The 144,179-nt window shown below is 38.1% G+C and overlaps 8 protein-coding genes across 12 annotated transcripts in view; 3 read left to right on the top strand and 5 right to left on the bottom strand.

The window, feature by feature from the left end:
* Positions 1–2,422: 2,422 nt before the first annotated feature.
* On the bottom strand, positions 2,423–22,488 carry LOC134000099 (histone acetyltransferase KAT7-like). Of its 2 annotated transcripts, none has more exons than XM_062439412.1 (15): positions 22,195–22,488; positions 20,309–20,453; positions 18,054–18,275; positions 16,170–16,451; positions 15,474–15,556; positions 14,864–14,950; positions 13,384–13,482; positions 13,151–13,261; positions 11,903–12,094; positions 10,662–10,751; positions 10,231–10,371; positions 9,354–9,447; positions 9,119–9,265; positions 7,132–7,238; positions 2,423–7,028 (listed from the first exon to the last, which is right to left on the bottom strand). In XM_062439412.1, the coding sequence occupies exons 1-15, from the start codon at positions 22,207–22,209 to the stop codon at positions 6,930–6,932; spliced, it is 1,914 nt and encodes a 637-aa protein (XP_062295396.1). In that variant the 5' UTR covers positions 22,210–22,488; the 3' UTR covers positions 2,423–6,929. The 2 variants fall into 2 exon arrangements, with proteins under 2 accessions (XP_062295396.1, XP_062295395.1); XM_062439411.1 differs by lacking the exon at positions 22,195–22,488 and adding an exon at positions 20,544–20,633.
* A 668-nt stretch (positions 22,489–23,156) lies between these two features.
* Positions 23,157–33,550, top strand: aldh16a1 (aldehyde dehydrogenase 16 family, member A1). 2 transcript variants are annotated; one of them, XM_062439408.1, is made up of 17 exons: positions 23,157–23,442; positions 25,405–25,504; positions 25,682–25,808; positions 25,915–26,072; positions 26,167–26,244; positions 26,351–26,538; positions 26,626–26,784; positions 26,876–27,034; positions 27,685–27,841; positions 27,994–28,069; positions 28,372–28,477; positions 29,434–29,570; positions 29,689–29,859; positions 30,618–30,822; positions 30,924–31,109; positions 31,857–31,982; positions 32,147–33,550. In XM_062439408.1, exons 1-17 carry the CDS (start codon positions 23,353–23,355, stop codon positions 32,306–32,308), a joined length of 2,385 nt encoding a protein of 794 aa, XP_062295392.1. In that variant the 5' UTR covers positions 23,157–23,352; the 3' UTR covers positions 32,309–33,550. The 2 variants fall into 2 exon arrangements, with proteins under 2 accessions (XP_062295392.1, XP_062295393.1); XM_062439409.1 differs by having other exon boundaries at positions 29,434–29,561; positions 29,686–29,859.
* Positions 33,551–37,851: 4,301 nt separating this feature from the next.
* On the top strand, positions 37,852–40,048 carry LOC134000116 (ferritin, liver middle subunit). Its single transcript, XM_062439433.1, has 4 exons — positions 37,852–38,165; positions 38,706–38,852; positions 39,367–39,492; positions 39,612–40,048. Exons 1-4 carry the CDS (start codon positions 38,064–38,066, stop codon positions 39,765–39,767), a joined length of 531 nt encoding a protein of 176 aa, XP_062295417.1. The 5' UTR covers positions 37,852–38,063; the 3' UTR covers positions 39,768–40,048.
* Positions 40,049–47,082: 7,034 nt separating this feature from the next.
* Positions 47,083–50,963, top strand: syt5a (synaptotagmin Va). Its single transcript, XM_062439416.1, has 9 exons — positions 47,083–47,236; positions 47,538–47,552; positions 48,279–48,460; positions 49,226–49,312; positions 49,494–49,661; positions 49,751–49,918; positions 50,042–50,159; positions 50,246–50,379; positions 50,754–50,963. The coding sequence occupies exons 1-9, from the start codon at positions 47,083–47,085 to the stop codon at positions 50,961–50,963; spliced, it is 1,236 nt and encodes a 411-aa protein (XP_062295400.1).
* Positions 50,964–55,957: 4,994 nt separating this feature from the next.
* tnnt1 (troponin T type 1 (skeletal, slow)) lies at positions 55,958–65,587 on the bottom strand. 3 transcript variants are annotated; one of them, XM_062439429.1, is made up of 13 exons: positions 65,562–65,587; positions 65,420–65,436; positions 65,216–65,272; positions 62,368–62,388; positions 61,823–61,844; positions 61,644–61,704; positions 60,605–60,721; positions 59,930–60,007; positions 59,451–59,564; positions 59,234–59,343; positions 56,930–57,020; positions 56,121–56,161; positions 55,958–56,003 (listed from the first exon to the last, which is right to left on the bottom strand). In XM_062439429.1, the coding sequence occupies exons 1-13, from the start codon at positions 65,585–65,587 to the stop codon at positions 55,958–55,960; spliced, it is 801 nt and encodes a 266-aa protein (XP_062295413.1). The 3 variants fall into 3 exon arrangements, with proteins under 3 accessions (XP_062295413.1, XP_062295412.1, XP_062295410.1); XM_062439428.1 differs by having other exon boundaries at positions 65,216–65,281; XM_062439426.1 differs by lacking the exon at positions 62,368–62,388 and adding an exon at positions 64,127–64,144 and having other exon boundaries at positions 65,216–65,281.
* A 7,370-nt stretch (positions 65,588–72,957) lies between these two features.
* pih1d1 (PIH1 domain containing 1) lies at positions 72,958–86,275 on the bottom strand. The gene is made up of 11 exons (XM_062439422.1): positions 86,220–86,275; positions 82,205–82,314; positions 80,179–80,236; positions 79,904–80,092; positions 77,116–77,177; positions 74,795–74,876; positions 74,518–74,614; positions 74,012–74,038; positions 73,746–73,824; positions 73,218–73,361; positions 72,958–73,072 (listed from the first exon to the last, which is right to left on the bottom strand). The coding sequence occupies exons 2-11, from the start codon at positions 82,280–82,282 to the stop codon at positions 73,037–73,039; spliced, it is 852 nt and encodes a 283-aa protein (XP_062295406.1). The 5' UTR covers positions 82,283–82,314; positions 86,220–86,275; the 3' UTR covers positions 72,958–73,036.
* Positions 86,276–106,755: 20,480 nt separating this feature from the next.
* LOC134000047 (mucin-2-like) lies at positions 106,756–132,716 on the bottom strand. Its single transcript, XM_062439355.1, has 13 exons — positions 132,510–132,716; positions 122,759–122,825; positions 121,146–121,211; positions 119,956–120,012; positions 119,769–119,861; positions 119,444–119,576; positions 118,641–118,661; positions 118,437–118,472; positions 115,231–115,545; positions 113,200–113,232; positions 111,766–111,863; positions 111,540–111,584; positions 106,756–107,551 (listed from the first exon to the last, which is right to left on the bottom strand). The coding sequence occupies exons 2-13, from the start codon at positions 122,822–122,824 to the stop codon at positions 107,426–107,428; spliced, it is 1,089 nt and encodes a 362-aa protein (XP_062295339.1). The 5' UTR covers position 122,825; positions 132,510–132,716; the 3' UTR covers positions 106,756–107,425.
* A 5,561-nt stretch (positions 132,717–138,277) lies between these two features.
* The window catches only part of cpt1a2b (carnitine palmitoyltransferase 1A2b), a 43,272-nt gene continuing 37,370 nt past the window's right edge, over positions 138,278–144,179 (bottom strand). The window contains 6 exon segments of the mRNA XM_062439435.1: positions 138,278–138,681; positions 139,503–139,595; positions 139,682–139,795; positions 141,020–141,175; positions 141,290–141,418; positions 143,244–143,408. Coding sequence (XP_062295419.1) covers positions 138,562–138,681; positions 139,503–139,595; positions 139,682–139,795; positions 141,020–141,175; positions 141,290–141,418; positions 143,244–143,408 — 777 coding nt within the window. The 3' untranslated portion in view covers positions 138,278–138,561.

Below are 144,179 nucleotides of genomic sequence, written 5' to 3' on the forward strand. Positions count from 1 at the left end.
AACATGTATGCCTTATGTCTTTCAAGGGAGTTCTCTTATCTTGTGCCAAATCAATTAAAGCTGATAACATTAGCTACGTGTCTTCATTATGTGTTGTGGCTGTGAAGAATGCTGCTGTTAAACTGGGAAATGTATTGTTATGATTTAATATATTTAAGAATCATGATTTTTTTTCTTTGTTGGGGGGGGGAAACTAATCATGCTCATATATCTCCATGGTAACAGTCATGGAAAAATGTTGCAAATTAATGAATAAAATGTATTTTGCTCATATAGTTGTCTTGCACTTGCTTTTTCTTCTGAAAGACATCACATATATAGATTACATATTATATAAAATACATATTATACAGTGCAGCATGTTTTCAGTTAAGAACGCTTTACATTATATTCTGTAACTCAATTCCTCTCTATTGTAAAGTTTTCTGCCAGACTTATTAATTCCTACATTATAGGGAAACATCAAGTTTACATGGTGTTGCATGTTTTAGCCCATCGAACACAATCTACATACAGTATATGTAACATTACATGACACACCCCTATTCTATTTATTTACTTATTATGCAGCTGCACACATGGATTGAACTCTGAGATGTTTATGGCTACTCTGTTTTTTCCATCAAAAAATCTTTTTTATTTGATCAGAAAATTGACTTCATAGCTTTCTGAAATGAAAAAAAAATGACTTGAGGACTGTAGTTTCTCCTCTCCACCATTATTGTTAGAGTCTTTTATGCACATGTAACTTGTCTAGTTGCACCATATGAATGGACCCTAAGAACTGGGCCAGTATGCATTAAATTGAATGCTCGTCAACTTTGACTTAAAAGTTACAAAAAATCTTAGTGAAACCCCATTTAGATGCTTTGCATAATGAGTTTTAAGTGACTTTTAGTAAAGTCTGTGGAGGATTTTTCATGAATTATTGTAAAATAGGGACTGGTTCAGTGATAAATAAGGGTTGGCAAAATGAGCAATTCACAAATATGTTAAAAATATTTTTAAAAGCAGCATCAGGTTTGTTAAAATGTACATTTAGTATTTGTTGGTTTTATATCATTTGAAATGATATTTGCACCATTTCTTTTAACCAAAAGTAAGACTGAATGCTCCTGAAAATGTCAAATGGTGTAACCACAAAAGAATGATACATATTAAATATTTGATCCACCTATAGTGTATTTAAGTGGACTTATGTAAATAATTGCTTCATTTAAAAAAAAAATGTAAATGGTTCCTGATTGACATGATTCCCTGGATAAAATGTAATATTAAGAACAATTGTATTCCATTACCTTTATTTAATATAAAAAGTTATAATGTAAGATCATGCCAAACTAGTTGCTGTTTTATTGAGAATTTAGTGTTTTTAAGCAAGTTGAATTATTTGGTACAAAGTTTTTATGGTTACACACCTCTAATATATTCTCTCTATATGGATTCAAAGCAGAAATGTTATGCTGAGTCCACAAAATAAGAATATGCAAGTTATTCAGACCTCACACATTTACCTATCGTAATTTTGATTGCACCTTTTATACGTTTTAATTTGAATGTCAAGAGGAATTCATATTTTCATGTTGTATAGGTAGTGTGGGTAAGTCCAAGAGTCCAAGATGTCTTACACTGAAAAGGGTTGTTGAGACTTTATCAAGGAGAATGAAAGAATAATCACAACACACTCTTTCCAATTCTGGAGTTTCGCTCTGCTGCAGAAAATCTAGTACCAAATATGGTCAGATCCAACACATCTACAGCATATAGAATTTAGTCTATTGGTCTTCAACTCAACACAAAAGGGCGCAATAATGTACAATGTCTGAGAACGCAGCTCAGCACCCATGTCCTCCATTCTTCAGGGTCCACAATACCCAACCTGACTAGTTACCTCTACCTCATTCAGAAACAGGCAAGTACATCTCTGACCTTGCTGCCATAGCAACATTCTCAGGGCGCCTCCTGTTTCCCCCAAAAAGAGCAGACCTAGTGTTTAACACTGAAGATTTGGTACGGTCTTACAATGACCTCAAGTTTGACCCAGTGTATGACGTAAGTTATGGAAAATTCCCTAACATAAACGTATCGTCCCACATCTCCAAAACAGAGAATGCGTAGTGGGAAAATTTCTCGAAGCTAGAAATCTCTAAGAATAAGAGCCAGGTTGCCATTTTGAGATGAGTTTAAACTCTGTTCTTGAAAGGTCCATTTCAAGATCAGCTGCTAAATGTAGACATCTCTTAGCTGTAGACATTTCTCGTCTTAAGAAGAAGAGGAGAAACAGATCAACATCTCCCTCTGTAACCATTTACTCCTTGTTGATTACAGAAACTGACCAGGCTAAAACAATCTTTTACCTCTGCTGGACTCTAATAATGTTGCTCCGGGTAACACATCACAAAAACATCAAACCAGACAAAGCTCAACAGGTGTGTCACCATTTGCATTTATTGGAGAAGGCAGGGAAAGAAAGAAGAAAGAAGCAAAGTACAAAAAGCACAATTGAGCTACATATAGACGCCACGCTACTTTTGTTTGTCGCTGCTTTGTGTGCGTTTGTTAACTAGGTAGCATGTAGCCTGAAGCTCTGCAGTACTATAACAGCTCGCTGGTGGCTAATGGAAGGTGATGGGATGCCTCTCGTTCCCCTAAATTACTGCAATCCTATTCAGAAGTGTTAATAAGTGCTTGGAAGCTGCCCATCTATAGCTGCCACTGGCACAGTGAATAACAACATGATGAGAAAGAAAGGAGGGGCTGTGGCAGACTGGTTTCTATACAAAAAAAAAAGGCCTCATCTTAAAGGAAAAATCACTTTCAGATACTTTCACATGGTTAGATATGGTGGATTTGCGGTGTTCAACACATTCCAGGGGTCTTTTTTTGACAAAGTGTTGTAATTTATGGTTTCAATGTGCCTTTTCTTGACAAAAAAGTTAACCCTAACCCATTCCTTTGATTGCGAGGCACTGAAACCAAACAGAAATAGTGCCCCCAGTCATGTGTGGAACATCTGTATTAAGAGTTGTATTAAGGATTGATTTTTCCTTTGAAAGTCCTTCGTGAAATAAGTGCACTTTCCTGTAAATGCACTTAAGGACGAGCAAAAAATACCGTCGTCATTAGTAAATTCTGTCAGTAGCAAATTTCAGAGCGGTTTATTAACAGGTGCTAGAAGGATAAATGTAGTCCTTTCATATACCTAAACGGTTTGTATTGATGTTTTAGTCCGTCAGTCAGTGATGTGACTCATCAGCTCTCTCTTGTAAGACCCGAAAGAAGAAACCACAGTAAAGAGACGGATAGAAACGTGTAAAACATAAATTAATCCACTAACAGTAAAGACATCACTTTAAAAAAAGAAAAGAAAAAAAAAGAAATTAGAAATCAAAACATGCAACCTTATGAACTTCAAAGGCAACAATTTCTACTACAAGAGGGAAGCCATAGTCACAAATATTCAGCCTTGTGAAAGAAACAATGAAACTATAACGCTAAAGCTAGAAAACTAACAATAATTGATTCAATCTGACACTGTTGGCCACACACCTCCAATTTCACAGCCAACTGCTGTCTAAGCTTATGCACAATGTTTGAAAGGATCGTGTGAGAAGTACAATACAATAATAAATGAGAAGATTGTTAATTTTGTGGTAAATATGAAGGGACAGGCAGCAGCTTGTTAGCCTAGCTTAGCATAAAAACTGGAAAGGGACAAAAAGCCTAGCAGCACTTCTAAAACTCGCAATTTAACACGTTGAATCTTGTTTGATTAATTTGTACAAAACTTAACATTTCCCTCCATTTCCAGTCTTTGTGCTAAACTAAGCGGATTCTATCTGTAGCTTCATAATTACTGTACAGACGTGAGAATGGTATCGATCTTCTCATCTAATGCTCGCCAAGAAAGCAAATAAGCTTATTTTCCGAAAATGTCCAACAAGTGCTTTGAGAAATATGCTTACAAAATCAACATGTTGATCAAAAACTATAAATATGGAGATTGTCATAAAAAATAAATCAACCACAGTGGACTATGAAGAACAAAATATAATGCTGCTGACCACGTTTAGGGTGGTGCAACAAACGATTGTGCTTATATTGTCCTAACTGCTTGGAGCCGCTGTTATATTGGTAACAAGGAGTGACAATGTGTTAAACTCACATGTTTTGACTCAATCACGTCGCTTTTGATAACAGGAGATAAACTTCTGAAATGTAAATAACTTCTGTTGGTGGTATTTGTGTGAGTGTGAGTGTGAGTGTGAGTGTGAGTGTGAGTGTGAGTGTGAGTGTGTGTGTGTGTGGGGGGGGGGGGGGGGGGGGGGGGGGGGGGGGCGTGTGTGTGCCTCAGATTCTCCCTCCGGTACCTTTAGAGAGCTTCCACACATTCAAATCTACATACAATTTTCAGATAAATATTTATATTCACATGGAAGCCAGTCCTATAAAGTAGAAATTCCTATACCTTTTCCTATGTCTTTTTACGTTCCTACACAGTAAACATGTTTTTTTTTTTAAAAGAATATAAATAGTGTATTTTAGAAAATTCTAGTAAAAAAAAACAACAAAAAATGCTTTGCACATCTACAAATTTTCACATATCAACACACACGGGATAAAAAGGGAAACAAAGAAGCTTAAAATGGGCATTTCTAGCTTTTTTTTTATACAGTGGTAAAACCTTAGAGGTAGAAAAGGTATAAAATTTCATTGAGAACTTTAACAAAAATAACAGACAGAACAACATGTTTGTAGGCTCCCCTTCTCACGTAGACATGAAGTAACACAGCCTTCTTTAAAATACAAGCTAAAAAAAAACAAACATAGCAGATTCCAAACATGGCCAATGGCAGCTATAGTTTCCTGGCTAACTGACCGACTAGTGAGAGATGATTTAAATACTGGTGATGTGTGTATTTGTTGCATGAGAGAAAAGCTGATGAACTGATTTGCTCCGGGTTCAAACAGCCACAGTCAGTGTTCATCAAACAATAATCTTTTCAGCTGTTGAATTCTTGAAATCATACAGTAAACAAACCAAATAACGTCACGTGATGCTTTTCACAGGTCCAGACCAGGTCACATCAGGGAGTCAGGAATTTAAAGGTGCATTTCGTCGAATTTAGTGGCATTTATTGGAACGTACTTAGCAGAAATGGTATATAATATATTATATTTATAGCTAGATTTTAATGTGTGTTAATCACTAAAATATAAGAATCATTATTATCATTACCTTAGAATGAGCCCTTTATACAGTATCCCAGAATGGACAAACCAAACATTGGCTCTAGAGAGGGCCTTTTGCGTTTTTTGTGACTTTCGCTGTCATTGTCATTGTGGTGGCGTATAGGAATGGTTGCAATTTGCAACCTCACCACTTGATGGCACTAAATTCTACACACTTCACCTTCAACTGAGCGTTAGCGTTCAGCTCATTTTGCAAGCTACAGCTCAGTGAAGTGAAACTCCTCTTCGACATTCTTTAAGGGTCATTTATATAACTAACATTAAAAAAGAAATGTTTGTACACTTGGGTCTGTGCATCATACCTGAGACCATCTTCACTCTTCATACCTTTTAAATGTCTGCAGTTTCCAGATACCACTAATCTAACAATATGTGAAATGACAACATGAGAGCAAATTTCACATTTAAGCGAATGAGTTCTTACAGTTACTAGTTGGGCGTTAATATTATATTCATGGGTATTACTGTATCTTTTCAATTCTCAAATTCAAAATTCTCAGTCTGTGTAGGAACTCTGACTTTTGTCATGTGACCAGGGTGCTTAATCGAGGTCAGGGGTCCTATTCTTAGAAAGTTTATGCATTTTGGAGCCAGAGCCATGTCCTGTATAATTACAGCCAGCTGGTCAGTGTCTGCCAAAATCAGTTCTGAGAGTCAACGTGATGCCAACCTGCATTGTGTTGACTGTCTGGAGAAGTGAATGAAAAGGCAGCGCAGGTTCAATACCGGCTGTCGCAGATTGGATTAGCGAGCGCGACTGGTGATCTGTACTAATGAAGTGCGCTAACAATGCACAATTGGTTTCAGGTCGAAGAGATATTGTCTGTGATCCTACTTAGTTTGACATCACTGGCTGCTGTGAGTATCATTTCATCTTCGTTGGACTTCATGAAAGAACATGAGCCTGAAAATGAAAATCTCAACGTGACTGATGATAATCGGCTTGTCTGGATTGTAAACCTCGTTATTCCAAGGCAGTAGTGCATGTGTTCTCATGTGCACCCGTCATCTGAACTGATGTTTAAACAGAAGTTAAAGAACAGTAGTGCTGAGACAAGAGGAAATCTAGTTTTCTACTCTCTTTTTTCTCTTTCTGTTCTCAGTGACAGGAAAACAGCAGAGAAACACAACATGGAAAAGGGAGAAGAATCCAAAAAGTTCATGTAATATATTACTGTAATTTAAGAGTTATAGCCAGTGTCGTAAAAAGATAAATATAAAATATGTCTTCAAAAAGATTGCTTATTGTCTCAACTATATCTAAATAACTATTTTCTTACCATTAACTTTAAAATATCTGTAGCCACAATAAAGCTTTTTCCACCTGTTTCTGAGCATTATCTTGGATTCATAGCTGCTTTTCATAGGTCCTGGTCTTAAATATGTTATAATTTTAAGTATTTCAGTATGAAGCCTTCCTAATCCCTTGATGGCAACTCAGACTGCAGCTTGCTCAAATTTCCCACAAACGTAGGTCTAGATTCACGTAGATTTTCTCAGACAGTGACTGATGAACCCGGAGTATCAACTGATTCTGTGAGTAGCTGCTGAAAGCGTTTCTTATGACAGTGTGTTTGTGTGTGTGTGTGAGAGGGTTTAAGCTCAGGATCTGTGTACATGCCAGTGTGCAGAGGAGGATCTGTCTGTGTGTGTTTTGTGTGTGAACGGAATCTCCTTTACGTCCCTTTAGGCGGTGTCCATTTTAAGGCTGTGGGGTCGATGTTCTTGCTGTTGCCACGTTTGGTCTCCTTGGCTTTCCAGTCGTCGATAAGGTCCTACAGGAAGAAAAAACGCACCTTACTTGGCTTCACTAGAGAAGAATTATCTACTAAAATGGAATGAGCAGCATAAAGGAAAGTGAAATCCTTTGTTTCCTACCTGTCTCTTTAAAACCAGGTGCTTTCCCTTCCAGTATTTGAGCATCTGGAGGGACTGCAGTGTGCTGACAATATCTACCGGGTTCACCGCTGTCTCCTGACTGATCTCTGTGAATAGGAGAGTGGGATGAGATCAGCATAGACCTGTCACAATAATTACGTTATCGACTTATCGTACAGTAACATAATTATCAACATCATCTTGTCTATATATGGACTTATCGTATGATACATGGACATGACCTTAACCATTTGTTTTTACCTCAATATTGCCACACTTCACATTAGCAGCTAAGAGGCTATTCATGTCACATTGGCTAAGAAAGTAGTGTCCTCCATTCTTCACTGTGACATCCTGAGTGGAGACTGCAGAAGTGAGCAGCGTTGCTTATATGGAATCAAAGGTAAATAACTGTCCTGGCCGATAATGGCAGTCTGTGTTTTTACAGAAACTTAGCACCCACTCTCCAATCCCACCACCCATCCCCCTCACATTATTATACTATTATATTATCATTATATCAGTGGTCTTCAAATCTTCAAATGACAATAATATCGTTTATCGCGATTATTTCTGAGACAATATATCGTAAAAAAAAAAAAAAAAAAGTTATCGTGACAAGCCTAGGTGGTGCAATGTGTCAATATGTTTCTTTCCATAGATATATACATTTAAATACCACAATGAGCATCACAAGTCATTGTATCCATGCATATTGGTCTGAGGTAGTCACACCATTGAATGCACACAAGTGTATTGACAATAATATTGTTTATCGCGATTATTTCTGGGACAATATATCGGCCAACAAAAGTAGTTATCGTGATGCTGCTATCTTGACCAGTCTGTTGATGCACCACTTTGGTGTAAGCTCAAGAATGTTCATGTGTTACGTGCTTCATGCAAAAACAATGTATTGAGCTATTTTCTGAGGTCAACATGAATGAATGGCTGAATTGCTGCATTCAGTCATTTTAGGATAGTGAAGATTCCAACCTGCATTATGTCTCTGAGAACTTAATTATTCACAGTAACATCAAACAATTAAAAAAAGTCTGAAATTACAAAAAGAAAAGCCAAACTACTGCATCATGGTTGTTCTTGTGCCGCTCGATCAAACTGAAACCCACTGTTAACAAAGAAAGGGCTCTTTTATGAAATGTGCAATCACGCCAGTATAGTCACAGCTAATCAAAACACTTTGGAATAATAACAAAACCCTCTTTGTATGACATCATGTGTTTGCTGACCTCTAACAGCACATTTCATTACATTTTGAATGCGTACTAGGATGATTGAGAAGTCATTTGTATTACTCTCTGCAAGTCGAAAACATCTCATTAAACTCTAAATAATGTGCAGACATTTTAAAAAGAGAGAGAGAAAAAAAACTTAAAAGAAAAGGAGAGAAAGCAGCTTGGACTTGAGGGAACAGTGTGTTATTACAGAGCCATTCTCTGTTTTGTCTCATTGTCAAGTTTGCTGTCTAACACTGATGATGATGATCTGTTATTTGATGCTTTCGCTTTGGGAAAAAAAAGAAGAGGACTTCTTTATCCCATGAGGACAAAAAGATTGAATTGGAGTGAGTCTGAGTTATTTGTGAAGAGTTGTAAAACAAGCACCAAAACTGAGGTATGTCTAAGCCGTGCTGGAGACTATTAGTCATGTTTTTTTTTATTCATCAAAGTAAGAAGAGGGTTTTTTCTTCTCAGGCAGAACAAAACAGATGTACTAAGCAGGATGTTCCCTCACTCTATTTATTTATTTTTTTGGAAGACTCTGCAACTGAAGTCTCGCGTGCATCCACCTTCATTTGTCACCTGAACACTGACTCGGTGTGGCCTCGTTGCTCTCTGATTCACGCACACACATGAACGCATGCGTGCACACGTTAACACACAAACGCTCTCAGAGAAAATGTCTGGTCCTGTCTCTTCTCTCAAGCATTTTTTTTTTTGGAAAAAGTGCGTGACCCAGTTCTGACCTTTTATGGAGATCTCCTTCCCCTGAAAGTTGTTCAGGTAGCGCAGCAGCACCTCCTTCCAGTAACTACGGTAACTGATAAGGCCCAGGTCAGACAGGGGCCGCTCAGGTGAGCCCACCTTCTCCTCCACCTTCGACAAAAGGTAACCTGAAAGGAAAAGATCAAATCGAGCTTTATAATGTTACCCCGCTTAAAAAATGAGACACAAACTCACACACAGGATATCTGTACTCACTGAAGTCTATAAGCATCTTGCCGTAGCCCTGCCTCATGTACTGCGGCATGGTGAGGATGCAGGACACGTTGTAGTTCAGGAAAGAGTTCTTCTCCTGCAAAACGACAATAAATACATAAATATGAAGGTCTGACATTTACTTTATCAGTGCTAACATCTTGTCATCTTTTTACATTACTGATAGTTAGAGCTGATATTCACACTTTATTCTAAGTCCTTTTAGCTTTGTAACTTCATCTATAGTCGCCTCTCTCTAAAAAGACGTTTCATGGGTTCCTACACTTTTTTGGCTTGTGAGCTACTTTTAATTTTGACCAGCTATAAATTATGTACCAACCAAAAAAAAAAGGAAATCCCAGATTGCGAGGGGGCTAAATAACAACAGCTTTAATAGCATAGCTGCCATTTAAGCATTAGGCATTACTATAATAATATATAATAATGCCCACTCGGGGTTCTTTACAGAAAATAAATGTTGCACTAATGTCTTAGCAGGTCAAACAGTCAGCTTAGTTACCAGAGCGGAATCACAAAGGAGTCATATAAGCAGTCTCAAAGCTCTATTTCACTCTTTTTATGGACGTAAAATAGTTTCTAGTTCCAGCAGGTGTGTAGCGTTTGCTGTTTGTAGCTCTCTCTTTCTCCTCGACCGTTCATTCCCTTCCCTTTGCTCACTAGACTGGACTGTTTCTTTTCAATTTACGCAATATACCAGCATAGGCTTTGCGATCGAATGGTGGACGGCAATTGACGTACTGGGCAACCCTGCTCTAGACTCTATACAATCTAAAACTAGCAAATCAATTTTGTGGCCGATTTACTCTCAAATCTACATCTAAAAAAATAAAAATAAAAATCTATCGTTTGATTGGATGACCTTGGAGAAGTAGCCGACTAGATGGCAGCCCGTGTTGTCTGCTTCGGTCATGACGTAGAAGAGGAAAGGTTCGACGTCGTAATACAAAGTCTTGTGGTCCAGGAAGAGTTTCGCCAGCAGACACAAGTTCTGACAGTAAATCTGTGAGAAAAAACATCACGGATATTATTTTTTATATAATTGAATTGAATTGAATTGAATTGAGTACTTTATTAATCCCTTGGAGGGGAAATTAAATGTCACGTTCTCACAAGACAGCCAACATACATCATGGAAACATGCAGACTATATATGAACCCAATTTGTGGACCGAGATCTTGAGACATGAGGTCAAACATCAGACTAATGAAGTGCTGCAACAAAACCTACCAGGTTTGTTGACCCTCTGTTTCCTGGACCTTCTGAGTGAAGGTCAGGAAGAGTTGTCTCACCTTGTTCTTTTTTCCGTCCACCTCAAACACAGAGATGTTCCCCTTCCTGTAGATCTCGTCACCTGGAGGATGCTTCCACACACACTTGGCCTTAATGCAATAGAGATAAACAAGAGGAGAGCACAGCAGAGGTTTGTCTGTGTTAGTCAAATCACACGTAACAGTCTTTCTGGACCAAGTCTTATTCTACTAATTCTCTTTTCAATACATCTATTTTTATTGCCAGTTCAGCAGAGGAACCAGTCTGGTAGAATAAAAAAGAAAAAGAAAAAAAACTCTCTTCTGAGACTATCTCACTTCTCTCACTGATAAATAGAAGCTTTAGGAACCGTATTACAGAGGCGAAGATATACAGTCTATCAAAATAGAGTCTGAAAGGTCTAGGAATAAAATAATGAATGGCCTCAGGTGTTGAGATAGTGAGGTTAGAGTTAGACGTCTTTATGCCACAGTCCATTTCCACTTTGATGCTTTGACATCACTGAGAGGTTTTGTCATGATCAGAGCCATTTAAGCACCTGTGTCACATACCGAACCCTAACCATCCCCGATACAATGAGTATGTTATGGTGTTTAGTGTTTTTTCTTTCATTAAAATACCAATATATTGAATCATAGTTTTTAATGGGACTATAAAACATGAATAACACCACAGCTCCCAGTAGTTTATTCTCCCACTAATAAGACTGAGGCTGAGACTGAGATTGTTTATTGTAAATAGTATTTAAAGATTGTTTATTATATAAAGTATTTATAGATTGTTTTTTGTATATTTTATTTTAAATCACTTATTACAAGAATACTATTGTCTCAATTTTGAATTTCCCCCCAAGGGGATCAATAAAGTTTCCCCTTACCCTTAAAGATTAAGTGCTACAAGGCTGTGTGTGGTTTTTCAGAGACATGAAGGTGAGCTGTGAGTCCAATAAATACCAAAAACAGTCAATCTGGAGGTCTGACAACACCAAATGACACTTACTGTAATGTACTGTAATGAGTCATGAAATGTGTGAAGCTAAATAAACTGGTGAAATTATAGAAGGGAAATAACGGTTCAGCAGTTTATTGTATTGTATTAACCCCCTTTTATATTAGTCTACTATTGGACAGGTTGATTTAATAGCTGTATTAAAAGTACAGTTATTCTAGCTAATAGACCTGCATTAAATGTTTGCATAATAATAATTATTAGTATGGAAAGGACTTTTTTGTCCCTCCAAAGATTGACAAAGCTGTCTTACCATGTGCCTGCGCAGAATAGTCTGGCTCTTCATATATTTAAGGCAAAACTCGCACATGTATAGCCTCCCCAGGCGGGCGTATTCCTCCGGGTATGGAGAGTGGTACCAGGTGTCCAGCTCGTAGCGTCCAAACACGATGGTCTTTATCATGTTGCTGCCCTCCGACACCTGACCGGACAGACGGAGCTTCTCCTGTACAGGCCAGGACAGGACAAGAGGGGAAGATGGGGGAGAGAGTGGAAAGAAAGACAAGAGGAGAGGGCAGGTGAACAGGCAGAGGGGAGAGAGAGGAGGAGGAGGAGGAAGAGAGGATATAAAAAGGAAAAGATCTCAATTAGTACAGGAAGAGGATCATATAAACCTCAGTGGAGGCCACCAGTCACAAATTGTAAAACAATAAAAAGATGCAGGCAGAATAAATGTCACTTTAATTAAAAAAAACCAAACATTTTTACCGAAACATAGCATGTGTGTTTAGTTTGGTACTGAAAGTGCTGTTTTGGTATGATAATTGCCAAATAATGAACCCTTGAATGCAAGAGGAAACTTTATGCCCTGCTCGCTAAACCCCGCCCCCAAACATAACCTGTCCAATCAGTGTTTGGCGACTGTAACTAAGCACAGCAGGACTGTGATTTCTCTACATGTTGAAACAGTGTTCAGTGATATCAGTAACGGATTAAACTGTGTGTTTATCTGCTCTAATGTAAGCTGTAAAGCTGATTACTACCTACAACAGTATTGTTGTACAAGACTGACACGTCCACTGTGTGTGCAGCCAAGACATTAAATGTCAGAGTATAAAGTAATATTTGCTGCTTTGTCTGACTCTTTTTCTGATTTGAGGGTGTAAAAATGTTAAATTCCAAGTCCCTTCTATATAGCTTTTATTTTGTGGTGAAATAAAGACACCAATCATAGCTGGAAAAGCTTGAAACTACAAGCCATTTGTAATGAACAGGTTAAAACATATAATACATCATTTTTGTTTAATGTACGCTAGATTAAATGAGTCTCAATGTAACACCAAACACAGAAATAACAGAAAGTGATCGTCCAGACTACCAAGAACATCTCAGACTCCTCCAGTGGCTGCAGAGGAGAGTCTGCAGACTGAAACAGAGAAGAAGAAGAAAGAAGGCAGAAAAGTAGCAAGAAGGAGGTGGGGTAAAAAAAAAAATGTAAAAAAAATAAAGGGAGGGGAGAAAAGAGTAAAGGAGGAGGATGATGATGAGTTTTCTCTCTTACAAGGTCATCCGAAGCACGTGCCTGCGCTTTCCTGAACAGCTCGAGGTCGTAGTCGCTGGTGATGTTCTCCAGCAGCGGCTCCCTGCTCGCCCCGTGGCTCTGACGGTGCTCCTGAAGGAAAGGAAGAAAAAAAGAGACTTGGAAGGTAAAATATAGGAAGCGTGAGGTGGAGAGAAGAACGTACATGGAGGCGTAGATGCGTCTTTTTTTTTTTAAAGAGCTCACCCACTTACCATGTACTTTTCCTTCTGGTCTTTATTTAGACCAGAGTTCCTCTTCCTCCTCAGCTCCGTCACCTTCTCCTTGTAGCGCAGCTGCCGGTCCGACGGGGCCTGAGAGCACAGAGACAAACACTTAAACGCAGAAGATGGTGCACTGATGATGCTTATGTGATCTGTAAGATTCCTTTTTAGCTCATTTGACTTATTAACATTTAGAGGAGTGACAACTGAAGAGCACAAAAATTGGATCACTACTCTTAATTTAAATGTGTGGTGATAACCAGTGTTGGGGGAAGCACGTTACAAAGTACAAAATAACACATTAGAGTACTTGGATTATTTTTGTTGATGTAACAAGTAATCTAAGTACTCAGTTATTTAGTTACATTTTCATTATTATTTTTAACCAACTATTCCTGTAGCTACCTTTTTATTACAAGATAAGAAAATCCACCACAAATCATTCACTTGGTGGAAATATTCACATTATTTTCAATTTGTGGGAGGAAATAAGAGCAAGAACATTACAGCAACATGTAAGTTGTGCCTGTTGACCTGTTACAGTGATGTAGGGATGTGTTTGAAAAGCCTGTATGTAGTTTTAGATTTACAGATTATGGTCCAGACTTGGCTGTTTGATGATGGTACAGTCATTATATTTAAAAGGAATCACAAAGGGGTTTTCATTTTCGGTAAAAAAGTACTCTGAGTTACTTTTCTCAGAAGGTAACGTTGTAATGTTACTAGTTACTTTTTAATGGCAGTAATTTTGTAATGTAATTAGTTACTTTTAAAAGTAATGTTCCCCAACACTGGTGACCAACGCACTGTAAAATAGGAGGAGGAACATCTGTATCACTATCATCTCGTTGCTTTTAGAGCTGCTACACTGAGGAATCACAGACTGTGGAAAAATGCATTAGAGAGTTTAATTGTAGATCATAAATGGCCTCTGTAGTCTGAGTAAGAGACAAATATGATTTCTCCAAAAATTGGAGGTGTGACAGGGATCTTAATATTGACTCTACATGCTTTTAAAGTCGTCAACAGCACTTATAATTACAATCAAATGCTAAAATGCCTCTTGAGGAAAATCAGCTTCCAAAAATGAGTCATTTTAATTTGCCACAGGAGAGAGACGGTGACGTAAAGTGGGAATGTAGTAGCAAAAAGACAGACTTTTAATAATATGAACCTATCCTTTGGGAGTTATGTTGCAGTGTGTGGGAATCCCCCTCCACACACACACACAAACACACACGCACCATCAGTCCATGATAAAGTAAATCAGACAGGTGAAATCCAGGAAGGGTCACAGCCTTCACCTGGATGCTCAGCTCTGTTTATAAAGAGTTAATTTACTTTGTACCCGCACAGAAAGACAGTGTATATATATTTGTGTGTGTGTGTGTATCTGTCTGTTTCAGGTGTGAACATGTATGATGTTTGTGTGATGCACTTTGCGCATGCTGTTTACATCTGTGTGTGTTACCTGGTTTCTCGTGGAGTGTCTGTTCTCGTCCTGGCGGTGCGACAGCGTCCTTTCCTCGGTCTGTTTTTCGCGCGTCGTTGCCTTGCCCTGACAAAACATCAACACCGTCTACCACTGACAACTCACAGCCAGCCAGCCAGCCAGCCAGCCAGCCCCCCTCCCCCCAACCCCCACCCCCACACACCTCCGTCTTCCTGGAGGCTTCACAGCTTGTCAATTTCAATGGAACTCTGTTGGTTTTCTTTCACTTTCATCCACTGGACACTTTGTTCACAGTGTGATGGGTGAGATGTTCCCGCAGTGGAAACACGCTTTGACTGTATAGAATGGCTCAGTTTGTATTGTGAGCATTTACTTAGCACAGTGCACAGCTACTGATTTAATGAGTAATATCAAAAAAGATGGTTTGAAGAACAAATGCAGGAAAGAAAAATGCAACATAATCCTCCTTCAATATGGAGAAGTGTCAGAAAAATATAACAAAATTAAATGAAGGAAAAAAGAGAATCAGGCAACAAATGAAATGGTGATAGTTGCCGCTGGGGAATGTTTCTGTTTCACACTCAGTTGGTAGAGCTGTGTGTGTGTGTGTGTGTGTGTGTGTTAGTACCTTGCATTCATCTGCAGACAGATTGTGGTAGAGAGGACATCCTGATATGGAGAAATGTCTCTCATGCCTCCCTGTTAGATGACCTGAGAAAGAAAGAAAAGAAACAGTGAGAAAGGAAGAAAAAGAAAGAAAGAAAGAATGAGAAAGACAGAAAAGAAAGAAAGAAAGGAAGGAATAAAAAAAACAAAAAGAAAGAAAGACAGAGAAAGAAAAAGAGTGGGAAATAAAGAAAGAAAAAAGACAGAAAAAGAATGAGTGAGAAATAAAAAAGAAGAAAGAATGAAAAAGAAAGAGTGAGAAATAAGAAAGAAGAAATAATGAAAAAGAAGAGTGAGAAAGTGAGAAGAAAGACAATTAAAAAGACAGAAAGAAAGAAGATAGAAAAAGAGAGTGAGAAAGAAAGAAGCAAAAGAAAGAAGAGTGAAAAAAATAAATAAATAAAAAAGAAAATAGAAGAAAAAGAAGAGAAAGAGAGTGTGAAAGAAAGAAGCAAAAGAGTGATAAAAAGAAATATAGAAAAAAGAAAGTAGACAGAAGAAAACGAAAGAAGAAAGAAAGAAAGTGAGAAAGAAAGAAGCAAGACAGAAAGAAAGAAAGTGAGAGAGAAAGAGAGAGAGACAGACAGACGGATGGAGAATGGATGAAGGAGACAGTGAGACAGATAGAGACATGTGATGTAGTAGTAGGTTCTCTCACCCAGTGAGTTGCACCCTGGTGTGGGACACTTCATGTTGAAGTTGTAGCTCTCGTGGAAGCGTCGTCGTTTGGGTCGGTGGGAGAGGTCGTGGGCGGCGGCTTCTTTGAGCGACAGCTCCTTGGCCAATCTCTCGTCCTCTTCTTGGGAAACTACGATATCGTTGCTAGACGACACGAGGTCATTGCTGGGGCTGGAAACCTCGATGTCTGACTCTGAGGAGGGGGCGTTGCCTGTCGGAGTGCGAGGGGGGGTCTCGTCCCGGTCCGCCGCCTGCTTCACCTCTGCTGAGCCGATCGGGACAAAGGAAATGACAAGGGGGAATCACAAGAATGCTGTGTGTAGACTTACATCTCATTCATCAATCGGGTGGTGTGCAGTGAAAAGTGACAGTAAAGCTTTTAAACTGAAAATGACAACTGCTTCACACATGAACTTTATTTTGAAAGCGACTGTGACTTCCTTTCCTGTTCACCTAGAGACAAATAAACTGTGCTCTGTGTGTCTGTGCAACACCTCAGCATAAACAGCACAGGCTCTTTAATAATGTAATATGAAGGCCCAGCACAGTGAGAGGAAGATACATACAGCTGCTGTGGGTTTAACAACAGCAGTGCCGCTTACAGAAAAACACAATTACAAAATTCAGTATCTATTATTAACAAACCTTAATAATCATACATATATTAAACTGCTTTTCATGTAATAACAATAAGTTGCTCTTCTATTCCCACAGGTTTATCTTAAGGGAAATCTCTACAGGCAGCAGTACACCCTCCAGCAGTGGCTGCCAGCACAGAAATCCAATAGTAAAGACGGATGTTACTGCAGCACCGGTGCTCTGAGAGGGGCCGGCTGCTGAATAGATACAATGACATACTGCTACCCTTTTTTCCTTTCTCCTATTTCTCCCCTCTTCTTGAGCTTTTGATTAAATCTGGGTTTTTTTTTGTTTTTTTTTAAACACTGCCAACGCTGAACAGTTTCTTTGTGTTGCACATCAAAAGCGTGCCAACAGTATTGGGAATACCAGTTCAAATATGAAGGCGGACTGACTTGACAGAGATATCCTGCAGACAGAAACAAATGAAGTTTTTTGTTTTAAGAATCATCTTAAATAATGGCTGCGGGGATCTTTAAATATTGTGATCACAGTTGTTGGTCTTGATAAACTGAGACGGACTGATGAAGCTTCCTCAAGCAACACGCCGATTCCTCCACAGGGATAACTCTGCATCATTGCTTCAACGGAAATATGACGTTAGTCTTTCTTTATGATATGATTTAAGCAATGAGGTTGTACGTGATAGAATTTAATAAGCGATCAATCTAAGTGTAGATTATATCTGCTTTAATGGATACAGATCATCACCTCGTACAGTGTCTGAAGTTATATAACAGCTGCAGGTCTGTGTGAGGTGATTCATTCATCCTAGAGAAAAAAACACAAGTCCAGGATGTAGACAGAGATTTGTCTTCTTTATACTCAGGAACACGCTGTGATCACAGGCAGGGCTCAAGATGTACGGCACTACAATGAATGAATGAATGAATGAAACTCCTCCTCCCCCTTCCTCTCCACTTCATCCTCATGTCATTCAATTTCTTTTTTTTCTTCTGTCTTCCCAGCTTCCTTTCCCTCCTCATTAGTCTTTTCTTTTACTCTCCCTTTCATCCTTTCCCTCCATCCTCCCCTAATGTTGCTGCTCTCCTCAGTTTTCTCCCTCTTTTTACTCTTCCTTCATCGGTTCCTCTACTCCCACTCTCCTCCTCCTACAACTAAGAGCCGATGCATGAACATTTAAAGCGCCCCTCATGTAACGTATACATATCATATCTACAACATACAGGAAACACCAGCTTATCAACTTCCCCGCCGCTCTCACCATTAGCTTCGGTGTCTGAGCCCGACGACCTGCTCTGGCGCAGTGGGTATTTTTTTGCCGTGGTGTTTGTCGCCCCCTGCTGGCTGCGTGTCACCCTGCGCCCGGAGGAGAAGACGGATGCTGCCACTGCTGCTGTCGCCGCCGCTGACTCTGCTGCTGAATCCAGGCCTTCGTCAGGACCCGCAGCTGGAGGGGAACTGCTCCGTGCTGAGCTGCAATGATCTAGAAGAAAAGAGGAATTAAAGATTTGCCCTTTTTGAGACCGCTTTCCTCTGCTGCCCTCAGCTATCAGTCACATGTCAAAGCAAGGTTTACATGCACACCATATAACCTCATAAAATGTATCAGCGTCCAGATGATTAAACATCAACACACTTTTACTTATCTACAGTTTTCAAGGGTTTTAAGCATTTAGAAGAATTAAGAACATAACCAAGAGATAACATTTTGATTTGCCGAAATAAAGTGATTAGTCAATTAATGGATTTGTATATTGACAGAGACAAAAATCGAGCAAAAATGCCAAATATTTCAGAGTTTCAGCTTCTATATTGTGAGGATTTGCTGCTGGTCTTTCACCATGTGATAGTTAATGAAAGATCTTCAGCTTTCAGGCTGTTGCTCAGAGCAAAACAAGCTATTTGGTTCTGTTTTCTTGATGAATTAATAAAGCAGACCTACCTGGTTGTCTACATGAAAACTCCTGAGAAAATATACTGGACAGTCACATTAAAAGTTTTCCAAATTCTAGACAGGTTTTTTGTTAAATGAAGCAATTTGTGAATGAGCAACTCCAATCAAACATAGTAAGAAGAGGGTAAAGTTACTTGTTTCCGACAGCCTCAATCGTTAAGAAGAGACTAATCCGTCAGCAGAAAGAAGACTGAACCTCTGAATCCACTTCTATCTGGAGCAAACTAGCCTTTATCCTTTCAAATTAATTTAGACCCTGATCCGTCCGATGGAAATGCAGGACGGGGAGTTCCTCAAAGGGTTTTTAGTACCTGAGGAAAGTTCTTTGTTGTTTTATGTTGTTCCTAAGCCTGTATGAGGACAGGACTCTCAGTCAGAGAAAGCGGAGGAAAACAGTGTCAGTCTTTCTTCCTCTGTTGTAAATCCCCTTTGGCAGCCACATAAAGAGGTCACACAGGGGGTGGGAGTAGAGTTAGTGTGTCTGTGGTGGGGGGAGGTCAGGCTGTCTGAACTCATTCGTGCTTTATGGATGCCCACGTATAATAGCTACTGATGAAATGTTGAAGTGAAAGGGGGGGTTGAATTCTCTCGGTGGTTTCTGAATGAAAATATTTTTCATAATCCAAATGATGCATGTAAATGAAATTACACGGCATGTAGTAATGTGTGGTGTTGTAATAAATGAGTATGGAGAAAAAGTAAGAATTTAAAATGGCCACTTAAGTTCACAACAGGTAAAGCGCAGAGAGCAAAACTGCACTATGATAAATAGGTTTAATTATACCAATTATACCAAGGGAAACATCAAGAAATCAGCTCAAACTTTTTTTAAAGTTTGGTGCAAGATAACAGGTCAAAGAGGTTTTCTAAACTTCTGAAGTACACTGGTGGTGTACTGGTGATGATACAATAAACTGGTCAAACATAATACACTGATAATTACACTGCACTTAATCCTATGATATTTGATAACTTGAATAAATAAAAGGCTCATTCAACCGTACTGCAGGGGTGTCACTTTGATAAACTGTAGCAAATTATGGATCTTATACTTTAACCTCTTCGAGGCCTAATTATATCTTAGTTGAATGTTACACTGAGCAGGTAAACAGGCAGTTCAGCCAAACTTAAAGTGCTCCTTTGATTGCACTTATACAAGCTAAGGAGGAAACAGGCCAATGAAACCTGTGTTTTAATTGGCCGACTACACTATGTGGAGAATATATTACAAAAATAATGATTATTTTATAATGCAGTGAAAGTGAGTTTCAGGAAAAGACCCCAGTTATTACTTCAGTGCAACAAATGTATAGACTGCCGAGCTGTAATTTGTATTTTGAGAGAAGTAAGACACTAACATACTGATACTATAGCTCGTTAACTTTATTCCCTTTTAGCCAATTAAAATCCTTCATATTGGATCATTTCAATCATTTCTCATCCAGAACGTTCTATTTTATGACCTAAGTAAGACACAGTGTCTGTACAATTGGTATATGTGAATGTGTGTGGCCTAATTCCTGTAACAAATGAGCTATGTTTCAACCACCCTCAGTGTTTACCTTGTGAGCTCTGGCTGAGGCGCAGTGACGCGCGAGTCAGGCGCGTGCTGCTGCGCCTGTGCGCGCTCTCGTTGGTTTCGGTGTGCTCGAGGTCGGCGGAGAAATCCGAGTCCTCCGTCCCGTCCGAGCTGCTGCCTGCAGTCCTCTGGAAACGACAACATCACGTTAGTTCGAAATAAATACATGCAAGGGACTTGAGTGAAGATTTTGTGAGTTTTTTTTTTTTTTTTTTTACCAGCGGATAATCCAACAAAGATCCCATATTTGGGGGAGGAGCATCACCCCCTCCACATCTCCTCACGCTGGACTTGTCAATAAATACTCCTAAATAAAAATACACCTAATTGGCATCACTACAAACAAAGCCTGCTGCTTGTGTGAGTCTGTCCGCACCAATTGTCACATAGGTGCACATTTTTTGTCTTTGCTTTGAACGCTGCTGCCAGGAGCGCCTTTAGAAACCTCAGTACAAGAATTAACTGAAATTCATGAAATGCCCCTTAAATGTTCCAATAAGATGTTATGCCATAAAAAGGAGCAACATTTGTCGACATTGCATGCTGCCAAACTGCCTGCCTCACGGAATGAATGAGGGAATTCTTCCTCCACCTCTGTAGCGACCAAAATCGCAGGGTGGGGGTGGGGTTTATGGGGGGCTCAAGCACATAACATGACATTTGCATTTCAGGAATAACATGTTGGGGTGGCCCCTTCCATCCTCTCAAATAGTAACCCAAACGTGATATATATATATATATACAATATATAAGACTAACTCCCATATAAGGTAAAATTATTAATAAAAATTGGACAATTTAGTATGTTTTACCACAATTATATTTATTTATTTTTATTGTTCTACATCAGTTTATAAGTATTACTCCATTATGTTGATTTCCAATGCTCTTTTCCCCTAACTTTAATTTTGGGAATACAGGGTAGAGGGTATGTAAATAACTAAATAAATAATGAAATAAACACGAAAGAGACATGACGAAAATCTATAAAAACAAAGAAAATAAACCAATGAAAGTGACACCATGAATTAAAATGATATTTCAGCTACATACAGATACAAAAGAATACAGTAAATAGAAAAAAAGCATTTAAAAAAATTAAACAATTCAAAACAAATTTGCTGTTTTTGAAACATAATAGGCCTAATGAAACATTGCTATAGCTACTTCTTTTACTTTTACAAATTAACATAAATTACTTTTTAACAGCATTTAAAGACGCTAATACAAATAAATAGAAAGAACAGGACTACTAGCGCACATTAAGCGTATTTGACAAGTACACAACACGAAGCGGAGCACTTCATTTGCATACAGCCAATGAAATTCCAGAGCAGGAGGGGTTTAAACAAGCCCAACCAATGAACGCAAAGCTCGTCCCGATCCTGTCCAATAGCCACGTTGTTTTGGTGCGGACCCTTCGCTCCATCCTCGGACCCAAAGAACAGCCTGTTCCTTTACAACCCGCTAACTTACAGCTGCCGTTAGGGACGACAACAGAGGTCAGCATCTCACTGTCCTACATCCAGCGGGAACAAATCTGACCAATAAGTAGCAAAACGCACATTTCCAATCCTCTCTTACTCGAAACACTCGATAAACAACAACACATTCTTGCAACTCAGCAATTAACATTAGCCAGCGCAGCAACAACACATAAGGACAGCTCAGCTGTGTGGTTCAACCGACATTCACATTCAACGCACATTAAAAAACCACTAACGCCATAATTTGAAACATTTCAGTTGCAGGCGGTCAGTTTTGCCCCCAGAGTTTTATTTTGACCTAACATGAGCTAACATTAGCCATGACGTTATGTTTGTGTGTTAGAGCTGCTCTAACGTCTGTCCACCGTCCGCCTCACCTTACCTTTCTCCGGGGCATGTTAACAGATGTGACGGGGCGCTTCTCTCCGGTTATTTATCCGGACTTTGGGTGCAATTTTTTCCAAAGTAATATATGAATATTATGAGCAACAAATCGCCAGTTTTTTGGCATGAGCCAACTCAGCTAAAAAAGGCGCATCAATTTCTCCGCACTTCCTCCAACGGCTCGGTACGTCGACGAAATCCCTCCGTGGGGAAGACAGTATAACGGTACACCCATTGTGGCCGTAACGTTCAGCTAGATGAAAGGGAGGACGGACTTGTTAGTTCAATCAATTTCTTTAAAAACTTGTCGGCTAATTAAGAGCACCAGCATATATTTGATGGGGTTGAGGTGCTTCTTCATTGTATGGTTAATTTTCAGACGTTCAAAAAGCACACTTCAGTTCGACCGAGCAGAGCAAAGGAGGAGCTGGTGTTACACAGTATGTGGTAACCCATAAGATTGTGTGACCTGCTGTTTATAAGGAAGTACTCGTAACTTTACTTGTGTAAAAGTAACAATGCCACAACGTAGAAATACTTAATTACAAGGAGAACCATGCAATTAAAATGCTACCTTAATTAATAAAATAAAACTGCAGATTTAGTAAAACTTAAATTAGTAGTGCTACAGGTCACAGAATCTGACGGGTCACCAAATACGGTGTAACACGGTAACTATCTCAACCTTTTTTGCATAGTCGTAAACGGTTGTTTACTCACTAAACGTGTGTTACTGAGTGGTACCACCAGCTACAAATCAATACATGTTTAAAATAAGTGTAATATATCACTAAAAGTGCTGTCATTATCATAAACTTATCGTTTTGTGTTTACATGCGATTTGACAAACGAAGCTTTAGAAACCGGATGTGAGCAGGGGTGAAGCCTCTCGCTGCGTCAGTGTAACGCAGCTCTGCATGTTGTGCAGCGCAAGTTTCTCTCCGCTCAGTCAGTGGGAGGGAGAAGTGACGAGCTAGCACGTTGCATTTGACGTGTTGTGAGACTTCAGTCACCTTCCTGCGTGCCTGTTCCCTTTTCCTTTCTTCCAGTTGGCGTCTTTACAACCCTTAAAGCAACAACCTTCGCCCCTGAACGCTACCCAGAAACGAACATACAGGGCCTAGGAGTCTCGTTTCCTCTTTGACTTGTAACTATAATGGCTGGTAGCACCGCCAAGACAGTGCACGACATCTTTGTTAACATGGAGTACGGACCAGCAGCAACTTCTAGCGCTGCCACTGCACAGGTATAGTACCCACTCTGATTCACTATAAAGAGATGCAACGGATAGTAGATATCACTGACGATTATCGGACACGTTTCACTGCCTAACATGGATATAACATGTTCCTGTCAGACTCTTTGACCCATGTGAAGTTCATTAACAGTGAACTGACTGTAACTCACAAGGCAAACATGTGACTTACACAGTACAGTAGTTGGTTAGGAAATGTCAGGGGTGAAAACTGATATACTGATGACTTCTGGCATTGTTCCCCTCACCTTTGCTCCCTGCAGCCACTCAATTAATACATGCATACATATGTGTTGGAGCTCAGTTGGAATAAACTGTCAATAAATCACTGTTAATATGATTTGAAGTGAGAATGCCACACATTTGGAGATGTATTGTTTACATGCATCATTCTTTCCTATATAAAGAGACTGTGAGACCTGTGTATTGACTTGGTGATGTCACTGGGATGTCAAATCTGCCTATGCTACATACAAAAAACTTCATCATTACAATTTTTGTGGAAGTTTGCACACTTAAATATAATGTACATTTTCAAGTTTATACATGTTTACAATGCAAGTGTGGGAACCAGCTTTGCATCTCATGGCTGCACAAAGCCAATGTTTTCTTGATGGTGATCTATATGTGATGTTTCTCTCTGTGTATAGACCGTGTCAACCACAACCACTGGACTGTGAGGCGATTTGGGTGTAGCGGTCACGCTCTGTATTGCAGGATCACGTGGCTCAACACTCTTTAATAAAAGGGGTGTCAAATTGAGCCTCTCAAACATCCCAAAATTGAGTGCTTCATAGTCAGAATTTGATCCATTCTGTCCAATAAATTCTGGAAAAGCTATATCAGGAAATTAATATGCGTCATTCATGTGCGGGGAGCCAACCAGAAATCAGCTTGCTCAGCCAAAAGAAGTAGAAGCAATGTAGTACTCATTGTCTATTGGCTAAAAACCTGAAACTCTGCAGAAGCTCAATCTAGTGAGCCACTTTTATCTATGTGAGAATGGGGCCAGTTCCTCCTAATACATCCATGATATAGACCCATGTTATGTAGCCCAACTTAAAGGAACACTGTGGAGTGTTGGACCACTAGAAGCGCTGTGGAGTAATGTTTTTACAAGTGGGTCCCTGTTATGTTTGTGTCAGTCATGCTCATGAGACAGTGATGATGCTTTAATAAAAACCAGTGAAGAAGAAGAGAACTAGCAAATAACGTGGCTTTAAAACATTGAAAAAATCAGCTTTGCAAATATTTTATGAGGAAGGAAACGCGTTCCATATATTTGTCAGGCCTCTAGGATTCACGTGACTATTATTTTCATGATTATTTATGTTTTAATAGACTAATCCATTAATCAAAAATAAGTGATTAGTCTATTCAAACAGCAGAAAACAGTAAACAATGCCCATCACACTGTCCCACAACCCTATGTCATCTAACATCTTGTTAGTCTGACCAAAAAACTGCATTAAAGCCCCAAAATATTACTTTTACTATTACGTGAGACCAAGAGAGGCATCAAATCCTCATATTTGAGAAGGTGGAACCTGTGGGTGTGGCATGGAAAATGATCAGAGTGGTGGAAGATCAATTTTCTCTCAGTCGACAAATCATTGCTGTGAGTCTCTATATCACTGCATATCAGAGTGGCTTTAGTGGTGTGGAGATGAGTTTAGTAATTCACGGGGAAGGTCAGGCCTGTACTGTACTTTGGTCCTCTGTAAATAGTTGACATGCTGTGCCTCACCTTCCTCCCTTTTATCAGTCACTGTCCAGCAGAGGTGGCGTCTTCCTGACCAATCAGATGTCAGCATTTTGGGTGTCTGTCATGTACAGTTTTCAGTCTAGAATTTGTGATGAAATCATACTGGGCTCTTCATATCTTTGACTGACTGACGACAGATTTCAGTTTATTGAAATGTTGTCTGTTGACTCTTTTCTCTTCTTCACCAGGCCTGGCTGGATCACCATTCCCGTTCTCTGGGTCTGTTCATCGATGGAAAGTTTGTCCGTCCGGCAGACAGACAGAGTCGCTCCCTGGTGGACTCTAAAGGTAAAGAGCAGCCTCTAAAGAGCCAACACAACTTACATAGAGCCCTGAGATTAAGCTCCTTTAGTAGAGGATCAAACTTTCTCACAGTCTTATAGACCTCGCAAATGTCTGACTTGAGCTACCTATTGTAAATATGAAGATACACACTTCAATTAAAAAGTCCCCTCTGCTCTCCAGGTGGTAATCTGTGCAGCACAGTGTGTGCTGTGGAGGATGATATTTCCCAATGTGCCTCCTCCGCTGTCAACGGCTTCAAGGCCTGGAGTAGCCTGACCTGCTACCAGAGGGCCAAAGTGCTGCTCAGGTACTCCACACTCTCCTTTTCTGCATTCCATCCATCATTTTTCATCCTAACACTGTTAAAAGAAGTGTAGCTCCATCGGCCTGATGTGTGTGTGTTTGGTCGTCAGGTTGGTGAGCGTTCTCGGGCAGCACGCTCAGTGCCTGTCGGAGTTGTGTGATCTGTGCGAGGCCTCCTGCTCGTCCTCCACCCTCGTCAGACTGTTGCAGTTCTACAGCGGCTGGGCTCAGCTCCGAGACACTCTCATCACTAACTGGACGCCGCTGGGTGAGGAGGACGCAAGTGTTTTTATGTGTGTGTTCAAGTTTAGTTAAAGTGTGAGATTTTTATTTAGTTTGATTGTTTTTTTGCTGTGTTCCAGGTGTGGTGGCAGTAGTCGTCTCTGATGACTGCTCGCTTTATTCCCTCATGCTCAAAGTCCTGCCTGCACTGGCCATGGGTAAACACTCACTACATAAGGAGATACACAAAGTTTTGTTTATGTTATGTTTCATGTCATTATTGTTCAGATCTGTTCTGTTATAATTGAAATGTACCTCTTTTAGGTAACTCTGTCATCGTGGTCCCTGGTCGTAGCACCTCCCCTCCAGCGCTCCTGTTGGGGCAGCTTTTTATGTCAGCAGGCTTTCCTGCTGGTGCTTTTAACGTTGTGACTGGATGTGACATGACGCTGGGTGCCAAAGTGGCCAAGAACGCCAGCATCAGCTACGTCACCTACAGTGGCAACAAGCAGGTGTGTACGTGTGAGAAAAATAAATTTCTAAGCAGAGTTAATATTACTAAAATTACCCAAATCATGCCAAGCGTGTTTTCTCTCTAGGATGGAGTGACGCTGTGTAAGGCAACAGCAGGGATGGGCGTTCCAGTCTCTGTCTCCCCGTGCATCGGCGCCACATGCCCCTTCATCATCTTTGAATCAGCTGACATCGACAGCGCCGTGGATGGAGTGATTGACACTGCTTTCAAGAAGAAGAAAGAGGTATCTACTATCCAATGATGGAGTATGTCTCATGGCATCACATCACACCAGACGTCCTCCAGTCTCACCCTCTCTTCTTCTATCCCATCAGGTACACTGGTTGCTGTGCGTGCAGGAGAACGTGTTGGACAGCGTTGTGGCCCGGCTCAGGCTGCGCATGGCGGGGATGAAGTGTGTCGCTCTGCCCAGCGATGGAGACAGAGCCCTGGTGGAGGCTGCAGTACAGGAGGCTCAGCAGCAGGGGGCAACGGTTAGTCAGAAAAAACTTGCTCACATCACTGTAACTTAGTTGAAAATGAACTGAATTTGAAAACTTTAGTGTATTTTTTTACTTTAATTTTTGCTGAAACACAAGAATTGTATCAAAATAGAGCTGAAACCACCTATTTACTTCTTCAAATGATAATTATTAAGCCTGTACAATGTCAAAAATAAAGCTAAAATTTAGGCCTTTTCCACTAGAGGAACAACCTGTAACTTAACATTTATCAATCATCACTGGTTCTGCTTTTGTTCTGGTTCTCCTCCTGCTTTGAGGTGAGTTCCCAAAGCCTACATTTCAGTGCTGCTTAGGAGGTGGGACTAAACAGCACGTAAAAATGTTGTTTGATGGTGTCACCAATTATGTATTTAGAGAACTTTACAGTAACACAATGTTGTCAAAAACTTAATGGAAACACAAGGCAGGACCTAGCACCAAACCCACACAGCTTCTTAAAAGCTCAGGTTAGGGGTTGTTAAGTTCCTGTTGAAGAAAACCTGTATAAAAAACTTTATGGTGATATATAAAATGTAAAGAAGAAGAAGCCACTCTTTATATTTGAGAAGCTGCAACCTACAGGTGTGTGGATTGCTTCCCAAGTGAATGAATAAGTTGTTTCTCTCTCTGTCTCTCCTCAGTTGGTTCAGTCCTGTGCTGCCCCACCTTCAGGCACTCAGTATCCTCCCACAGTCCTCTGTGGAGCGGCCCCCTCCTCTTCATGTGTGGTCAATCCCTCTGCCGGACCACTGCTGCCCCTCTTGACCTTCAGAAGCAACACAGAGGCAGTGGCTCTGGGTAAGAAGCCTCTTTGGATGCATGAGTAAAGAATTTGTTCTGCTGACCGTAGCTTCTATGTTTAATAGAAAAATATTTCAGAGTAATAACATACTGTGTTTTATAATTGAGCTTTCACTTGAGCCAATGGTAACGGTCTCTGTTCTGCACAGGGAACCACAGTCCTCATGGACAGGCAGCCTCCATCTGGACTGAAGACCTCACCTTGGCTCTAGAGACAGCTAAGAAGTAGCTACACACATGCACACACTCACACATTTCTTATTTTCATCCTCCTGTTTTCTCTTCTTTTATTTATTTTCCTGCCCCATCTTCCATATATTTTTCTTGTATGTTTCTTTGCCTATTTGTTCCATCTGCTTTCCAATCCCTCGCCACTTTTTTCAACTTTCTTTCCCCTTTCTCTTACGTTTTCTTCACAGGCAACACACACGGCCCTGATATTTTCAATAATTCATGTATAGCTCAAAGACTTGAATTGTGATAGTAATACCTCTCTCCCTGTCTCATCGTCTTTCTTCTCTCTGCAGTCTGTCAGTTGGCTCAGTGTGGGTGAATTCTCACTCTGTGTGTGACCCCTGTCTGCCCGTCTCTGGTCACAAAGACAGCGGCACCTGCACCGACGGAGGACAGGAGGTTGGCTTCAGTAGCTTCTTACACAATTTATACAATGATAGAAGAAAGTGTGCAGTCCCAAAACTGCCAAAAGTAAAACACAGGACATACAGCTAGTGTTATGAAGATAAAACTCTTCTGTCTTCATCTTCTTTGAACTTCCAAGTAATGTTAGCTTGTTAATTTTGTATGGCGTTAGCTTGCCGGCTAAAATGCTATTGTTACAAGAGCACAGTGATGCTACATTAGCATACAGTTAAATATATGGAAAATAAACATTACGTGCACTAGCTTGGGTAGTTGTATGACAAAATGTAGCTGTAGCTATGTCTCCAGCTGAAAAGGCTGGTGCTCAGTTAGTTTATTCAGTAGAATTTTCAGTTAAGCTAGCTAGCTACACAGCCCTCTCATTTACTCCACTGATGTTACACACATGCTCATCTCATTATCATACAAGCATTAGGAAAACTGAAATTGTGGTGATTAAAATGGGAAATGTTGTTTGGTTAAAATAGATAGATACATGACCAAATGTCTATCAAAACATAAGAAAATTAGATCAAATGTAAGAAAAAAAAAAGTTTGAATTTATTTTATCAACAGATTGGTAATAAAGGAAACATATAAAGCTTTATTTGTATTATTACAGTTCCATTTGAAAGGTGTAACTAAATTTCATTTAATGTATTTGATCATATTTTTTGACAGTAATGCTATGTGAGCATACAGTTTAATATATGGATAATGAACATAATCTGCACTGGCTGGGATAGTTGTATGACAAAAGCTTTACTTTTATTTTTACTCTTCTATTTTAACCATGTAACTAAAAAATATTTATTAATGTATTTGATTATATTTTTGTCAGTGTTGTATCTCCATAGAAAGACATCATCTGCTGCTTTCAAACATAACAGAACAGTATGTAAGAATCTTGTACTGTATATATGTATGACCTTTTCTCTGCTTGCTGCCAGGGTTTGTACCAGTTTCTGCGCCCATCCTCTTCTTCCTCTCCTCCTCTTCCTCGCTCTTCGCCTGTCTCTATGGACTACACAAAGTTTGGAACAGCAGCATCTCCAGCTATTATTCCTGACGATTCAGACTCTGCCAGGTGTGTTTTGTAATGCTTTCTTTACTTAAATTCATGAACATAAGGTATTACAAGACATAACTGTATATAATATTTAAAATATATGCATCACTCCCTTACTCCTCTCCTCTCTCCTCAGTGCCCCTAAGCCCTACCTGCAGTTTGTGGGTGGTAAGGCATGTAAAGCGGTGTCTGGCTGCAGTGTGGCAGTGCAGTCATCAGGGGCCAGCAGCGTGTTAGCCTACTGTCCAGATGGAGGCCGCAAAGATGTCCGTAATGCTGTGGAGGCTGCTATCAAAGTCCAGCCTGGGTGAGGGCTTTGACACACAAAAACCCTGATACACACACACACAAACACAAATATGTATAAGTTGGGTTATCAGAATCCAGCCAGAAATCCCAAATAAATATTGTGCTTGCAAACAGATGTTTTCATGTTTTATAGATTTTATATGGCTTTTTTATACTGATCAACAGAAAAAAGACTATAAAAAGTAATTTAAAATTATAACAAATGTAAAATACAAACTGAAATAAAAGTCCATTAGATTCAGATCAGAATTAAGAACACTAGGCCTCCTTATAGAAGTTAAAATGTAACTTAGAATCTTAGAGAGAGCCTCAGACCCGTAGACAAACTTTCAGAGGTGAAGTTCAGCCTCCATAAAGCAGATTTTATTCTGTCTTTCAGACTCGAGGCACAAAGATACACATTTTTATGAGCCTGAAAGACGTCAGGGTTGCACAACTTGGTGTCCTGTGTGTGTTTATCACCGGTCAAAGTCCAACGTGATTTGGAAGCTGATGAAAACACAAATATTTGCCAAGTCATAGACAGAAAATCAACAGTTTGATTATGAAATCCAACTAACACTTCTCTTCTTGTCACTACAGGACAAATCAATAAAAGTACAGTACATGCCGTACAGGATAAACAGCATTCCCTTTTTAGATCCCTACCAGAATAATAACACTAGTTTAATATGCCTCAGGTTTAAAAAAAAAAAAAAAAAAAAGACATATTCTTAATCATTTTATTTCTTCTAACGTTCTTTTTTTCTCCTCTAGCTGGATGAAAAAGAGTCCATCTGCACGCGCTCAGTCCCTCTATTCTCTAGCTAAAGGCCTGGAGGCAAAAAAGCGAGACCTCGCTGCGTCAATCAATGTCCAGACTGGTCTCTCATTGAAAGATGCTGACAGGGAGGTGGAGCTCAGCATTGCCAGGCTCAGTGATTTGGCGGCGTACTGTGACAAAATCCAGGGAGGAACTCTGGTGAGTGTTTTTATATCATATAGAGTTATTTATTTTCAGATATTAGAATTTACAAATGAGAGAGATTTGTAGCATCTACTAACCCTAAACCTCTCGTTCAGCCCATGCTGCAGTCTGGCTCTGCTCTCTCCATCCCCGAAGCCCTGGGAGTGGTGGGAGTGGTCCTCCCCGACAAGAATCCCCTCCTCTCCATGGTAACACTACTCGGAGCAGCCATCGCCGGTGGCAACGCTGTCATCATGGTGCCCAGTCAGAAGCATCCACTACCAACCTTGGCGTTCGTGCAGGTACAGTGAAAAAATGCAAAGAGGCAGTGGTGGTGGGGTTGACATGAAATACAATCTAAGAAGCACAGTTGGAATAATATATGCATAAGTTTGAAGGTTGATCAGAAGCCAAAACACTGCACACTGGTTTATTATATTATGTGGAAGGATTCTAATACTCTAATACTGGTAAATTACTTCAGAATGTGTGCTAGCATATTTTTGATTGCCCAATCCAGCAGTTTGTCAGGCAAACATTGACTCTTGCCAGAATGAATATCCAGCAAAACAAATAAAAAACAGCGGTCAGCAAATAGGAAAACTTGCTGAAAAAGTCAACTTAATGTCAGCAGAATTCTGTACCTAATAAATTATTAAATTAATTTGGGATTCACTCATGCTCACGAGAGTCGTGGATTTAAGCTTCAACAGCAAATACGTTTTTAAAAAAGCATAATTTATATAAACCAGATGCCAAATATCACACAAGCACATGCCACTTTCTGTAAATGTCCAGTCATGTCTGAATAAAGATCTAACATTAAAAAGTAAAAGTCAGCTATGTTGAAATGACTAAAATCCATCACTTTAACAGCTTGACAAAGCCCACAATATTATGTATTTATATGGTGGGAATGGGCTAAAAAGCTTCTTTTTTTTTTTGTAGAACCTTTTTCTTGGTCATTTCTGACATGTTTTCAACATACATCTATGTGTAAGGTGAACTTTTGTATTTATTTATCTATAAACACTTCTTTTCCACCTCAGGTGCTCCAGTTTTCAGACCTGCCAGCAGGTTTGGTGAACATCGTTACAGGAAGCAGAGACCAGCTGACTATGGCTTTAGCTACTCACAGCGTCATCAAGGCCATCTGGTACTGGGGCAGCAGTGAGGTGAGGACTACAGACCAACACATACAACGGCATTGAAATTTAGTCAGGGAGTCAGAGGACACAGCTCCTCCCTAAAAGAGACCTGTCAATCAAAACTCAAATTAGTTTCTATAATGATCCACTCATGTATTCATTCTCTCTTTTGCTCTTGTTTCTTGTTGTAGGGCTGTCAGTACCTGCAGTACACCTGCACCAGCCCTCTGAAAACCCTGCGTCTGTTCTGCCAAAAGGACAACATGGGGAAAGACTGGACTCATCCATCACTCCTGGAAGAGATGTGGAGAAACGCAGTCCAGTGGAAGAGCGTGTGGATTCCTACAGCATAAGAAGAGACAAACAAAGAGAGAGGGGAAGGGAGGAGGGAGGACAAAGAGTCTTAACTGCGACATGTAGGATCAAAAATTAACGTGACCACAATCACAAACAGCCAAACAAAAAAAATCAGCGCATGTAACTACTGCCGCACTAATCCTACAGAGGATTTTTGTGGATGACTGACAGACCATGTGATATATTTCAGCAGTATTTTTTGATCAGAATTTAATCATCCGTTTAAGCTGAAGCCTCAGACATTTGTGACACCAAGCAGCTATGAGATAACAGGGCTTTTGGCATCTTACATTTCCAAAATAAGAGACAAATATAAGTATGAAGTTAACACAATAATATATTAATGAATTAACATAAAGAAGTGGAGGCCACAGGTCAGATTAGATCAGAGATTAAATGTATTAACAGATTTATTTTGTGGGGTTATGGCAGGACACCAACAGACTCAGTCTGGGTTAAATTTTGGAATAAACAAACAACCCATAAAGCACTTAAAACAGATGTGAAAGAATTTTACTAAAACTTAAACATGGAGTACTTACTTTGTTTAAGTTCATATGTGAGCAGCATTGCTAATGTATTAATTGTTAACGTGGTATGAAAATGTGTGAAGTAAAAAGGTGAACATTTATTCCTTTATTTTACTCAATGAAGTGGAAGATTCTTAATAATGATGTGATCTGCAATCGAAATCAAAACAGTTGACTTTGTACCTCTTAACTTCTGCAATTCTGCTTCTTTTTATGCTGAGTCATTACACATGTTGCTTTTGTTGCAAGAATCTTAACTTTAAGTTCAGTTAACTGACTCCTGCTTCATAAAGTATTCACTAGTAATACTGTAGATATTTGGTAACCATGACATCATCTATCAATGTTTGATTCAAATATTTCAGTTGTAGTTCTAACAAGAAATAGATTTTTCACTACGAATGGATCCTTTTTTTACAACTTGACACCTCAACTGCCTTACAGTTCTGTCAAAAAACCAATCAATCCTGTGTCAACTCAATCCAATTATGTAAAGGTACTGTACATCTTTATTATTGTACTATTAGACTAGTTAGCTACATCACAGAAGTACACTTATTCATCTGTGGTGAGAACATTCCCATTTGTTTACCAAGTCCACGTTCACGCTGTGAAATGTGTTTTTGAAATGTGTGTTTCCAGAGAACGACACTGTAGGTTTCACTGTCTAAAAGCCATAATTAAAAAAAAGATACATTTATGAATTTATGTTCTTTTGTTGTCATTTTTTTCGTGTTTGGGTCTACTGACTTTATAGTATATTTTACGTTTAATTAGCCAGAGAAGTTTGACTAAAACTTCATCCTCTACCTCAGAGTTGTATAATTAGCCGCCCCAGACATTTTACAGCAAACAGGTGTTATTAATAACTTTTAATTGGTTCAATTGCATTGCTATAATTGCAGAGTACTACCATCGTCAATGTTATTAGTTCCACCTGTGTGATTCCTGCTATGACAAGTAAAATACAGTATGTCTATGTTTAATTTGGAAAAACTGAAGAAACATGCTGCCATATTAGCAAAGGTTTTCAACATATAGGCTGGTAAGCTAACAGAAAAACATGAAAGGATCTCTCTAGACATAGTGTTTGGTTTGTCCATTGTGGGCTACTGTAGAAACATGGCGATCTCCATGGAGGAGGGCCCGCTCCCAGCGCAGATATAAAGGGCTCATTCTAAGGTAACGAAAACATAATGGTTCTTATTTTCAGATGATTTCTTAACTAATTAAAACATGAATATCATATTCCATTTCTGCCAAGTCCATTCCGCTAGATGCTGCTAAATCTACACATTGCACCTTTAAAGACAAGTAAAAGAACCTTAACATCTGTTCTAAAAGATACTGGGAGCGAATGAAGTGCAGTTAAAACCATAATATGCTAACTAACTAATATGCCTTGTTTTGGTTAAAAATAAAAACTTTTAGCAAAGTTCATAATGTTTACTCAGTATATTTCAAGCTAGCACATTTTGTCACTAGTTACACTAATACACACTGAGACAGTTCTGGGACTGGACACGCTGTGGTTAAATCCATTTCAGTTGTCATTTCCTTTTTTCACTTCCACATTCCTTGTTTTCCCCTCTTCTCTCCCTGAACCGGTTCCAGCCGGCAGAACACTCGAGAGAGTTCAACTTCCAGTCATACGTCGTCAATGGTCACAAGACCCTTCCTTCTCGCTTGTTGGCGTGACTTTCACAAAGCAGACTGACAGGAAGGAATGCTGAGTCACAACAATGACACAGCACAATTCTTTTCCTGTTTAAACTCATGACTTTAGTACTGATGCAGTGACACAGCAAAAAGTGAGGAGAGCAGGGGCAAAGTTGCTGATTCACTTTTTTGAAAGAGTAAGAATGTTGGAAATAAAGTAAGGGTCAGGATTTGAGTTAGTTTTGTTTTGTCTTACACAGTATACCTTATATTTGTCTATATTTGTCATCTTTTTATACCTGGATCTGGCCTACAATGATAATAGTCTTTTACTAAACATTAACATTTTAAGCATACCAGTTGATAACTGTTACATAAGAGTAATGCGGCTTCAGTGAGTCATGTGCTTCTAAAGCCAACACGTGAAAGTTTTAGAAGTATCTAGTACTCTCTAAACTCTCTGTGAGGAAGAGTAGTTTTTCCAAGTTAAAGGTTAGGTCTTTGGGTGGTCTGCAGTTATACTTTACATTCTTTTTCATTTTGTCATTTAAAAGTAGATGTGAAGCTTATATGAGGCTTTGGCAGTGGGATATCTATCAAATGGATATCTGCCACATTTACAGTCTTTTTAGCATCAAAGTACCTCTTTGTGTTTCCTTTCCTCATTATTTTTTACCAAATAATGATTGGTGGTGGAAGTATAGTAACAAACAGAGGGACTTTGGCACTAAAAAGACTGTAATGTTGAAACATAGAAGACTTGATTTGACTCATTTTGACAGCTGAAGCTTCATATTAGCTTCAGATCAACTTTTAAATCCATTTTTACACAGAAGGAGGACTAGATTTTGTCCCCCATCACTTACATTGTAAGTGCATTATGAAGGGATCTTCTAATGGTCAGTATGAACAGGAGGAATGATTACAAAAAAGAAAAACATGTTTCAATATTAATTTGGGCTCCTGACTGTTGTTTTAAGACAGGCTTAAACATTGATGAATGAAGTAGGGAAGTTAACCTCTGGAAGCTGCACTATTTACTATTAATAATGGGTCAAATATATTAAAATATGTACACGTCACCATTTGAAATGGATTTGTTACAGTTTTTAATACATCTTCTGTGAAAATAAAGGTGTTCATGATGCTTTCTTTACTATTTAAAACACTAAAATAATTTCTGTCAGCAGAAAAAACCTGTTTAAATGTTTATTTTAAGATTTTTTGTGCCAAACATGTATTGTTCGTGTAATTAGACATTAACCCATCAATTTGTATAAAGGTACAAATTAGTGTAAGACTAGTTGGCCTCTTTTAAAATCAGATAATAAACTTAACCAGTGGGAGTTTTTACAACTAATACTGTTGCAACACAGAAACAGTAGCTTAGTATCACATCTTATCACAGCTTTAAATGATACATAATCACTGCAATTTTATAGTAAATTGCAGTGGTTATATATCTCCCACATTATAAGTTCCGTTCAACAACAGAATTAAAATAATAGTTTGGGTAAGAATAACCTTTAAAAAATGTCAAATGAGGTTATATCAATAAAATGTGTAAAGTACAACAGATAATGTTGAATCAGTGTGCTGAATATAACACCTGAGAGGCACTTAAAGCTTAAAGTCCATGTGAGTCTGGCACTCGATGCATGTGGCAACTAAACAAGTGGAAAACTGCCAGCTTACAGTGCCATGTGCTGTGTCAGTTTATCATAGTCTGATAAGCACAACAGTGATGTTTTCTTGCACTACTTACTTGGCATTTTAAGGTTAAGATGAGGGAAAGCTATGCAGAATATTGAAGATTACATGAGAATAAAACAAAAGTTTTAATGTAAATCTTATTGTGTTTTTTTTTTTAACCGGAGTTAAGAATCAGATGACCAGTGTTTGCCACAGGTAATAATTAACTGATCATACAGACTATAAACTCTGTATAAGGTTGAATGTGATTTACAGCTTACAATGTAGTTTGTACTATTACCTAAAGGCTATGACTTATATGACTCTAATAAAAAAAAAGTATGTTAAAGTGTAGAGCCTACTTAATGTGACTATGTAAGCATTCAGAGCACGCTTGACCTCTTCAATGGATCCTATCTTTATTTAAAGCACCAAATCACAAAAAAAAATCTATTGGAACTTTTCACATAGCAGGTCTACACCATACTCTTTAATCTAATTATCTGCCACATACCATACACCCTCATATGTATTGGGCAGGAGGCAGCCAACACCTCAGATGCATACTGTATACAGACTATATGGTGGAACAAACTTATGGTCATTTTAGTCTTTGTACAAGAAAACCTTATAAAATACAAGGAGTACATGCAATATTTTTGTTGAAAATCCTGCAGCTAAATATGTAAGTGGAGTCCTTTATCTAAAATAACACTTATCAAAATTGCAGTTGTTGGCCCTGAATGACCTTACACCAATTGGAGTTACACCCTCAGCTCTGGCAGTCCTGCTACATTAAGACTCTTTTTTTCTTGGTCCCCATGTTGTTTCAGTAATGATAGGACTTTTCAAGGCCTTTCAGACTCCGTAGTGTCTCGCAACAGTACCGTGGTATTAGGTAATGCAATAAAGACCTCTTTGGCTGAAAACACATTAATCAGCAGTTTTTTAGATGTCATGTGATGCAGCCTATCTATGTGGTAAAACAACTTCAGTGGCTGTATGTGTCAGGCCCAAAGTCAACTACAACTCAATACATTTCAACTAACCTACTTCTTAGCATATAGATTGCCTGAATGTATGGAGGTTATTAGTCAAAAGTATAGTGCTGTGCTTGTATATGAGGGAAAAAGTCTAGACCAGGACTCAGTAGAATTATCTAGAAATTTCTATAAAGTGTACAGTAACACTATAACCCTCAGAGATTCTGACACTGAATTTAAACAAAATGTATGTCAGTGAATTATACTCAAATACACCTTCTTGTAATTAAGTACATTTCTATTTTGTTGTATATACGTTTTGCAAGTTATTCTGCCTTTTTAGACCAATTTTATGCTGTTTTATATGTGCAAATAAAGGTAAAAAAATACAACTTTAACATACACGTGTAAATTATTATTCTGTGCTTGAATTTCAATTAAATTATAATAAACTTAATTGTCTCTTGAAACAGTAAAAGTGCTTAGTCATTTCAGGTGACTGACAGTCAAAAGGTCAGAACAAATAAACATTAAGCACAAATGTCCATGAATCAAGAAAAAAAAATGCCCCTTCGTTCATCACAATCACGTGTTACTGCTGAGCTCAGTGATTGGCGGAGGTGTGGGGTGACGTCTTGCCTGTCGCGAGGGCTTCTGACGGTATAAATACAGAGCGTGTCATCTTCCATTTCACACCAGGAGTTCTTGCTTCAACAGTGATTGAACGGAACTTCTTCCTTCGTCCTTTTTTTTGGTGCTATTTCAGCTCGTCTACATTCCGGATACAACAAAACCCGTCTCTACTTGAACACTACTGAGAAAGTCGACGCAAAGCTCTATTTTTGTACCTTTTTGTTAAGAAAAAGCACAAGAAAACGCCAGCCAAAATGGACTCCCAAGTGCGTCAGAATTACCACCGCGACTGCGAGGCCGCCATCAACCGTATGGTAAACATGGAGCTGTTTGCCTCCTACACCTACACTTCTATGGTGAGTATTTAAAATATTGCCTTTTAATAGTGTTAATATATGCAGAATATGTGCTTCTAATGTGTACTGTTTTGATAGTTTATCTTTTACCCACATTGACTGAAAGAGTAACGCTTCGCTGGTAATGAAAATGAACAATATTAACTATAATAGCTAATTTTAAGTGCGTGCAATATTCTATATTTTTAATGCAGTCAGGAGGGGTCACTGTTACTGTACTCTCTTTGTTTATCAGTGGTTGGTAGGTTGCCAGATAAACTGTTTATCTTCCGCCCACCTTACAGCATAGAAAGTGCTGCGTCATGCTTAGTCTGCATGGTTTGTTTTTTAACCCTAAATGTCTCATAGCTCAACACATGTCTCAGTCTGAGCCAACTACCCAAAGTCATGACTCATGAGCCTGACCACTGCCTGGCTGCATAACTGCTGTTTATCACAACCTGTCTTTTGTTCGTTCTTTTTTTTTTGCCAAATAATGATGGGTGATGTTTCCCTAATAACAGTTTGTATCCTCTTGGCTTCCTCCCTTTTGTCCTCCAGGCCTTCTACTTCTCCAGAGACGATGTGGCCCTTCCAGGCTTCTCCCACTTCTTCAAGGAGAACAGCGACGAGGAGAAGGGGCACGCTGAGAAGCTGCTGTCTTTCCAAAACAATAGAGGAGGGCGCATCTTCCTTCAGGATGTGAAGGTCCGTAAAGATCAGAAAACTATGCCTGCCATGACATGAGTCACCACGCCCAGTGTGTTTAGAACTGATAAACCAGAAATAATCTGCAGTGTTATGCAGAATATGTGCTTCTTCAAGTGCAACACTTGTTTACTCCCATTTGCCACCAGTTCTAAAGTTATGTAACATTTTCAAGCTGCTTTTTTAAATTAGACCTAATAACTTTAAAAATAATCTAATAACTTTAATCAGACATAATATTCAGTAATGAATATACTGACATACCGTGCACATTCAATATTGGTGGTTGTTTAATTACTATGATTGCATCTTATGTTTGCCTATTTAAGGCTAGACCAGGCCTAAATTTAAAAAAATTCCTCAGTAATATCAACACCAGAGCGAATCCTCTGAGGGTGATGAGTAGTAGTAGTAGTGCTAGTGTGGAAACTGTTGACTCAGATTGTTGTACACAAGGCTTAATGTAATGACCGTTTACTCTACTGTGCTTTAACTCACTGTCTTCACTCCATAGAAACCAGAACGTGATGAATGGGGGAGTGGACTGGAGGCCATGCAGTGTGCCTTGCAGCTGGAGAAGAACGTCAACCAGGCTCTGCTGGACCTGCACAAACTGGCCTCTGACCATGTCGACCCTCATGTAAGTGTTATCAAAGTCTATTAATGCTGAGACGGTTCTGAAAAAGAGTATCCTGAAATTGTTGAACTGTCCTGTATCCCTCTGTACAAAACTAACAATTGTTCTCATCTCTTCCTCAGCTGTGCGACTTCCTGGAGAGCCACTACCTGAACGAGCAGGTGGAGGCCATCAAGCAGCTGGGCGACTACATTACCAATCTCAGTCGCATGGATGCCCAGAACAACAAGATGGCCGAGTACCTGTTCGACAAGCACACCCTGGGCAACAAGAGCTAAACATACAGGCCAAGAGTTTGAAGCCTGGAGTCAAAACCTTATTGAGACACAGGCTTTAACGTGAATACACATACCTTCTCCAGCTGTTCATTCACTGATCTAATCTGCTTTAACATATAAAGTTGCATGATAAGTGCCTGAATGTTCTGGTGGTGTCGCTGTTCTTTTTAAATGGTCATATGAAAAGATGGATGCCTTCTTCTTGTATCACATTTTCAATGAAGATTGTGACTAAATGTTTCTGACTTGTTCTTAATCTGAATAAACCTTTTTGCGCTGGACTTTGGTGTCTGTCTACATTTATCATCATGAACATAAGCTGTTAATGTTTACATATACTGAGTTATGAATACAACTATGTGACTAGTTTCTTTGAAAAGGGAAAAGTTGCCTTTGGTCTAACACACAGTAGTCTAAATCCAATAGGAAACTCAGCTATCAGTCTTTATATTGTGCTATATCACAAAAGTTCTCGCAAGGCACTTTTCACAGAGCATGTCTAGACTGTACTCTTAAATTTAAAAAGACCCAACATTCCCTCATGAGCAGCAAGGAAAAACTGGCCTTTAACAGGAAGAAACCTTAGGCAGAAGTGGGTGACCATCTTCCTTGATCGGTTAGGGTTGAGAGCGAAAGATGTTATTAATACCAGATGAATACACCTGTTGTCCCTGGAAAATTCTTTAAGCAGTTTCTGAATAACTGAGAAGTCACATGTCAAAACTGCTTCAGATCCTCAAGTGATACCAAGCAAGTGGCATAAAGGTATATTTGTTTTCCACAGGGTGGCGATATTTCCTTTTTATCGGTTTTGTTTAGGCTCTGGAGTACTAAATGGTATCAGCAGGACAACTGCTATTATATGGACACAGTATATTAATTGTTTTCTCTGTTAAATGTGTGTCAATTTAATGTCAGGAAGCTGATTAAGAGCTGTAAAGGTTTTATGGCTGTCTAGCTGCTAGGTATATTGCCATTTTGACACATTATAGTGTTACATTTGCACAAATCAAAAACATAAAAAACATGAATTGAGTGCAGGGTGAAGAAGTTTTGTGCTATAATTGTGCTCATATGTGTCAGAGCAGGCATGTCCAAACTATTCCATAAAGGGTCATGTGCCTGCAGGTTTTTCTTCCAACCAATCAAGAGCACAAAATTCCACCAATCAACTGTCTGAATATTGAGATCAGTTGATTAAATGAGTCAAGTCTGCTGTGCTCCTGCTTGGTTGGAATGAAGACCTGCAGCCACATGAACCTTTTATGGAATAGTTGGACATGTCTATGTGAGAGTAAAGGCTTCGTATGATTGGTTGGTTGCTGTCCAGGGTGCTGAAGATGGAGAGCAATTGAACCGACTGCACTGAAACAGTCAATATCTAAAAGCTGCAAGTAAAATGAGCTGTCTGTAGCCTCCACCCTGTGTTTCAAAAAGTTTGAAAGTTTGAACTGCTTGCTTCTAGGTACCAACAACTTCAACTTGCTCCAATCAGAAATATTTCTATAATTCACAAAGCTTTTTGACTCATGCATGGAGTATAAATGCTCTAAACCTAACCACTGATTTACGTTTGTTAATCTTGTACTAGGAGTATAGCAGAAATCTCTCAATTATCTTGGCAGAAATATGATTTAAAGTCACAGTGTTAGATGAATTGGCTGTTACAGATTGACTTTTTTTGCAGTGTAGGTGGACAGTAAGTAGTTGGCATTGAGGGATATTGTGGAGATTAACATAGGAGGGGGAGGGGGAGAGAGACAGAGAGAGACAGAGTTGTTCGTAACGACTTCTCTTCAGTCAGCAGTGGTGGATTTGACTGGAATACATTTGGATGCAAAATAATAATAATAAAAACCAGAGAAGCAAGAAGGACTGATATTAAACAGGGTGAGTCACATGCTGCTTTCACTTTCCATTATAGTTTATTATAAGAATTCATTTAAATTCACTAGTTATCACAGCCAGATTTAATTTTTAAATTGCTTATTTTTTGAGACAAACAGTCAAAAACTTGACGCTATTACTTGTACACATAAACAGAAGAAGAGAAAATCCTGCCAACCAATATATTTAATGCGCTGGAACCAGCAAATTGACTAGAAAATGACTTAAATGATTGCTCATAAAAATGAAATGTTTAATTCTCTGTAGATGCATTCATGACTCATTTCAGTTGCAGTTTATTTCCCTTACTTTGTCTTCTTCTACGTACCCGAATACTACTCTGATTCAACCTTGTAGTAAATCCCTTAAGAAGCAGCCACGGTCAAAGGGGGCACAAGCTTAATTTTAATTTATTAGAGTTTCTCCACTTGTTTTTATGTCCAAATGGCACAATAGCCATTCTCCATCTTTAGTTTTAATGCATTTCACTGATAATGTTCTTGTATTAGAGAAACCTTTAGATTTTACGCACAATGGGGGGGTGTTTTCCAAAACTGTCAAAGATTAGTTTAAGTGGATTATAGGGAGCTAATGCACGTCTATTTTCAGTGTCTGTGTTCATGTGAAATCACCTGCAATACACCTCCACAACACCCATGTTTACCTCTGCAGAAAGTGGTTAGCTTGTTGCTTAGCAAGTGGCAACATCACAGAGACTCACAAGTCACTGCTGCTCCCAGCCAAAAACATCTTACATGTAAATTGGTACATAAAACCATAAACTGTCATTTTTACGCTGTTGTTCATCAATATGTATGAAACATGTTTAGTCAATTAGTCAGCTTTATAGGCGCTGGTACACACAGTCAGGTTAGCTGTTTCCCCGCTATTTTTAGTCTTTATGCTAAGCTAAGCTAGTCATCTGTAGGTGGTAGCTTCATATTCACATTTTATCTTATGTTGACCTTTTTCTTTAATCTAATATGATCATTTAGCACGATATCAGTAAAACCAATGCTCTCTCCTGTAAATTTGTTTCCCTTTGCAAATAAATTACAGCATCATCAAAAACATGATATTTGCTGCTTCAGATATCATAAATCACAATAAAATCACTAAGTCCTCACAGGAATATTGCTGCAATGTTACATAATGATAATAATATTGCTGCTTGGATTAAATTGTTCTACCCAAAGAGAAAAAAAAACTCTATTGTGATTGTTTTATCGCACTGCTAAAGATGTGATGACTTTGCTTTTGGTATTTCAAACAAAAGCCAAAGATAAACATGCACATATAAATACCTACTAGTCAGACAGAGCGTCAGAAGCCTAATGGAGCCTCCGGTTCAGTTCAGAGCATGTGAGCTTTTAGACTGACGAAATCCCACCGCCGGCTGTTCACCTCCAATCTGTCAGTAGGGATATCAGAGCAGAGAGTCTTTAAATTAAAAAACAATGCACGGCTGGGTTAAGATTCAGCTTTAACTACTCTAAAATAGCTATTTAAAACAGTGAGTGACATGCTTATTTCCCACTATTTGGTTTCTTCTCCTACAAGCAACAGTCTCCAGAGTGTCATGGCTGTCAGTGGTATATTACTCACTCAAGAATGACATTTTGGTTTTGTGCTCTAAAGTATATCAGTGATGTACTAGATGAGAACCATGAGATATGATTGAAAGCCATGAATTCTGGGCCTTTGACCTTAAATTCTTCTGTCACTATCTTATAGATTGTTCCTAAAGGTTAAGTACACACACAAACACACACACATACACTTTTCTTCCACACTTTTCTGCCACATAGTGAACATTTCTAACCCCTAAAGTTTGAATTTGACATTGTTAAATGAAATACAGCAGAACATAGAAAGATAGATAGAACCTTTTCTGTCTTTCTTCAACTTCTTACATGAAATCCTTGCAGCTCCAATTGTATTATCTTTGTTTTATCCACTGAATCCCTATCAAAACTTGGCGGTTTTCTTCTATTTGATTGGTATTTTATATTTTTTCCTTTTTGGTACAGAACCTTCCCTCTAAACTTGTATTTCATTAGGTTGGCAGCGTCGGTGGTTCTTTGCCACACAATGACTCACATTTTATTGTTCATGATGTGAGTTTTGTTTAATATGTCAGACATTGTTCTTTCAAATGTATGTTAATATAAAAGGCTCTTGTCTTATTCTGACAAACCACATTTCTATTGACAAGACTTAGTCTGTGGCATAGTTGTCAATCGCTATATTATTTCCTTTTGCTTTATAGAATGTCAAAATCCTCCTAATTTAATTTTGAACAAGTTTCTGTGAAGCTTTGTGTGTTTGTAGAATATCTTTTTACCACAAATCAGCATCAGCACATATTCCTCTGACTAAATACCCATGATCTAACTTTTGGTTTCCCAAACTATGACCCAGGATGCAGACGGCATCACTGATTTACATTTGTGGGGAAGTGTGGTGTCACCAATCTGCAATCCTGCATCAAACTTACCAGTATTCTAACTCACTGATGTATGTTTTTGGCAGCAGTCCAGCCTAAATCTGCTATGACCCAGATAACAACTTTGGTTATCATCCTGGTTTTGGGGGGTATTCTGAACTGGAGATAAAATATCATTATGCAACACACAGATTCCTGGCAGAATCAGCAGCACAACACAGAATTCATTGCTTTTATCCAAAGTACTTACAGTACTATCAGGAGGCTTACACTGGACATTGTTTTGAGATAAAATATTATTCAGACACTGTCATACACCTTTCATATGACTGAGGTACCAACCTTTGAAACTTACCATGAATTGTGCATTTTTTTTGCAATTAGACATAATTTAATTGTATTTATGTTCTAAATTTAATTGTATTAATGTTTTGTAAATGGAGTTTCTTCAAAGGTCTAGTGTATCTCACGGTTGTCATGTGATTTTTATAGTCTAAATACTGTTTTATTTGCTTTCAACACAGACAAGACCAATTCAATTCAACAGAAGATACTGGTAATGACCATAGTGAACAATTTTGAACTCTTTATATGGGAATATTTGGAACTGACTTGCCAGAAAATGAGCAAGTGATTGGTGTAGTGGAAAGAAAACCACTAAATTCAGCTTTCATCTTCCACATCTATCTATCTATCTATCTATCTATCTATCTATCTATCTATCTATCTATCTATCTATCTATCTATCTATCTATCTATCTATCTATCTATCTATCTATCTATCTATCTATCTATCTATCTATCTATCTATCTATCTATCTATCTATCTATCTACAAAAACACACCCCCTCCCCCCTCCTTTAATCCTTTGCTTATGCAATCCAGTGGGATAAAAGGGTTAATGTAACAGAACTTGCCACCTAAATCTGATCTCATTATGGAAATATGATGCATACTGTATGTGCATCAGGAGTCTATGTAAAGAGGTTAGTCTCTGTTTCAGCTGTCATGCGGGAGGATTCATAACAGACAGAGATGAGATGACGGAGGGGAGGAGTAGAGGAGAAATGATGGTGAGATGGGTGGAGAAAGGGGAGGAGACCCAGAGAGGCAAACCGTCCTTAATTTGTTTAAGCTGAGGGATTTTTGGATTACCTTTGGCAATTAATCTTGTTACATCGCTGCACAGCGACAGAGGGATGTCTAGTTTGGTTGGAGTCTGTGTGTGTGTGTGTGTGTAAATGTCAGTGTGGGTATGAGTGCACAACTGACAGGTTCCTTACAGGATACACAAATCCTAAAGAGAAAGCAACAATTACCAGAAACTGAATTGTTTTCTTTTTAAACTCAGCTTTCTATTTATGTTACTCTTTAGCACTTTATCAATCTTTTAAATCTGATAATAACTTATCAAGCTAAATTTACATTATGCCACATTAAGCAGTGCCCAACTACTATGAACAATAATAATAATAAGATAATATTTTTTTCTTATTTAATCTACCTTTACTCATTATGGTAATGTATTTTAGGACAGCCGGTTAATGTTAACCTGGATATGTCCCCTAAAATTGCAACTTGGCATTTTTACGCTTCCATTTTTATAGGGCTTAAATGAGATATAACATACACATTTTTCATAATTGTCAGAGTGGTATCAATCTTCTCTTCCAATTCTTGCCAATGAGAATAATTCCCACAATGTCTATTTGTTGCTGTAATTGAGTGGCGTTTTGAATGTCCAGTTGAGGTCAGCATTTTTACAGTAATGTTGTATCAGTTTATCTTCAGTTCAAGAAACAGTAAGAGAGAAAAGTATAACATTTCATCTAGAAATGTAAATGGAGTAAAATTATATATAATAGAACTACTCAAGTAAATAATTAATACCTCAAAAGTGTACTGAAGCAATTTGTATGCCAATATATTACTACATAATTCAAATACGTAAGGAATTTAGTTTTTTAACCATCATATTAATTAATAGAACTGAGAATTGTGTTTTTAAAATGTTCATGGCCATATTGAATTTTATATAGTGTATGCTAAAGTGTAGTATTAAGCTAAAGTATGTACTGTATTTAAATATCATTCTAAAGCCACCTTTGATGCTACTTGATATTTCTTTTTTTCTACATTTCAGAGGGAAATATTGTGCTGTAATATTTTTTACATTAGGGCATTGCTGCTATGACTTAAAGCAGATATAATCAATATTTTATGATAAAAATGGATCAAATGAATGAGGAATTATTGTGAGGAACCCACAGAGATCAATGAGCTCTGCAGTTGTCTTCGGTACTAGAGAGCATTTTTTTGTTTTCTGTCCTGCGACTGTGTTTTCTCTCACCGCTCTCATACTGCTGTTCTAAAGCACTATTTTCTATAGAAAGGCACTACATGCCCAGCATCAAATGGCATCCAGACAGTTTTCGTCTAGCTGGTGAACATAGTGCCACATTTAGCAGCTAAAAAGCCAGAAATGTCCTTTAGGAGGTGGTGGAGATCAAAACAGAGCTAAAATGAAAGAGTGAATGTTGGACTTTGCCAGGTGGACACTCAACTAAAAATGAATGCTAATGTTGCTCTTTACCTGTGCGATGTGTAAATAGGCAAGTGTATGCTAACATGTTATATCCACTTAAAACTTAATAATATAACAGTTTTGTGTTTACTTCTTACTTGTTTCCAAGTCGCCAAAAAGGAGTTATTGCAGGTTTAAATAAAGGATCTGAGAACTCCTTCCATTAACACCATGATTCCACTGCTCAAGCAAAACCTCTAAAACATTTTCTCCTTGATGAGGATAGTATGTTACAGCTTGTGAGATGCCTCAAACTCTAGTGTGTATAGCATGATGAGAGGCAGGAGAGTGACACTAGTGAGAGAGGATTAAAGAGATTACAGGTGAAATGTGTATTCCAAACTATGTTACTGACCGTTTCTTGTCTACACCCCTTCCTTTGTCTTCACAGAGCAGCGATGCGATTGGTCAGTGTGGCCGGGGTGCGGCTCCGCAGGGCGGCCGAGGAGGAGGAGAGGGAGCGCCCACCTCCTCCACCCCCCTCGCACCACTCCAACCACCAGTTCGCCAACCTAAAGAACAAGTTCTTCAATGAGTTCACACACCTGCCAAGTGAGCACATGCACAGACGTACTCACACAATGAACACATTACTCTATATACCTAAAATACACACATAAAGACAATGCAAACACACCTATGCACATATGCTGTTAATGCATGATGATAAGCGCCCTGAGCAAGGATGCTTCATTCAATCATATGATATTGGCTGACAAGCCTATGCATTCAAGGACAACACCAAATCATTTCAATCATATCAACATCTAACATCTGTCATCTTCACTTTCATTTCTTTATTTTGTCATTTCTTCTCATTTCTTCATGTGACCGCCATACTCCGCTCTTCAAGATCATAAACTCAACAGTAAGTCCCATCTCATTGTAACATTCTGCATTCAAGGTTTAACAATTTCTGCCACAACTTAACATATAGGAGCTCAGTATGCTGCTGTTGGCCAAAATCAAGGCTTAAATGCACCTGTAAAGTAGTTTAACAGAGGATGTTATGATGAAGGTAGTATTATGGTAAAGTTCAAAAGCTTAAACATTTGCCAAAATTATGGATGCCAATTTCCACCAATAAAAAAAAAAAAAAAAAAGATAGTATTGTTGACCATCAAATTCAGATTTAGAGGATACTAAGACAAAATCCGGCAAACATTCTGCATCATTATAATTTTAAAAAGTGTCCTCTGTCACAAAGTAACCTAGTTAGACAGATAAAATCCTTGTACCCCCAATTCAAGAAAAGTCTGAACCAAATTGAATCTGTTTACATCATCTTTTCTTTCAATAGTTGTTGAGATATTTTAGTCTGGACCAAAGTGTTGGACCAACATATAGCCTTACTATTAGCAAGGCTGAAAACATTTCCAACTGTAGACTTATTTGCAACCATTGGAATCACAACTGGTGGTGCAAGTTTTTTGTATATCTCACCAATCTTATACTGCTTAGAATGTGCTTCTCCAAAAAGTCTCAGAAGTCTACCTCACCTGAGTAGGAATACAAGCACTTACCCAGACAATTTCATCATCATTTTATACCAAACAACACTGTACCAACCTGCCTTTCTCCTCCCTCTCTCCAGTGCCCATGTGGGCCATAGGTGCCATCGTGGTTGTGGTCCTCGCCCTTATCGCGTGCATGGTATTCTGCATCTACAAGAAGTGCATCAGCAAGGGCAAGAAGCCCAAAAAGGTCCGTGAGAGGAAGGGAGGACGAGGGCGCAGGAAGAAGGATAAGGACGGAGAGGATGGAGATGATAAGAAGGTGAGAAGTGTGCATGTAGACTAATTTGGTTGCATGAGAACTTTGTACTTGGCTTCCAGTGAAGGTCCTTACTAGAAGGTCAGGTGTATCAGAGGAAGTACATGGGTGTCTGCACCCTCCACAGGACAACAGATGGAGTTAGCAGCAACAAAAACTGCTCTATTTTGAATTTGATTTTTTTCAGCTTTACTGTTTGGCCTTATCCAGGTTGAGACTAGCAATGGCTAAAATGACAGCGTAAACTAGGCACAGTATGGTAAACGCACTGTGAAGGGATGACAGAGTCAGAATTGCTGCTCCGTTGTGATTGGATACAAAGGCAATAAGCATCAATGTGGGGTAAAACATTACTGGATAAAATCATCTTTATCTTTTTTAAATCAATGATTAAATGGTTGCTCATAATTACTGATTATTTAGTCCTCAAAGGTAGGCCATTATGAGCACAGTTGACATTCTTTGGTGCATTACTGCCACCTACAGGTCAGTGTAAAAATGTGAAGCCAATCACCAACCCACCAAAAACTACACATGGTACCTTTAAGACCCTGGTCACCACAAAACATTGAAAAGTTTTATGCTGTCATATCATTTTCAATTTCTCTTTGGTGTATTACATCTAGAATAGTAAAGGTTTAATCCTATTGAACTAAATATATTTGCCTAATAGCAGGAATCACAGTGCTCTGCAAAGAACGGAATACAAATGAAATGTGGAAGCTTAATAACGTCTGTTAACTGCCTACCACCCTTTGTCACTTCTAGGATGGGGAGGATGGAGGAAAAGACGAGGAAAAGGAGTCTTTGGGCAAACTGGAGTACTCGCTGGACTATAACTTCACTGAAAACCAGGTACGTATATACACACACCTGTGCATAGTATTTAGCAAACATACACAACAATATCCCAACTTCCAAGAATTAAAAGAAATTATAAGCCCAACAATATAAGGACTTGCTCTCCTTCAGAATTTGGGGCCCAAGATTGCTTCTGTCACCGGACTTATCTCCCTCTCTCCCTTTCCTCCTCCAGCTGGTAGTTGGCATCCTGCAGGCTCAGGACCTCCCAGCCATGGACATTGGTGGGACCTCAGACCCTTATGTCAAGGTCTACATGCTGCCGGACAAGAAGAAAAAGTTTGAGACCAAAGTCCAGCGCAAGAACCTCTGCCCTGTCTTCAATGAGACCTTCAGCTTTAAGGTCTGTGCATTGAGCCTGGAGATCACGTTAAAGATTAGATCAGATTTTCCCCAAAAACTTAAACTTTTTTCATTACTCTCCCTCTCCAGATACCCTACAGTGAGTTGGGTGGTCAGACTCTGGTGTTGCAGGTTTTCGACTTTGACCGTTTCGGTAAACATGACGTCATCGGTGAGATCAAAATCGCCATGAACAGTATTGACCTCGCACAGCCGATACAAGAATGGAAAGATCTGGTTGGAGGAGAGAAAGAGGAGGTACATGATTTTTGACTACAATAATAACATTTAAAGCAACCATAGTGCAACAGCGCAACAGGAAGTGATTGTGTATATTTAACTGGCATGTGTGCATGCTTGTACACATTTTGTCCCTGACAGCAAGAGAAGCTGGGTGATATCTGTATTTCCCTTCGTTACGTCCCAACGGCCGGCAAGCTAACGGTGAACATCATGGAAGCCAAAAACCTCAAGAAGATGGACGTTGGAGGACTGTCAGGTGAGCACAACACACACACACAGACACATATTTACCTGCATGCTTGTACTAAACACATAATTGAGATTGGAATATCTCTGTCTCAGATCCCTTTGTCAAGGTGGTTCTGCAGCACAATGGGAAGAGGCTGAAGAAGAAGAAGACATCAGTTAAACAAAACACTCTGAATCCATACTTCAATGAGAGCTTTAGCTTTGAGATCCCATTCTCCCAGATCCAGGTTTGTATACCACACATCTACAGCAGGGGGTTGAAGTCTCTGTAGACATCGGTTAACCATATCAACACAATTTTGGAGTTGAATACCTTGCAAGGTAGTTGCTGAGAGAAGCGAGACCAGTGACCCTCCAGTTAAATGATTTAAACTAACAATATTATACTTAATAGTCTCAGAACTTCTATAACAAAAGAAATATGAAATATAAAAAATGAAAGACTGTCTCCATTTATCTTCAACTGGATTCTTGTGCAGACAGAAAAACAGCACAAGGAACACATTCCACCAGCTCAAAAAATACTATTTACTTCTAATTGAAACATATAAATATGCGTTGGTCTAACCACAGGTTATCTTGCTCCGTTGTCTCCACACAGAAAATCCAGGTGCTGATCACTGTGTACGACTACGACAAGCTGGGCAGCAACGACGCCATCGGAAAGTGCTGGATCGGATACGGTGCCTCGGGTGTCGGGCTACGCCACTGGTCGGACATGCTGGCCAATCCCAGGCGCCCAGTGGCCCAGTGGCACACGCTGTGCCAAGAGGAGGAGGTGGATGCTGCTCTGAAGGCCCCCATCCGCTAAACGCACACACACATACACACATATATATACACATTTATCTGCATATGAGGGTTTTTTTCTTTGATCTGAAACCAAACAACTGTAGCTTTTGTAAAACGGCCTCTCACTTGAATGGTTACCTTTAATGTGCTTCAGTTTTACGCCATCATTCATTTTGTAATTCTTTACGATTATTCATTTTGGGATCTCTTGATATAACAACAAATGTGCTTTATATTGTATTGAACACATACCATAGAAATGCATACAAAAACATTACACATCACACATACTGTTTTTATGGCTCACATATTGCTGTAATATATTAAAGGCCCACTCCAGCAAGAATCAAATCAAAATCAAAGCAGGATATCCTGACTTTCATCCCTAAAAAACCTTGATCCTACACTTCCCAAAATGCAACTTCATAGTCTTTGATAGTCTTTTTATAGGTAGTTCCTACCTGGTGTATGTCAACATCTTTCAAACTCCTCAGTTCACAACACATGGTTTCTGTTACAAATTTAAAAGTCTCAAGTTCAATGCGAGAAAGATGTTTTTTGCATTTGTAAAATTGGAGTGCCCCTTTAATTTCTATTTTTGTGCCCATTTTCTTAGGACCACCTTTAAAATACTGAGCTAAGCTTTCTTTTGTGTATCTATGTCATGGTTATCTGAAAGCTAAAATGTCTTTTTTTTTCCAGCATCAGGATAGTATTATTAAGTGAATTTTGATACTGTGGCACAATTTGAACAAATGAGAATCAATATCCTGTATCTTACTTCAGTAATTTGTTAGTTGTTAGTATTTCTCAAAAACAAGACCACACTGTCCCTTCCTCTCTTGGTTATTTCAATGCAAGTTGGATTATGTTATTTGTCATTGCAAACATCTCTGAAAATGTTAGCTCCATTTGCATCTCCATTTGGAGAAAAGTGTCCTGTTTTGTGCAATTCAGCAGATATCCTGGGCAAATACTAGTAGCATCTGAGATTTAATTATTAATAGACATAATTCAAGACACAGTGTTTCTAGTATTTTGTCCACTCCTTGAGGAAGAAAGGGAGTTCTTGCTGTTTGATTAATACTAAACTACTGCTGAGGAGCTTAACTGTGTATCCTCACTTTGATTTCTACTGATTTAATTTCCCTTTGGTTTTCCTCTTGTTTACTCAGATAACCTTCTCATCCACCAGTCTAAACTTGATTTTTTTCCCCATCAAATGTGCTGTGTTTAGTTACATGTTTATACTGATTATTGTCTGTGGTTCTGTCTGTGCTTGTGTTTGAATGAGTGGAGATCCTGCTTGGGGTGTCTGGTGAGCGCGCATATTGGCGTGCCTGAGTGTGTGCGTGTTGTCAAAAATGGAACGCTGATTGTGGTTTTACTTGACATACTATGTGATTGTAAATAAATAGCTGAATAAATAAAACGTTTCCAAACAACGACAGATGGTTGGGCGGTTGGATGGATTTACACATGCACACACACGCGCTGTAATACCCTCATGTGCGAACATATCTTTCATTTTGCACACAAGCAGAGAGTCACACACATGTAGAATCAGTTAAATGTATCATTTAGGGTTAACAATATCATAGGTTTTTGTTTTTTTTAATCCATTTGAACCATGAAATATTTATCTCTCATTTCAGGCTTCAGAATGGGATTAAGCCTCATAATACAATCAGTTGTACTGTTACATGAGCGGCCTTTTATTGTAATTTTTCAGAGGGTATCTAATCTTCCACCCTGTGATTACTGCTGTCATTTGTCCTGGTAATCCAATTATGAATGTGAAGACATTTTTTTCTGGACAAACTGCAGCCTTTACATTCCAAAAGCAACAAAAGCTTTCTCTGATGATTTTTTTATTTCAGCGAGGTCACAGTGTGGGCATGTGTGTCCTGATTCGTTGTGGCGAGTGAAAGACTGGATTAACAGTGTGTCCTCTTTAGTCCTTGCCTCACGCAATGAGCCAAACATGTGAGGGGGGAATTAGAGAGCAGTGAGACAGAGAGGGTGGGGGGGTGGGGGGGGGGGGGGGGGTGTACAGGAAACATAATTACCACAGGCAAGGAGGAAGACACATAGTAAAGAAAGCCAGTGTGTGTTCTCAAAATAAACTAAAAGCACAGATTATGAATGACATCATAATGTTGCAGCAATGTAAAATTAAAATATAGTCATTATCATATATGGTTCATCTCTTTTTTAATTAAAAAAAATCTATGAGAGAGAGAAACACCAAAAATAAGCTCCTGAATACAACTCGAAATAATAATCTTCAGACAGGACTCTGAACAGGAGGTAATAGCATTAATCAGCAAGAATAGAAGAGGTAATATTAAACATTATTTATTTTTTGAATTAAAAAAACCAGCTCGCTGTGAACTGCTAACTGCTAACTGCTACCTGCTACCTGCTACCTGCTACCTGCCACTGATACCAACATTCCAAAGGAGAAAGTGCACTGGGAAGCTAACAGAAGACTTCCTCGGTCAAGACAAGAGGAGAAACTAAGGGATTCTTGTTGGTGGCAGTCTTTCTCTCTTTCCGTGAGCTACTGTGATGGCCAACGTTTGCGGTGGGCTCTTCTAGTTCCGACAATACAGCGTCCATGTCTACATCTATGCCTGTCTCATTGTGTGGAGTGCAAGGGAAATATGTCTATGATTATTAGTTTCTTTTGGACGTTCAGAACAAAGAATTTTGCTATGAGATATACTGGCTAAGAGAAGTAAATCAGTTGGGTGAGACTCGTCTGCTACGCCCTAGAGCAGGGGTGTCAAACTCATTTTCGTTCAAGGGCCACATACAGCCAAATGTGATCTCATATGGGCCTGACCAATAACTAGATGGAAGGGAGGAAGGGAGGAAGGGAGGACGGACGGAAGGAAACAAGGATGGAAAGAAGGGGAAAGTGATAGGAAGGAAAGAAAGGAGGGAAAGAAAGACAGAAGGAAGGAAGGAAGGAAGGAAGGAAGGAAGGAAGGAAGGAAGGAAGGAAGGAAGGAAGGAAGGAAGGAAGGAAGGAAGGAAGGAAGGAAGGAAGGAAGGAAGGAAGGAAGGAAGGAAGGAGCATCATTTCTGGTAAGGTGTGTCCTTGATTAAATGTAAGGTTAGGTAGGTTTGTAGGTTTGTTAGCGGCCGTTCTCAGCACTGTTCAAGTAACTACCATGCATTTAGAATTCTGCAGGTTTATGGTAGGTGGTGATCTCTGATTGTGTGGTATCCAAGTCCAGCTACACCCAATAATGATATGAAATGACCGTGTGTAATATCACAGAGAATTATCAGTGACTGTAGCTCTCCTCGGCTTTACAGTAGGTTGCATCTCATAGTTTGGCTGTCTAACCTGGAGCTTTTACTGTTTCGGTTCATTCTCAGTGCTCTCATTGCGTCATGTGCTCAGCACTAAATGGCAAACAGATACAGTTGACGACTAGCTGGTGAATATAATGAAGCATTTAGTAGCTATTGAGCCAGGAATTTCCCCGTAGGAGTTAGTAGAGAACAAAAAACTGATTTAAAAGGGAGTGTTGTTTTTTCAGTTTCATTTCATCCATAGCCTCTGTTATCAGTCCATATCATTTGTCAGTGAGGTGAGATGAACTCTGATAAACCTCTAAACCCTCAGGTCATTCGATCCATATCAGGGCTGTTACCATTCGACATACCATGCAGCCGTAACATCTGTCTCTGTATAAACACCACCTGCATGCACACCAACAACACAAACAACACCAGCAAGCAAAAAATAAAATCCTCAAATTAAATAAATGAGGGCAGCTGAAGTAAGTAAAATGTTCCAAGTTTTAATGTGCTTTTAAATGTCCAGCTCAGACACACACAGACAGCATTCATAAAAGCAACAAAAGAGGTAATGTATTAAAGAGTAAACATTAGTCTTTAAAGGACCGGTGTGTAAGATTTAGTGGCATCAAGCGGTGAGGTTGCAGTCAACTGAATATTCCCACAATCCTCTAGGGTGGCTGTGAAACTTGTGAAAATGTGAAAGGCGTATTGTAGAGGCAGTGTTTGATTCGTCTGTTCTGGCCAACACTAACATTAGCTTTGTGGCTAGTAGTCTCACAGTTAGTGAAAGGGAAATCACCTGAGTGCGGTTAATTAACTCAAGTGATTGTAGTATAAAGACACCTGTGTGCGGAAGGTCCCGTCATTGGTTCATAAGTACTCCTTCTATAATTACACCATGAAGACAAAAGAACACTCCAAGAAAAGGTTATTGAAAATGATGATTACAATAAAAACAACAATGTGTCAATATGCATTTCAGCACCTGACTATTGGTTTAGGACAGACTTGAAAAACTGTTAACCTATATTTAAATTCCACTTTACATTTTCAAACTCTGTTCATGTGCAACCACCCTGCAGTGCCTTAATACTCCACATGGGGGCAGATATGGCACATCACCAGTTTGGGAACCATGGCTTTGGACCAAAATGCAAGTACTTGTATATCAGCTGCTGATTTTTCTAAAGCTAGCATTTCTTGTAAGCATGAGTCATAACAGTGTAAAGCAGATGTCAACTGCCTGCAGTTTGACTCACTTGATGTTATCACAGTCTATGTCTGCATACATCTAAACATAGCACAAACAGTAAGGAAATCAGTGTTTGGTAGATTATTTCTTTGTTGTTACAATGCTTCTTGGGAATAAATCTTATAAAGTTTAAAAGCCTTTTTATTTCCCATTTAAAAATCTTGATTTACTTCTTTTGTTTCGTGTAAGTCAACAACTTCAACGCCAAAAATAAATGAATAAAAATGGAACAGAGACAAAACCATCTCAACACTGAATGCATGTGGTTTTTATTAACAATACATCTTATCAAGAAACATTCAATATCTGTCCCACACAATGTCAAAGCCCACTGTGTGGCCCTGGCACAAGAAGATCAAAGACAGGAAATGTGTGGTTCCTCCTTTTCACTCCTGCTTCATTTTTTTTAATCCAATTTTTAATTTTTGTGTTGTCTTTCCCTTTTACTTCCAGCGACCACCCACCTTCCCTTTGCCATGGACCTTTTTACTGTAAGAGGGAGAGAAAAAAAGGAAAGTAGACATAGTAATGAAGAGAGGGAGATGATAGAGATAGAAATGTCCATCTGCATCTTATCATAATTAGTATAGTAGTGTAATCACTCACAATTTCTGAGCGTGTTGGATTCTGTTCAGCAGCACGATGATCTGTGGGAAACACAAACAGAAATGTGACATAACACAGACAAATGACAATTATGAATCATGCATCAGTTCTATTAACAATCACAGTGCATATAAGCCATTATGTACTAATTGCTATACTGCAGTGTCTCGTAATAAGATGTAAGATATCTCTCAGTCTTCTTCCTGAATACATCACAAAGTAATGTAATGTTATTTATCATAAAGTAGCTCTGATGCATTGAGGAAAATAAAATCCTTTTAGTGGTCATACGATCTAAATGTTGCTCTTTAAAATGATCTTTTCTTGGAGCTGCAAGCAAAGTGTGCAGATCTTTTTGTTTGTTTTTTGATGCAGCTCCTTTAAGGTTTTTTTTAATGTGCGTGAGAGTAGATGTTTCTGTGATGATTTTGATGATAGAAAGATGAGGCGAATCAGGAGTTCTTTGTTAATGCACGCTTAATGCGGGTGCATGACATCAGACAGCATGCAGGATTATTATACAATTGTGATGATACTCGGCGACTGAGAGTGAACAGCATGTATAGTCTTGCTGGCATGTCAAGTATTTCCCAAGAAGTGAACTTAACAGAATATGATCTAGACATATGGGGCCCTGCCAAGTATTCTTATCAAATGTGTCAGTATTTTCCAATAATCTTAGAAAGTCCAGAGCAAGAACATGATCCACTGACCATATCATGTACCAAATGAGGAAGACAGACATGAAAAACATACTAACAGTGTGTGTGTGTGCTCTTCATTTATTGTTGTTGACATCACAGTAGTACCTCATATTTCTGGTGCTTCATGTGCTCCATGAAGTCAAACTTCTCAGACTCCAGCTGGTAGATGCAGTTCCACATCTCCTGGGCTTCATGCCTTGGAAACACAAAGAGAAGAAAAAATAGAAAATAGGCTTGACCCAGAGAATAATGTCATTTTTGCTTCTAAAGCAATTATTGGATTATCAAATTTGGTGCTGAACCTAACAACCTAGCAAGACAAGAAAACTAACTACCTAAACAAACAAAACATTTTCAATTAATTTTCTCTCGACTGACAAATTGAATAATCATTGCAGCTTCTGTAGCTAAATGCAATCTCCAATTCAATGTTTCTTTCATTGATATTTCTGGCAGTGAAATGTGTTCCTAGGGTTTATTTCTATACTTTAAGACAAATCAGCATCCATTAAAGCACTTGCTTATAGAAACTGAAACCTTCATGATTTTAACAGTTAGCATCTAAAAAGTTACAGTTCCCATGAAGTTGTTTACTGTGCTAGGGCATATGTAAGTCATTGTAACTTACTGGCTTTTCCCAGACTTTCCTTCATGCTGAAAACTAACCGTAATTGTGTCTTTCTAATATAAGTCATCATCATTTTCTCCTCTGGAGTATTTCCAAATTCTCTGCTACAATCTGGAAAAAAAACGCCTTTGCCTTTTGGTCCACTCTGTCCGGTCTCCCTTTGTTGGTATCAATGGGCAGTGTAGGTGTAGCGTAGCAGTAGATTGCCATCATCTATTCGAAGGAGATGATTGCCCTTTTTACCCCCATAAAACCCAAGAGAGTTGCAACACCGATTAACTTGATTCATTACATGAAGAAGTCTGGGTTGAATTCAGTGCTGTGGGTGTTTGATCTCCTCAATGTGCCTTTAACACTTTCAGATATGTTCAACTGTTTTCCACATGTTTTCATTAGTACAGGGCAGCTGTGGCTCAGGAGGTAGAGCGGTCGTCCACCAAACAATAGATCGGCAGTTTGATTCCTGGCCCCTCCAGCCTGCATGTCGATGTGCCCTTGGGCAAGATACTTAGCACCAAATCACTCCTGATGGCTGTTCCAATTGTGTGTTAATGTGTATGAATGTTAGCTCCCTCCTGATGAGCAGGTTGGCACCCTGTGTGGTAGCCCCTGCCATCAGTGTGTGAATGGGTGAATTTAACATATACTGTAAAAGTGCTTTGAGTGGTCAAAAAGACTAGAAAAGGGCTAAATAAGACACTTTTAACTAGAAAAGAGTAACAGTGCTCAGGTGGTTGGAGTATAACTTATGATAATACTCTATAACAATAAAGAGCATGACAGAGTGACTAACGTTAGCATAGACCTCACAGACTAATGTGGGTAGTACTGTTAGACCAGAGATTACCAACCCTGCTCCTGGAGAGCTACTGCCCTGCATGTTTTAAGTATCTCCCCACTCTAACATACCTGATTCTAATAATGAACAAGTTTTCAAGCAGCTGAAGCTTGTCAAGGGGCTTTATAACGAGTTTATAATTAGAATCAGGTGTGTTAGAGTGAGGAGATACCTAAAACATGCAGGGCAGTAGCTCTCCAGGAGTTAGACCAACATGCAGACGATACATGAAAGCAGATAAACACACTTTTTAATACATGACCCATTTGCTGTTGTGCGTTTGGCTTTAGAAAAGTTAAACCAGCTACTTCATTCACAATATTTCAACATATTTCGAAATCCGCAGCTTGACAGGTATATGCTAGCTATGGTATTGCTTAGCTTTAAATGGACCAATGCGAACTGGAAGGGTTTGGCAAACTGGCAATTAAATGACAGACATGGCTGGATCTACCATACGGGCATAATGGTAATCTGAGCACATGCCCAGGGGCCCTTGAACAGAAAGGAGCGTTCCATGAAGGGAGAAAAAAAATGTGTGAGTGGCGTTTTTTTTGGGGCGGTTTTTGGGCTCTACAGAAATACGACATAAAGCTTGACCCATTCTCTTGATGTTGATGATTATGGTCCAAAACAGAATATAGAGTCACAAGGTTTCCACCTGACAGCAGTATTATCCAATCAGAATAAAATAAAAGCTGTTTGGGGGACATGAGCTTCAGTGACAGGAGCCCCTAGGGGTACAAATGTACTAATGTAGCATCGATGAGATAGCCCCTCTTGAATTCATCCTTGTCATTATGATATAAATTTGCAACCAAGTTCATCACATTTCAGTGATTTCACCCTTCCTTTCACGTTTAATACCAAAGCTAAAGCTTCTATAATGGTGTAACATCATTGGTTAGTTGGAAAGCTGGAACTGCAAAAAGTGAAGACTCACTTGAGCGAGTCCTCCCTCAGATTATCGATGGCTAGCGGCTGCCGCCTCTCAGACAGAGTTTTCTTCTTGATCTCTCGGCCTGTCATGCGCTTGCCCCTCCTCAACTCAGCCTGGGACACCAAACACACACAATCCACAGTCATCCTCTACATCATCATCATCATCATCTCTGCCTCATCATCATTATCATCACCACTGACATTAAGAGCAGCCTGACCTTGGCCAGGAAGCCTCCAAAGTTTGCTCCAATGCCTGACAGCACTTTCTTCTTCTTGGCATCATCATCAGCCTTCTTCTTGGCTTCCTCTTCCTCTCTTCTGTGGCGCTCCTCCTGACAGATGAAGACAGATGGAATGATGAATAAAAATGGGAAACATGTTTCTAGGTGTAATTTTTATTTCTTGCGTGCCTGGAGGGAAGATTTGATGTTGTGTTTAATACATTTGATTAGCAAACATAGAGATTAATAGATATACTGGTTTTAATAGCTTGAGAACATAGAGAAACACAACTGTACAGTACATATGAACATTTCATGATTTGGGTCATTTTTAACATACTAGATCAGTGTAATCTATTTTTAAAAGGGACATAATGATACCACTTTAAGGCTTGGGTAAAGTATAGAAAATATAATATCACTGTGCAGACAAGGTGATAAATTAAATTATTTTTGTGTGTGTATGTGTTTGTTACCGTAATCCTGTTCTGTCTGTCCTTCTCCTTCTCTGCTCGGACCCTCTGGATCTCAGCTCTATCTGACCGACGGCGATCCTGATGGAAAAAAAGACTTATTTTTCGGCTTCATTTAGATATTAACTGGCAGAGAAGCTGACAGGAAACGGAGAGAGAGAGAGAGAGAGAGAGAGAGAGAGAGAGAGAGAGAGAGAGAGAGAGAGAGAGAGAGAGAGAGAGAGAGAGAGAGAGAGAGAGAGAGAGAGAGAGGGGAATGACCTGGCCAGATTCGAACCAGGGATGCTGCAATTATGTGGCATGCGCTTTAACCGCTCGACCACCAGGACGCTCTGCACCACTCTAACTAAATTACATTCAAGAGGAGACCTTTGTGTCTACTTTTTAATTGATCATCGGAATATTTTTGATGATCAGCATCCTCGCTCATATTCGTTCTATGCCAGCCAAGTCCAAACTATTCCATAAAGAGCCGTGTACCTGCAGGTTTTTGTTCCAACCAATCAAGAGCACACAATTCGATCAATCAACTGACCAAACTATTTACTCTCACTATTTACATCAGCACCTGATTGCTGTTTACACTCAATCAGGCGCATATTATCACATTCAATGTTTCTACAGAGATTGTGAACATCAACCTTCTTGTTGGGAGGTGTAATGTCTTAGAGAACTTACGATTCGTTCCATGAGAGCAATAAGCTCTTCCTCATCCTTCTTCCTCTGGTCAAAGTGGACATCGATCAGAGTATGAAGCTCCAGTGTGTCCTTCTCCATGCGCTTTCTGTGGATATCCTAGTGGAACAAGGGAAAGTTTATTTCCACGTGGGCATCTTTACACAATTATTACACTATTATTACTGCACGACTAGGTGAAAACTTAAACCGACCATAGCCTGACCATCACGACAGGTATAGTACAATCAGACTTTATAGAGCCTGTAAGGACTCTGGCGGCTGAATTGTGGATCAAATGAATACCTCTTGCTGTCATGGGTAGGTCAGATGAAAATGGACGGAAGTAATCAATTCTGGATGTTATGAAAGCATATTTGGGTTTCTAAATTTGAAGAATATGGGTGTCTCTAGGTGCATTAGATGAGATGGGATGGATCTTGGCTACATTAGGGGAAAATGAAAAATACACATCTTGTGGCATTCTTTTTTAAATTAAATGTTATTTTTTGGGGCTTACAATAATAATTGTTTAATCTTGAACCTTGCACTGATTTGTGTATTATTTCATCTTTGTGTTCAGTATTTTCAGACAATGTCCATGACAGTTCTGTCACTCAGACCTGAGCAGAACCAGACAAGTGCCATTCAGCTTATTGAGACCAATAAGGTTTTCAATGCACTCTGAGATGGTGCAATGGTTGACAGTGTCAAAAGCAGGACTCAAATCTAGACACAAGACATGCATAGGACCAGAATCCATGGCCATTACTATGCTGTTCATTACTCTAGTTAATGCTGATTTCAACACAGTTCTGAAACTGAACAAAGACTCTTACTGGGAGGGTGGGCTCTGAGATGGCTAGCAACCACGGTTTCTAAGCAATAACCTCTTTCTTTCCCCCTTCTGGCAGGACAGAAGCCAATCTGTTGACACAAGCTGCAACCATGACAGCTGTGGTTTCAAGATGATTTATGATGATGCTGAAATGTTTAAAAAAAGAGGCAAAACTAATCTGACTTAATACCCCTTTTAACTTACATCAAAATCCACCCTATCTCCCTCAGGAATCTTTGGAGGGGCATGTTGAGGCACCATAGGTCTGTATGGAAAAAAGAGTAGTTGAAACATATAAATACGATTAGTGAAATATGAAATTTGGGCCAGGAAAAATAGAACAGCTGCTACAAAACAGAATGTTGGAGAGTGACTGAACATACTTTGGTTTGGGACGCTCTTCCTCTGTTGATGAGAGATAAAAACACAAGAGTGAATATACAAATGTAAACTGTGTGAAAGGAGGAAATCTGAACAGTGTTAGCAAAACTATTAATGTGACTGAAAGCACAGCATGCACGTGACAGAGAAACACAAAGGCAACATTTCATATTATGCTTGTTATGATCGAGTAAAAGTGCAAGGACATAATGTTTATATCACCAAAATACCTTTCTTACCAATCCAGGATCAATTTTTACATTACTAGATTTTAACCACATTTAGCACTTGTTAGGCCATTCTCAAACATTTAAAAAAAAAATATGGCTGATTATAGAATTTAATATTGTGTTTCCTAAATGTAAGATTGTGTGACTGGTGTTAGGACTCTTAAAATACTCTAAAAGTCTGTGAGGATTAACAAGGTTAGATCTGATTGTTAATTTTGGGGAAAAAATGTCTGAGTAAGCCAATATAGTGCTGCACGTGAGGACAAAAAACATGAGTTTTACCCCTTTAGGGAACCACACTTCTGCACATTTCTCACCTTCCTCCTGGATGTCTTGATCTGACGGACCAGCCGCATAAAAAATGATAGATGGAAGGATGGCAAACCAAGCGATGAAGGCATCATTAAAAATGGGTGAAAAGTACACATGAGGAGAGCAAGGGAATAGAAATGTTAAGGTGGAAGAAGAGGAGGGCAGGAGAAAAGATAGAATGAGGAACGAGAAGGAGGGAAAGACGGAAAAATAGGGGCAAATGTATGAAAATTGAAAATAGAATAAAATGAACATGACAAAGAGATAAGAAGGTGTATAGAAGCAAAGAAAGGGAGGAAGAAATCAACACTCAAGGAGGTCAAGAGGCAAAAATGGAGAAAAGAACATGAGGAGAGAAGGAGGGTAGAGGTGTGGATTGATTGAAAGAAGTCCCAAGTTAAAAATCTGATACTGCTGACGAAGCAAGCTTAAAACTATCATTTCCCGTCATGCAATAAAGGCCACACTGTTGACAGGCATGTCCCATCCAGTGTGGCTGCAGGGAAATGTAGTTGTGTGGAACATTCTGTGGGCGTTCATTACATCATGCACATACAGATATTGTAGATGAGTTTTATTCTTATAAACATTTTTAGGAGGTAGGATTGAGGTCATAGGTGAAACCTTAATGGGCAGGGCCAAAGAACCATAATCTAGCCATCTGGCAAGCCCAATACTGTACATAAAAAGCCTTTGCCACTCAGATATTTGTAGTCAGATCTGTCATACTGTGCTCCAAAACATGGTGGACCTTTGACCCTGAGCACTAAGGTTTAAATCCAGATTTGAGTTTTAGTTCTTGTGGTACTAAAACTCAAATCTGGTATGTGCATGTGTATAATTATTCAGGTCAGCGCCCATACAATGTTGCGACAGTAGAAAAAATAAAAAAATTGTACTACCTTTAAAAGCAAAACATGTTCCAAAACAGAAGCTGTGCATCAGTATGATATTTCTATTAAGTTGGAACGGTCACTTGACTTTAGGTGAACATGAAGAGGTCTCTTCAAAAGTTAGCCAGGACAGATGTGACTCTCTAAAATATCTTCTAGATCTAAATCCTGCAGCTGCTCAATGGAAAATTAAGCCTAAACCTATCTCTAAGGCTCAGCCTTAAATAATGAGCTGAAAGTGGCTAAACCGCTCTGTCAAACTGAAGGGAACTGCAGAGTTGGGAAATAGTTCTATGTTCAATGTCATTCACAATACACATAATCATTTGATCCATTGTTGATATAAAAATATTGATTGGTGCAGCTTAAATGAATGGATAATGATTTTTTGTTTAAAAATACATTTCCTGGGTAAATTGCATGTTGGAATAAAACTGCAAAAGATACTTATAAGATAATAAAAATATCATATTTGATTTCTATTTTGGGGGTTTATACCTTTAAAGCACCAGTTGCAGCAGCTGGCAACAAGAAAAGCAGTACAATCTTCATAATATTGACAAAGGCATGATCAACATGGCAATGGTAATGTGCTCAGATATGACATGATTTTATCCTTACATATGGAAACATACTGTAAGAATACAGTAATGACTACAAAATTCACCATTTACATTTGATATTAAAACACAATACAGGTAAAAGATCTATCACAGTTCTTTCTCAATAAGAATGTGATTTAAAATCAGTTAAAAATACATTTCTTCTTTTTAACATATCTGGATATAACTTTCACCTGCACAGGGTTTTATGTCTTAAACCGTAAATGGTGTTTAAAAGAGTGATTCATGATGGCGTGGTGTTACCCTACCTTGATACTCTTGCTGCTCTGATAGTCCGGACCAGTACATTGTCAGCCAATGGGAACGCAGGATACAGGAGAATTTGATAGGTCAGAGTTAGTGAAGTGTCACCCATAACCCACACAGTTATGATGAAGAAGAGAACGAACAAAAAGGAAAGATGTGTGTCTTTTGAAGGACATTTAATCATAATCACAACCCTTTTTATCAGTCTTTTTTAATGTTTTTGTATGGTCTTTTCAACACAATGGATACGTTTTATCTGCAGACTTGCTATACAATGTTTGCACTCTAGGGCCTGATTTACTAAGATCCCAAATAGTGAGTACTAAATTGCGTGCGCGGTGCAATAGATTGCGCGTGCAGTTTGCGTGCGTTTTGCGGGTGATCTACTAAGAATAACTGTGTAAATGAAAACAGGTGTAACCGGGTGGAGACAGCAGTATTTAAATGAGGGTTTTGCGTGTCTGAATGGAGAGTTTGGACGAGCAGAAAGCTGCAAGCGCAACATGAAATCAGGTTCTAGTGGAAGTGTATTGAGTTATAACAAAAACGAATATTACCAGAAAACCCACATATGGGAGAGTATTTGTGACGAAGTCAATGCTGTTAGTAAAACCACAAATATTCCACTCCAAAATTATTAACACAGGTGGAAAAACTCCGTCCTGTGTGTATTCTTTCATTGTGCCTCCGTCTCCTCCTCTCTACAGTAACAGAAGTCATCTGTGTGCAGTGCACAGCCGGTTAATACCTGCCCTTCAAAAGGTATTATTTATAGACTTTGGTAGCGTCAGAAATAATACCTTCAGGTTTGGTAAATCACAATGCGCGTGCTAAATAACATATTTGCATTTTCTCCTCCCTGTATTTTGCGCACTGGGGTTGAAACGCCCCTTATTACATATTCATTATGGCAAACGTACTAAATGAACAGCGCGTATTATCTTGCACAGTTGAAAGACGCAAACCTCAGTGCGCTGCGTTAGTAGATCAGCTTGCACATTTTTTGGGGGTGATGTCAAGTTTGCACACGTTTCTACACACGCAAACCTTTAGTAAATCAGGCCCTTAAGAGTCCTCTTCCTAGACTTTACCTCCTCCATTCTCCTCCACCTCCACAGTCTCCTCCTGCTCCTCGGCCTCCTGCTCCTCTTCTGCCTCTGGGAGTTAAAAAAACAGAGCAATGACAAGTCATACACACGTCAAGTCAAATGGTGTCACAAGTCAAATGGTGTCACAAGTCAAATGGTGCAGATAAAATGGATTCAACAAATATTCACACATCCTACTGAACTTACCCTCCTCTGCCTGCTCCCTGCACAGAGAGGGAACAGAAACACATGTTTATAGGTGAACATCACAGTTAATGCATTCACACTGCCATGAACAATTAACAAGCAACACCAAATGATAAGCGGAGATGGATGCTGCTCTACTCACTCGTATTCCTCTTCTATGTCTGACATGGCTGTAATAAAGAGAAACAAATGCTAATTCAATCAAAGAACATCACGAATGAAGCAGTAGAACACGACAAAGTACAAGGAACCTATCAGAAGAGGAGAATGTTAGGATGATTAAAATAATAATGAAATAAAGGCAGTGGTTGTACTAGAACTACTTTGTTGTTGGCATGTGTGGAAATGTGGGAATATGTCAGGTTGAGAGTCCTTTTTTAATGAGATCATTTTATTTTTGCCCTATTCTCAACATATCTGAGAAGATGGTGACTTTGGTTGGACGTTTCAACACTTTCATATTGAGTCAGTGTTGGTACCCAGAGGATAATCCTGTTATAATCATGATTATGGTGCCACTAGCTCTACCATCAGGTCGAAAATTACTTTGGCCTACAACTTTGGTCTATGACATGGTACAGAATGTTAATGTTGTGTGATGGCTTCAAGAAAAAAGGGCAGCCTGTAGGGACCTACTAGGGCTTTAGCCTTGTTTTGTTTTTGGATCCTGCTTGTTTATTTCTTAAAGCATAAGAATACCTCCAATGTAAATAGAAGAATTATATTTTGTCATATATTTCCATGTTTATCCATGTTGTGGATGGCAATGTTGGTCTACCACTTTGGTCCAGAGTAAAACAGCTCAACAACTGGATGGATAAACATTCAAGGACTCCAGAGGTTGAACCCTACTGACTTTGGTGAAACCAAGACTTTTTCTGTTGTACCATCATGAAGTTAGGGTCAAAGTTTTTAATGAAATGTCTTGACAACTATTGAATGAAGTGTAACAGGTTTGGGGATGCCCTGACTAATATAGCACCATTACCAAGTTCAAAATTTTAATGTGTCCGATTATTTGAACAAATATGCTTAACATCAACATATTAGCATTGTCATTGGGTGCATATTAGCTCTAGCACAGCTGCAAGTATGGCTGTATACTAAAGGTACTTTTTATTTGTCACTTACAGTGAGACTCAGTCTTTGCATTTAACCCATCCTAAGTATTAGGAGCAGTGGGCAGCCACTATGCAGTGCCCAGGAACCAACTCCAGTTCTATGCCAGTACCTTGTTGCCAGTATTAGTCTTCTTGTATGTTTGTATGCTTGTTTAAGAAAAAAATCATTCTAAAATTAGAAAATAAAACATCAAGATTTATTGGAAAACATTATGTGCATATACATCGCCTATTTCTGTGGTTGGAAGTTGTTCGAAGTCATAGATTTACTGACTATATTGCAGGTGTGTGAGATAACATTATATATTACCTATATTAAAATGTTTGAGACCACGATGTTTCTAAAGTATTCAGGAGCAGTGTAATGTTAATGCAGGCTTGAAGGGCTGGCCGAGCTTAAGTACGAGAGTGAGTCATCATCAGTAAAATCACAGGTGGCCACAGTCTCTATTCTCCTGTGATTAATGGAAATAGAAAACCACACAGACAACCACAGAGAGACACAATGCACTCTGAGATGGTTTGGGATATAAATTGTAACTTGGAGCTGCCATTGTTCTGACATAAAAGCACGAGCAGACATAGTGAGTGTGTGCTGACACCTTCCTGGCAGGGTATGTGAGAAGATTGATGGAGTGACAACAGGTGAGAATGTGACATTGGTTAAATGCAAAAAGACCAGGAGATATAGAGTTACTATCACTTTCTAGGTTCCTCCATCTCTATCTCTCTCTCTCTCCCCGTTTGTTCTCACACATACTTTATCCCTCCCCTCTCTCCTGCTGGTTCTGACAAGTTTGAGAAGATAATATACCACATTGGTGTTTAATTTAATTGTTGTCTATTTATTGGTTACACTTGTTTTTAACTGAAGAGCTGCTAAACAGATTTATGTAAAAATGACAAATAAAGATCTATCTATCTATCTCTATGTCATTATTATTCCCTCTTCACACTGTCACGACATCCCATCTTCTCAGCTCACTCCAACTTTCTTTCATCAGGAAGAATTAATAGTGGCAGGGTCACATTTCTAAAAGGGCTATCTGTCATCGAAAACATTGCCTCGCTCTTCTGTCTGTTGTTGTGCCTACTGCTATGCAAGACACAGCAGATTGGAATAACAGCACAACATTTGTCAATGGCAAATCATGAAGAGTCTCTTATACGCTGTTACTGATCTCCATACTTATATGCAAAAAAGTCTACAAAATGATCAGTTCCAGCTTTCATAGATGTAATTTCAAAACCTTTTGTGAATCCTTAATTTCTTTTCATTATCAAGCATCAGCAAAAACAGCCAATCAGACACTTCGAGGAACAGTTTGGGAAATATGGTTATTTGAATTCCTGCTGAGTGTGATGAGAAGATTGGTACCTCTCTCAACATGGGGTTGCTATCTATCTTTTGATCTAATTCTCAGCAAGAAAGCCCGTTTTCCAAATGTTGAACAAGGAGTGAAACAAGTTTAGGACATTTGTTTGATATATGCTGACAGCAGAGCAAGGATGCCAAACTGAAAATGTGAAAGGTATTTTACATTTTATGAGTATACTCTCACAAGACTGATTGATGGCCTTGCTCAAAGGTTCTTTCTGCCTGATTTCAAATGTATGGCTGCAGCTTAAAAATAAGACCTATGACTAAAGGCTTTAGGGATAGAGAGAGGGATGGTGGCTGGGTTGTTGGGTGGTTGAGAAATTACAAATGGATGAATGAGAGGTTCACATTTCTGTCTGGATGGAGCACACAGTCTGAAGCTGCCTGTTTGGAGCTAAATGGGAGTGGAGGGTGGAGGGGAGGGGATAAACGAACCAGAGGATTTAGAAGAAGAGTCAAGTTCCAGCAGACAACAGGCACAGGCCTTAGCTGGGATAATTTTAGTCAAGGGCAATGAGTGTGTGCGTGGATTAAAGGAGAATGGGCGTGTAGCAATGTCTCATTTGTGTTAAAGAAGGGCTATTTAAAGTCTCTAAAAAAGGTGTAGAAGAGGACTGCTATCTCAGTAAAATGCTTTGTCCCACAAATGTTTAACTATGGAAGTAAAATTGTGAGTCACACTCGGGTTTACGTCATCTTTTTTTGTCACGAGGAACAACAATTAGCCTCTATGTTGCTTGACATTAAAAATCCCTTTAGAAATGACTCCACTTGTTAATGAAGGCGTGCTAACTAGACGACAACAAGGCCACTGTAACACACTAACGCACACGTGACCAACTGCTTAGATTACATTTGTGTATGCCGACATCTGTTTCGTACCCTCTACTTTCCTCTGAGGGCTAAAGTTAGCAACTAGCCTGACCTCGGACTGTTAGCATTTGCTTATGTGGTTGGCATGGACCATAGAGACAAAGGATCAATGTGAAAGGCGGTAGACTATGCACGCCCACAACACACCGACAGACACACACACACATGCCCACTCCTAATACTGTAAGCTTTGAGACCTTTGACAGAGCACTCCAAAGATGGAAATGCTAACTAGCTAAGAGTGCTGTCAAAATAGCACCTTCAGATTGTTTAGGCCATCTGCTGAATGCTTTTATGACTGCCAAAGACATCAAGATATATCCATTCAGCTTATTCATTATATTGAATATATTATTATTTCTGAAAGGTGATTTTATGAAATTCAAAACAATAGAACAACAGCAAAAACATATTTTCCTCATTTACCCATAGTGGTAACTACTCATTAAGATTGCTGGCTTTATTTGCAAGGGTTTTAGAGATATACAGTGCTGTGCAAAGGTTTTTAGGCACTTTAGATGTTTTGAATCTTATCCATAATGTTACACCATCAGGGAGAACAGTCTGGTCCCAAATGTATTCTGCAACACGACAACGACCCCAAACATATACCCAGAGTCATAAAGAGATATCTTCAGCAACAAGAAGAACAGAACAACTGTGGAAACTTCTCCAGGCCACAAGTACAAGCTACCTGTCAAGTACCTGGTACTTCATTAAGTTTTCTTTTGCTTACTGAACTTTAAATGGGGTTAGCTGATAAATAAAAGGTATTAAAGGGCATTACTTAAAATTCTCACTTTACTTATAGTACCTGGCATTTTTGTACAGTAGCCTACTGTATATCTCATTAGATTTCTGCAGCTGCTTGAAAAGAAAGTGAAAGGAATTTCATTTACACTGCTTAAAGCAGCAGTCTTACTCATAGTTTACATAAATAACTTTTGACAATGAGATAACAGGGACATTAGTTCTGGAAAGACACAATGCTGTGGAAATTAAATTCCATTCACAGAAATTCATTCTGTTGCATCATAGTGGCAGATGTTTCACCACACACACACATTTCGAAACTGGGGACCGTAAAATAAATTGTTCCTCAGTGGTGCATTCAGGGATGCTTAGGAATGCAAGGTTTTGGTCTGGTCTTGAGAACCAACAGATGGTGAATCTTAGGCCAGAACATCCATGAACACACTAACAACGAAGAGTTTTCAAAACTGAATACATGCAACTAACTGTCCACTGTGATGGATTATGATGATGATGATGGTAATGATGGATGATACCAGAGTGAAATGAACAGAATGGCTCTCTGTGCTCTCTGACGTACCTGTATGAAGGTGTGGTATCACCAGACCCGAGACAAAGGGACAGGGACAGGCAAGAGAATGGCTGTTGAACAGAGATGGGAGGAGTTTTATACAGACAGGGGAAATATGTGTGTGTGTGCGTTGTATGGATGAGTATGTGTGTACGCATGCTGTGAGAATAACTGAGTGTTTGAATATACACCACAAGAATAACTGTGAGTCTGTGTGCACAAATGTGCAGATTTGCATGTGTGTGTGTGTGTGTGTGTGTGTGTGTGTTCAGGGCTGGGGGCCATAGGTGGATTAAGCAGAGGCAGAAAGACGAGCACCCCTCAGGATTAGGGAGAGGAGAGGAATGACCTCACTGGACAAAAGGAGGGGTGCCACAGGACAGGTGGGGAAAGGATGACAAAATGATAGAGGGAGGGTGTGACGGATAGCGGGAAAGAAAGCTGGCAGAACTGAGGGGGGGGGGGGGGGGGGGGGGGGGTATAGTTTGTTCAAAGACAATAGTTGTTGTTTTTCTTTAATTAATCAAAGTTCACACTGGGTAGCTTTTCAAAAGCAAAAATAAAGCAAGTCCATGTGATTAAAATGTCTCCTTCAGTTTCTTGAAGCTTTCCTGTTTAACATTTCATTCAATAAAACTGACAAAAACCTAAATACTACACACAAAGTACAGCTGAGACTGATAAGAATGAATTAGTCATAGGTTTGAACAGGGAATAAAAAGTTAGATTAAGAGTTAAGGGATCATCAGTCATTACAATAACCTGTCAACCTCATGACCATCAAATTCATTCTCCTTCTGGGGAACATGTATGTCTACAAAATTTCACAGCAGTCCATCCAATAGTTGTTGAGACATTTCAGTCTGAATCCAAGTGGTTGACTGACATCCATAGAGCCCTAGTGCTAGCATGGCTAAAAATATATTTCATCCATCCCGAGCAATTTGACAGTGGCCAAATGTCCATTTCACTCAGTTAAAAGAGTTGCTTGTGAAAAATTGTAGCTTTGATGACATTCACATTCAATTGTTTACGTTAGTGACATGACTTTCTTGTTTCCACGATCCAAAATGTTCTCAGCAGCATTGCTGATGACTTTTGCCACTTGTTATACAACCAGGACAGTTTCATGTCAAACTGTTGGGTGAAAGCAGAACACTGTTTACATTAACCATGGGAAAAAATGTATCGACACATCTGGACCATCTCTCTATTCATTTCTGAGGAAGAATTGTGAGAGAGGATCGGGGTGAACAGATATTGATGCTCAACAACAGTGAATGAGGGAGGAGCGGACTGACAGAGGGATAAGCACATCCAGAAATAGGGACTCATTCCCTTTTTCCATGAAAGGGCAGGTTTCCTGTTCAAAGAGAGAGGTCCATGTTCAGCTTAGCAGAATATCCTAATTCAATTGGAACTCACGTTGTGGAGGTCAAACCCAATCAGGATATAGTCCGGTCCTAAAGAGGTACCATCTTCTTTAAGAACAGGTATCTTGGGTGGTACGGTGGCTCGGTGGTTAGCACTGTTGCCTCACAGCAAGAAGGTCTTGGGTTCAATATCCAGCTGGGGCAAAGCCTTCCTGTGTGGAGTTTACATGTTCTCCTCCTACTTTTATGGGTTTCCTCCCATTGTCCAAAACATGTATGTTAGGTGAATTCTCCTGTCAGCGCCGTTGACCAAGGTACTTCTTGTAGATTTTTTAAATATGCAGCCCATACATCAGTGCAGAGAGTACACAGGAGTCCAGGATGTCTTGCGTTGAAAAGGTTTATTAGCTTGATCAAGGAGAATGAATGATTAATCAGTACGTAGTTTTCTTTTGCTTACTGAACTTTAAATGGGGTTAGCTGATTAGGTAGGTAGGTATTAAAGGTATTAAAGGGCATTACTTAAAATTCTCACTTTACTTATAGTACCTGGCATTTTTGCACAATAGCCTACTGTATATCTCATCAGATTTCTGCAGCTGCTTGAAAAGAAAGTGAAAGGAATTTCATTTACACTGCTTAAAGCAGCAGTCTTACTCATAGTTTACATAAATAACTTTTGACAATGAGATAACAGGGACATTAATTCTGGAAAGACACAATGCTGTGGAAATTAAATTCCATTCACTTCTATTGCATCATAGTGGCAGATGTTTCACCACACACACATTTCGCAACTGGGGACCGGAAAATAAAACGTACTCCCTTCAATTCTGTGGTTTCGGTCCTCCGGGGATAGTCTTCCTTTTCCTCTTAGCCCTTGCTTAACTTTTTTATTAAGTACCTTGTGGGAATAAGTTGCATTGTTCTGGCATAATTGAAAACTTGAAAATAAAGTATTCCAAAAAAAAGAAAAAAGAAAAAAGAGGCAGACTCACTTCCTACTACTACCTCAAGGGGAGACAGTGTCTAGCCTAGTTTGACCCAGTACATGCCAATGATTGACGTAAATGATGGAAAATTCCCTGACAGTACTGACGCAGAATTGGAGTTGGTCCCTGGGCGCTGCATAGTGGCTCCTCATTGCTCCTAATACTTAGAAAGGGTTAAATATAGAGACTGAATCTCACTGTATGTGTGACAAATAAGATACCTTTCCTTCAGCCACTAATGAGGGCCATGGAATTTGGATGTAAGCATCAGAAAAGACAAGAGAGTGGACCTTAAATTACAATACATTTTTCAGATTACTGTTCTGTGAACTTCTTTTTTTGAAATAATGTGTTTTTAAAGTAGATTATTTTCTTGATGAATCAATTAGTTGATGGTCAATAAAATGTCTGAAAAAGGTAAAAACTGTCAATCACAAAGTCTTGAATCAAATAACACAGAGATTTAACTTAATAAAAAAAGACTTTTATTATAATAGCTTTATCTTTAACAGCAACAAATAAAGAAATAACTGGTCATTATACTTGAGTAGTTTCATGATGACACCACAGGCATGGTGACTGTAAGGATCTGAGAGTGAGAGAGAAGAAAACAAAGTGTACAGTGTGTTAATAGATATATTTGTTGTTTACTACATTATTCAGCATGTTGAGTTTGTGTATTAATTCTGTACTGTGTGTTAGAACAGTTTATGCTTCATATGTGCGTTCTGTACCTGAGTGCTATTGTTGTACTGTGCCACACTGTTCTCCTGGTCGATGAGGAAGGGGTGGAAGATGTCAAGATGGAAGAGCGAGGGCCGAGCCGTCAGCACCAGACGGTCTTCTCCGACATCCAGAACCAGAGAGCGAGATGACGTCTGCACAAGAGAAATGTTCCCACGAGACAAGTTAACATATCAAACCACACATGATGAAGATCCTTATCTGACTACATGTGTGCAGGCTGGCCTTTATCTAAACTGACTGAATCAATATTTAATGGAATAGTTTGGCTTCTTTCATGCCAAGAGTTACATGAGAAGATCAATACCACTTGTTTGTGCAGTATATATGAAGCTAAATCCAACAGCTAGGTAGCTTTGCATGAGAATGAATTTTGTATGTCAGAAAGATGTATTAAAATCATCAGAAATATCTCTAAAATTTTGCTTGCAGGTCAAATTTCCCCTCATGGGACTTGTGAGTATGTGTCAGTGTTGATGTGTACAGCGTACTGTATGTGTGTATTGTGAATGTCTCACCACTCCAGGCAGCTTTATTTCTGCGATGAGGTATTCAGGGACGCCAGCAGGAGGCTCCACAAGCAAAGTGAAGTCCGGTCTGCGGAAGGTGAAGAAATGACCGGCAAGAATTGTGAAAAAGAAGAGAGCAGTGATGAAAGGAGGTGGATGGGAGGAAGGAAAGAGGAATGCCCTCATAATGTGACAATAGAAGAAAAAAAAAACAGGCAAGCAGAACAGGAAATGAAGACAGAGTAACAGGTTTGCTAATTAAAATGAGGGCTTACCTTCTGGCTGTAGCAGAGAAGCTCTGCCTGTAAGAGAGGCACAGAAGGTGAGAAAAAGAAATAATTAGTACTTTCAAAACAAATCTGGCTTTGTAACCTCACTAGAAAAAACTGCTGCTGTGTTTATATACCGTATGTATATTTTTATAGCCAAAAGTTTGGAGAAATGAACATTAACATTAAGGTATTTCCAATTCAGCTTAAGCATTGAATCTTATTACTTCTTCCTCTTCTATCCTGCTCAGTCTCATTATTATTTAAGCCTTTATTTTTTTAGATCTGAACTAGAGGCAAGATGTAAACTACATCAGTTAAATCAGTGCAAAGGCCACTGGTGAGGTGGTGTCATTTTTATCATTTGTGGCCAATTAAAGTTCATTTTTATGAGCTAACAGAGTGTGCCTGACAGATTAAAGCTCAGCAAAGACAGTTATCCATCTGTAACGTCAGTATGTTATATCGGATCTTTTTTTTAATCTATCAGACAGACAGTGTGAGGGACGTACTGAGGCTGCAGCTCTTGAATCACAGGCCGGCTCTTCGTCCGGATGTTCTGCTCGCTCACAGAACCCAAGAACTTCCTGTTCTTCAGCACCTTCCAGTCTGCAGAACCCCCCCCCAAAAAAACCCAACTCAACAACTACAACCAACACAGAGGAGATATTTTATGGACACACACACTCTCTCACACACACACACACACACACACACACACACACACACACACACACACACACACACACACACACACACACACACACACACACACACACACACACACACCTCTACTTAGCGCCAGGTTGTATTTATGTTCTAAACCCTCCAGAGACACCAGAATAACAAACTGCTGGAACAAGGGATCCTTCTGCAAGACACAGACAAAGAAACATTTCATTATTGGTAAACATAAACAAAAACAAAACACACAAAAAAAGAATAACACGTAACAATGGACAATGGTTTCTCATTGTTTGAGAAACTATTGTAGTTTCTAACGGAACAAAGAAATCATCTATGATTGGTCAAACATATCAGCCTATATACATTTTCCCCAATAGAAGATGATAATAAAAATAATAACAGGTCTCGATGACGTTTGCACATCTGGACACTGCAATTCTTCTCCATTCTTCTTTGCAAAACGACCCAAACTCTGTCATGTTGCTTAGGGATCAAGCGTGAACAGCTCCAGCCACAAATTCTCTATTGGATTAAGGTCTGGGTTTTGCTGTATGTTTCAGTTCATTGACTTGCTGGAAACCCTCCATCTTTACAAGCCTCCCACGCCTCCCAAGATTTAATATGAGTTAAATCTTGACTAGATCAACAGTGGCTTTCTCTTTGCTACTCTCCCATAAAGCAACAGCTGTTGTATGCAGAGTCTCTCCCACCTTAGCTGCTGAAGCTTTTAACTCCTTCAGAGTAGTCACAGGTGTGTTGGTGGCTTCCCTCCCCAGTCTCCTTTCTGCATGGTCACTCAGTTTGTGATGACGGCTCTAGGCAGATTGACACATGTGCCATATTCCTTCCATTTCTTGGATTTAACTGAACTCCGGGGGATGTTCAGCCACTTGGAAATGTTTTTGTATCCATCCCCTCACTTCTACTTTTCAATAACCTTTTTTTGGAGTTTCTTGGAGTTGGAGTTCTTTTGTCTTCATGGTGTAATTGTAGCAGGAATACTGATGAACCAATGACTGGACCTTCCAGACACAAGTGTCTTACTCATTTTACATTATATATTTTTTAATAAAATTAGCATTGATTTGTAGAAATCTGTTTTCACTTTGACATTAAAAAGTTGTTTTTTGGAAACTCTTTAAAAAAAAAATGTATTCAATTGATTCAATTTATAAAAGCGATAAAAGGGGCTGAATACTTTTTATAGGCACTGTATGTTCTGTTCCATGGACATATTCTATTGGGTAAAATCATATAGGCTGATGTTTGATCAATCACAGATGATTTCCTTGTTTAGGCACACTCTTTGAGATGAGCTGATGTCACTCTGTATGTATGCTGTCTCCTTGTTGTATAATAATATTTTTTTAATCTTCAACCAGCAGTGTTTTGTGTATCATTTCATATTTGTGTTAAGTGTTGTGATAATTTCCATGACAAGCCTGCTCTTTCATCAATGAAAAATGAATCAGGTCAGAAAATCTCTTAATACAAAAAAAAATATGATCTCATTAAAGACTATTTGTAGCCTTTAATGTCATAAATGTGAATTATTCATGTATCATTAAAATTCTATAACAATTTACACCTGCTCACAAATGTTAAACAGGACTCTGACAGTCTAATTCTACTATAAACTATCAATAAACCTAACAATATACAGTGGCATTTTGAATTGTCTTTCCTATTCATGTAAGTATTATGTGTTTGCAATATTCTTGTTTTAATTGTTTCAATAGATGATTTAATAAATAGCTGAGCCGCTGAGTAAACATGATGTAAGGTTAGGAATGTATGGTCAGTTAATCCTGGGAACTATGTTTGCACCTTGACCTCAGTTAAGGTGATGTTTATCCCTATCTACTTATCTACCAATCTGGGATAGTAACCACATCTGATTGCAAGAGTTTAAAGAACCAAGGAATTTCTGACTGATATGGGATGCCTCTTTGATGAAGATAAATGACAGGATAGAGAAGAGAAAAGAGTCCCAAGAGTGTTCAGATTAAAGGTAACATTCCAGATGTTGGTCAGAAGAGGATTTAAACCCCGGGTGCATTCTGTATGCATTACTTAACACTCAATAGGTTTCTTTTGTTTATATAATGACATGCGAGTCCAAGACAAATTTCTCTGCAGGGACAATAAAGTATATATCTATCTATCTACATCTATCTATCTATATACACCCACTAAGTGGTGGTGGCGTATTGGGGTGCATTATATTGACTGGTGTTCCTATTATTTTGCCCCCCTCATGTATGTTAATGGAGTGGACAAAGAGACCACAAGACGATCTTCAATCAGGCTGAGAAGAAAAAAATACAGAAGCTATTTCTCATCTAATACAGAACGCACCAGGGGTTTAAATCCTCTTCTGAATGTCACCTTTAATCTGAACAGCTCTATCATCTTTAACACACCTGGCACATCTGGAAGAACTCCTGATTGATGACCACGTCGTAAGCTGTGCAACCCTTAGAGTCTGAGAGAGAGAGAGAGAGAGAGAGAGAGAGAGAGAGAGAGAGAGAGAGAGAGGGGGGGAGAGAGATTGCTTAGTTTATATTATATTGCATATTGTATATTTTTTGTAACCATCTGTCAATATTAGTAATCTTCTGTACTACTACAGATTTCTGATCTGTCATGCCAACTAAGCTTATCTGAATTTGAGAAGGAAAAGGGAGAGACAGAGAGAGACATTTATCACTGTCAGCAAATGGGATTAAAATTCCATTTGCTGACAGTGATTCTACAGTTACAGAAGAGATAAGAAGAAGATGAGATGAGGTAGAGTGTGACGAGTGGGAGCAAAGTAAAGTTAAAAATGAAATTCAAACCATAACACTTGTTCAATTCCAAAACCATGACTTAAAATGACAGTGTGCTACTCGAGATGTGTATTTTCTTATTATTTTTTATGCAACACAAACATCAGAGAACAAAACAGAACAAAAGGAAACAGTAAATATGAGTCACGTTTCCCCTTACCATGCAAAACCTGAAAGTGGAGATTTATTCAAATATCTACTCGATCAGTGCAAAAGGTTACATTTACTTGGACAAACTGCCTGTTTTAGACTAAGGAGTACTTGAGGCCCTACTTGAGGAAACAATCACGGGAAACTGTCGGGGCCAATCAAATGAATCTTTTGGATGCCTCCTGGCTGTTGACACAATGGTGGACATTTCAATAAAGAAACCAGAAAAAATAACTAAACATGGCAGCTTTTTAAAACACAGGGTGTGAATTAAAACACAGATCCATGCAATAAATAAACAGCAGCTAGTAGAAACCAGGGAACTGCATGTAATATGAGCTGTAATGCAGCCGCAGTCTTGCACAAGAGGTCTAAACGTGATTTTAGTATTTCCTCTTTACTGCTTTTAGTGTGTGAAAAATGCTGTGTTTGCATTTCCCATATTCTTATCTGAGGACTGGGAATTGAGACCAACTCAACACAAGACCACACATACAAAAGTAACTACTGAAATAACTGATTTCCAGCTTCCAGCTTTTTTCTCAGTAACCTACGTAAGCCTCGAGAGAAAAGAAATTCACATGGAGTATTTGGCCTGGATGTGCTGCCATGCCGGATACATCTAGTGCAGTGGTCTCCAACCCTGCTCCTGGAGAGCTACTGCCCTGCATGTTTTAGGTATCTCCTCACTCTAACACACCTGATTCTAATAATCAACTCGTTATCAAGCCCTTTGACGAGCCTCAGCTGCTTGATAACGAGTTAGAGTGAGGAGACACCTAAAACATGCAGGGCAGTAGCTCTCCAGGAGCAGGGTTGGAGACCACTGATCTAGTGTATGTCACTTTAAGTTTGCCTAACTTGTTCATTCTAAAGCTGAAAAGACATGACCCTTCTATGAAATCTGCAAAATGACAAGCACCTTAGTAAAGAGGGTCCACTGCAAGTGTTCATTTAAACGATCACTTTGGGTAATTTCTGGCAATCTGTCCTTACATGACTTCATAGCCAAGAGCAATATGAGCCTGAGTCAAGAGTTCAGTGTCACGATTACTCAATCAAACTGAACACACAGGCCTTAACAAAGAGGAGTGATACTACCATGGCTGATGAATACATTCTGCTGGTGACTAAACCATTGTGGAAGCTGCTGGTACTGAATGTTTTATTTGGGTGCAAAACTCCTTCCCATGTTCCCTTTTTTTCTTTTCTTTTTTTTTTCTTTAATCAACAGTATCATTATACACATAAAAAGTATCTTTTCTCCGTCACGCTGTAATTAAAATTAAACATGACTATGATGGTCATCCAAATTCATTTGTTAGCATTTGGACATGGTCATATTTTTTGTTCTTTCATTGGAGTAGATTTACATCACTATAAAAAGAACTGTGTGGGAGATACAGATTTCCCACACATCTTCAGAAGTTTAGAAATCAAACGTTTAGATTTAGAGGTTTAGATCTCACAGAGTTTAGATACTTAAAGTTTAGATCTCCCAGAGTTCAGATATTTAAAGTTTAGATCTCCCAGAGTTTAGATACTTAAAGTTTAGATCTCCCAGAGTTTAGATATTTAAAGTTTAGATCTCCCAGAGTTTAGATACTTAAAGTTTAGATCTCCCAGAGTTTAGATATTTAAAGTTTAAATCTCCCAGAGTTTAGATACTTAAAGTTTAGATCTCCCAGAGTTTAGATATTTAAAGTTTAGATCTCCCAGAGTTTAGATACTTAAAGTTTAGATCTCCCAGAGTTTAGACATTTGAAGTTTAGATCTCCCAGAGTTTAGATACTTAAAGTTTAGATCTCCCAGAGTTTAGATACTTAAAGTTTAGATCTCCCAGAGTTTAGACATTTGAAGTTTAGATCTCCGACCTACTCAAATTAAAGTAAACCAGATTTGACATTCCTGCCCTGGCCAGATGACCACCTGATTTCTGGTTAGTTCTCTACTAAAAGACTTGTAGATAAAATCATTTAATTGTGTGGCTGTTCTAGACTTTCCAAATGTTATCGGACTGATTGGATCAAAATCAAGTTATTTCACAGAGGGCCTGGGATGTAAGCGCGTGTTGACAGTGTTTTTGTTAGTCACTGTCGGAAGGGGATTTTTCATTTTGAATGTGCAGACAACATGAAACATTAAAAGAATGTGTTTCCATTCAAATATTTACTATATTGTTTGTACGTCTGTCAGTAAAAAAAAAGTTTCTTTGAAATTAGGCACGTACTGTTGTCAATTTCTGTGTGTGGTTCGCCAAGGGTCATGGGAACTCTGTAGCCGCTGGGATCCTCTGACTGGAGCAGCTCTACAAGTTCCTCTCTGGACAGGTGCGGTGGACGTGGGACCGAGTTAGACTGACAGATGTTAATGAAGACCTTCTGCATGCCCGACTCTGAGACAGTCTTTACACACATGCCTGGTAGAAGGGAGAGGAGAAAAATGAAAAAATACACCACGAATGATATATGTGAACAATGTGTATGTTTGTGATTTGATACTTACCAGGCTGTGGTCGGATTACTTTGGAGTCTGGATTTTCAGTCTGCATGTTTCCCATTGTCTACAAAGATCACAAGCAGACACAATCGGAAGTGTCACATGTATTCAATTACATTTATTTACATTTACATTCAAGGACTTGTGGTTTAAGGGGGGTTTTGCAGTGTCTGTAAAGCATTATGGACTTGACAGAGATAGGAAAATAGGGATAAGCAAAGAAAAACTACCCCAACAGAACACCAATGCACATTAATGCATGGTGTAACAGTGCTAGAAACTTTCAAAACTCTAAGTATTTAATGAATTTGATGTCATGTTCATGATAAATAAATCTAATTTTTGACAGTTGGTAACCTTGTTCTTATTTGCTGAGAGCCTAATAATCACAATGGCCTTAGGCTATTTTTTTCCCAGCATTGAGCACAGAGTGAGTTGTGGAAATTTACAGAGAATGTGTGCCAAAAATGTCGTACAGTCTTAAACTTTATAATCCATTAATATTCCAGTGATGCCTGATTAACCATTCATGAAGATGAGGAAATACCTTGTTATACTTGTCCTTAACATTAACAGTGTGTATAGATGATTGGTTCCAGACAGAAATCAACTCAGGAAGTTGTTGGCGTCAGCTGTGCTTCTCAGTGACAGGAAATAAAAGATGTTTCAAAGATGTTCGGATCTTTATCCGGAGTCAGTCTTTTTCTATGCAACGCCAAGTGTGCAGCTTTCTGTCGCTGTAGCTTTAGCTACAATTCCTTCCTGGCTCGAGATCTATTGTTTTTGATACTGACCCAGTTCACTCTGAGGCCAGTATACATTTTGGAAAAGTACAGAGAAAGATCCTCCACCTCCAACGCACCAACGCGTTGTTTTGTTTTGTTTGTTTGTTTGTTTGTTTGTTTATTTGTTTGTTTGTTATATCTTTTGTAAAGCGGCCTTGGGTTTGTGAAAGGCGCTATATAAATCACACCTATTATTATTATTACTTATATTAACAATGTGTCAGGTTAATAATCCAGTACTGATGTGCTAAACTGAACTGGACCAGTATGTTAACTCAGACTGAGTTCAGATTAGGCTGAGTTTCAATCAAACCTTTTAAAAAAACACAGTAACTTTACATATTTGAGACAGTGTGTAGCTGTATGCTCACTCGAGTCCCACAAACTGTCGCTGTGTGCAAATATTGCACCTAAATTGCATTAAGGCTCACCAAGCTCACCGTCCTCAGACTCTGTGTCAGTCCCAGAGTCTAACAAAGCATCATCCTCTGTTCCATCCAGTGGAACAACAACAAAGTTAGTGAATCTATTAGACTTCAGATCTGTGCTCATAGTCTTTGTCTCTGTCACAGCTCAATAAAACATCACAGCAACTAGTGTCTGAAATACTTCTGAGCAACACACTGAATCAGCACCCGCCTGTGAACCCTTTCTTTTTATTTCTCTGTACAACATACAGCAGTATAGAGTCATCAATATCCATTTCATTAGCTGCTGACACAGCTGGAACGTACAGCAGGTGCTTGACATCGCTTTTTACAGGACGTTATCGTTCATAAGTGTGGATGCTCACATTGTTATCTTTATAGTTACAGTTATTATCACTCTTAGTGTGGATGGCCCTTTATAGACCTATAACCAAATCAAGATCCAACCTCTCTCTTCATGTTACTACTGTATGAGACGCACCCCACCTTTAAATGAAAAAAAAAAAAAATCATTTCAAAGGTGTGTCTTATTTATCAGTTCTTACAGTATTAAACTTGAATTAAGAAAAAGGATCAAATATAGATAAAATGCTGCCTATATAACTTTAAAAAATTGTTGGTGCATATCAGACAACATACATGCTGATACCGATATATTACCAATATATCTATGATAGGCCAATATCAGCCAGTCTGATATATTGGTAAGGTTTTATTTTTAACGTCCTGTAAATGTAACTTGTGGTCACAATGATCACTGTAAAAAAGAAAATCATACATAGTCTCACTTTAACCTAATTAACATGAATGCAAAGTTACCTGTAAAAGCAGCTGTTGGTACAGCTCCTCTTGCTGCTGTAACTCCATCTCTGAGTTGAGGAGTGAGGAGTCTGTCATCGTGGCTGCAGGCAGAAATCAGTCAATGAATCCTATAAACAAAAAAAGAAATTGAACAATTAATGATTTATTTTTTTATTGTTGAGTTTCAGAAATGACTCCCTGTGATGTGAGAGGGTCGTACTGCCTCACATCAAACAAACATCATAGAAAACAAACAACTTGACAATGACCCTTTCCCAGGCTCTAAGTACAAATACCGCCAAAGGAATTTGGCTGTATTTGTACTTAGAGCCTGGGAAAGGGTCATTGTCAAGTTGTTTGTTGACAATGAAAAGAAAAAAAAGGTTAGACCCTATTTGTACTACTGTAGAAGTTTGATAACAATCCAGGGATTATTAGTGGAGTAATTTACGAGATACTCTGGTGGGTCACTCTCACGCTTACTTAAATATAGTCCCTACATGCACAGTAAAAAGGATAACCTTTGAATATGAACCGCTTCCAAATTCAGGGGCCGGATCATTTGTAGGGCACAGCAAGAATCAATTCCACTCCATTTAAAGAGTAATCCAGTGATCTGGTTTTTGTACTTTTAACTTTTTGAGGGTTAGGGCACTTTCCAGAAAAGAGGGCTCAAACTCAAAGCAGCAGATGTAGAGATATCCTGACTGTTAGACCCTGTTTACACCTGGCATAAACATGCATTTCAAGTGGTCTGATCACAAGTGGACAGCATTAAAGCGATGGTTTGGCGTAATTACGACCTAGCGCCATATGCACCATGACGTTTATCTAACCACCCACTCCGTTTTTTTTTTCATTTTGTCGCAAACTGGTGGAGTAAGAGCCATCAGCCGAATGGCTTAGTACAGGCGCTAACGGACCCACCAGAGTATCTCGTAAATTACTCCACTAATAATCCCTGGATTGTTATCAAACTTCTACAGTAGTACAAATAGGGTCTAACTTTTTTTTTTCTTTTCTTTTTTAAAAATGTGTGCAACTGATACACATTTTTGTAATATGCAAACATACAACATTTTAAAAAAATAAAACCATTCAAACATGTTTTATTCTTTATATTGTATAAAATGTTCTCCTGGACCATAAAATAGTCTTTTTCTCCATAAATAAACAGAATACGCTCTGCTTGCTCTCTGACAGCTTCATTAAGGATTAATTAAACATGACGGGGAATTTATGAATGTGAATTGGTATAGAGACTAATTATGAGTCAGAATATGAACGGTACTTAAGGGTTAAATAAAGGTAATGGAATACAATTGTTCAAAACATTACATTTAATCTGGGGAATCCTGTCAATTAGGAACCATTTACATTTTTAAAAAATGAAATAATTATTTGTTTAATTAATAAATCATTAAATATGTATCATTCTTTTGTGGTTACACCATTTGACATTTTCAGGAGCATTCAGTCTTACTTTTGGTTAAAAAAAATGGTGCAAATATCATTTCAAATGACATAAAACCAACAAAAATACAAAATGAACATTTTAACAAACCTGATGCTGCTTTTAAAACCATTTTAACGATATTTTATAATTGCTCATCTTGCCATTCCTTATTTGTCACTGACCTGTAAACAGGGTCATAGTCACTGTGGGTCAAGCACCAAAAGACACTGGAGCCTACATTTCCCAAAGTGCAACTCAATGCCATTTGGGTAAAGTTAGAAAGAGATTGGCAGATTCGAACTTCAGCGATCAATAGCTCATAAACGAAACATTGTTAAAACATAAAAAATGCCTCTTTCCTATCGTGGTAAGGTAGACTATTGACTACAAACTAATTTTCGCCAAAACGAGTCGTCATCCAGGCTGCAGGAAATATATTGCTCTCTATGCGCTGCGGGCAGAGAGGCGAGCGCTTAGGGACCGTCTACAAAGTGCAGTACCAAAGCAAAACTATTCACTGTAGTCTCACCAAATTCACTCCACACATCAACGGTCACCTGATAATCACACTACAACAGTTATTTCATAAAAAATCTTTTTGCATATTTTTGGGGAATTTTATTGTGAAAAATCATCAATAGTGTTAATATTATACACTGTATACTCACCAAAATCATGCTACACAACAATGGTCACCTTATAATCATACTACAACAGTTATTTCAGGAAAAAAAAGTTTGCATATTTTTGGGGAATTTTATTTTGAAATATCGTCAATAGTGTTAATATTATACAGTGTAGGATGACCAAAATCATGCTACACAACAAGGGTCACCTGATAATTATACTACAACATTTATTTTGGGGAAATTAGTTTTGATATAATTTTGGAGATTTTTTATATTCAAAAATCTTCAATATCGTTAATATTATACAATGTAGGATGACCCAAATCATGCTACACGACAAGGGTCACCTGATAATCGTACTACAACAGTTATTTCAGAAAAATTTGTTTTTGCATATTTTTGGGGAATTTTATTTTGAAAAATCGTCAATAGCGTTAATATTATACAGTGTAGGATGACCAAAATCATGCTACACAACAAGGGTCACCTGATAATCGTACTACAACAGTTATTTCTGAAAAATGTGTTTTTGCATATTTTTGGAGAATTTTATTGTGAAAAATTGTCAATAGCGTTAATATTATACACTGTATACTCACCAAAATCATGCTACACAACAATGGTCACCTTATAATCATACTACAACAGTTATTTCAGGAAAAAAAAAAGTTTACATATTTTTGGGGAATTTTATTTTGAAATATCATCAATAGTGTTAATATTATACAGTGTAGGATGACCAAAATCATGCTACACAACAAGGGTCACCTGATAATTATACTACAACATTTATTTTGGGGAAATTAGTTTTGATATAATTTTGGAGATTTTTTATATTCAAAAATCTTCAATATCGTTAATATTATACAATGTAGGATGACCCAAATCATGCTACACGACAAGGGTCGTTTTTCTGAAATAACTGTTGTAGTATGATTATCAGGTGACCCTTGTTGTGTGGAGTGAATATAGTGAAGACTACTGTGTATAATATTGATGCTATTGAAGGGAAATCAATGGAACGACAGCACATGACAGTGATGATATTGAAGTATTAGACAGAAGCACATTTTGTAACAATAACTGTTGTAGTGTGATTATCGGGTGACCGTTGGTGTGTGGAGTGAATTTGGTGAGACTACAGTGAATAAAAGTGGAGATATTGAATATTTTTCGTTTTGGTACTGCACTTTGTAGACGGTCCCTAAGCGCTAGCCTCTCCGCCCGCAGCGCATAGAGAGCAATATATTTCCTGCAGCCTGGATGACGACTCGTTTTGGCGAAAATTAGTTTGTAGTCAATAGTCTACCTTACCACGATAGGAAAGAGGCATTTTTTATGTTTTAACAATGTTTCGTTTGTGAGCTATTGATCGCTGAAGTTCGAATCTGCCAATCTCTTTCTAACTTTACCCAAGTCTCAATGCCCTCTTTCATTAAAATCTAACTATATTCACTTCTTTCCAACACTATACGTCACCTCCTGTTTATAAAGGAGAACAGGGCTTAAGGCTGTTTTTTGTGTGCAATTCACTGTACAACATGACAAAAATAACATCAAAATGTGAATAGACTAGCTGACTATCATTATTCATTTATTTACTCTTCAACACGCATGCGCGACACCATGCTCAGGACCTAAGTTACAGTTCAGTTACAGATATTAGCCCCACCTTGGCTACATAGCTGAAGTATGGCTGTTTAGAGTACGAAAACAGGCACTGTACACTCCAGCTTTCCCCATTAGAGCTCAAAGATATTGGCGGTAGCAAATAAAAGTATCAGTTTACATGTCTCTAGCAGTTAGAGCTGTTAGCTTAGCCTTAGCTTCCTAGAGCCGCATATTCCAGCCGACTGGCTTCAAATAAATAAATGTCTTCCCTGTTATGTCTACTGTGTGTTTAGACACAGTAGACCCCTAGAAACACGTAAATATAAAGTGTGTTTACCTTTCCCACCCGGCACCGGTACGTGCAGACAAACGACACGCGTAACCCCGGTTTCCTACGCAACAACATCCGCTCGAAGCTTTCAGAATAAAAGCGCAACAAATTACCACTACCACTACCACTACTACTATTTCTCTTGCATTTATTTTTTTGATAAAAACGGGGGGCGACTACATTCTGGGTACATATAACAAATACAAAGAAAAGTAAATGTATATGTAAGAAGAAATGTATATATTAAAACTAGAAATTAGCTAGGGGGATGGGGATCTATATACAGATTTTAATCCTTACATACTGTTCAGGGTCAAATTTGACCCATTTAAGAGCTGAAAAAACAACTTATACACATTTTCTTTTTTGCCAGACTAGCTATTGTGACCCGAAATATACACAAATGGAAATAAAATACATTAGTAAATACAATAGTAATAACATTTGTGCGGCCAATACATTTTTTAAATATGCAAATGTACAAATTTGTGTTTATTAATAATAATAATTAAGAATCATGTTCTCCTGGACTATAACATATTAGTTTGTAGTAAGTAGTTAAGATAGCGCCCCCCCCCCATACGATTAATCAAATATGTATTAATGACTGATGGGGATTTATGAATGTGAATTGCTGTAGAGACTAATTATGAGTCAGAATATGAACAGTATGTAAAGGTTAACATAGCACAGTGTGTCACAGTTTTAATTACTTTTGGTTTTAGGGAGGATTAAGGTGACCAGATTTCTGAAATGAAAATCGGGGACATTTTCAATGCAGTGGTGAAAAATCATTAAATATTATAATTATGAAATAAAAAATGGGGAGAAGTACTTTTTCATGTATTTTAACCAGCTTTTATTACACAAAAGGACCAGGTTAATAAATCATAATGTCAGCAGCCACACATATAATGTATCAGTAGCGCACAGCAGTGTCAATAAAACAAATATAGAATAATACATGAGAAAAAAACATCTCTCTTCCAAAGTTAAGTGTCATGTGCAAAGACAGCTGCCAGACCATAGTTAGTAAATATCATCAAGATGTAATTAATAATAATTACCAAGTCAAAACATAAAAAAGATGTAAGTGGATCACATAATGTGTGCCACTGGAAACTGTGGGCCTGGCCCAAATAGTGCAAAAAAGTCACAACAAGAAAACACATCTCTAGTAAGAAGGCTGTACACAAAAGGTTGCAATCAAACAAAGAACAAATGGGTGACATCACCAACCATCCATCCACTGAGGATGGATGGTTGGATGGAGTCCAACCATCCAGTTGGATGAGTCTTGTTAGCTTGAGTTAGGATGGATTTTTTGGTCAAAAGTTTCTACTCACAACTGAATACTGAACTGATATTTATGACACAAAAGGTGGCAATAAAAAAAATGGGTGACATTACCATGATCCCCTCATTCATCCACCTCCGCCTCAAGAGCCTGGGTAGAATAAGAACAGAGGAGAACATGAGAAAAACTGTAAGAACAGAGCCAATAGTAATAGTTTACTACTGAATTAAAATCAAAACCTACATTTATAAAATGCACCCACAAAAGTCACTCATCACTCTGTTATTTACTTCTTTATTTCTGCCTTTCCACACTGTTCTCCTGCTCTTTTCCTCTTCTCTCCTTCACTCTTTACTATCAGTCTCTCCTATACTTGTCTTCTCCCTAATCTACAACAGAGCAACATAGAGATAATATTGTAATCTCATGGTAATCTAATATAACAAGTTACACCTTTACTAACAACAGTGGCATACAAAACAGTGACTCAAAGCATTAGCTAATCAGATGGTCTGCATTTATAACTACTACAATCATTGGTTACCCACACAGCCCGACACAAAATACAGCAGTTAGCCTAACACACACAACTATCAACCATTGACTTATTATTAATTAATTAATTATTTTTAACAGAGTCTCATGTCCCTATGCCTACAGGAAAATCATATGTTACCAAAGCAGTCTTCCACCTCCCCCTCTTCCAAAACAGAGCCACATAAAATGTCATCACCTGGTAATGTCATGCTAACGTTAACGTTACAGCTTCATTAATGACAGATATAGAACATTGTCATAATGTTAACGTCCACTGACTTTTATAAAGTTACGTTAGGTCTTCAGTTCAGATAAACAATCATACTTACTTTAACGTTACATCACTTCTCACACACACACACACAGACACACACACACACACACACACACACACACACACACACACACACACACACACACACACACAGCCAAGTCTATTGCCAATTCACATAAAATAAATAAGTTCATACACAACATACCATTTATCACGGCCGCTGGTCTTCTTTTCTTTCCTTTTTGCCGCCTCTAAAATTGTTGTTGTTGACGCTGCTGCGTCTGGTCGTCGTACGTCCTGATAACGTCTGTACGTCATACGACGTCTTCTCTCGCGATGCGTTAAATGGCTACCGTAATAATTGGTGTTTGAGTCTGCGCGCATTTCACCCCCATTCAGTGTCAAAATCGGGGACAGCTTTGACCAGGGACAGGTCACCCAAAACGGGGACGGTCCCCGGAAATCGGGGACGTCTGGTCACCCTAGATTAAATTAAATGAATGTATTGTTTGATCTCCATGCTAAATGCAATAAAGTATAAGTATGGTTTCTTACCTGTACATTTACATTTATGGATATGGAATTTGGTCATAATAATAATAATAATAATAATAATAATAATAATAATAATAATAATAATGTACAAATGATGATATTTCTGTGTTATTTTCCATGATATCAAACAATACATTCTTCCAAATTGAATTAAATTACATTTTAGTCAAAGGCTTTTGCCAGAATATCTTCACAAATGTGCAATGCCAAAATTAATGTACAATAGTTTCTGGACATTCATACCAGATCACTGCACCACTACAACTTATCATGCATTCATGCTTCTTCTTCTCCTTCTTCTTCTTCTTCTTCTTCTTCTTCTTCTTCTTCTTCTTCTTCTTTTTTTCCTCTCTTTTTTTATTGCAAAAAGAGCATACATACAGTATACAATGAACAGTATACAAGAAAGACATCAGATAACAGATGAGCCAGGGGTAGTTACATTAAATAAAAATGTTGTAATGGGTACAGATATTTAGCGTTTTAATAGCCTTTTGATTAGGCAAATTATCAAGTATACAGAAAGTCTTCTTCTTCTTCTTCTTCTTCTTCTTCAGTTTGCATTCAAAATATTGCTTTACCACCCTCTACTGGACTGGAAATAAGACTAAATTATCCTATCTACCCTCATTTTTTCAGCGACCCCTTGCACTTATCTCTATTTCTACATCCCCTCAGATTCCCTTTCTGTCTCAGCGGCACAGTAAGCGGCACAGTTAAATTAGATTAAGTTAATTATTGTTATTCCTGGCCATGATGAGCATGGCCAGGAATAACAATAACTAACTTAATCTTATATTCTGTAAAAACAATATTCGTCATGTCTCCTAATTGTTTCCCGAATAGGCCTATTTACATTCTCTCCATTCCTGTCAGGTTTCTCTTTGGACAGTCTGCTTGCCTCACAACACTCCCACACCTCAACCCAGCCTATCACATATCTCAACTCCACATTTACCACATATCTCCAAATCATATATATACACACAAATGAACTGTATCCATATTGGGGTTTGGGGAAAAAAGCCTTTCTGAGTAACTGATATGATCATCTGTCACTGATCCTGATCATTCTACTCCATCAAAACTCCACTTAACGGACGTTTTCTCAGCGTTCTCCAAACTGGTGAACATGACATTTGGCAACCATGATATTGCCAAGTTATTTGTCCTTAATGCCTGTTGCTTTTTCAAAACTCATCCACCTCCATCTTACCCCTGGGATTCACACCTAAACTCAAAACTGACTGAAACCCAAAACAATCCTGCTGGCTTGTGTTGTATTCTCTCTGTCATTTAAGAAGGTTTTAAAAAATGTAGTCAGTAACTTTATCCAAGTACCACAATAGTAAAGTAATATAACTCGATTACTTTCCATTACATTGGGATTACTGCAATACCAAATATACAATAATAAAGACATAGGGCATATTCGGCGCAACATGGCCACTTTCTATGCAAATAAAACCATCTAATTGACAAAGACCAGTGCAAATTGCCACAAGCAGTTGGGGTGGAGATGTCAGTGTGTTCAAAGAGTTGATGTTAACTTTGCTCTCTCTCTCTTTTGAATGATATCAAATTGATATTTAATGATATAACGGAAATCTTCAGTCAGACTTTGGGCTACTTAAAATAATTTCAGCTACTGAAAAATAAAAATGTCCTGACAGCTCTGATGGGACCCAGGATTCATTCATAACGTCTGCTTTATTATAAACAATCCCACTTTATAAACCTGAGTCTATGTGTAACAGCTGATCTGTGTAGATGCGCAGCAGAATATTAATCACCGTCAGATCACCGTGTTAATGAAGTTACTACTGCTGTACAGCGTGCGTAAATGCGCACACCCTTTGTCTCAGTTTGGAGACTCACTTATCGTTTCGACTGCTGAACGCAGCTGCAGCCAGCTGTGACATACAGCCAGCATTGTTGCTATCAGCTGCAGATTAGCGCAAAAATCTTTTGGGGCGTGGTCCATAAAACGGAGCAGATAGCGTGGTGCAGATACTGCGCAATTCAAAGTGCTGTTACATTCAACATGCTAAGGCAAAGCCTCTGATGAAACACCACCTCGCCCGCTGAGTCCGAGTTGTCTTTGACTGGTGTTCTGCGACCAGTGACACACTGTCAGGTCTGAACACGTATCATACAGGTGGAGAGCTGCTATCTCTCCCTGCCAGTTTTTAAGTTCAATGTGTGTGTGTGTGAAGTGTGTGTACGTGCACCCGCTCTGCACACCTGCACGCGTCATGCTATCATCCTCTACTCAGACCTTGGTGGATAAGTGAGTTAATTTCCCTCTCGTATCTGCTCGGTTTAGTTTGGTACTTTAACAGTGCATAATAGTATATTTTTTCCTTTAAAATTGTAATCCTGCTAAATGATCCCCATTTTCCTAAATGTACCTGTAATTAGATTACGTCTTTTTTTTCTGTAACTGTAGCCTAGCGGAATATAGTTACCTTTTTTTTGTATCCTAATTACGTAACGCCGTCACATGTAATCCGTTACTACCCAAGCCTGCATTTAAGAAACATGCAGGCACTCAAATTCATACATTGTAAGTGACTGCTGTGTGCTGTTCCTCCTTGTTCTCACATCTTATGTTTCAAACAAACTTCAGGAATGTGACAGCGCCCCAGGGAGACAGCTGTACTATAAGGAGTCACCTTATGCATTGGTTCAGGAAGGGGGGTGCTGCCAGGGTTGCAGCCCCCCCCCCCCCCCCCCTCAGCATAGCTTAGTCTCAATTGATGGAAAGGAAGGAGGGTGTCTGCAGAGCTCACAATCAGCACAGGATCACCTATGCTGACCTGTCTCCACCCAGGAAAACACCATCATCATTAAGTATGCTAATGACACCACCATCCTGGGCCTCATCAAGAAATGAGCTTTGTTATGCCAATTGAAAATCAAATTATGTGTTTGAGCAAGAATCTTACAGCTCTTCACATCCGTTTTCCAGTGTTCCAGAGAGGGACAAGGCAATGAGCCTCAAGCAGCAACACTTTGGTATTTTTATCCTAAAAGTCAAGACTTCTCCAAGCTAGATTGAACAGACTCTCTTACCTGCTTGGAATTTAAATAGTTAGTTTCAATCTGAAGAATGTCACCTGTACATGAGGAAGTGTGTGCTTGTGAGATCATTCACATAATTCATGTCCATAAAACTGTCATAGTAAATTCCATGTTCCACTCAGTTTGTAGGCAAGTTTCATCAAGAAAAAAGTTGCCAAAGAGTAAAAACACAGCACAGCTTCAAGTAGTGCTTTCAGAAATCAGAAGACAAACACAAATTTAGGACTGACAGTAGGACGCACCAAGCAATTAGAAAATACACCAGCTCTGCACTGTAACAGAAATAAAGAGGAAATGCTTTGACATGAAGTTAGATGATTCAAAAAACTCTTTATAAAGCAAAGCAGTCCGTGATGGGTTACAACAATTATAGCACACAGCTGATGTTACACTGTCAACTGCAACACAAGATGAAAGTGGACAGAGAGCTGCAGGTGGACAAAGAGGCAGCTGTTGGAGTAAGAGAAGTTTCACAACTACTGGCGAGCAAAATGTGGCCATAAAAATCATAAAATCTCAAAACCTTTCAGTACATTGGCAGCCATGATGATGATAATATGGTAAAACAGAAGTTTATTTTACTTTACTTATATCTTATTTATGTTAATTTCAAAATCATATTTAAACTTCAAATTAATTCAGAACAGTAAATTAAAGGGTTTAGGTCTGGACTCGTACATTTCATCCACACCTTAGAGAAAATTCAAAGTATGAGAAAAATGATGAAAGTCACAAATGTTCTTAAATCACTGGTCGGCCTATGTGCATCTTGAGAACAAATATATGGTTCTCACATGAGGCCCATAGTCCATAGGCCCAACAGACAAATATAAATATAAATATTTCTAAATTCTGGAAATTAATGTACTTTTCCGTCTATAACCTAAATACTGAGCGGATGAAAAAAACTGGCTAGAAACTGGTTTTCTGACTTCTAAACTGCAACAATTCAGACTTGAGTGTGACGTCATTCCCAGGTCCGACTTCCAACTTCCAAGGTTAATGGAATGCAGCGTAATACAAACATTTTTTGAAAATCTGGATAAACAAAAGGTAAATCAGTGTCTTTGCGTGTTTGTTTTCTGGCATAAACTGAACTAAGAACCTGGTTATGTAACGTGACTCCCAATTATCATGTTGCACCAGTCCATGGAGGAGCCCATTGATGTGGCGCTTGTGCAGATACAGTGTTTACATGTATCCATTAGGTAATGCGTGTGTGTGGTCTTGTAGATGGTTCAGACATAGTCCGGCATAGGGGTTATGCAATGTCAGTGTTCATTTGCCACCCATATTGCCAGACTGGATGTCTTCAGTTGGGAGCAGTGTCTGGGCATACTGGCAGTAATAGAAATGTTGCTGTTTCAAAGGGATTCATTTGATAAATCTTCTACTACAACATGCAACAAAATGGAACTTTTGTCTGTTCCTGTCAGAACAATTGATTCCTCAGTAAGTCCGTTGGCATATAACCCCTCTGCCATGCCATTGCATGTCACAGACTGGGTAACATGATCTTTGCAAGATCCAAATGCACGTTGACATTTCCTTGCACTTTGATGTAGAATATGGCTATTCAACTTCTTTGGCAAGTGTGCCAAATATGAAAATCATTGGGGATTTGTGGGCCACAAACAACACTTTGCCAATTAATGGTTACAAATAACTCTTACCGTGTAATATTAATTGATATATTATTACATGGAATACGCACATACTTATTACTTTACACTGTTGCTTTTCACTATTTTAATTGGTATCATTATAATAAGTTGCAGATGTTGTAGATTCCTGCTTGTATTGTATTTTCTCGTGCCGAAAAATGAGGCTTCAACAGACTTCTGTAATTGTGACGAATCCGTTTATTTGCACAAAGAAAGGACTGAAACGACACAGCAAAATCCATCGGACTAACAGCAAGTAGGCTTCTTTGTAGTATCCTCAATAACAATTCCAGGCATACATAAGGAGCTTTTAAAACAGGGCCATATCCATAAAGGCTAAATGCAAGATGAACATGGCAAAACAGTTGCCACCAGACTAACAATAAATGGGCCCTGTTCTTTATAGAATCAAAAACAATTCCAAGTGAACATAAGGTGTTTCTAGCAGGTCCATATCCATATTTGTTGAAGGTGAATACAGTTTAAAAAAAAAAAAACACCCTGTAAAACAATATCCAGATGAACAATAAGTAGTCCTGTTTTGGATCATCATTGGTTAATCAGTGAGGTGATTTCCTACTATACAACTACCATATTATATCTGATATCATACATATCACACACCTGTCATTTTGAGCCTTTTTGAGTCAGTGAGAGAATTACACTGCCTTGATTTTGCTATTTTTAACATACATAGTTGGCTCATAAGTAGTAAGGGCAATGAGAATGAGGGACACCCATGCAACTTGTCATTGGTCATGGAAACACATACCCTTGTTTTGATGGTTTTCATATGAGAAAAGCTAGGCTCACAAGTAGATCCAGACACTGTCAGTATCAACAAGGCCTCTTTCCTTATTGTGGGGCACTGATATTAGCAAACATGGTTTGACCATAAGTCCAGTGCACCTCTTAGACTGCAAGTGCTGTTTTAAAGCAAAGGAGGGCTGCACTTCAACCGATTCTATTTGACAGATGCTCTTAACAATATAAGACATGACCATGACCACAGAAGTATGTCTCAAGTTTGATGTAAAATGAGAGCAAATTGCAATGGGATTACTGAATACTTGGAATTTCTCAGTAAAGTTCTCAATTCTGTCATGAGGTCTTTCACGATGGGATATGTGTGCTCATTGATGCAGAGTTGTAGGTAGTGCAGCACAAAGCTTTTGAACAAAGCTTCTCAACCAAAACAGCAATAGAGAGATTTCTGTGTGTCCACAAATAACACACAGAAAGTGGGCTTCTCCAATAAACTGTTCATCCAACTTGGGCTCTAACCTGTTTGTGTTTGCACGTGTGAATAAATGATACATGAAACGACACAATCTCCTGGCAGTTCACTCTGGACCAGTTCACAGAAATGGACCAGTTCACAGAAATGGTCAAAGACCTTTCCTTGCTTTCCGTGCTCTGCTTATGTGCCGATAAGCAGCAGATAGAAAAGGCAATTCTGGGAACCGGATGTTGAGCAAATTAAATTCACAATGTTTATTTTATTATTCAGTTGAATTTATTTCACCACACTAAAAGGTGAAGGACATGTGCAAGGACTCTTGAATCTTGGCAAGGTCTGTATTTGTAGTTGTGAGGGCTGCTGCATCGTGGCATGACCATGATAAAGGTTTTTACAGATAAAAGTCATTTCATAGAGGGGACTTGGTGACATATATTCTTGTCCATTCAGACGTCAGTGGTGTTGTGCAAGACGACTGTCTCCAATTGTCCTATGTTTTCCACTTCAGTTTGTTGGATGGGTTCTCTGACCTGAGGCGTTCTTACACAAGGAATGCAGTCTGATAACCATCATCATTATTGATGTAAACACCCTTTGTCAAACTCATTGACGTAAACATGAAAGGGTGTTTGAATGAAACAGATCCTCTTTGTTTAGACTTCTGCCTTCTCAAATCATACTTTGGGACTTGACCTGTGCAAAAACAACAGATAGCTTGAACAGTATAAGTGCTTCGAGTTGAAAATTCTCTTAGGTGTGAACAAAATTCATGAGTAATAACGGTCATATAAGTAATAAAAAAACTTCTGTTTAATAACCTGTTTCACCACAATACTGGATTAGGTATTATTTTATAAGTAGAAAGTTCTCATATCAGGTTAAGCCAGTGGGTAATAATGGTCAATAATCTTCTTGGTTAGTGTTAGCACTATTAAAATGAATAGCTGAAAAGCCAGAAAGGATGGAAACAGTCATTAGTGGAATGTGGCAATGTGATACTACATGTGAGTAGTGATGAGGAATTCTATGGAGGACTATACTGTATACATAGGGGTATGGTTTTGCAGGTGATGGAAAAGTTTGCCAATTAATGTTACAGTCTTGTATGTTTAGGTTTGCATTTCAGAAGTGACATAGTTTTGACATGATTGAAGTTTGGTCACAGAAATTGTTGATATCGTTTTTTGATGGCATCTTTCAGTTTGATGTATTGGAAGTAACAATAGTCTGGTATGTTATATTTTTGTTGAAGATGGTCATAGGCCATGAAAAAACCATCACCAAGTCAGCAACCTAAGATGGCTATTCCTCTCGGTTACCATGCTGGGAGTACAGATGATTACATTTTTACATGAAACATAGGATTGTTTTTTGATTGGGGTGATAGTGGAGGGTGAAGTGAAATTAAGACTTTTTCCACCGAAAGTAGTTTTGAAGGAGATGTTGACCGTTTCATTCATGAATGGGATGTTTTGAACTTGAATTTCTTCAGCTATTGTTCAACATTGAGGCAAGCTGGTTGTCATTTATTGATCCCTTTTGAAACATACTGCATTTGGTGTGAAAGGAGAAAGGGTGTATGTTTCTATTTGAGGTTTTTACCTTTTCCAATAGAAAATAGAATGCATTTACAGCATTATTAAGAGAGGAAAGCCAAAGAGGTAGTTGATCTTTGGGAGAATACTAATTTTCATTAAAGTTATTCAACCTAAAAAAAATTGTGGTTTGTTTCATTGTTCTAAGTCAAGTGTAATGTATTGGATATCATGTAAATTCCTAGATATTTGATTCATTGGGGTGACTATTTAAAGTGTCATCAACCCCAGCATCCAACCTAGGGTTGATGAGAGACAGTATCAAGACTCCTTTAGACAGAAGACATGCTGAGGGGTTAGGTATAATCTCATGTCATCTGCATATAGATTCATTTTGAGGCAATGGATGCACAATGTTTGAGCAGAAAACATTTTATACAAATACAAATGTTACAGTATTTGTTTGTATTAAGGAACATAACAAATACTACAGTCACCATAAAGGCAACGATACAGTAGCTGAAAATCCATGACCACCAAACACACAACATCAGAGTAGGAAGACTTTATTTGTTAAGTTTATACACATTTCAATGCCATTATTTGTAGAATTTAACATTTCTGACTTTGACTCCCAGTGGTAGTATCAAGAAAGACACTGCAGCAGTTAGCCTTGTAAGCAACTTGGGTGCACAAAAGTGCATCAGGTGAAACCAACACATAGTGTGGGCTGCGCCAATTTTCACTACTCATTTTTCTGCAACGACCACTGGAAAAGTTAGAGATGATATTTTCACATATCAATTCAACGTGCATTTAAACATCAGAAAGAAAACATTTCTTTACATTAATACATACAATACAAACAATGCCACAAAAGTTAAATAATACATTCTTTTCTGATTATTATTTACAACATGACAGAGCACAATCCATGTTACCTCTGAAATGCTGCCAGAGTCATTGTTATTCAACAATACTCCCTTCCCATATTAATTTGGAATCTTTATCAGTTGGAAAAAAAATAAAAGTTTTATTAAAGCCAATTACAACAATACATCTTTGCAGGTGGTCTCATTGAATAACTGAACGTTAGCTCTGGCCAAATTTAGAACTTTTGTTGTTGTTGTTGTTGTTGTTGTTGTAATTCCTACTCCACCAACTGAAATCATGACTACCACCAGGGCAGCTCTAGCTCCATATCTTTCTCTTACTTCAGTATTTACATTAGCATTCAACACCAAGCAGTATGTACAATACAAATACAAATCCTAGCTGCATGTGTAAAACCACACAAACACAATAACACACACACACACACACACACACACACACACACACACACACACACACACACACACACACACACACACACACACACACACACAGAAACACTGCAGCAGTTACACTATATTCTCTTCAAATGCAAATACTGTAACAAGCACAAGAAAGGCATGACTATAAGACTATACATTATTCCAAATTGAGTGGCACATTACTCGTTATTGTAATATCAAAACAGGGTAATACAATGTTGGAAATGTATCTGGAAGGCAGAAAGGAGTTATATATGGGATCTGTATTTATGCAGCTTATCAGGGGGAGAACCAACATTCAGTTTTAAAATATGTTTTTAAAGCTTATAAAATAAATAATTTTAATATTAGGAATAAGGAGAGAGAGATAGCATAGATTATCAAACTAGCTAACTCCTCAAGGCTCTGACATTGTTGGCCACAAGCCGACCACAGTGTGAGTTACGACATTATATCTTATAGTTCATATTTTAATTCAATTTACCATAATTCATCTTGAAATAAATCAATTTACTTAAGACGCTTCACATCTTTTTTTTTTCTTTTCTTTTTTTAAACAAGTTTTCAGTAATATAAAGTGTTTGGAAACAAAGTATTTGCAATTTTTTTTAAATTTTTGTAAATGATGATCTTTCAGGCCAGTGCCAATTAATCTTGAAAAACCCCCACTAAAATCACTTTCAAATTGTAATATGAATTTTCAGGTACACAACATTCTGAATGTTTGAACTACTGCATTAGATATGCTTGTTTTTTTTATTCTAAAATTGAGTTGTTGAAAATCCTTATACGTCATTGACCCTTACATGCATACTTTTTATTATGAATGGCTAGAAACTGGTTTTCTGACTTCTAAACTGGAACAATTCAGACTTGAGTGTGACGTCATTCCCAGGTCCGACTTCCAACTTCCAAGGTTAATGGAATGCAGCTTAATACAAACATTTTTTGAAAATCTGGATAAACAAAAGGTAAATCAGTGTCTTTGCGTGTTTGTTTTCTGGCATAAACTGAACTAAGAACCTGGTTATGTAACGTGACTCCCCATTATCATGTTGCACCAGTCCATGGAGGAGCCCATTGATGTGGCGCTTGTGCAGATACAGTGTTTACATGTATCCATTAGGTAATACGTGTGTGTGGTCTTGTAGATGGTTCAGACATAGTCCGGCATAGGGGTTATGCAATGTCAGTGTTCATTTGCCACCCATATTGCCAGACTGGATGTCTTCAGTTGGGAGCAGTGTCTGGGCATACTGGCAGTAATAGAAATGTTGCTGTTTCAAAGGGATTCATTTGATAAATCTTCTACTACAACATGCAACAAAATGGAACTTTTGTCTGTTCCTGTCAGAACAATTGATTCCTCAGTAAGTCCGTTGGCATATAACCCCTCTGCCATGCCATTGCATGTCACAGACTGGGTAACATGATCTTTGCAAGATCCAAATGCACATTGACATTTCCTTGCACTTTGATGTAAAATACGGCTATTCAACTTCTTTGGCAAGTGTGCCAAATATGAAAATCATTGGGGATTTGTGGGCTACAAACAACACTTTGCCAATTAATGGTTACAAATAACTCTTACCGTATAATATTAATTGATATATTATTACATGGAATACGCACATACTTATTACTTTACACTGTTGCTTTTCACTATTTTAATTGGTATCATTATAATAAGTTGCAGATGTTGTAGATTCCTGCTTGTATTGTATTTTCTCGTGCCGAAAAATGAGGCTTCAACAGACTTCTGTAATTGTGACGAATCCGTTTATTTGCAAAAAGGAAGGACTGAAACGACACAGCAAAATCCATCGGACTAACAGCAAGTAGGCTTCTTTGTAGTATCCTCAATAACAATTCCAGGCATACATAAGGAGCTTTTAAAACAGGGCCATATCCATAAAGGCTAAATGCAAGATGAACATGGCAAAACAGTTGCCACCAGACTAACAATAAATGGGCCCTGTTCTTTATAGAATCAAAAACAATTCCAAATGAACATAAGGTGTTTCTAGCAGGTCCATATCCATATTTGTTGAAGGTGAATACAGTTTAAAAAAAAAAAAACACCCTGTAAAACAATATCCAGATGAACAATAAGTAGTCCTGTTTTGGATCATCATTGGTTAATCAGTGAGGTGATTTCCTACTATACAACTACCATATTATATCTGATATCATACATATCACACACCTGTCATTTTGAGCCTTTTTGAGTCAGTGAGAGAATTACACTGCCTTGATTTTGCTATTTTTAACATACATAGTTGGCTCATAAGTAGTAAGGGCAATGAGAATGAGGGACACCCATGCAACTTGTCATTGGTCATGGAAACACATTCCCTTGTTTTGATGGTTTTCATATGAGAAAAGCTAGGCTCACAAGTAGATCCAGACACTGTCAGTATCAACAAAGCCTCTTTCCTTATCGTGGGGCACTGATATTAGCAAACATGGTTTGACCATAAGTCCAGTGCACCTCTTAGACTGCAAGTGCTGTTTTAAAGCAAAGGAGGGCTGCACTTCAACCGATTCTATTTGACAGATGCTCTTAACAATATAAGACATGACCATGACCACAGAAGTATGTCTCAAGTTTGATGTAAAATGAGAGCAAATTGCAATGGGATTACTGAATACTTGGAATTTCTCAGTAAAGTTCTCAATTCTGTCATGAGGTCTTTCACGATGGGATATGTGTGCTCATTGATGCAGAGTTGTAGGTAGTGCAGCACAAAGCTTTTGAACAAAGCTTCTCAACCAAAACAGCAATAGAGAGATTTCTGTGTGTCCACAAATAACACACAGAAAGTGGGCTTCTCCAATAAACTGTTCATCCAACTTGGGCTCTAACCTGTTTGTGTTTGCACGTGTGAATAAATGATACATGAAACGACACAATCTCCTGGCAGTTCACTCTGGACCAGTTCACAGAAATGGACCAGTTCACAGAAATGGTCCAAGACCTTTCCTTGCTTTCCGTGCTCTGCTTATGTGCCGATAAGCAGAAGATAGAAAAGGCAATTCTGGGAACCGGATGTTGAGCAAATTAGATTCACAATGTTTATTTTATTATTCAGTTGAATTTATTTCACCACACTAAAAGGTGAAGGATACGTGCAAGGACTCTTTAATCTTGGCAAGGTCTGTATTTGTAGTTGTGAGGGCTGCTGCATCGTGGCATGACCATGATAAAGGTTTTTACAGATAAAAGTCATTTCATATAGGGGACTTGGTGACATATATTCTTGTCCATTCAGACGTCAGTGGTGTTGTGCAAGACGACTGTCTCCAATTGTCCTATGTTTTCCACTTCAGTTTGTTGGATGGGTTCTCTGACCTGAGGCGTTCTTACACAAGGAATGCAGTCTGATAACCATCATCATTATTGATGTTAACACCCTTTGTCAAACTCATTGACGTAAACATGAAAGGGTGTTTGAATGAAACAGATCCTCTTTGTTTAGACTTCTGCCTTCTCAAATCATACTTTGGGACTTGACCTGTGCAAAAACAACAGATAGCTTGAACAGTATAAGTGCTTCGAGTTGAAAATTCTCTTAGGTGTGAACAAAATTCATGAGTAATAACGGTCATATAAGTAATAAAAAAACTTCTGTTTAATAACCTGTTTCACCACAATACTGGATTAGGTATTATTTTATAAGTAGAAAGTTCTCATATCAGGTTAAGCCAGTGGGTAATAATGGTCAATAATCTTCTTGGTTAGTGTTAGCACTATTAAAATGAATAGCTGAAAAGCCAGAAAGGATGGAAACAGTCATTAGTGGAATGTGGCAATGTGATACTACATGTGAGTAGTGATGAGGAATTCTATGGAGGACTATACTGTATACATAGGGGTATGGTTTTGCAGGTGATGGAAAAGTTTGCCAATTAATGTTACAGTCTTGTATGTTTAGGTTTGCATTTCAGAAGTGACATAGTTTTGACATGATTGAAGTTTGGTCACAGAAATTGTTGATATCGTTTTTTGATGGCATCTTTCAGTTTGATGTATTGGAAGTAACAATAGTCTGGTATGTTATATTTTTGTTGAAGATGGTCATAGGCCATGAAAAAACCATCACCAAGTCAGCAACCTAAGATGGCTATTCCTCTCGGTTACCATGCTGGGAGTACAGATGATTACATTTTTACATGAAACATAGGATTGTTTTTTGATTGGGGTGATAGTGGAGGGTGAAGTGAAATTAAGACTTTTTCCACCGAAAGTAGTTTTGAAGGAGATGTTGACCGTTTCATTCATGAATGGGATGTTTTGAACTTGAATTTCTTCAGCTATTGTTCAACATTGAGGCAAGCTGGTTGTCATTTATTGATCCCTTTTGAAACATACTGCATTTGGTGTGAAAGGAGAAAGGGTGTATGTTTCTATTTGAGGTTTTTACCTTTTCCAATAGAAAATAGAATGCATTTACAGCATTATTAAGAGAGGAAAGCCAAAGAGGTAGTTGATCTTTGGGAGAATACTAATTTTCATTAAAGTTATTCAACCTAAAAAAAATTGTGGTTTGTTTCATTGTTCTAAGTCAAGTGTAATGTATTGGATATCATGTAAATTCCTAGATATTTGATTCATTGGGGTGACTATTTAAAGTGTCATCAACCCCAGCATCCAACCTAGGGTTGATGAGAGACAGTATCAAGACTCCTTTAGACAGAAGACATGCTGAGGGGTTAGGTATAATCTCATGTCATCTGCATATAGATTCATTTTGAGGCAATGGATGCACAATGTTTGAGCAGAAAACATTTTATACAAATACAAATGTTACAGTATTTGTTTGTATTAAGGAACATAACAAATACTACAGTCACCATAAAGGCAACGATACAGTAGCTGAAAATCCATGACCACCAAACACACAACATCAGAGTAGGAAGACTTTATTTGTTAAGTTTATACACATTTCAATGCCATTATTTGTAGAATTTAACATTTCTGACTTTGACTCCCAGTGGTAGTATCAAGAAAGACACTGCAGCAGTTAGCCTTGTAAGCAACTTGGGTGCACAAAAGTGCATCAGGTGAAACCAACACATAGTGTGGGCTGCGCCAATTTTCACTACTCATTTTTCTGCAACGACCACTGGAAAAGTTAGAGATGATATTTTCACATATCAATTCAACGTGCATTTAAACATCAGAAAGAAAACATTTCTTCACATTAATACATACAATACAAACAATGCCACAAAAGTTAAATAATACATTCAGGGACCAGTCATAGTTTAGCTTTTCTGATTATTATTTACAACATGACGGAGCACAATCCATGTTACCTCTGAAATGCTGCCAAAGTCATTGTTATTCAACAATACTCCCTTCCCATATTAATTTGGAATCTTTATCAGTTGGAAAAAAAATAAAAGTTTTATTAAAGCCAATTACAACAATACATCTTTGCAGGTGGTCTCATTGAATAACTGAACGTTAGCTCTGGCCAAATTTAGAACTTTTTTTTGTTGTTGTTGTTGTTGTTGTAATTCCTACTCCACCAACTGAAATCGTGACTACCACCAGGGCAGCTCTAGCTCCATATCTTTCTCTTACTTCAGTATTTACATTAGCATTCAACACCAAGCAGTATGTACAATACAAATACAAATCCTAGCTGCATGTGTAAAACCACACAAACACAATAACACACACACACACACACACACACACACACACACACACACACACACACACACACACACACACACAGAAACACAGAAACACTGCAGCAGTTACACTATATTCTCTTCAAATGCAAACACTGTAACAAGCACAAGAAAGGCATGACTATAAGACTATACATTATTCCAAATTGAGTGGCACATTACTCGTTATTGTAATATCAAGACAGGGTAATACAATGTTGGAAATATATCTGGAAGGCAGAAAGGAGTTATATATGGGATCTGTATTTATGCAGCTTATCAGGGGGAGAACCAACATTCAGTTTTAAAATATGTTTTTAAAGCTTATAAAATAAATAATTGTAATATTAGGAATAAGGAGAGAGAGATAGCATAGATTATCAAACTAGCTAACTCCTCAAGGCTCTGACATTGTTGGCCACAAGCCGACCACAGTGTGAGTTACGACATTATATCTTATAGTTCATATTTTAATTCAATTTACCACAACAAGCATTTATCACTGGCATCATTATCACAGTCCAAAGTGCTTTTTGTGCGGGGGGCAGTAAAACAAAGCAGACGAACTTCATCTGATGCTCTGTTTGACTCTTACAGACAGGGAACCTTGTTGAGCCCTGCTCACATATAGCTCTCCATAAAGCTGACTTACACTCAGAACCTCGAAAACCATGCCAAAAATATGGAAGAATGGAAGACGTTAAAGAAGTCCCTAAATGACAGGTGGGAAGTAACCAAGTATTTATACTTTTCCAGGTATCTGTACTTTACTTGAGTATTTATTTTTCTAATGACTTTTTACATCTACTCCCTACATTTGAACATAAATATCTGTACTCTCTACTCCTTAAACTGTCAAAACAGGCTCGTTACTTTCAACCTCTGTGACATTATAAAAATAAGACATGACGTGTAAATAAGTGACAGGAAACCAATCTTTTTTTTTCTCCTGGTGTGCACGTCGCATTGGAATGAAAGTCCAACAATGTGTGCAGACAGTGCAGGAATATGACCACATGCTATGCACTGTGCACAGTTTACAGAGGTCGATTATAACAGCAGTCTGTGGCAGTGAGTGAGCCAGTGATTAACGTGAGTAAAAAACATTAACGCGATCCTAGGATCTGGTAGGTGATTAACGCTGACAGCCCTAATATTTATATATATATGTTCTGTCTGATATTTGGACTGTGTCCAGTGATTTTTTTTCTGTGCAGGTTGTTTCATTGACAGTAAAAATTCTTTTTTACTTTTTACTTTGTACTTAATTACATTTCAGAGCCTTTACTTTCTCACTTTTACTTGAGTAAAGGAGTTGAATCAGTACTTCTACTTTTACCAGAGTCTTTTTTTACACAAGTATCTGTACTTCTACTTAAGTTCAGAATGTGATTACTTTTGCCACCTCTGCTAAATGAGAAGATTAAGAGTGATTGTTGTTGAGTAACACTGTGGTGATGTTGCAGTTTGTTCTTATGCATGTATTTTGTAGGTATATAGTTTTTCCTATCCATCCATTGTTTAGCCCTCGGAGCCTAACATTACTGTCAACATTACATTACTGTTACAATTATGTTGTTCCAAACCATTCAGTGCTGAGAGGACCTTGTCAGCTTTATCAGATGCCTGCATCTTTATGACATGGCAATTAATACTGTAAATGGAAACTATGGGTGGGCTTAAAATTCTATCATGAAACACAGCAGGCTGTCATAAAGTGCTGAAAAGGGAAATCATACCTCAAACAGAAAAAAGCTGATATTGTTCTGATGACTGAGTAACTCAAGTTTACTACAGTGGAAACTACTACAGTACTTCAAGGAAATGAGGAATTATAACTCTTTCGATTTCATGATGCATATCTGCACATTTCACATAGGGAATGTAGATGGGTCATATTAGATGCTACCATAGAGGATGTGTTTATCGCAAATATACATAAACCAAACCCTGCCTCTCCAGAATTTTTCCATTAAGTTTGTAATGTAATAAAGAATGTTAGAAATAGCACTGTAATTATTAGAAGAGATTTCAGTCAAGTTAGGTATTAATGTACGGATAAATCAAGACTGAATCAACATCGTATGTCATCCACCCTAGCTATAACATTTGTGTGGTGGTTGTCTGTGACTGTCAAAAATATCAATAAAAAAAAGAAAAAGATATATAAATGTGACATTGAGATTGAGATTTGTCTGGTTTTTTTTTGCTTCAAAAATCTGGTTTAATTTACGGGTCAATGACGTATAAGGATTTGCAACAACTCAATTTTAGAATAATAAAAACAAGCATATCCAATGCAGTAGTTCAAACATTCAGAATGTTGTGTACCTGAAGATCCATATTATAAATTTGAAATTAAGTGATTTTAGTGGGGGTTGGCATTAATTGGCACTGGCCTTAAAAAAAAATCATGTGGTGCGACCATGATTCATCTTGAAATAAATCAATTTACTTAAGACGCTTCACATCTTTTTTTTTTCTCTTTTTTTTTTTTTAACAAGTTTTCAGTAATATAAAGTGTTTGGAAACAAAGTATTTGATTTTTTTTTTAAAATTTTTGTAAATGATGATCTTTCAGGCCAGTGCCAATTAATCTTGAAAAACCCCCACTAAAATCACTTTCAAATTGTAATATGAATTTTCAGGTACACAACATTCTGAATGTTTGAACTACTGCATTAGATATGCTTGTTTTTATTATTCTAAAATTGAGTTGTTGAAAATCCTTATACGTCATTGACCCTTACATGCATACTTTTTATTATGAATTTTGAAAGAGACCCAGAAGAAGAAGCCATGAAATGATGGTGATGTCCCAATGGTGAGTAAAATTGCTATAACAAGGGACATTAACGCTGCTCATCTTTTTAATTCATACCTGTTATATCAAACTGGAAAGCGGAGTATTGTTGACTAAAACTGCAGGCACATTTACAAAATGTGAAGTATTGATGGAGCATCAAGGACTGACCTACGCTGCCAATGTTACATACGTACCACACAGGCGGGGAGTTCCGGTCCTCTGAAATGAGGCGAACGCGGAAGTAACTAAAAACTGCATTCTATCAAAAGGCCACCAGGTGGCTACCGTTTTGGTGTCAAAAGGACTTCTGTCTCTATACAAGTCAATGGAGAATTCACCAACTTCTCACTTGATTTCTAACCTCAGTAAACGTTTTCAAAATGTGTTTATGGTCTCAATCGCTAGTTTAAAGCCTTCTTCAATGCAGTATGATGTTCATTTGTGAAATTTTGGCCTCCCTGATTTTATATTTGACGATAAAGCAGGGTATGCATTAGGGCGTGGCTACATCGTGTTTGACAGGTTGATTGGTTCACAGGTTCAGGAGGGTGCCTCATGCTCCTCCTGATGCCCATATAAGTAGAATCCGTGTTTTTATTTTTCCCGGCATGCACCTGAAATTTTCAAGATGGCGCTCCTCAGATCCGAAACTATTGGCTTCCGAGCAGCAGTCCACAATCCAATGGGTGACATCACGTATGTTACGTCCATTTCTTATATACAGTCTATGGTACTTCATCACAGTTTTTTCGTGCATCAATAACAAGTCATGTTGAACACAAATGGCTGTACACGTCCATGAGAACTCCGCAGATTTCACTGTAGTTCAGATAACTAGCTCCAGTTCAAGAAGCCCAACCAAGAGAGAACGTATCCGATTGGTTGTGTAGCAGATGTGCTAGTTAACCCTTTCCTCAACTATATGTGCCTGTTTCCATAAGGTCAGCTCTGAGTCAGTGAAAATTGGTATGGGAGAGAAACAAACGTATCCATGAAGACAAACAAATCCCTCAAAGTTTTGTCACCTTGTGGTCCTGTTGCACTTCTGTGCAATTCTCCATCTTGATTAGAGATTGCAGTTAAAAGAACAGTGTGGCATGCTGCAGCTCGTTTAGTCTCACACTCTCCACCTCAGTTTAGAGTTTATCCTCTCAAATAGGGCCCCACCCCCCCAAGGCATTCCAAACGTTCAATCATTCAGTGCATCCTCTGTTACAACAGTCTAAAGATGATCCTCCTGGTACTCTGATATTCCTTCACTTCCCACAGCTTTGTTGATGGTGTCAGTTTGGTCTGTAATGTTGGGTTCAAATCTCAACATTATATCCGTCATTTCAGCCTCCCTCAGCTTTAGAAAAAAACAGAGAGAGAATTAATCCACAAACAAGTGTAATTGCTGCATTCAGACCAACATTAGTGCTGCATGAAAAAACACATCCCACTCATTCTTTTGAATTGAAGTTGTTGGGTGGGAAAAATAACAGTGTAGATTCTGTAGATACCAATGGTAGATAGTAGATTTCTTCTGTTTCTAAACCTTTCAGTAGCCTATTAATCATGTTTTAAGACATAAATGGTGACTGGGAGGAATTTTGGAAATTTGGGGTAGCACTAGTCAAAGAGTCTTTAAGCTGTGTTTGAATGACGTCATTAGCAGATATAAGATAATATAAAGATAATAACATAAGAAGTACTTTATTAATCCCTTGAAGGGGAAATTGAATGTCACCTTCTCAAAAAAAACAGCCAAAATACAGCAAGGAAACATACAGGCAGTACAAGTTAAATGCAAAGCACCACATCAACATCAATCAAACAATCCACAACTTTCAGCAGTCAACAGCAATGTTCATTTAAACACCTCACTGCACCAGGTATAAAGGACCTTCTAAATCTTTCTGTAGAGCACTTTGGCATCACTAGTCTGGCACTAAAGGAGTTCTTCAGTTCACTAAAAACACCAAACAATGGGTGGTCCTTGTTGTGCAGGATGCTACTGAGTTTCCTGCCTACTCTCTTCTCCATGACCACTTCCAGTGAGTCAGGAGGCAAACCAATGATGGATCCTGCCTTTTTTATTAACTTGTTGATCCTATTTCTGTCCTCTGACTTCAACCCTGACCCCCAGCAGACAACAGCATAAAAAAGCACACTAGCTAAAATACAGTCGTAATAAGAAGCAGTAATATCAAGCAATAATGAACACTACATACGTAGAAAGACAAACTGCTCTCAACACAAGGCTAAGATTCAATAGTTCAACCTACGTTAAGGAATATTTCTATATTAACATTACGTCCAATGACTGAATGTAATGTTAAATGTGTTGTTCGTAGTGTCAAACCCACTGAGAATCAACACTCAACTGTGCAGCTATATGCAGTTTTTTGCCTGTTTTTACACTTGGATTTCCAGCTGCACATTGACAATATAATCACAGCTCTCATTAACCCTCCAGAAAAAACTCAGACAAGCTCACACAAGTCAATTGTACACTACTGTGGCACAATGGGCTCCACTCTCAATCCCCACTTGAAGACTGGGTACTGGATCCTCAGTGTAGTTAATCATGAAAAGACCAACAGTGACAGACACAGTGTGGCAATATTAAAAAAGTCAAACTGGAGTGCTGTCCTATTTTCTCTTTTTTTATGATACACTACTATTCTTGCCCAACTAAGGGATAGGTCCAGCTAACATGATGTGCCACATGGTTTATTACAATGAATAATCTGAGAAGTCGTCCATGGAAACTATTCAGAAAATGGCAAGCACTGGAAGGTGATTGGATGAGACATACGTCTAATATTTCTGGATTTGTTGGACCAAAGATAAAGGACACTGACTCCTGGATTTGGACCTTTCTGGGTGTCTAATGGAGAATTCAATACAGGGTATTACTCACTAGTGAAACAGTGAAAACAGTATTTTTTGTATGTGAGTATTGTATGCTCAGTTACCGGTATTTTTTTTTTAAAACCAATTGGTTAATCTCAGAATTACTTAATGTATTACTGTAACATCTTGAACAATGCACTCATCCGTACAGACAGCTGACAGACAAACTTTTCCACTTCAGCACACAAACAAAATACTAACTCCTTATAGTCACAAAAGGTCATGACACATAGGAACATTAAATAGAAACAAGATAAAATATGAATACAGTTGTAGGCAAAGGTTTGGGAGCCCCTTAAACAGCCTCTCTTGGATATGGAAAAAAACATTCTGCAAACATTAAATGCAAAGTTATGTATTATGTCATAAATTTGAATAAATAACAAAAAAGATAATTGTGGCATGTACACAAGTTTGGGTACGCTAGTTCTGAAGTCTCCAATTATTTTTACAAGGTCTCAGACCTTAATCAGGTCATTAGGCCTGAGGCATGTCAACTATTGTCATAAGTGAATGTCAGCTGGTGTCGTGTTGCAGCCAGCGACAAAGGAAAAATTGCACAGACTACTTCAAGAGATGCAAGTTGAAGGTTTTGGAATGGCTCAGAGACCCACTGTCCTGACCCAGACATGCAGATGGAAGGCTGGTCCTGCTCCAGCAAGGACTGACTTCAATCTATTTTATGTCTTTGCTACTGACAAATATCTATTACATTGTAAATCCTGAAAGTCAGTAGAAAGAGGGAATCATTTCTATGATACAGCTTAAAACTTTCAAGACTCATTGTACGGTTTCTAATAAGAGCTGTTTCTTTCAGATGACTTCAACAATACACATGCATTAGAAATATACAATAAAGTGTCATTTTTGTCGATAGGATTAATAAGGATATAATTTGGCGTTATCATTTATCACACGTTTTAAACTTTTTAATATCTAGTGATACATTCAAATGTCTGTCTTGTTATTGTATTGTCTTGTGTTTTATTTTGTTTTGTTTTTGTTGATGTGGACCTGCGGAGGCGTCCATAAATAAAGTATTATTATTATTATTATAAATGGTCTTCTCATACATCTTTCTACAGCTTGTCAGGATCACTTATAGAAGGACAAACAAATAAGTGAACAAATGTAACTGTTAGGTTACCAATAATTTTCACATACTTCCTTACATGCAAATAAGTAATAATAATAAAACATGCTATTTAATGTCAAACAGATAAAAAAATGATGTGAGCAAAACAGTTGTCCCAATCTTTAACTTCACCTCACAACAATTACTTTTTTTTAACAGTCAAAAGCTTTAACTTAATGTCATACCAGCTTCTCTAAGAGGACTGCTCTATAATTATTATTATTATTATTATTATTATTATTATTATTATTATTATTATTATCGTCATTATCTATTATTATACACCCTTGAATATTGCTGTTATTTCTCTCTCTCTTTTTATATTCTGCATTATCAGAATATCAAATGCGTTCCAATTGTACTCGGAAGTCGGAAATTCCGAACCCTAACCTAATCCTCGCTCAACTTCCGAGGTAAATGGAACGCAGTATATATGGTAGATTAGCATGCAAAATAAAATGTTATTAGAGCTCCACTTACTGAAAGACAGTGAGGCGAAGAACCTTTCAGGGAGTCTACAGTCTAACACACAGCAAGTTGTTATTAATTGCGGTCCGATACTGGCATTAAAAGTCGCCAAAAAGCAGCAGGAACATCAGATTCAGCCGGAGCTCTGGTTCATTGCTGAGCCACGTGTCACTAAGAGTCGACACAGCGATTCTGTCCAATCACTAACATGAAGTATTGTCCAATTCTTTCCATAATCTAAAGTGTTGTAGAAATGTGTTTTGTGAAATATTGTTGTCTTTTGTGAAATTATGTCTTTTGACCCTCATGGCCACGGTTATCTATGCATTAATGTTTGTGTTTTTCCAATATCCTAGAGAGGCAGTCTTTGCATATTTTCAATTAACAAAACAAAAAACAACGTGTGTCATTTTTAAGGAGGTCCTCAAGCTTTTGCATACAACTGTACTGAGTGACATTGCTAGTAACAGAGATTATGTCCACTTCTTTGTTTTACCAGATACTAATATCTAAACATTTTCCATAATGGTGGCAAGAATTGGCATTTAATGAGCTGTACATTTTCATGCCACAATCTGTCTGATTTCCTATCTTTCAGACAGCCATTGTTTGACTGCACATTTATTTCAGTGCAGTGCATTTAGATTAATTGTCCAAAAACATCCATGTTTTAGGATCATACAAAAATAATAATCAGATGAAGAGCAAAAAATAATCAATAAAAATAACATGCTTATAATACCATTAGCAGAAACTGCAGGACTCCTTCTAACAGTGTGAATCTGGTTGAAAAAATAGCATGCACAATATATTTTTACCATAACTGCAATAGTACCTGCATTTGCGTCTCACTGGGTGACAGGTTTCCATTGGCTGCTCTCTGAAAATAAAATGACATTGACTGAATTTATCTGGTGCTGGCAAGAAATATTACTATCTGCGCAATGAGAAAGGTTTAATTTATTCATCAACATTATATTTTTGGTTATATCATGGAATATCATTGGCTTTTATACTGATAATAGGTTGTAGCCTATATGGTGAATTTAATTCACACTCACCCTTTGGTCAGACCTCCTCTTGGTGAATTTGTAAAGGGCAAAAACCACCAAAGCCAGGACAATAATGAGGACCATTATCGTTATTGTCCCTGTCACGGCTAAAATGTTTGGTAAAGGAGAGATTAGAGATATGTTTCAATGACAATGCCAAACATTAAAACACAACAGAAATATATATTAGTCAAAACCCAAATAAAAATGACTTTCTTTGACTATTGTCCTTAGAAATACAAATTTACATCCAAAAACAATCTTTGAATCTAGAAAGGAAATTTGAATCTTATTTTTCGTTGCCAATCTATCCTTTTTGCACCCAGAGCTAGAAAATATGTCTATTTGTATGTACAATCAACGCAAGCATTCTTTAATTTAATGCGACATGTGATTGGCCTACTGCCACGGCGGCTACAACCTGTCTGCGGGTGGTGAAGTTGCCAACTAAACACTTTAAAGTGTGGCAACATTACACGCCTGTTACACCGGATAAAAGCAAGGGCACAAAATGTGTAATGGGTATCGAATAAAGTACTCAATTGGTATCTGTATCACTTTTAAGGTACTTTGAATGGTACTGGTATTGACATTTTTGAAACAATACCCAAAAGCCAAAGGTCCTTCAGATTGTTAATGTGAAAGGTGAAGTTCTGTTTGTTCAGGAGCAGTTAACAATATGAAATGCAGCCAAGCTATCTATCTATCTATCAAATTGCTAGGAAACCATTTGGTAACAGCCATCAAAGTTAAGCCTGCAATAAAATATGACGAATACGTCCTAATCAAGTCACAGAATAACATGTTATCTTGTAATTATGAGATTGTAATCATGATTATGACAATCAAAAGACATACAGTGCCTATTAAAGTATTCACCCACTTAGATGTTTTCCCCTTTTATTGCTTTTATAAATTAATAGTCAAGGGTACTGTTGTTATCAGTATGTCTTTCATTGTATATCCTCTTGTTATAAAGCATAGAGAAACTGTGGAGGAAATTCATTTCTTTATCTGTATTTCTCTATACATGTTATTCTGATCAACTGTGTAATTTTGAGAATGAGTAGTCTGTCTGTATTGCATGAAAGCTGTTCGGGTTGTATGCATAAATTGATTCTGATATTCTGTAATACATTCCTTAAATCTGAGATTGCTCTCAGGGTTATTAGTGAGTTTGTTAATTCCTTGTCCTTTCATCACACAGAGCAAATATTTGCTTCTACAGAAACATGTTACACAGACTTATTCAGATTTTTAAAAAACCGAAAACAAATATTTCCACTGGTGAATTATTATCATAGAAATACATTACACTTAAGAAGACTAAAATTGTATTCCAGTCGGTAGTTATTTGGACACTTTTTTGTGTGATTGGTGTCAAACATGGTGTGATTTAACTCAGAGCTGCTTTGTAAAAAAAAAAAAAAAAAAAAAACTTACCAGCATTGCTCACACTGTTTCGATTTTGTTTATCTATGGAAAGATATGCAGGAAAAAAACAAATTCAATTGTAAATTTACAGCGTAAGACAAAGAAACTACTGTGTATTCATTGTTTTCAATGTATTCTCTGTTGTTATATTGCACAGAGGAGAAAGACACAAGACACACATTACATGACAGCACCAAATTGTAGCTAAAGAGACTTATATTTTTCTCAGGAGTTAGCGAAGACTCAAACAAAGTTAAATTAGATTAAATACCAGAAGTAGCCAGAAAGACAACGCCAGAGACAAACACATACTAATGTACTAATGTTATTCTGTGGCTAATCCACCAATTCACTACAACATTTGCAATAACAAGTTGATATGGTGATAATACACTCACTGGCATCTTTATAAGGTAATCCAATTGCTACAATCCAATACAACAGCTCTCCTATCAATTCTAGAAGGTGATAACTGTACTTTATGTTATTATTGAGGTCATAGTGGGTGATGGTGGTGTATTAAGGTGCATTATATTGAATGGTGTTCCTAATATTTTGTCCACCCCATTAACATACATGAGGGGAGCAAAATATTTTATAAACACCATTCAATATAATTCACCCTCGTACACCACCTCAGTAATAAACATAAAGTAGAATTATCACTTTTTTGACAATATCAACAAAAAACGATTGAAACTGAATGTATGAACTTGGAAATGTAAAGTGCTTTATTATAATCATTATTAAATGTAAAAGTTATGGCAGAACTGTTGTATCGGATTGAATAAGATTGCACAGGTGTACCTACTAAAAAGGCCAGTGAGTGTATTTACTGTTTGTTGTGCAGCACCCATGTACAACCTCCACCCCCCCCCCCCCCCCCCCCCCCCCCCCCCCGAAGAAAACAAGCAAGATAAGTAAACATTTAGAAAGTTAGGGAGACAAAATAACACCTAAACATGCGTTTTTGGTCACAGAAACATAAAGAAAAACAAACACATGAAGCAAAGAAAAGACAGAAACTACCAAGGCTTTTTCAATCGCTGCATGCAAAACCACAAAAGCAAGACAGAGGCATATACATACATACACACATGCATTTTTTGCCATATAAATATAAGCAGCCAGCAGTATTTATTACAAAACATATAATGTTGCATTACACCACATTTAGGCTGATATTGCATTAAGCCCCTTATTATTACTTTATGTTATCTCTCCCTGATATATTATGCAATGTCCGAAACAATGATTGTATCTCATTATAGCAGAAGCTTCTAAAACTTGTCATCAGACCGTCTGTTCTGCATTTAATTGAAGTTTGGCCCTTCAAATTAGATTCCATTAATGCATATTCTTTCTCGAGTTGGCCAGAAAATGTTCTCTCTCTCTCTTCCTCTCCCTGGCAGCTTGACATTGCTCTTCGTGGACATTTTTTCTCCTCAATGACTTCTACCCAGCAATGAGCTTCTTCAGATCTTGTCCACTTAACCTCTCTTCACCACTTTGTCCTGCTCTGAGATCCAGTTTCAGTTTTATAGCCGGAGTCCATGCATCATTGGCAGTAGAGATCTCCCTGTCAGCACGGCTGTTATTTTTCAGTTAAGTTTCGCATTGCTGTACTGCCGTGCCTCAGCTGCTTCAATGTGTTAGATCGTATTATGTTGTGTAGGGTTAGGGTTAGGTTTTTTTTTTTGAAGTTGAAGGCAATTTGCTGTTCACACAAAGTTGATAACGGATAACAAGATTCTTTGCATCTTTGACTAAGACAAACTCAAAATAATGACAACACTTCCAACTGTTACAGTATGCCTCTATTCCTCTCCCTCATCCTCCATCCATCACTTAACCTTTTGGCTAGTAGCTGACATGACCAGCCCTGACCTGCCAGTACATGTCATCATTACATAACCCACCAATGATAAAAAGCTAATCACATTCTGGCAACGCATTAATGCGGTGTTACTCAGATTACTAAACTAAACTAAAACTAAACTACTAAACTTAGAAATATAATCAAACATTAACAATTATTACCCATGCTCCCATGATCTGCAGGCATTGTAGCTGTTGTTGTTGGTGTTGCTGTTGTTGCTGTTGTTGTCATCGGTGTTGCTGTTGTTCTTGTTTGTGGTGGTGGTGTTGCTGTTGTTGTTGTCGGTGTTGCTGTTGTTCTTGTTTGTGATGGTGGTGTTGCTGTTGTTGTTGCTGGTGGTAGTGACAATGTTGTAGTTGGATGCAGTTGTTGGAGTGTTGTTATTTTTGGTGGTTGTGGTGTTGTTGTTGTTGTTGACGACAGTGTTGTTGTTTTTGTTGTTGGTTGTGGTGTTGATGTTGGTGGTGATGTTCGATCTAAAATTGCAGGCAACTCAGTAAGAAGTAGGGCTTTGGAGGCACTAAAAGCAATAGTGGTTGTAATATAGTCGTGAAAAGAAGCATATTTATAGTAGTAGTGGTGGAACTAGAGGCAATATTTAAGGGTACAGGAAACTTGAAATTGAGAATTTGTAACTGAATAGGTGTTAATAACCATCAGCTCTTAGAAATTTCCTCAATTACTTTTAGCTGCTCCCCAGTGTTCATTTTGACACCTGAATTTTGATTAAGTACATAGTCTAGTAAGTTTGGACAAAGATGTATATTTAACACATTTCAAATTGGATTCTTCATCAACAAATACTTTGTTACTAATTTATTTAGATTTGAATCATCTTCATTTCTGTGCTCACTTGTTTCGTCACACAGAGAAGAAAAATAATGACAGGTGTATGGTCTTCAATTACTAAAGACAAAAAGCTAAATGGCATCATTTTAATATATTTTAATTCTAAATGATGAGATATTAATGCATACATAAAAATACATATAACATAATGTAATTTCTTCTACTTGCTTTGATTTTTTTCTTTTCTTTTTTGGGCATATTAAATCTTCCATAGCCATGCCAAATAGTACAGAATAAACATGTACATTTGACTGGACCCCATTTTCCCCAATTTCTAGTTTATTTTCTATTTCTTTTGTGTATTATATCAGCACTGAGCACAAAAAATTATTATGTAACTATATTAATTGTATCTGTTACTTAATGTGTTTTGTAACTTCAAGTGATTTTAACTGTGTATAAATGTAGAGGAGGCAGGATTCAGGCAAGCAGGACTAAATCAAGTTTTCTGTACCCTTAATGGAATATTGCACTGTAAACAGTATTCCATTGTAATCACTGATTAAACACAGGCCCTGGCAAAACAAATGCATAACAGTTCACCTTTGCTATCTTTTAACAGGACAAAGAAGGCAAACTACACTGCTCAAAAAAATGAAGGGAACACTTAATCATTACAGTATAACACCAAGACAGTTCAACTTCAAGGATATCAGGGATTTCACCTGCTTTGGTGCATATTAAAGGGACAACAGGTGCAATGGAGAGGCAAAGCAAGACAAGCCCAAAATAGGTAATGGTTTTACATGTGGTGTCCACAGACAGCTACTCTCTCCTTATCCTTCCCGACTGATTCTTCTCTAGTCTTGTGTCCTGCTAGTGTCCTTGTCACTACCGGCGGCATGAGGCGGTATCTGTAGGCCAATCAGGTTGCACAGTTAGTCCAGCTCCTCCAGGATGGCACATCCATACGTACAGTTGCAAGGTTTGCCGTGTCTCCCAGCACAGTCCCAAGATGATGGAGGAGATACCAGAAGACCGACCTTTACATGACAAGAGCTGGACAGGGCCGTAGAAGGGCATCAACCCAGCAGCAGGACCGGTATCTGCTCCTTTGTGTGAGGAGGAACAGGAGGAGCACTGCCAGAGCCCTTCAAAATTACCTCCAGCGGGCTACTGGTGTGCATGTTTCTGAGCAAACTCTGTTAGGAACAGACTCCATTAGGGTGGCATGAGGGCCCAACATCCTCTGGGACCTGTGCTCACAGCCCAGCACTGTGCTTGATTGGCATTCACTAGAGAACACCATAATTGGCAGGTCCACCATTGGCGCCCCGCTCTCTTTACAAATGAAAGCATGTTCAAATTAAGCACATGTGACAGGTGTGAAAGAGTCTGGAGATGCTGTGGTGAACGTCATGCTGCCTATAACATCATCCAGCATGACTGGTTCGGCGGTGGGTCAATGATGGTCTGGGGAGGCATGTCCTTGGAGGGTCACAAAGACTTCCTGACAGACCCTGACTTCTGTTAGGTACCGGGATAAAATCCTCAGAGCGATTGTCAGACCTTACGCTGGTGCAGAGGGCTCTGGGTTCCTCCTGATGCAGGACAATGCACCAACCTATGGGACGTTATGTACCAACACAGCCAAATACATCCACAGAATGTCCAGGAACTGTCCATGTCTGGGAGGAGATCCCCAGGACACCATCTGCTGACTCATCAGGAGCATGCCCAGACGTTGCCAGGAGTGCATACAGGAACACGGGGGTCATACACACTAGTGACATCATGAATTACTATGATGAAATTCAGAGAAGTTGGATCAGCCTGTGATTTAAATTTTTCACTGATGTGTGATTTTGAATCCAGCCCTCAATGGTTTGATTTTGGTTTCCATTGACTGTCGTTAGATCATTTTGTTCTCAACAAATTATATAATGTACATCAGCAAAGAATTTCAACTTGAATAATTCGTTAATCAAGATCTCATGTGTGATTTAAGTGTTCCCTTAATTGTTTTGAGCAAACCTACATGATCTTCCATGTAGGTTTGAGTATGTTTTCTCCTAAATAAAGTCAGATTAGACACTCTGCTTAACCAGACTTTGGACATTTCTTTTATTACTTCATCAATTATAATTATCACCTCTTTTCACTCGGTTACGTCATCCCATCTCCTCTAGAAAAATTAAACATGTCTCACTAGAGTTTAGGAAAAACTACAGAAAACTAGAGTTTCTTCAAGGTGTAGTTTTAAATGTATTTGTAAGTTTTAACATTGTCCAGAAAAACCTCATGCTACATTAAATAGCAAAAACAAAACATTAAGCAGGCATCAATAACGAGAAAAAAATAATGAAAACAATGTGTCAGCCAAACAATACAGCTGGTTCATGCAGAAAACATCTCTAGCAGCTATAATGACTAGAAACATGAACATGATACAGTATGTCACAGGATGGTGAGACAATAACATGAACATTGAGACCCTGAAGCATCAGGCCATGATCTTTTTAATCAATCGAACTAAAAAGCTTCAGGCACTTCAATTCACAATCAATAAATGACTTACCAAACTCTCCTTCAGAGAACTTGCATATCCGAGTCGCTGAAAAACACATAAGATCAGTGAATGTAAATTATTGGTAAAGCAATGTAGTGTAAAATATCTCAAATTTATATCCTGTAAAAATGAACAGCTGATAACAAGACAAGCTGAGGGTCTGCTAAAACAGAAACAGGTGCACATAACTCCCAACACAGCAAACATACTCACGATAGTTGCAGAAGTCAGATTCTAGAATGAAAAAAAGAAAATCTACATTAGGAAATGTCTCATTTGAACAAGAACAAATTGCAATTGTGACCACACTAACACAGAACTAAATTGATCATACAGTTTGTATTAATTGTAGAATTAGATTTCTTCCAGTTCTACTTGAGCAATAAACCACAACCATCACACAATTGCTTCAGACCACAATAGATATATCTTTGGGGAAAAGATTAGCTTTGGGGCTTAACATATTTAACATTGGTGGTAGTAGCTTTGCTCGTAGACAGCAGCAGTAATAAAAACAGTGGTTCGAGAGGGCTGTTGCACAAAACCTAGATAGCTTCAAGTTGAAAAGGAGTTGCTGCCCTCTGTGTTTTTCACATCCAGCAGTGATGTCATGGTGTCCAGGAGCTCACCTAGACATCACTGCTGCAAGCTGAGGAGTTAAACCACCAGAGGTTGAGTAAAGCAGCTCAGCTACTTCCTATCCAGTAATATATACCTGACTCCTCTCAGATTGTCCAGAGATCGACTGATTGTCTTTTAACCAAATATGGTAACTGCTTCGGACAAATTCTCTGTATTGGACCCTGATGATCTTTATGTTCATCAGTGGTTCAATATCTCCTGACATCACCTAGTCCTGGATCATTCCACTCAACATACAACTTCATCGCCACAGTCTTCCAACAGTCTCTGCTCTTCCTGTCCCACTACACCACCTGCCTTGGCACAATAAACTCTCTTTCAAACCTGTTATTCCTAGTCTTGTGTTCTACCTTAAGGGGGTCAAATATTCTTACCCTTCATAGGGACATCATAGACTTTCTTCGCCATGCACATGAAGTGATAAGTGTGTATTGTCACATTTTTTAATATTTTCGAGGGGGTATCACACTGTTTTTTCAAATCGTCCAAGCAGTTTGCATCACAATCCTAAAGAAGAAAAAGAAACAACAGATTAATCAGTTAAGCATGAAAAACAATATTGCAAATCATTGGGGGTATTAAAATATAAAATTAGCATTCTTTACAAAGGAAAGGCAGAACTTCAGATACATGAACAGTAAAAAAAATAAATAAATAAAAATGTAAATGTATATCAAAACTGAAAAATGGCTGACTCACCTCAGGGCAAATGCAGTCACATATTATACTGCCGATTCCTTTATACGGGTCATCATTGCTCCAATATTTATATAACGTACACATCACATCATACTGCACAAGAAACACAAAATGCTCACACTTAAACAATTGTATATAACTCAGTCAGTACCTACAGAGCAATATCATTTGGCACATACTGACATACCTTGATATCATTCGTCTCCCCAAATTTGAACATTTCAGTGTTATTAGTGTGGTTTGACTGGGAAGAAACAAACAAAAAAATTAGTTTCTAATCCTTTTTGCACCTGTCATTATTATTATGTTTACAATGGTGATGAAATATTCATTACCAATAACAATGATAAATGCAACACAATGTCTTTCACCATGTAAGAGTTTGATTTGATCATGTTATATTTATTATGTTGTGTTTGTCGTAGTTGTATTTTTATTTGTAGTTGTAAGTTTAATTGCTGTTACAAAAGTCTTTGAGGGTCTTCATCATGATATCCAGTGGCCATCTATTCTCTGACACTTTTGCTACGATTGATATTAAGTGACCTGGACTGGGTTGCACCAGCTGTTTGTAGATCTTAAATCTGAGTTTGAAATTAGTAGTCACTCGGAACTTAAGAAAGACTTAACAAACAGATTAGTAATTTAATACACCATTAAAACGAAGGAAATGTTTTATGCAGTCAACATGTTAGTAATGTGTTAATCCGTCAATCTAGCATCACAAGCAGTAACATAACTTTGAAATAATAGTTTTTGGTGCCAAAACACAAACTATATCTGTCACATATGTATATAAACTTAACTGCTAATCCTTTTTCAGTGTAATGGTATTCATTCCATTTATAAATGAGAAGGAAATATCCAATTAAGTTAATTTAGCTATAGAAACTAATTACTAAAAATTATATTGGCATAATGTTGTTTGTCATTTGAAATATATTGTGTTCTCTGAAATATAGAGTCTCAGGTCAGATATTTTGACCTGTCTTTAGAAGGTCTTCTTTTTCTTAATATAATCTTAATGTGAATGTGTCTCATATAAGTAACATTAGTTGGTTTAATCATCTAGCTAATGCAACAGTTCCTCCTGGAAGTTAGTAAATTTCAAAACTTTAAGAGCTTATAAAACCTTTAAATATATCGACAATTTAACAATTAAATTAAAGAAACATGGTGCAAGAACATTTACACTACCAAAATGTATTTTTATATGATTTGGACACTTTGTAACTGTTCATTAAAGTAGACAAGACATAAATTGTAGGACAGTGGTGACCCTTCCTTAACTTCCTTGCTCTTCTCATTTTGCAGGTGACTAATTATTCTGCAGAAGCTTTGCAAAAGTTAGAAACTTTAAATAGAACATAGGCCTACCCATTGTTCAAAATTGAAGTAGTCTTCACAGTTCCCCTTTGAAAGGTCAATCGTGTTCAGGAACACCTACAACAACAAAACATTCAACAGCAGTATTAAAAGTCCAGTCTGAGGTCTGTAAACCCTTTATCATTATAAAGATCAGCTTGTTTGCTACTCAAATCTTCCCACATATAAATGGTGCCATCTAACAGGTTTCCCGCGTATCATTATGGAAGGGTCATCCCAAATTGGTATCCACAGGGACTGTGTGACTGTGTGATTCCTTAGTATGGCTATCTTCTTCAAAATAGAGTACACAATGCTTAGATGTGTGTGGGGAAAACCTTTGCTTAAATTTTGATAAAAAATGGGTCCAAATGATTGGACGTGACAAATTGCAGATCAATACTGACCGAAGATGGTTTAGGTTGACTGGATCTGTCTTCAGAAATGCGTGCATAGTGAAGACCAGTAATACGACTGAATATTTGGCCGAACCCTCTCTTGTCTTTTAGTATTTGCTGACTTATAACCCTAAAACACAGTTTTTCCTGTTCACATAAAATGATCATGAAGTTTATTAATTTACTTGTATAGATTAGCAGGGAACGGCAACATATTGAACATGTAGAATAATTTCAGGATGGCCATCTTTTTTATGACATTTATGATATTTTGCCCCAAAGGCGGAGGTTGAGACCTTTCCATCTTTCAAACTTGTTTCTCTAGAGCTGGGACAGTATTTACTTTTGTTATGTTATTAAATCAGAAGGAAATATAATACCAAGACAAGTGAGGCCATTTTTCAAGAAGTTAATATTGAGAACGCGCAGATCCGCCTTTGTATACGGTTCAGAAAGAAGAAGGGTCTCTGAAGAGTGTCTTGATTGATAGTTGTGGCCGAGTAAGAAACAGGTTAACATCGTCTGTATACAGGGGAACCTTTATCAACCTCATTAGCTATAGTAACACCATGTATGTTTTTATTCAGCAAAGGGGAAATGGGTATCTTTGGTTGATCCCTCTGTGCATATTTTTTAAATAACAGAAAAATAAATTAGTCCAAACAATACAGCAGGTCAATGAGTTACATTTGTATCATTTATACAATCATAGAGAAGGTGTCAAATTCAGGAGTTATGCACTCCAGTCCGTTTCTATTTATTTTATTTTATTTTATTTTTTTGTTATTTTTAAATATACATATTCCTGTTAGACAAGTTTGTGTCCTTATACACAAAAAATAGTTCCTCCTGTGTGAACATTCAGTAAGCATTGACAATTAATTTATACAAATCCAGAACAGACTAATATCTTAGCCTAAGATTTTGATATCTAAGATTTTGGTATCACAATTCAAAATTAGTATAAGGCACCAGCTCTCACATAAACTAAAATCCTTAACTATTTGAATAAATCACAATTATTAATGCTGTATTACAGATTCCTCTTAGATATTATTATTAAAAGGATCCAAAAGTGTAAGAGTGTGTGTTCTACTCTCTAAAGTTAGATGGGAGACTTAAAGAGATGTCATTTGACTGTACTTTCTTACAAGCTACAAACACCTCCCTGCCAACTTTTTGTGCTGCTTGCTATGCATACACCAAATGCAAAGGAAACATACTTACAACAAGAAATAGTAGAAGGTCACGAATTTTCATGATGTCATGCTGCAACTGAACATCCAGGCTCATACTACGGAGGGAGAAGCAGAGAGCAGAAGAAAGAGTTATCATAGAGTGCTGTATGGGTGGGTCAACTTTCACACACTCACACACACACACACACACACACACACACACACACACACACACACACACACACACACACACACACACACACACACACACACACACACACACTGATGTCCAATAGTAGAAAACACTAACGACAGCCAGGGATTATTGTCTGTATAGAGGCCATTCTATGCTTCCGTTTATCCACTGATTGACTCAGTTTCCTGGTTTTCAACCACAACTGAGAGAGTTTGAGCATCATGCTTCAGCTTTTAGGGCGTACTCACACTAGGCGGAATCCTGTAAAACAGGAAGCACACATTTTATTTTTTAATATTTTATTTATTCATTTTTACAGAAGTTGTAGCATATCACTTTTGTAAAGCTACAGAACTTGTTTGACTCATCAATGTTTTGTAAGTTTGAGCCATGTGTTTATTAAGGTCTGAAATGAAACAAGATGAGAACTTAAATATTCCCAGCACTTTCTGTGATGTAGTATGCTTGCTTATCATAGGAAGTAATTAGAAATGACTCTTTACATTAAGGTAGTAGCCTAGTGAGAACAGGGGAATCACTTTTTTTTTCTCTTTTTCATCTATTTCCCGCAATTTCATCGCATAAAATTGCATAAATATCCCGCATATTCCATCGCATTTTTTAAGAAAACGTGCCGCATAATCAAGGATTTTTTCCCGCAACAATCACAAAATAACTTTAAGTTATCAACTGGTCTAAGGACCATCTGGACAAAGAGAGAAAACACCTAGATTTAAGTCACACGTCTGCATGTCTGTGTGTGTGTGTGTGAGACACACACACACACACACACACACACACACACACACACACACACACACACACACACACACACACACACACACAGACAGACACAGACACAAGTACAAATGTTCCCTATCAAACAAAACCACTGCCACTAGCATAATTTACATACCACTAAAGAATCTGTATGCATCACTTGTACCTGTCACTAATAATTTATAAACAACACTGAACACAACATACATGGTATTACTCAACATGTGGCGTATTTATTAGAAACCCCATTATATCCATCATGAATTAACTGTACTCCCCCTGCAATTCGTTCTTTGCCAAAAACAACGGTTGAGGACAATTGAAGGAAATGTGCAAGGCTGGTGAAACTCACATTCCACCACCACCACCGTGCTGGTTCATTTGAAGTTCCCTATCAACAGCCACTAAATAGTATACAGTCACTTTGCAACTCCCTGCTTTGATGCAGCGCTCAGACCTGTCATCTCCTACTGTGTAGTCACGTTAACACATGAGAGCGTAGGACAGGATGAGACAGAGGTCGCGCACGCATCAGTGCATAATTTACAACTTACACAAGACCCATGAGTCACACTTTGCAGGTGAGAATCTTACTGACTTCAGTATAAAACTTTTTGGCAGCAAACTGCAAATGTGCAAAGCAGCAGATTAATTTAAAAAAACAAAAAAACAAACCCCACATTCTCAATGACTGATGTTCTCATTTAATAGAGCTACTTTCCGGTGACTTTGAGCCTGTTTTAAGAGTGGTGAATGATGGTTTCATTTGTAGCCTTATGTTGCTTGGCTAGCCAGTTTCTACCCATCTGTCAACAGTCGCATTAGCACATGGCCTTTTGTTAAAACCTTTTGCCAAAATGAAATGTTTTTCCCAAAAATGAAAAAGGGGTGTTTTGGGCCTAACATGCAGTAAACAAGCCCAAGCCCATCGGCGCACAGATGAGTGCAAGTGTATTTGCTATTAGAAAACGTGGGCGCAGGATAACTGCATCAGTCATAAACTAGCAAAGACACTTGCGTCGCACCAGGCGCCGCTGTACACTGCTGTACGCCACTGTTCACTACTGTGTGTGCCATGCGTAAAGTAGGGCCCTACGACTGATTATACTATGGACAGTTCCTGGTGCTGAAAAGAAGAAGCTACAGCCTATAACTTGTCATGTTTACTGTTATTTTAGTAAAGCAGTGCTTCTCAGTCCTGGGCTGTGGAGTAGTTGGGTCTTTGAACAGGAGCAGCACCACTGCCAAGTTTTCTTTTTATATTCTCAAGTGCTATAGAGCCATCAGGAAAACTGTTCCCACAGTTCTGGAATTTGAGATGACTAGATTTAAGACCGTACAAATCTGCACATTTTGGTGGTTTTGCATACACTGTCACATACATTTATTTAAAAACTAAAATAATTGTACAGTTGAATAAATAACTAGGTAAATACATGTTTACAAGTTATACTAAAAAAAACATGAAGAGTGGAGAAATGGTTATTTAAAATGTTCAAACATTACCTTTAATTGTGCCAAAATTAGCTAGCTGTATAAAAAATTAGATTTTCTATAACGAAATTAGTACATTTTCAAAAATGTGTGAAATTGACCATAAATCGTCTAATATATTCCGATTAGAGCTGTCACAATATCAGAATTTCACTATACGATTCACTTGGCGAAAGGAATTCACAGTAATGATATTCTAGCCATATCTATAGAAAATTTGAAAAAATAATAATGTCAGTCAAATCATCTTTTACTTTTATTTAGTGTGTGTTTCGTCTGTTTTCTGGCAAATCTCAATAAAAAAGTGTAGGGAGATGGAGGAGAGAGAGTCTTTAACTATAAGTGTATAAAAGGACAATTACACTGACAACCGGATGAACTGATAAACAATGGTGTGTGTGTGTGTGGACGTGTGTGTGTGTGGGTGTGTGTGTGTGTGAGTGTGTGTGTGACTGGGTGGGGTTTATGTGTGGGTGTGTGTTTTGGGGGTGAGAATGGAAAGAAATGGAAATGATGATGCTGGATTATTTACACAATATTATCAGAACATAACATCATGGTTATCGTCAATGTCGCTATATAACATCTCATCACCATATCGTCTTGACAGTTTCTTCATGCAGAGCCCATTTTAGGAAGGAAGGTGGACAGGAAGGAAAGAAAACATTAAACAGCTTTGGCCTCAGCTGGCTTTGGCTACGGTTCTGAAGGTATATTACAAAGGTGTATTGTTTTAGGGCAAATCAAGGTTAGAAGTGGTGTGTCTACTATTCTTAGAGACAACATGCAATCTTCCCTGATTAATGATGATGCTTAAGTTGGGGATGAAGCCAAGGCTTGTTACTTGGTCTGCTGTTGAAGATGAACATGATAATCAAGCTGCATCTTCCATGGTATATATTTTTTTAAATGATTGAAGAGGCCTTTTAATTTTAAAACATAAACTCTATTGGGATTACTTTACTAATTCCACGAAGTTTTATGAGAATACATTTACTGACTCTCAGAGGGATATGAGAAAAAAACCCACATGGAAGATCACAAATGAAGTTATGAATTTAAAAAAGAAACAATAGCACATGACTGCACAGTTCAGATACAGTAGTAGATGACAGGGTCTAAGCACTGCATCCTCAAATCAGCTTCACCAGTTCATGATGAACTGAAATCTTCAAAACTTTTAAAAATGCCTTCCATACATCTCCAAACTACGGAAGCTTATTGCATTCATTCAATAAAAAAAAATACAGATCCTGTTTTTCTGAGTAATCTTTTCTAAAATCAGTTTTTCTGAGTAATTTTTTCTGTTTTTCTGAGTAATTTTTTTTTTAAATCAGTTTTTCTGAGTAATTATTTCTGTTTTTCTGAGTAATATTTTTGGATCAGTTTTTCTGAGTAATTTTTTTCACCCTGTTTTTCTGAGTAATTTTTTCCCCTTGTTTTTCTGAGTAATTTTTTCCCCTTGTTTTTCTGAGTAATTTTTTTCCCTGTTTTTTTGAGTAATTTTTTCTCTACTTCGAAATCTCGCGATAACACCTCACTTGCAAGTGACTCCTGCAGCTCCTGCTCCTGCTATGACCCGTCTTCAGCTCTCTACTCCACCGGGGTCAATTAAGGTGAGGCAAGTTACACACAGGGTATGATACACATGATTTCAGTTTAGTTAGCCGCGTTTGATTACATGTAGGACGATAGAGGGCACCGAGTGCTTTGTTGTGCTCTGTCTTTCAATTCAATGAAACTTTATTGATCGCTCAAATGTTGTGGGAACCATATATATCTATGGTGGGAACTGTGTGCCGTTGTAAAACCTCACCAGAACGAACGGAAAAGAACGGAGTAACGCAGCGTTCGGTAACGGAAACGTTATTAGTTACTGAAAAAAGTAACGGCGTTACTAGGCTAATAACGCGTTACTACCCAACACTGCTCATAGCCTATGAGTCATAGGCTACGATTAGCATATAGCTTAATATTATGACGGCATGTGGGCTCGTTTTATTTGTGCCAAGCCAATAAAATGGAAGAAAGGCGATTCACTTTTGACAAAAGAAACTGTCCGGCATGATGGAAACAAAACTGTTAGCGGCTAACTAAACTGAAATCATGTGTATCATACCCTGTGTGTAACTTGCCTCACCTTAATTGACCCCGGTGGAGTAGAGAGCTGAAGACGGGTCATAGCAGGAGCAGGAGCTGCAGGAGTCACTTGCAAGTGAGGTGTAATCGCGAGATTTCGAAGTAGAGAAAAAATTACTCAAAAAAACAGGGAAAAAAATTACTCAGAAAAACAAGGGGAAAAAATTACTCAGAAAAACAAGGGGAAAAAATTACTCAGAAAAACAGGGTGAAAAAAATTACTCAGAAAAACAGGAAAAAAAAAATTACTCAGAAAAACAGAAATAATTACTCAGAAAAACTGATCCAAAAAAAATTACTCAGAAAAACAGGAAAAAAATTACTCAGAAAAACTGATCAAAAAAAATTACTCAGAAAAACAGAAATAATTACTCAGAAAAACTGATCAAAAAAAATTACTCAGAAAAACAGAAATAATTACTCAGAAAAACTGATTTTAAAAAAAATTACTCAGAAAAACAGAAAAAATTACTCAGAAAAACTGATTTTAGAAAAAATTACTCAGAAAAACAGGATCTGTATTTTTTTTTATTGAATGAATGCAATAAGCTTCCGTACCAAACTACTCATTCATGTTTTAAATCTTTCTTTGGAAACTTTCCACGACAATTAAATCAGGCAAAAGTAATTCACCTTCTTAAAGTAGATGATCCATCCATATTTTCCAATTATAGACGAATATCAATGCTACCATGTTTTTCCAAGGTACGAGAAAAATGAGTTTATAATCGTTTGATGAAACACTCACTTCATTGGCCCTCACCCAACTTGTTAACAATATCCCAATAAGGAAATCCCTCTTGAAGTGTTTATTGATTTGATACAGCCAACCATGTTGTATTATAAACACACTCTGATATGGTTCAAAAGCTATCTGTCAGACAGAACAGAATTCATATAATAGAATAATTCATCATCAGATTATTTAGGATCTATATATGACCTCACCAAAAGCAAAAAATAAAAAATGGAGGCAATCTTAGAAATTAATTTAAAATGTTTCGCTTCATTGAAATACAACAACCTAACCTCCTGCATCAAGAGAACATTAACTTCCTGACAAAAATTCCTGCTTGTTTTGATCTCTAAATCACACCATATACAGTTGCAAGAAAAAGTATGTGAACCCTTTGGGATTACTTGGATTTCTGCATAAATTTGGCATAAAATGTGTTCTGATCTTCATCTAAGTCACAACAATAGACAAACACAGTCTGCTTAAACTAATACTGCACAAAAAATTATATGTTTTAATTTTTTTATTGAACACAACATGTAAACATTCACAGTGCAGGGTGGAAAAAGTATGTGAACCCCTAGGCTAATGACTTCTCCAAGAGGTAATTGGAGCCAGGAGTCAGCCAACCTTGAGTCCAATCAATGTGATGAGATTGCAGGTGTTGGTTAAAGCTGCCCTGCCCTATAAAAACACACACCAGTTTTGGGTTAGCTGTTCTCAAGAAGCATTGCCTGATGTGAACCATGCCTCGCACAAAAGAGCTCTCAGAAGACCTACGAACAAGAATTGTTGACTTACATGAAGCTGGAAAGGGTTACAAAAGTATCTCTAAAAACCTTGATGTTCATGTGTCTATGGTAAGACAGATTGTCTACAAATGGAGAAAGTTCAGCACTGTTGCTACTCTCCCTAGGCGTGGTCGTCCTGTAAAGATGACCGCAAGAGCACAGCGCAGAATGCTCAATGAGGTGAAAAAGAATCCTAGAGTGTCAGCTAAAGACTTACAAAGATCTCTGGCACATGCTAACATTTTTGTTGACGAATCTACAATAAGGAAAACATTAAACAAGAATGGAGTTCATGGGAGGACACCACGGAGGAAGCCACTGCTGTCAAAGAACATTGCTGCACGTTTGAAGTTTGCAAAAGAGCACCTGGATGTTCCACAGAACTACTGGCCAAATATTCTGTGGACAGATGAATCCAAAATTGAGTTGTTTGGAAGGAACACACAACGCTATGTGTGGAGAAAAAAAGGCACAAACCTCATCCCAACTGTGAAATATGGTGGAGGGGGCATCATGGTTTGGGGCTGCTTTGCTGCCTCAGGGCCTGGACGGATTGCTGTCATCGATGGAAAAATGAATTCCCAATTGTATCAAAACATTTTGCAGGAAAACTTAAGACCATCTGTCCGCCAACTGAAGCTAAACAGAGGATCGGTGATGCAACAGGACAACGACCCAAAGCATAAAAGTAAATCAACAACAGAATGGCTTAAACAGAAGAAAATCCGCCTTCTGGAGTGGCCCAGTCAGAGTCCTTACCTCAACCCGATTGAGATGCTGTGGCATGACCTCAAGAGAGCAATTCACACCAGACATCCCAAGAATATTGCTGAACTGAAACAGTTTTGTAAAGAGGAATGGTCCAAAATTCCTCCTGACCGTTGTGCAGGTCTGATCTGCAACTACAGGAAACGTTTGGTTGAGGTTATTGCTGCCAAAGGAGGGTCAACCAGTTATTAAATCCAAAGGTTCACATACTTTTTCCACCCTGCACTGTGAATATTTACATGTTGTGTTCAATAAAAAATTAAAACATACAATTTTCTGTGCAGTATTAGTTTAAGCAGACTGTGTTTGTCTATTGTTTTGACTTAGATGAAGATTAAAACACATTTTATGCCCAATTTATGCAGAAATCCAAGTAATCCCAAAGGGTTCACATACTTTTTCTTGCAACTGTATGTACATGCCAATATGCGACAACCAACCCCCGAAGTGACTGTGACAAACATTCCCGACTGGGAACAACCAGATGTTGGAGCAAAACTAAGAAAACAATTTAAACTATCACTTTCTCTTCATACTTTACAATGGTAATGATTGTTTTATTATAGACCCATTGTGTAAAAGCCTAGAAGAGAAACCCTGAAGAGTTGCATAGTTACATTTTCACTCTAAATGTCAAGTGGTTTAATCCAGAAATGACCTAGGAAGCCATATCTCACCCAAATCTTGGAACTTTTACCAACACTTTTTAACAGTTCCCTTTAAGGACCGAGATCTAATGAATGTGACAACCAACCCGCATGACAACCAACCCCGTTGTCCTCAACATATAGTCAATAACATTTGAAAGTCTACTGCTTTTGGTGGACTGGATTAAAGTACAAAATCACCCATGATTTCATTGAATTATTACTAGAATCAGTAAACAATCTGTTGTGTGACAGCTATTGTAGAAAGGAAGCAGGTTACTTTTTAATGATCCAACTAAATAATTGATAGATAGGACTACTCCACAATCTTTAATAATCCCTGACACTCAAATCCTAAAAATAGATTAGATTTAGATTAGATTAGATTATTTTATTTCGAATGTGTAAAACAAGAAAAAACAAAACAAAAACAGCATATAAAAAAAAAGAAAGCACAATGGTCTCTCTGAAAAAAGTGAACTTACACCTAACAGAAAACGGAAAACATGATGCAATGCACTTTCAACCACATCCGAAAGGGAGTGGGAAGAAGTATAGTCCATATTTACACATCCCCATATATACATCCACATCCACATATGTACACATATATACGTAGATAGATATACTTACATACCCACACATACAAACAACATGCACCTGAGTCAGTTAAACACCTCCATCCCTGTACCTCATAAAAATAAGTTCTTTATACCTCTTTTTAAACTGTATTATGTTTGGACATTCCTTGAGCTTTAGATTCAGACTGTTCCATAATCTCACCCCACAGACAGAAATACAAAAACTTCTCCTGGTCGTACGCACCCTAACACAGTTGAATTTAAACAATCCGCTTAAGTTATAGCAACCCTCTCTTTCAGTGAACAATCTTTGAATATTTCCTGATATTTTTTGCCCGAAACATAATAATAATACAACATGTACAATAAATTATTATAAATTCTTTGGTTTTCACAATGGCACCCCTTAGTTTAGCGTTAATGTGATGGAACACTGTTCTGTTATCCATCTGTATGTAAAAGGAGACTTTAAAAATGGTGATCTATCATAGGCAGAGCAGACGGTCACACTGAGCCAAAACATCCTGCTACACAATACATGATCCACTGACTATAAATAACCCTATTTACTAGAAAATGACTTTCATATCCAGCTAAATCATAACATCAAATTGCCCATATTTCTGACATGTAATGCTGGCTGAATTACATTTTCAGTCAACATAATCACAAAATGTTGAACATATTAGACAAGTTGCAAAAATGTAGATACTGAATGAATGAGTGAAATGTTTACAGACAGTGCACCTAGTCGTTAGGGCTGGGCAATAAATCAATATTATATATTATTTTATAGATATCGGCTTAGATTTTGAATATTGTAACATCATGATATGGGATAAGTGTCTTTTCCTGCTTTTAAAGGCTGCATTACTGTTAAAATGTAATTTTTCTGAGCTTAACAGACAGTTCTATTATCTGCTTTTATCCACTTAGTTATTATATCCACATTACTGATGATTATTATCAAAAATATCATTGTGTAAATATTTTGTGAAAGCACCAATAATCATCCCTACAATATTGTCAAAATATCGATATCAAAGTATTTGGTCAAAAATATTGTGATATTTGATTCAACCCATATCGCCCAGCCCTACTAGTTGGACATTTTTCCACCAAACTCTTGCAGTACAAAATATAATCTCAGAAAAATATGAAAAAACCCACACATGCAAGATCATAAATGAAATTATGAATAAAAAAAAACAATAGCACATGACTGCACAGTTCAGAGGTCTAAGCACTGCATCCTCAAATCAGCTGTGCCAGGTCATGATGAGCAGAAACCACCTTTAAAAAATGCCAGAAGTACTAGTGTTGCAATATTGAAAGTACTCAGCATCTCACATCATCCGACCACAGGCCGCCGTGCAGCTGCTGTGGCTGATCATACTTTCACTGATTCTATCTCGCACAACGCACGTAGCCTACAAACACAGAGACTGCAGACAAAATGATGTCTAAAGTCTTCTTGACGCACCACACAAAGCAAAGCACGACTCCACAACCGACCCCATAGAAAAACATCGCAGCGTTCATACTTTACCTTTAACTCCTTCCAATAATAGTGCAACTATTAATTGATTTGTTGCGTCTCAAAGGTTTCCCAGCTCGACTTCTACAGCTTAGACATGAAGCAGAATGTATAACTGTGACGGATCCTACCGTGCTGTGGTGGTGTCTGGGTTGTTGGTCTGCAGTAAGCCAGTGTGATACTTTACTTTCACTTTCCACCTTTTCTTCTCTCACCCACGTGCAACCCCGGGATTTCCAAATGTAACAGTGCCTTACATTTGACTGATTCGTCATCGTACGCAGTTTAGTTAAAGATACATGTGTGCGTTTCCTCAGAGGAATGAGTTTATTGTAAAACATGAAGTCTACTGTCACTGAGTCGTGGTGGTTCGATAATCAACGGCGTGTTTAACATGCTACACCCACTACGACCAAAGCATGGTCTGTAAGGTAGCATGACTAACCATAGTGCACACAGTGCTGGTATGAATGTGTCGGATTGCACAGGTTAAGAGGTCAAGGTGAAAGTTCAAGTAACTGTGAATAATTAGCCTGTTATCAGTTGTTGCACTTTATAGCAGTAAAAAACTTGATAGGCATCCTAGTTAAAGTCTTATTAGCTGTTTGAAATCTACTCTTTTAGATGTGTTCAATTTTTGGACACACACACACACACACACACACACACAAGCCACTTCCATTTAGTTCTGTTTGTGTGTCATCTGAACTCATGTTTCAATCAGGGAACAACTCCAGGTAATCTGATCTTTAGTAAAAAGGAGTGGTCAATGCCACAAATGGACTTAAATAGTGCAGAAACTTCTTCATTTTACATGTTATTACTTCTTGAGATTTTAAATGTTTATGAACCCTCACATTTTCATATTATTTTCAGGTTTTTTTTTTATATTAGAGATTCAATGTGAACTTAGACTTTTGGACCCTTTTATAGATGTGTGTGTGTGTGTGTGTGTGTAAGGTGTGGCCAATGATTGGTACTGTATATAAAGTATGCAGCAGCCCCCCCCCCCCCAATGAAATATGGTTGTTTGTTGCATGCATTTGTTGCACATAATTTACATAACTTACTTCTGATGTTAAAAGTCCAAAAGTAACTTAATATGTGAAATGTGTCTTAAATCTGTAAATGGAGCATTACTGTGATCGGGCAAAAATGTCAAAAAATGCACGTGGGATCTCCTGAGGCCTACTTAGAGCATTTGCAACATGACACAAACCGCTACAGTTCAACATTACTGTAGGTCTGTAGGACATGAGGTCACCAAGATTTCTTTCTCAACACATGCCAATGTGGCATGTTTGGACAAAATTTAGACCTGATAAATCTAAATATTGGTCAAATATTAAATTACTTAGTCAAATTGATGAGATAAGACAAAATAAATAATACAAAACATCAAAATGTTGATTTATCAAGTGAAAATTTCAAGATAGTAGTTCAAAATGATGAGAATGTAAATCAAAATGGTTGTAGAGTGAGCATTTTGAATTTAACCATAACTTTTTTTTTTTTCTGGCAGAAATGGGCTTCCATACAGCTGGGGACAAATTTAATTACTTTGTATAAACTTATCAAAATTAACTTCTCATTCTGTTTTTCCCCCATGTATTTAATAAATAACACTGACTCAAGTCTTCACTTGTAGGATTTTATTTTTTCTCTTATCCATATACATAGTAATTTAAACAAATCCATCATGAGCTATAAAGAATTCAACAAGCCATTTGATTTTTGTTTTCACTGGAACATTTCTACAGTGAGCCATGTTCAACAAACAGCCTGGCAATATTTTACAGTTATATAGCTTATAAATTAAGTCAGTGATGAAGAACAGACTAAATGCAAATACACAGCAGGATTCATATTTTATTTTAAATAACACACTAACACCATATGTAAAAAGCCTTCTTCACAAAGTCCACAATTTACATTTAGAATGAAAACGAATGAAAAAAAAACAGAGCAATAATAAGCATCTTTTGGAGTATAAGATCAGTAAACATGGGACATCAGATCATTTAAAACTACAATACCCACAAATTCATCAAAAATGTTCAAGCATTCGTCATTACTATTGATCAAGAGAAAAAAAAATAGTAGTTGTATCATGTTACATAGACATCAACAATAAAAACGTATCCAAAATGTAAGTAAGACGTGTTAATCTTGATGTTTAACATTTAACCCTAACAGAAAAGCTAACTGTTGCTAAATGTTAGCTTTGCTTTTTTGTGGGAGGCTCATTGTCCAAACCGCTGAAAGCTGTGGACACTGGTTCCATTGTGTGTGATAATATAATTGATCATGTTATGTGGCACAGTGGAGTAAACTGAGGCACATAAATGGTTAGACTGGCTTTATCTTTTCAGGCAGAGAGAGGCAATATGTGAAGAACAGTACACTTAAATGAGAATTTAAAAAACTACACATTTATTGCATTTAACGGAACTGTTATCAAGCAACAATAGAGCAATATAAATGGAGCATCATTATCAGAAAACAGAACCCTTGAAGGCACAGACAGATTTTATTCTCTAAGTGAATTTACAAAAATTATCCTAGTATTCTTGAATGAGCCAAGTGTGAAATATGGGGGAGCATTGTGTAAATACAGATGATTTCATTTTTTTTGCTTTGATGTGACCATGTCAACATATTTTTGATTCTAACACTTAAAGTTTCCTGTGATCACAATAAAATAGTTTGTCTTATTTCATGATCTCGACATTCTGATCATGACTGTCACATTTATTCTGTCAACTAAGCAAGGTGAATTATTAATTTTGTGATCAAAGGAAAATGTAACTGATATGTGAAAAATAAAAAGGAAAATAAAGTATTACAAGTGTCTTTCAGGCCTTTCACGTGCATTTTATACAGAAACTGTTAAAAAAAACAGTCGTCAGTGGTGGAGGTGTAGAGAAGCTGTTGCAATTCCCTGCTGCTGCTGTCCAAATCGTGTTTACATATCTGTTACAGAAGTGAGAATGCACCTTGTGTAACTGAATAAGTGAAAACAAACGACCTGTTTGGCAGCCAACAGTTTGGGAAATGAGCCAGTAATGAACCTGAGACAGAAACAGAAGCAACTGTGGTCTGTGGTTCTTAGAATACTAAGCCATCAATCTCTTCGTAAGAAAACGTTAAATTCCTAAAATCGTAAAATTAGAGCGTAGTTAGAATAAATGAAGCAGAGATGTGATGGAAAGTTAATACTACCTTAAAAAAAAACATTAAAGTTATCAATCTTGCTTTTTGTTTTACCACTACACCACTGCACATGACAACATAATCCTGACAATGCTAACGTTAGCTAACTGGCCAACTGCAGTACATTCTTATTAACACATGCACACAAACACACCAGAAGAACACAATTGGACAATAAAGGTTATCAAGTTTTCCTTAGGAATTGCATTGATTTAAAAAAAATTGCATTGAAACTGTTTTACTGAGTGAATACTTGAATTCAGGCACACGTGTGTTTCTTAAATGCCGTAAGTTACGTACCAGGGATGTGTGAGTATCGGAAAGAAACGGTGAAAACACTTAATTGACCTCCTCCGTGTCAAGTACCATTGGTCCAAGAATTTAGATCCTTCGCCCTGTGTGCTTACTATGAAGGAATGGTTAAACATTTTGGGAAAAATCATTATTTGCTTTCTTGCTGATAACTTAAGGAGAAGATAGGTAACACTCTAATACCTGTATAGTAAATATGAAGCTACAGCTAGCAGTTAGTTAGCTAGCTTTTTTCTTAAAATGTCCCAACGATTCCTTCCAAGCGTTGTCAGGAATCTCATTCCCCTTTCCCTAACCCGCAACTACAATAACAGAATTTACTTCAATCTCATCTCCAATGCATGAATGGTTAAGGTCATCTTCAACGCATGAAGAAATGCCAAAAGTAATGCCAACACAGAGTGGCGATTGAGCTAAACAGAGGGACATTTTGGCAAGCCGAAGGGGCAGTTTGGGACACAGGGGTGAAACAAAGAAACACACATTATCACCAGTGGGCACTTAGAACCCTTGCCTACGGGTATGACTTTTGAGAAAGAAAGTAAGAACAAATGTATCCCATTACGTATCCTGTCTGACAAAAGGTTTCCACGAAAATACAAATAAAGGACTGTTCCAGTGACAGTGAAAATAATGACAAGGCAACTGTATACCACACACAGTCTACTTCCTGACCGTCTTCAACACTTGAGGTGCGTTTCATTCAACAGCAGTAAAAACAACTATGTCCGATAAGCTGAACCAAGCACATCTTTACAATTATTAAATAATTATTACTGAAAAACGTTTAAAAACAACAACAACAAAAAAAACAACAACAATGAAAAATAATTAGAAATTCTTTGCTTCGTCCCTTCCATCCTTGCTATTCACGGCCAAAATAAAACTCCAGTGTCACATTGAGAGTTATCACATGATCTCGGTCATCTCGGTACATTGTGGGGAAAAAAAGCTTTGTCATTGTATGAGGTTGTTTAGTAATAAAACTGAATGCAAACAGAGTCAAAACATTTCTTGAATGACAAGGTTACATTTAATTATATTGTGCATCAAATGAGATAAATGCATTCTTTGTTGGCAGTTGCCCAGCTGGCACTCGAGAGAATATGAACCGTATCGAATAAGCCCACACCTTAAGCTAGAGTTCAAAGTTATCATTGACAACTTCCTCATTGTATCAAGTCAATCAAAACCAGATTATCTCATTCAATAGCTTCAAATGAGCCTCCAACTTGCGATGCACAGTATGAAGCAATACTCAATGATCACAAGACTCTTGAACATCATCAAAGCAATGTTAACAGGTTGCTATAAGCATGTCATCCGTATGCTTTAAAGGGTACCCTGAAGAGTTTTGACCACTAGTTTCGCTGTGGAACAATGGTTTTTACAAATGGGTTCTGTTTGTATTGTTCACATGTGTGACAGCCTGCAGGAGACGCAATACACGTTCCTGTGACTGTTAATTCCTGTTGGTAGAAGAAGTGCAGTAGCAATATGACAACAAAGCCAACGAAGACTGCAAACCAGCAGAGATGATGTTATAAGTATATAATTGCATTTGACATGAAAAACACAATATTAACAGAACGTTGTTTACAAGAAAACGCCAAAGTGTACCTTAAACTATTATTACGAACAGCATTGCCAGAGGTGCATAATGCTCATCAGTTGCTACATCAACCTGTTCATCTATCTCTGTGCAACCAGTGTGCATAGTAATGTGAGAGAAACATTCAAAACAATCATAACTAGGTTGTATAAAAGCCCTTAAGGATGTGTTTTACTGAGATCATTAGCACTATAATCATACCATGTACTTGGTATGATTATAGTAACTACAGCAAAAACGACCATTTAGCCATTGAAAAAGTAAATAAAGAGATGACTATTGATTCAGGCTGTGGTACAAGGCTTGACCGGAGATCAGGTGATGGGTAAAAGTAACAATTAACTGGAAAAAACATTTGACTTAGTAATTTCCATCAGGCTGTCATAGGACTGTCATTGTCTAACACGTACACTTCAAGTCCCATCTCGTACATCAAACTAAATGACAGTAAAGAAATTGAGCTATTTTGGTTGGAGGGCTCTAAGCAACTCTTCCCATGTCCATAGAGATTAATCTTGCTAGACTCTTATCGGCCTTATTAAACCACCTTTTTTTAAGCAGTAAATACTGTGGTGTCCAAAATTCTGAGACCACTTTCCCATTCACTCAAATAGAAAAGTGTTGTCAGACTTGTGGACTAAACAGAACATTTTTATGAATGCACTGCATGGGTACTTGAGTTCGCTTGCAAACCTAGAAACCCCCCCCCCCAAAAAACTGTCACTTTTATTTAGATTTACTAAACTAATAATAATGCCAAAAACCTTTGTGTTTTCATGCTGAATAGCAGTCAAATATTATTGTTAATGAAAGCCTTTAAATGTGAATCAGATGCAACGCAGATGACCTATCAATCAACACCTGGGCTTGTTGTGTCCTTAGTTTGCAAGTTTTATTGCTGTGTCTTAAACTGTGGGAGGTAAAATTAAAGAGCAGCTGTGAATTTGGCTGGGATTTCCCCTTGAAATTCCCATTAAATCAACTTTTGATGGTTTAAATGAATGTTTTGGACTTTTAAAAGCTTTGCGACGTGTTCTCAGCTATCTTCAGAGAAGCTTCTTGGATTGAGCCTTGGCTGTGCCTTTGGAGGTTTTGGTGTCAGCAGAGAGGAGAGTCATGATGTCTTGCAGAGCTTTACTTATCTGAGCTCCGAACCTGTGGGAATCCTGAAAAGCAGAAATAGCAGAGACAACAGTTGAGAAAATTGTAGGAAACTGAAAGAGTGGAGAAAGATGATTGTAGGATGTAAGATGATGTGGAGACGGAAGAGAAGTGGTTAACGTTCAATGAGTCAACTACTTTTACAAACAGGGAACTGAAAACAGACGATGAAGCAATTCCTTAGTTTCTGTTGTATCCCATCATGTGCTTTGTGGTTGAAGAATAAATGGAAGTATTTCTTTTAATTTAGTGGACATTATGATCTCAGCTTTGGTCTGCCATTTCTCAGCCAGTTGATACTACCTACTCAGTGTTTTTAAATTCCAGTGATTAGTTGAACATCTGGATCATAAATGTTCAGTTAAAATGATAAGAAGTGGCACGCAGGTGGTCGAGTGGTTAGAGCATGCCACATACGCAGCCGACCCCGGTTCGAATTCCGGCTGGAGGTCCTTTGCTGCATGTCACAGCCCCCTGTCTCTCCCATGTTTGCTGTCTGTCTACTGCTAAATAAAGGTGTCTATGCCAGACAAAAAGCTTGACAAAAAAAAAGATTAGAAGTACTGTGACAAACGTTTGTCACTGTCAAACCACCAGAAAGAATCAGTTCAGAAAACAGTTTGTGATCAAGAGTTGAAATTTGTATGTTTTTGCTGTTCTCACTTCCTACTTTCTTTTCTACATATATGGATTCCTTCTTGAATGATTCAAAGATTAATGTACTGTATGAGTGGGACAAATATATTACAGCTGGAGACGGTAAATGAATATCGAAGCGCTGATTGAAGTATTAAAATATGGTGAAATTGTGAAAGTTTTTACTTACGGTCTCTCTGCAGGAGTATTTGGATGACACGTGGAAGTTGATCATATCTTCACCGACGATGATGTATGAAACCCCGTAGCCATCATCAGCGACCTGACATGACACCACATGAGATAAGAGTTATTACATGACCATAAGCTTCTGGCTGTATGGAAAACTTGCACTGTGCCTCCACTCACAGGTCCGAACCCTCCGCCCAGCGATATGTATTCCGGGTTGTTCTTCAGGTCAAACAGTTCCATCTGCTGAACCGGGGTCTGACTGGTGGAGAGACGCCATGGCTCCGACAAAACCTGGAGCGTTTGATAGAGGCGGACAAGGAGAAAGGGAAGAAGTGGGAACATGTAAATCTGCTTTCTGCAGACAACATTTATAAATCATCTTATCCCGTACACATCTCTCTTTCAGTTTTAACCGCGAGTGGATTTTGATGATTTACGATATCTGCAGATTGTTTTCAGGACTAATATATGAAAGAGTTTGCAGCGACACGTGATCTTGGGATAATCAGCCTAAATCATCAAGCTGTCAGCACTTTTATCATGTACTTTTGATGTTACAATTGCATTTGTGATTAATGATCATTCACTGAGGTTTTCTCACACTGGCAAACAGGATCTCCTGGTTTTTGTCAACAATGATAAGTGAACAAAAATCTGCCCAAAACCGGTCTGTGTGCATATTTAAGTCCATGTCTCATGTCAAGAGCGTCTCAATAGAACCTTTGTTTCTACCGTACTTTGCTACCAATTTGGGGATTTTTTCAACAAGAGCAAACTCGAAATGTATGCACAGTAATAACAGACTAATGTTAACGATAACGATCAACTATTGTTGGTATGTTTCCATACACAGCATAGTATGACCATCTCAGGGAGCGAGAGAGGCCCAAGGTCTAAGACAGGACGCCAGCAAGTCAGGACAAAAATACCTAAGAAGCCCCAGGCCATATTTTGGGAAAGTCACCCTAATGTAATGAAACAGCTATATAAACTGTGCCTTTTCGGTCCATTGGTTGTCTTCACCTCATGCATGTATAGGGAGATAACCTTAGTTTGTGTTAAACATGCATTAAAGAAAGATTTGTCTGGTCTCTTCATTGGGTACTGTAGACTCAACACAGGAACAGGCATTATCAACTATTTTCTAGAAACGCTTACCAATCAAAAACCCCAGTTTGATGTGGTTAAAGCAGGAATCAGTAAATAAATAAATCCACTGATTTATGAATGAATGTGGGTGTTCATTTCTTGAGGATTTAATTGTCTCAAGCTTCGAGATCAAGATTCGAGGTCGTGACGTGACTGACTGAGAGTGTATTTATTGATCACCACCTATATTCCACCTCAACAAGCTCTTTTGTACTTCATGTTTCGGCACTTGATGAACCAAAATAGCAGATGCAATAGGAGAGGTTAGGGTTAGGGTTAGCAGAGTCCATGTGTCCATGACAATTAAAATCGGGGTCCAAAAATTAATTAGGGAACGCCAAACAATGATCACAACCACATGCTTACCTCTTTGAGGAAGGATGACTCCACTCCCAGGTATTTGGAGACCACGTACAGGCAGAAGAGGTGTCTGTCAATTCCATCTCCAGTCATAGCCAGTCGATAAAGGTTCTGGTGCCTCTCTGAAGCCAGTTTGAAGAGACGTCTGCATTGGTCCTCCGTCTGTCCGAACAAATCACACTTTCATTGACATGGACTGTTAACTTTAGCTTGGGTTGACATGAGGGTCATCGGATTAGAACAGTTTGAAATTTTGCTTTTGCTTTTTATCAGTACCTCTCCACCCTCTAAGGCTTTGACGAAGGCGCAGCTATCGTTGGAACAGGATCGCACAGTTTCTGTTCGGCCCTCTCTGAACAGACGGGTCATTGATGCCTCGTAAGTCAAACAGAAACCGCCACGGTCCTGGAGAAAGAGGGGTGGGTAGAATGAAAGAGATATGGTAATTGTTAAAGACACACATTTGAAGACTGTCTCATCTATTACATGTATGTTTATCTATAGTAATACAACTGTGTAAGACTATGTTTTATTTGAATATTGTCATCAAGCTGTGAATAAATCAAATTACATTACAGCTGGAGATGGTCATATCAAATAACAGAGGAAATGAAAGGGCCAGACAATATTCAGGGGTGGAAAGCAAGCTCATCAGATGTCTCAGCTCATCAGATAAGGAATGAGATGAGTGCGACTCAAATAGCAGAGCAAGAGAGATATACTGCATTCATATCTATAAACAGGAAGACTAAACATAACCACACAGAACTGTCCAGGAAAGACGAAAAACAAACAAAAAAAGATAGAAAAGACTGGGTGTAAGTTTGCTTTCATCTTTCAAAAATGTTTTGTAGTGCAGACAAAATAATTGCATGTGTACACTTGTTCTCTATCATTCTTTCTCTTCCATAAGCACATGTTGGCACACATATACATGTATGACTGTGTACACCGCAAAATGTTTTAACTTGCCTGAAAATTGACCTATTTAATTTTTTCTGATTTTTAGATTTTATTTTATTGATGGACTATAAATCTCAGAGCAAAATTAATATTTAGAAATGATGTGTCATAGACCGTCACAGTAAATGTGTAGAAACCTGCAGATAATGTGCTGCTCTGTGACTCGCTGCTGTAAGGTTTTCAAATCTCAAGCATCTCTGGGAGGCTTCTGCTCGCCTGTATGTGTGTGTGTCTGTGCTACTCAGGCTGCTGCTGAAATGATTTTATGATTAAATTATGGTGATGAGTTTTGTCCAAATCTACACCCATGAAATGGAGAAAAGGAAAGCAGACAGGAAATTACCCAGTTTGGCAGCAGATTATGGTAACAGACTGTAAACAGATATGACATTGTATTTCTGAATTAACCATAGTCTGACTTTTCTTAACAGCCATTGGTAGACTTGACTCTTGATGCACTTGGCATTGGCTTCAATATTAAGCCATGGTGGCTGCTGCTTGGTTTGGACATAGGACTGGACAATGTACCAAACTTAATAACTGAAATAACATGTAATCAGAAGTTCAACCAGCCAATCAGTCCACAATCCAGTTATAAAGTGGAGAATCTTTAACTTGTTATCATGTGATCAGGATGGAAATGATCCAACAGGAAAAGGCAGCAATCCAGCACTGATGTATTCAAACTGTGTAGTGTAGATTTAAAGTTGTTTTATTCAGCTTTATTTGGATAGAACAACATATTTTGTAGTAAGTCATTTTAAATAAGTATTATGATTTATAACTTTGATTTTCTTGCTATCAAAATAACTAACTCAACCTTTTAACAAGCAAATAAAAATACATTCACAAGCATCAGTGTTGTAAGGAAAACCAAATGTCATATATTGATATTGCCAACATAACTGTAAGGATAATACTATAAGCCTTTCTCTTGTATGTTTCCTGTACTGATGCATGCTACTGCTGGATAAGAAAAAATAATGGGTCATCCTAATCATAACCATATGTGGATGAGTTCTAATGAAATGAAGACATCACATCTGGAGTTCTGCTATTGCCCAATATAGTGCTATTTATCCCAACACAATTTAGCAGGCTCATTTAGTTTACCTTGAAACAATGCTCTTGATTCAGCTCTAAACTCTCCATGATTGTTATTTGTGGAAAATACCACAAGCAAACATTTCTGTCAATGTGATACCGCCGACAGTACTTTGAAACATTTAAGCTCAAGTGTGTGTTGTGTGTTGTGTGTTTCTGTTACCCTGTAGTACGCCAGCTGTAAGCCGATCTGTATGAATGCGTCCGGGCTGACGCGAAGCTTCTTGATTTGTCCTTTTCCAAACTCTCTGAAAGGGAACACATGACAGTCCACATCATCTGCCAGCGCCTGGGCGGCCGCCAAGGATCTGCATACCTGAGCTTGAACCTGTCAGACATAACCAAAAAGAGACAGAGATAGAGATGTAAAAACTGGAACAAAGGTTATTTGAACCTTTCCCTTATTTGTTTGGTGCTTTGGCCCAAAGCCAAAATGAAATAAAATGCTTTCTGCATTAATCTGCAGAAATGAAATGCAGATGAAAATGATTAATCCAAGTAGAACATTTGAAGCAATGTCTAGAGGGGAGCATTAAATACAAGAGGTGATTTGCCATGAACTTGTAAATGTCAGCTGGGTGTGTCTGGCACAACAATGGGGAATGCAACAAACTCACTAATGCGGACATTGACAAACACAGGGCTTGTTCATGCTGACTTTAGAGTTAGAGTTTGTTCTATTAAACTTTGGCCTTTATACATTTGGGTGCCACCCAAAAAAACACAGATTGTTTAGACAAGAAAGTGACAGTGTTTGGATATCATACAGCATTAGTCCTCTGGGTCTGGGCCATTTCATTTTGAGACCATTTAATGCCACGATTGCAGTTAACATGGTAATATTGGTTTAAACACCATTCTTTCCTATTGGAGAGGTGCCTGGATCCCTATTCACCGTAATCATTTACACCATACCTGCAGCCTACATACCATACCAAGCTGCTAGTTTGGCTGTAGCTGTTAGTCTTTGTTCCTTTATTTTTCTATTTGTCCTTCCTCTTTCTGCCTCTTCTTTTTAGTGTTGGACAGCAGCAAGTCTTCAACTGACCAAAACATCTGCTAGTTGGGTCCACACAACAGGCTTCCTTTTCATGAACCA

This window comes from Scomber scombrus, chromosome 18 (assembly GCF_963691925.1).
Source record: "Scomber scombrus chromosome 18, fScoSco1.1, whole genome shotgun sequence".
Lineage (NCBI taxonomy): Eukaryota > Metazoa > Chordata > Actinopteri > Scombriformes > Scombridae > Scomber > Scomber scombrus.

Coding starts and splice junctions, on each gene's coding strand:
- LOC134000099 (XM_062439411.1), bottom strand. CDS start 20,570: ATGGGATCTTTGTTGGATTATCCGCTG. Junction 20,454..20,543: donor CTTTGTTGGATTATCCGCTG/GTAAAAAAAAAA, acceptor TGTCGTTTCCAG/AGGACTGCAGGCAGCAGCTC. Junction 7,239..9,118: donor GAAGGAGATCTCCATAAAAG/GTCAGAACTGGG, acceptor TCCTATTCACAG/AGATCAGTCAGGAGACAGCG.
- aldh16a1 (XM_062439408.1), top strand. CDS start 23,353: ATGGCTGGTAGCACCGCCAAGACAGTGCACGACATCTTTGTTAACATG. Junction 26,245..26,350: donor CCTGCCTGCACTGGCCATGG/GTAAACACTCAC, acceptor TACCTCTTTTAG/GTAACTCTGTCATCGTGGTC. Junction 28,478..29,433: donor GCACCGACGGAGGACAGGAG/GTTGGCTTCAGT, acceptor GCTTGCTGCCAG/GGTTTGTACCAGTTTCTGCG.
- LOC134000116 (XM_062439433.1), top strand. CDS start 38,064: ATGGACTCCCAAGTGCGTCAGAATTACCACCGCGACTGCGAGGCCGCC. Junction 38,853..39,366: donor TCTTCCTTCAGGATGTGAAG/GTCCGTAAAGAT, acceptor TTCACTCCATAG/AAACCAGAACGTGATGAATG. Junction 39,493..39,611: donor CTGACCATGTCGACCCTCAT/GTAAGTGTTATC, acceptor TCTCTTCCTCAG/CTGTGCGACTTCCTGGAGAG.
- syt5a (XM_062439416.1), top strand. CDS start 47,083: ATGCGATTGGTCAGTGTGGCCGGGGTGCGGCTCCGCAGGGCGGCCGAG. Junction 49,919..50,041: donor TTGGAGGAGAGAAAGAGGAG/GTACATGATTTT, acceptor TGTCCCTGACAG/CAAGAGAAGCTGGGTGATAT. Junction 50,160..50,245: donor GGACGTTGGAGGACTGTCAG/GTGAGCACAACA, acceptor TCTCTGTCTCAG/ATCCCTTTGTCAAGGTGGTT.
- tnnt1 (XM_062439428.1), bottom strand. CDS start 65,587: ATGTCAGACATAGAAGAGGAATACGA. Junction 59,565..59,929: donor ACAGACAGAACAGGATTACG/GTAACAAACACA, acceptor TTCATCTGTCAG/GAGGAGCGCCACAGAAGAGA. Junction 56,162..56,929: donor TGAAGCACCAGAAATATGAG/GTACTACTGTGA, acceptor TGTTTCCCACAG/ATCATCGTGCTGCTGAACAG.
- pih1d1 (XM_062439422.1), bottom strand. CDS start 82,282: ATGACAGACTCCTCACTCCTCAACTCAGAGATGGAGTTACAGCAGCAA. Junction 77,178..79,903: donor ACACACAGAAATTGACAACA/GTACGTGCCTAA, acceptor TCTCTCTCTCAG/ACTCTAAGGGTTGCACAGCT. Junction 73,362..73,745: donor AAATAAAGCTGCCTGGAGTG/GTGAGACATTCA, acceptor TCTCTTGTGCAG/ACGTCATCTCGCTCTCTGGT.
- LOC134000047 (XM_062439355.1), bottom strand. CDS start 122,824: ATGAGCCTGGATGTTCAGTTGCAGCATGACATCATGAAAATTCGTGAC. Junction 120,013..121,145: donor ACTTCAATTTTGAACAATGG/GTAGGCCTATGT, acceptor GTTTCTTCCCAG/TCAAACCACACTAATAACAC. Junction 115,546..118,436: donor GTTCTCTGAAGGAGAGTTTG/GTAAGTCATTTA, acceptor CTGCAATTTTAG/ATCGAACATCACCACCAACA.